Source organism: Hydra viridissima, unplaced genomic scaffold (assembly GCF_058129835.1).
Source record: "Hydra viridissima isolate aposymbiotic clone 2 unplaced genomic scaffold, HvirCarnegie_v1 scaffold_3, whole genome shotgun sequence".
Classification (NCBI taxonomy): Eukaryota; Metazoa; Cnidaria; class Hydrozoa; order Anthoathecata; family Hydridae; genus Hydra; species Hydra viridissima.
The window spans coordinates 7,330,580-7,452,475 of NW_028324302.1; the positions used below are offsets into that span (position 1 = coordinate 7,330,580).

At 29.8% G+C, this 121,896-nt stretch overlaps 9 protein-coding genes, 2 long non-coding RNA genes and 1 pseudogene across 49 annotated transcripts; 2 read left to right on the forward strand and 10 right to left on the reverse strand.

Annotated features, from left to right (window-relative positions):
• Nucleotides 1-1,382: 1,382 nt before the first annotated feature.
• LOC149890802 (zinc finger MYM-type protein 1-like) lies at nt 1,383-2,852 on the reverse strand. The gene has a single exon (XM_090081970.1). It carries the CDS (start codon nt 2,850-2,852, stop codon nt 1,383-1,385), a length of 1,470 nt encoding a protein of 489 aa, XP_089938096.1.
• A 1,984-nt stretch (nt 2,853-4,836) lies between these two features.
• On the forward strand, nt 4,837-11,533 carry LOC149890803 (uncharacterized). 4 transcript variants are annotated; one of them, XM_090082778.1, is made up of 9 exons: nt 6,670-6,780; nt 6,990-7,064; nt 7,248-7,499; nt 7,640-7,735; nt 7,835-7,994; nt 8,074-8,129; nt 8,262-8,434; nt 8,533-8,692; nt 8,893-11,533. In XM_090082778.1, the coding sequence occupies exons 3-9, from the start codon at nt 7,286-7,288 to the stop codon at nt 8,976-8,978; spliced, it is 945 nt and encodes a 314-aa protein (XP_089938904.1). In that variant the 5' UTR covers nt 6,670-6,780; nt 6,990-7,064; nt 7,248-7,285; the 3' UTR covers nt 8,979-11,533. The 4 variants fall into 4 exon arrangements, with proteins under 4 accessions (XP_089938906.1, XP_089938905.1, XP_089938904.1 ...); XM_090082779.1 differs by lacking the exon at nt 6,990-7,064 and having other exon boundaries at nt 6,665-6,780; XM_090082777.1 differs by lacking the exon at nt 6,670-6,780 and having other exon boundaries at nt 6,949-7,064.
• A 4,783-nt stretch (nt 11,534-16,316) lies between these two features.
• LOC145180404 (uncharacterized) lies at nt 16,317-18,681 on the reverse strand. Of its 3 annotated transcripts, none has more exons than XM_090083192.1 (4): nt 18,649-18,681; nt 17,988-18,206; nt 17,571-17,897; nt 16,317-17,326 (listed from the first exon to the last, which is right to left on the reverse strand). In XM_090083192.1, exons 2-4 carry the CDS (start codon nt 18,199-18,201, stop codon nt 16,401-16,403), a joined length of 1,467 nt encoding a protein of 488 aa, XP_089939318.1. In that variant the 5' UTR covers nt 18,202-18,206; nt 18,649-18,681; the 3' UTR covers nt 16,317-16,400. The 3 variants fall into 3 exon arrangements, with proteins under 3 accessions (XP_089939318.1, XP_089939316.1, XP_089939317.1); XM_090083190.1 differs by having other exon boundaries at nt 17,988-18,264; nt 18,454-18,681; XM_090083191.1 differs by having other exon boundaries at nt 18,454-18,674.
• Nucleotides 18,682-26,456: 7,775 nt separating this feature from the next.
• On the reverse strand, nt 26,457-28,552 carry LOC149890804 (uncharacterized). The gene is made up of 4 exons (XR_016451030.1): nt 27,669-28,552; nt 27,422-27,532; nt 26,969-27,028; nt 26,457-26,787 (listed from the first exon to the last, which is right to left on the reverse strand). It is a non-coding gene; the product is annotated as an uncharacterized LOC149890804 (long non-coding RNA).
• An 805-nt stretch (nt 28,553-29,357) lies between these two features.
• Nucleotides 29,358-37,378, reverse strand: LOC149890805 (uncharacterized; annotated as a pseudogene).
• Nucleotides 37,379-47,511: 10,133 nt separating this feature from the next.
• Nucleotides 47,512-54,869, forward strand: LOC149890806 (uncharacterized). The gene is made up of 5 exons (XM_090081972.1): nt 47,512-48,748; nt 49,048-52,625; nt 52,818-53,097; nt 53,433-53,599; nt 53,800-54,869. Exons 2-5 carry the CDS (start codon nt 49,103-49,105, stop codon nt 54,867-54,869), a joined length of 5,040 nt encoding a protein of 1,679 aa, XP_089938098.1. The 5' UTR covers nt 47,512-48,748; nt 49,048-49,102.
• A 1,303-nt stretch (nt 54,870-56,172) lies between these two features.
• On the reverse strand, nt 56,173-69,632 carry LOC145202008 (ATP-dependent DNA helicase PIF1-like). 7 transcript variants are annotated; one of them, XR_016450509.1, is made up of 18 exons: nt 69,416-69,616; nt 69,160-69,229; nt 68,166-68,236; nt 66,416-66,531; nt 65,105-65,165; nt 64,887-65,030; nt 63,852-63,956; nt 63,611-63,733; nt 63,259-63,538; nt 63,088-63,125; nt 61,340-61,404; nt 61,087-61,165; nt 59,566-59,608; nt 58,748-58,866; nt 58,325-58,454; nt 57,662-58,090; nt 57,164-57,322; nt 56,173-57,079 (listed from the first exon to the last, which is right to left on the reverse strand). XR_016450509.1 is itself a non-coding variant. In XM_090081058.1 (18 exons), exons 3-18 carry the CDS (start codon nt 68,177-68,179, stop codon nt 56,341-56,343), a joined length of 2,322 nt encoding a protein of 773 aa, XP_089937184.1. In that variant the 5' UTR covers nt 68,180-68,236; nt 69,160-69,229; nt 69,547-69,632; the 3' UTR covers nt 56,173-56,340. The 7 variants fall into 7 exon arrangements, 5 of the variants coding, with proteins under 5 accessions (XP_089937184.1, XP_089937182.1, XP_089937183.1 ...); XM_090081058.1 differs by having other exon boundaries at nt 57,662-57,768; nt 69,547-69,632; XM_090081056.1 differs by having other exon boundaries at nt 57,662-57,768; nt 69,416-69,608.
• Nucleotides 69,633-69,874: 242 nt separating this feature from the next.
• On the reverse strand, nt 69,875-75,825 carry LOC149890807 (uncharacterized). The gene is made up of 2 exons (XR_016450511.1): nt 75,258-75,825; nt 69,875-72,264 (listed from the first exon to the last, which is right to left on the reverse strand). It is a non-coding gene; the product is annotated as an uncharacterized LOC149890807 (long non-coding RNA).
• Nucleotides 72,844-75,259, reverse strand: LOC149890808 (uncharacterized). Of its 4 annotated transcripts, none has more exons than XM_090081063.1 (3): nt 74,840-75,259; nt 73,961-74,028; nt 72,844-73,186 (listed from the first exon to the last, which is right to left on the reverse strand). In XM_090081063.1, the coding sequence occupies exons 1-3, from the start codon at nt 74,925-74,927 to the stop codon at nt 72,920-72,922; spliced, it is 423 nt and encodes a 140-aa protein (XP_089937189.1). In that variant the 5' UTR covers nt 74,928-75,259; the 3' UTR covers nt 72,844-72,919. The 4 variants fall into 4 exon arrangements, with proteins under 4 accessions (XP_089937189.1, XP_089937188.1, XP_089937190.1 ...); XM_090081062.1 differs by having other exon boundaries at nt 73,961-74,076; XM_090081064.1 differs by having other exon boundaries at nt 72,846-73,186; nt 73,933-74,076.
• Nucleotides 75,826-81,686: 5,861 nt separating the features above from the next.
• On the reverse strand, nt 81,687-104,371 carry LOC145199411 (regulator of G protein signaling 14-like). 15 transcript variants are annotated; one of them, XM_090083171.1, is made up of 20 exons: nt 98,169-98,287; nt 95,938-96,183; nt 95,688-95,735; nt 95,001-95,060; nt 94,280-94,341; nt 92,546-92,804; nt 90,915-90,942; nt 86,519-86,634; nt 86,301-86,387; nt 86,063-86,209; nt 85,868-85,987; nt 85,727-85,787; nt 85,500-85,550; nt 85,224-85,300; nt 84,882-85,064; nt 84,719-84,792; nt 84,509-84,632; nt 84,227-84,317; nt 83,206-83,412; nt 81,687-83,003 (listed from the first exon to the last, which is right to left on the reverse strand). In XM_090083171.1, exons 5-20 carry the CDS (start codon nt 94,327-94,329, stop codon nt 82,009-82,011), a joined length of 2,670 nt encoding a protein of 889 aa, XP_089939297.1. In that variant the 5' UTR covers nt 94,330-94,341; nt 95,001-95,060; nt 95,688-95,735; nt 95,938-96,183; nt 98,169-98,287; the 3' UTR covers nt 81,687-82,008. The 15 variants fall into 15 exon arrangements, with proteins under 15 accessions (XP_089939297.1, XP_089939298.1, XP_089939291.1 ...); XM_090083172.1 differs by having other exon boundaries at nt 94,750-95,060; nt 98,169-98,284; XM_090083165.1 differs by lacking the exon at nt 94,280-94,341 and adding an exon at nt 96,591-97,622 and having other exon boundaries at nt 98,169-98,272.
• A 1,346-nt stretch (nt 104,372-105,717) lies between these two features.
• On the reverse strand, nt 105,718-113,367 carry LOC145200280 (adrenodoxin-like protein 2, mitochondrial). 11 transcript variants are annotated; one of them, XM_090083183.1, is made up of 5 exons: nt 113,176-113,367; nt 110,757-110,866; nt 108,268-108,403; nt 108,006-108,105; nt 105,718-106,731 (listed from the first exon to the last, which is right to left on the reverse strand). In XM_090083183.1, the coding sequence occupies exons 1-4, from the start codon at nt 113,346-113,348 to the stop codon at nt 108,015-108,017; spliced, it is 510 nt and encodes a 169-aa protein (XP_089939309.1). In that variant the 5' UTR covers nt 113,349-113,367; the 3' UTR covers nt 105,718-106,731; nt 108,006-108,014. The 11 variants fall into 11 exon arrangements, with proteins under 11 accessions (XP_089939309.1, XP_089939311.1, XP_089939314.1 ...); XM_090083185.1 differs by having other exon boundaries at nt 107,994-108,105; XM_090083188.1 differs by lacking the exons at nt 110,757-110,866; nt 113,176-113,367 and adding exons at nt 109,314-109,740; nt 110,045-110,233.
• Nucleotides 113,368-114,939: 1,572 nt separating this feature from the next.
• LOC149890809 (uncharacterized) lies at nt 114,940-115,317 on the reverse strand. Its single transcript, XM_090081973.1, has one exon. The coding sequence runs from the start codon at nt 115,315-115,317 to the stop codon at nt 114,940-114,942; it is 378 nt and encodes a 125-aa protein (XP_089938099.1).
• Nucleotides 115,318-121,896: the final 6,579 nt, after the last annotated feature.

Sequence of the window (121,896 nt, forward strand, 5' to 3'; positions counted from 1 at the left end):
GAGCAGTAGTAATTTTTTTTATATGAGATAAACAAAAATATTAACCTAAATTAATGAACAACATAAATAAAACTCACTGAAATATTTTTTAATTCAAAGCATCTTATGTTTACAAAATTATAATTTCACCTGTTAGTTATATTACCTATAATTATCATTTCACCTGCTTTACAGTCTGAAACACATAATTGTTATTTTCTTATAATGATGAGAAAATGTTACTAAACCAAACAAATAATTCCATTTAAATTTTATTTCAAAATAAGAAAAAAATCAGAAAACAACAACACAAATAAATGAAACTTTTTTTAAACTATAAAATATATTTACAACTAGATCATTTAATGCAGATTCTTTGCCAGATGATGTTGCAACAGTGGTACATAAATTTTTTTAAAAAATATTGCACAGTATTATACAATTATGTTCAACCATATCCATTAAATAATAGTCTGATTTCATCATAATTACTTAAAGTTTTTCTGCAAACATGATCTTTAACTATTTGAAAAGTTAGAACAAAGAAATTGGCAAGAATTAGCTGATGGAAATTTAATCCACCCTAATCCAAACAAAAACAAAAAGAAACAAACAAAACAAAGCAAAAACAACTATATTTAAAGATAATCAATAATTACAACATTGAATAATAAAAAAGCATTCTAAAACACAAACAATTTTAAAAGTTTAACAAAAGCAATAACCATAAAAGTAATAATCAATTACAAAAATGGTAAGTGATTATTTTTACAATTACAAAAATAATTTACAAACTTACAGTTACAAAAATGATAAGATAAAAAGGATAAAGAAAATTGATATTATAACCATGTTAATTTAAAAGTATAACAAAGATAATAAATAACAACAATAATTAAAAATATATCAAAGTGAAATAGAAACCTTAACTAAGAACAACAGCAACAAAAGCCCTGTAACAACAAAAAAAAGCATAGTAACTGTATATTTGAAGAAGGAAAAAAAAAAAAAAAAATCTAATGATAAATGAAATTTTAAATACTGAAACAGATGATGAAAATAATACAGAAGAACAAGTAAAAATATCAAAAACAGAAAATTTAAAACTTGATAAAAATATTAGAAATAGTAAGTAACAAATAACAAAAATAAAAAGAACTTTAAGATATAACAATAATGAAGATACTAAGAAAATGTCAGAATCTTGTGGATCTCGGCCTTATATCTCTTAATCAGAGCCGGCTCGTGAAAAATACTATATGTGTGCGAGAATAAATTAGGCGCATTTTAGATTTAAATTCCGAGCTCGTTCGCAAAAAATGTCACTTTTTTTAAATCATAAAACAATGCATACTACAAATACAATAACTTTCTTAAGAAATTTTTTGATTTTAAACATATTTTTAGTTACTAAACGGAACACGTCTAACTTTAAATTTTGCAAAATTTAATCTTAAAGTATCAATATCCACAGATTCAGCAATTTTGTTTTCAATGGAAATTATTGATAAACCATTTAAACGTTCCTGGCCCATTGTTGATCGTAAATAGTTTTTTATTAATTTTAATTTGGAAAAACTACGTTCCCCTGTACTCACTGTTACCGGTAGTGTTAATAATATTCGTAAGGAAATACAAACATTAGGAAACAGTTCTTCAAGCTGACTATCATATATCCATTTAAGCACAGATTCCGGTGATTTTTTCCCATCTAATTTCCGTGATAACAAATTAAGTTCCAGAAACAAATCCTCTGAATACACATCTTTTGAATCACCATGAGTCAATACTTTTTCCAGTAATCTGCATTTATTAATTAAGCCTTCTTCTCCTATTTTATCAATTTCTTTGATATTATACAAAAACTCGAACGGTTCTATTGTACTTGAAAAGCTTTCAAATCGTTCATTTATTGATTCTTTAGCTATTTTAAAGAGAATATCAAAAAACTGCTTTTTGAATTTTTGGTTTGGTTGTATATCACCATCTTCTTCAAAAGGTTCATCATCAAAAAACCTTTTTCTTTTTCTTGCTCTTTCACGTGAAATAGAACTGAATTCATTGGTCAAGTTTGCATCATTAGCTAGAATTTTGGCTTTTGAAATATATATTTTGTAAGAATCTTCAGTGTGTTTAGTAACAAAAAAATCGATAGTTTTCTTTAATGCATTTGCAGCAGTCTTCACGTCTACAGTTTGACATTGTAATAGTTTGCTAGTACAATTAATTTCAGATAATACATCGTGCCAAACCACAACACCACATATGAATTCAAAACTGTTTAATTTTGATGCAAGTGATTCAGCAGTTAATCTAGTAATAGAATCTTTTTCAATGTTGACAACTTCTTTCAATGCACAATAAATTTCTTTTAATCCCAATTTTAGAGCACGAACAGCATTCACATGACTTTCCCATCTGGTAGTACTTAATGACTTTACTGTTAATTTGCAACATTTTGATTCAAAAATTTGCCAACGCTTTGTAGTTGCAGAGAAAAAATTATACAAAGCTTGAACTTGTGAAAAAAACCTCATAAGTTCTAAACATCCTTGGACTGCATCCGCAACAACCAAGTTCAAGGAGTGACAGACACAAGGAATATAAAAGGCTCGTGAATTTATATCTTTTATACGCTTCTGTACACCAATTTTTTTACCTTTCATATTGGATCCATTATCATATCCTTGTCCACGAATATCCATGACAGATAAATTATTTGATTCCAATGAATTCAAAATTTCTTCAGTAAGTCCTAATCCAGTAGTATCTAATACATTTATGAATCCTATAAAACTTTCTTGAATTGTGACACTGATAACCTGGTTCTCCAATTGTTTTGCAATGTTAACGTAACGTATAATAATAGACATTTGCTCTTTGTGACTATTATCTGGTGTACAATCTACAATAATCGAAAAATACTTAGCCTTTTTTATAATACTTAAAATTTTATCTAACAGTCTAACAGTCTTAATCCTTTTGCTTGGGTTTTTTATTTATTTTTCATTTGGTTTAATGCAAGTTCTTTAAAATTTTATGCCTTTATAATACCTTCTATTTTTTATAATAAAATAATAACAATCATTTTTTTAAATTTAATTATTTGAACTTTAAAAAATATGCAAAAAACAACTCATTATGCAATGCATTATAATCTGAAACCGCACTATCTGCATCAAAATAGGCAGTTGTAATTGCATGCAATTTTACTAGCTAGATCTAATATTACTAACAAAAAATAATTATGCACAAAAAATAACCAAAACAAACAATGTGTAAAAATAATTATATAAATAATAGACTAAAAAAGAGATTTGTATATTTTTTATAAAAACATTCAAGAAAATCTTTTTTAAATCTGGAAAATAAGGTGCAGATATGTCATTCACAACTGACAATAGAAATTTAAGGCGGGGACCGATTTCAGCATTAATGTCGGCCATCTTGTCCAGAAGTAAACATAAAATGTAAACTTTTGTCTGATTGGTTAGCAGAAAACATTGTAAAAAAAACTGATTGGGATTAGACAAGGGGCATAACTCAGTTTTCACAAAAATGGACTTAGTACCTTTGATATTTTTAGCTATAGATCTTGAAAGATCAATATATTTTGTTTCTAAGCAAAATTTTAATTTTGCGCCTTTTTAATGCTGCGCCTGTGTGTTTCGCACACTTCGCACACGCTACGAGCCGGCTCTGCTCTTAATGATGAAAAATATGCCAAATAAGCACATAACTATGTCTGAATTTTAAATTTTGTCTCCAATTATTTTTTGTCCAATAACCAAAATATGTTGCAAAATTACCTTTTTTTTTATTGTCCATTTTCAAGGAACATAAAAGTCAAGTATCTTATCATACTTTGACCAGGTTTCAACAGTTATCATTAGATTGATTGTTAAAATAGAAACATTACGCTTAACTCCATTATGAAATGTCTCAAAGTGAAGATTTTCATACACTCATCATATTATGTATTTCTAATGCCACTTAAAGATATTATGTTAGTTCTTTGAGTTGGACCAGCAGTTGGAATCTGAGATAAGGGTACTCCCAGCCAAGGAAATGGAACTTTTTTTGGTCGATTTTTTCCTCCACATACTGTAACTGTTTCAAATTTTGGAGGCCAGTGTAACTCACAGATAACAGTGCTATTGTTAACAACTGAATTAGTGATTGGAATGGCTTTTATCCGTTTTTCACGCTCAACATTGTAATTTAAAATATGATGCACTGATACACTTTACTAGCTTCACTCGATACATCTATTTTGTTCATTTTGATAATTATTGTGACAGGCATACACACAACAGTTTTTTTGGCACGATATAAAAACTTAATTTGAAATTAAAAATATATGTATATCACTTGCTTTAAACGAATTCTAAAACTCCACGCTAAAATTATCCAAGTTCGTTTGCATTACATCATGCAACAGCAATTCACAACATATCATAAACAACATTGCATTTTCTCTTTTAAAACAAATCTAAACAAATAATTGTCTACAACCGTAAAAAAATAGGCCTGCACAAAAAATTCCAGTTGCACGACGAATAGGCCTGTTGTAAGAGGGGTGAGGGGGAGCGAGAGGGGTAAAGAAAGAGAGAGAGATAGTAAAATTTTTGCAAGATAAAACCCCCTCCCCTTTGGTCACGTGAATGTCGAAAATTGCTAGGTTTGTGCGGATCCAGCGTCTATAGAATGAAATTGGTACATTCACGTGGGCCGTTTCCTGGTGTGTTATTGGTTAAGGCAAACAATGAGCTTGGAAGTTCGCCTCTGCCATGTAGTTTCGCATAATAAAGATCGTTTTTTAGTTGTGCGTAAACGCCGATGTATCTTTGTAAAATTCAACACAATTTATATACAAGTTAATTCCCTAGGTATTCACACATATCTTTTCACACATACAATTATTTACAAGTAGGCATTCCCTAGGCATTCACACATATCTTTTCACAAATACAATTATTTACAAGTAACGCTTTAATGACATATCCTTTACGCACATAACTATTCACAAGTAACGCTATAATGACATCTTTTACGCACACAATTATTCACAAGTAACGCTATAATTACACTCCCCCTTGGTCATAACGACCACTTCACCTCACGGACTATATCGCTCAGGTGCCATCCTTTTTCGGGTGCTTCTTCGCAACATTGGCGTCTGGTTTGTCTCGTCTTCAGGTAACACAACGCACAGTTCTTCATCATCTTCTAGATCCTCATTCGACTTGTTATCAACTCTGACGGGTCTTAGGTCGCGTATGTGCCGGGATACTTTGTCCACTTCTACCGTTTGCTCCGAAATGATTCCTGTAATTCTCCCAATTTTGTATTGAGAGTCACATCGGTTGTCCGGGGGCTTTACCCATACTTCATCGCCGAGTTTAAACTTGTTGGTGATCTTCTCATGAGGTTCATATGCGTTTTTATCGTCGTCAATTCCTCTAACTCTAATTTCGTAATGGTATAATTTATTTGCGGGTGCTGTAGATGACTTACAACAGTCTTTTGGGCTGACGTTATACCAATAAACTGCCTCGGGTATGCTGCACGGAACTATACTGTGGGAAATCTAAGCCCCATCCTGTAGATGATTTTTTGAAGGACTTTGTTCTAGAAGTCAAGCACCTCTGTGTAGCTGGTATAACCTTCAACAAAACAAACTTAAAGTTTGGTCTTGGTGTTTTTATCTGTGATGCTCCAGCTAGAGCATTTTTGAAACAAGTTGTTGGACACACCTCAAAGCACGCTTGTGAGCGTTGTGAGATTGTTGGTGAGTATGTTGCTCATCGCGTGGTGTTCAAGCCCCAAAGTTCATATCTGTTATGGTCTAATGCTTGTTTTGATCAGCTGTTGTATTTAAATGGTCATCAAGTTGGTGTATCCCCTCTCTCAAGTTTAGGTGCATCTTTGATCAATGACTTTGTTTTAGATTACATGCATTTAGTTTGTCTAGGAGCAACAAAAAGAATTTTGACTTTTTTAGTTCAGGGTCCAAGAGTATGCAGGCTGTCAAACTTTTTAATAAGCAATGTTTCTAACAGACTGTTATCTTTAAATGGCAAGTTACCTTCTGACTTTGCTCGCCAACCACGTTCATTGTCTGAGCTAGACAGATGGAAAGCCACAGAATTCAGGCAGTTTTTACTTTATACTGGTCCTCTGGTGTTGAAAGCTGTGCTTCAAAGCGACATGTATCAATATTTTCTTTTGCTGCATGTTTCTATTTCTATTTTGTTGAGTTCTAATAGTGAGTTCAGGCGTCATTACTTATCTTATGCTAGGGACTTGCTTAACTGTTTTGTAGAAAACGCTGCAACTTTTTATGGTGAAACCTTTGTGGTTTATAACATTCACAGTTTGGTTCATCTCTCAGACGATGTTGAAAATCAAGACTGTTCACTCAATGAAATGTCCGCTTTCCCTTTTGAAAATTTTCTGCAAACATTGAAGAAACAAGTTCGAAACTGCAACAACCCAATATCACAAGTTGCAAAGCGTCAGTTTGAATTGCAAAATGTCAGAACTGTATTTAAAACTTCAAAGCGTACAAACCTGTCTGTAAGTTTTCGAGATTCTTGTTTTCTACATCAGAACTATTTTTTTGTGATTGTTGAAAATCTTGCAGATGATAACTACTTGTGCAATCGTTTAAAGGTGAAATATACTAAAAGCTTTTATACCAGCCCAGTGGATTCTAAAGTCTTTGACATTGGTTTTGTTGAGAAGTTTGACGAAGTGGCATTTACATCCAAAAGGGTTCTGGTTCTCAAGACTGAACTTGTAAGAGTAAAGAAGGTTTCAGTATTGCCTTTCAATAATGGTTTTGTATATTTTCCTCGTTTGCATGAATCAGAGCAAAAATAATTTTTTTTTTGTGCATTAGTTGTTGTTGTTACTTTGTTTGTTTTTTATTTGTTTAGTTTTTTTTTTTTTTATTTAGTTTTTAACTGCAGAATTAAAGTTTTTCAAAATCAATTTGCTTATTTTAGCACAATGCAACATCCTTAACCAATTTCAACTTGCTCAATTTTTATTCTTCTTCAATATGGGAATTTAAGAATTAGGTTACATTGAAATGTTTTTCATAACAACAGTTTATTGATCATTTTAGTATTTCAAAAATGTTTTAGAATAGATTTATAGTATTTCTGAATTACATTAACAGTTGCATTACTTGTGATCATAATAATCAATTTAATATTGTCCTTTGTTTGGAGCTGTTCTCATCTTAAAATTGTTTTCTTTAGATTGATTAACAATACTTAGTAAAAAGGTTTGACGAAAGATGGAACCAGTACCAATGAAAAAGTGGGCTTGTGCAGTATGGCAAGAGAAGAGCAAAACAGAAATAGGAGTAGTTTTAAGAAAATGGATTGATACAGAAAAAAAGGTTGTTTATTGGCCAAGTGGTGTAGATGTATTACGGGCTGAGAGATACAATCTTTCACCAAGTTCACACTGGAAGCAGTTTAGACTTATAAAAATGAAATGTGAGGATGGTAGGTCTTTTTTCATTTTTTCAAGTTGCTATTACTTTTATTGTATTTGTGTGAGTAAGATTTTAAATCAGCTATGTGTTTGTTATTTTTTTTTGTTTTTGTTTTTTTTTTTAAAAAGTAAATGTCTACTTTTGTTAAAGATGACATTGAAGTGTGTAAACTATCAGACTTGTCTGCTTCAGAAGATGAGCATGGTTTTGTTGTTGACAATACATTGACCTCAAATGAAACATCAGGTTAGAAACTGCACCCTTTGTTGGATTTTTTATAATAGGTTTACATCAAATGCATGTCATTTAATACAAATAAATGGTTTTTTTGTTTGTTTTTTTCAGACATTCCATTGATACCAGCTTCTGCTCCTCACAAAACCAAATTAACAGCATTTCCAACTCCACCATCTTCTTTTGTCCCTTCGTCCTCAAAAGTCAGTCAATCATCGCAAAGTTTCAGAGAAGCAACACGCTCTCGGTCTAGATCCCCTGTGACCAACAGGTAATTTAACTGAGTTTTATCACATTGAACTCTGCATGATTAAACAATGCAGTGATGTGATATTTTATTTCATGTTAAGGACACCTCAACCTGTTGCATGCAGCTCCTCCCAAGGTTTTCCTCTTGAAACTGCACGTAAGGAAAATTGTTTTGACTAAAGCGGTTTATTTTAAATATGATTGAGCTTGAGAGTTGCAATAAAGAATTGTTTGGAACATGTTCTGTTCAGGTGACTTCTACTCAATATTTTTCAATTTATTCTAACAGAGTTTCAAAAAGCTGTTCTTAACAATTTGGGAGAGATTGCAGTATTCATGAATGAGCTACGCAAAAGGAGAGCTGTCCATAATGACACCAAACAAATCTCAGCTCTTTTGAGCATAGAAGAGTTTGAGACAGTAGAAGAGCAACTGAAGGATGAAAACTACAGAAAAAATTTGGTAATTTCACCACTGTTGTTTTTTTAACAATTATTGGACAGAAAATCTACTTTTTTTTTAAAGATAGTTCCTAATTTGCAGTTGGTCTTTGTATACAGGTAGAACAGCTCTCTCAAATTGGGGGTGTAGATGTCAAAGATGCAACTTCAAAAATCATTGACAGAATGTTTTCTGTGAAACTGCAATGTAAAATGAACATGAAAGGGAGTGGCGGAAAGTTAGCATTAGAAAAGTCTGGGTTATGGAGAGTTGTAATTGGTAAATATGCTTTTGTGTGTGTGTGTGTGTGTGTGTGTGTGTGTGTGTGTGTGTGTGTGTGTGTGTGTGTGTTTGTGAGAAACATCTAGAAAATTAGCTAATGCAGTATTTTGTGGGTAAATTCTTTACAGAAGTTAAGAGGAACTGAAACTAGTTTAGATATTTTGCTTTCTTTAATTGTTTATCTAATTTACTTAAAGATGCTGTGAAAATAACATTTCCTGCTATGAAAGAGTCCAGTATGAGAGAACGTGTAATGGTTAAGCTAAAGAATGCGCCAGGTTGAAAAGATGGTACAAAAAACCAATAAAAGGTTTACTCCGATCAACGGTCTGATGTTGGTAGAATTGTAATTGGTAATTATACTTTTATTTAAGACTAAGAAACAACTGAAATGGTAGCTAATGCCATGCATAGTTTGTAATGTTTTTACCAAAGAAATAATGAACTGAATTAGTTGTTCTTTTAAAATTGTTTTTAATTTTGTTTTTTTTATTATTGGATTTTTTTTTAATTGTGTATCATTTTTACTGTTTATTTTAAACTCTTTTTTGTATTTATAATTGAAATGCTGCCTGCACAAACTGCATTAGTCACACTATTTTCATTTTGAGATGTAACCATTTTAAGATTACTTGTAATAAACTAAAATAAGTTCACTGCTTTGTTTATTTTTTAAACTTTCTTGTCAAGAAATTCACAAGTCTGTTTTGTTTTTCTAAAGATAGTAAAAAAGATATAAAAAGAGAAAATAACTTAAATTTTATTGTTTAAATATATAAAATAAATGGTTGATGAATTTAATAACTATAAAACCCATCATGCATTTTTTAATATGCAGAATTTCGTTGCAAGAACCAATAGTATTGATTGTTTATTTTAAAAAATAAATTATTAAACAAATATGTTTTTTCAAATATTCTTTTGTTCAAAAAAAAGAAAGGATAAGCACCAAAATATCATTTCTATATTTTAAGTATTAAAACTTTCAAAATGTTGAATTAAAAAGAAAAAAGAAAATATCTCACAGTTTATTTTTAAAGAACAAAACAAGGATAACTTTGCATGGATTCTTTTTGTTACAAGATTTCATTATATTAACCCATTCATATGGTTTGCTTATTTCTCCAATTTTTTCTTCTTTTTTCAATTCTTGCAAAGCATCAGTTAATAAGTGTTATGAAATGGGGTAATTAATTATTATTCTTTGAAAAGCTCCATTGTACAAAGGTTAACCAAACAATACAAAAGATATATTTTGTTTTGACTGTAGCACTTCTAGGCAAACAGAGTTATCTTCTCGTTTCTATCATTCTTGTTTTCTTTAATATAATCATCTAAAAATGTTATTACTTCATTGGGTCCTTTATCTGCAGCATTTTCTACATTATAATAGAAGGTTGTTTTTTAAGAAACAAGGTTAATGATACCAAAATTGTGTACCCATGTGTCTTTTGTAATATACTCCACTAACATTAGTTGCTTACTTGTAGTTAGTTACTTTTTGATAATTCGTACATAATACAAGACTGCTGTTACTTTTTGATAATTCGTACATAATACAAGACTTGTTTGTCCAACTCATATTTTTTTGTTTCATCATAGAAAACCTGTGCTTTTCAGATATGCATATCATGTTGGAGTGTGAAGTTTTTTGCTAGAAGTATACCTCCTTTCAAAAGTTAGCATTAAAAAGAGTAATCTAAATATAAATTTGATAAAGTTATCATTAATTTATAACAAATTTGCTATTAACTTATACATTAAAAAGAATTTAAAATGCAACTTTATTACAACTTAGAGACTAAATTTAAAAAGCTAGACTAGACTAAACTGAAACATTATTAATTAATGATTTCTTTAAGGTAACTTAAAATATTACTTTAGTTTTATAATCATTACATGTAAACATACATTCAATATTTTTTTAATTGAAAATATGTCCTTAAAAATAGATGAACAAACTGAATTCCTAAATTGAAATTTTATTATATATCTATGAGCTATTATATTTTACTTATTTACTTAAGTTAAAGTCATTTATAATGTATCTATAAGTAAATTAAACAGTAAATAGTATTTCTATGCTAAAATGTTAATCTTTTTTCAAACATATTTCAAGTAAGGGATGAAATAGTTTGTAATTTAATAAAATAAACAATAATACCATGAAATATCATATAGTTATAATGACTGCTAATGGTAGTTACAACTTCAACAAAACAAATGTATAGGCATTACAAACACTAAAGATTAATAATGAAAGATTAATCAATAGCATGCTACAATTATCACAAGTGTTGATCCTTTGTTTAAACTTATTAATACAGTAGTATTGTTCCTTTTACCAATTAAGAGTTTCCATTATAATAACTGTTAATCATTATAATTGTAGAACAGATTTTCTTCACATTTTTTTTTTATCTTTTTATTTGTATTTCTGCACCAGTTTTCTTCAACTCTTTTTCTTCTTTTGGATGCCATGATAGCTTGTTTGTATTCGGCAAAAATATTAGATCTATTTGTCACTTGTAAAATCCCTTATTGAAATTGATTCTATTTTTTATGCAGCTCAGATATTTTTTTTGTTCAAAATAGCTGGTACACATGAAAGTTTATTAGTTCATTATTGAAGTGACATAGTTATCTCTGTTTTTTGTTTTTTGTTTTTGTTTTTTTAATGGACTTAAGGAGTTTTTGCTGGCAGCACTTCATTTGCTATTGTTTATTATTTGAATTGTTTATTGCTTTTGTTGCAATTTTATTTTCTTGTGTAGTTGTCGTTGTTATTTATTACCTGTACTCTCAAAGAAGTTAAGTTTTGTTTATAATTGTTATTGTTTGGTATTTTTATCACATTTTAAAATTAACTAGTTTATATTTTTAAGTTCTTTTTCTTACTTATTATTGCTATTGCTTGTTAACTTCATTTTTTATTGCTTTTGATATAATTTTAAAATCTTTGTATTAATGTTTTTGTTTTTAATCATTATTGTTAAGTTTTGAAGTTTTTTTTAACTACTTCTTTATTAATTATTGTTGTTGTTCTTTTTATTATATTTCTATGTTTTTTTAATATTTATTGCTTATTGTATTTACTCTTTAATAACTCTTATTGAATTTAAAAATAAATTTTGACTACTTTAAATTGCACTTAGAAAAAAAGGTATAAAAATAAACGTAACTTATCCTTGTCAATTTATCAGATTTCGCTTTTGTGCTTTTTATTCTTTGTCATTCGTACTTTATTCAAAATTATTCCGTGGGCTCCATATCGTATTACTTAAATACTATGTAATGTAATGAATAATCTTTGATACATACGATACATAGAGTTTTTTGTGTGTGTGTGTGAATTAGATTTCAAAGATTTATGGGAACGCTGTGAACTCTGCTTTTATATTGTAAAAGAGGTGTAAACTTCAATTCCCTTGAAAAATATTTTTAAGAGTTTAAATTTAGAAAAACAAGAAGCTACAAATAGAACGTTTCTCCTAAGGGTCTGCGTATCGTTTTATTTCCATATCGTTATCATACCGATATGTCGGGAAAATAAAAGTGTCATCGGAATGATTACGACGTAATATCGTTATAAAAATTCTAACCGGTATTCTAGTTAGTTTAAATCTCGGTATATACCGGAGCTCTAGTCATTCCGATAATTTTTTTTTTCCTATATCATATCGGAATGATAACGATATGGAAACGATACGATACCCAGACCCTTAGTTTCTCCAGTATTTACAGTAGGTCATTTAACGCGTGGTTAACAATGTAATTTACCAATATCAAAGAGTAAAATGGTTAAACAGATAAAAAATTTCTTTTCAGTGTTCGAAGTAATTGCTCTGCTCATTTTTTATTAAATAGTGATGTTTGTAACAAAAAATTATTCATCTCCAGAAGAGAATATGAAAAATTTGCATCAACTTTATTTTGGACGACTGTTACTGTCAATCCATTTTCGCTTCATTTTGCAGAGTCATTCACTGTTGTGAATGACTGTTGTTCTTCAAAAGTATTGCAAATGGAACATTTGAAAATTTAAAACAATAGTTCACAACTGTCTGTGTCTGTGGACAGTAAAAGTGAGACTATATTTTTTTAAAGTAAACGTGACGCTGATGGTAGATATCCTGCACAAATGCAAACATTGTGCAAGACCTTTTTTTTTTTGCTACCATCAGCGTCACATTTAGAGAATCTAAAAGAACTTTTACTTCCTAACTTTTTGGACAGTCCCAACTTTGTTATGCCCCTTAACATTCCAAGAATGTTAAAGGCAAAGAAAGCTGAAAAATTATAACTGTCAGTCTTCAAGGGACGAAGCAACATTTTGAGACGGCTTTACTCTTCTTTCATTTACACAGACTGAGATATAGAAAGAGATTGGCATTTATTCCCGTTATAAACCAGTACGGCCCTGAAACTTCAAGATAAAATGTCTATGAATAAGCGCCATTCAGTCAGATTACAGTTAACTCCTATAACCTACTGTAGTCCAATTTCATGGTTGTATAAGCAAAGCCCATCTTGATGAATTACGATGCTTGATAAAATACAGTAACGTATTCTTCCATCTGTGATTTGCACACTTTCATCCATTAAGTTCCTCTGTTTAAGATACCAAAAGTTCATTTTTAGGCTTAGTATCTTCTGATAGGGGATAATTTTCTCGCACCGTCCACAATTATAAAAATGTATTGTCTCTTGTAAATACCATAAGAGTCAATTATCTTAAAGATAATTGACTCTTATGGTATTTACAAGAGTGTTCAGTCGATTCCAGCCAAGTTCTTGGGATAGTAAATATCATAGCCCTCTTTTCTCCTTTTTTTTTTGTCTGTACACATTGTAAATAGAATGCAAATAGAAAAACATAAATTTTCACAATATTTTTTTGTGCAATCTTTTAAACGATTATTGATATTGTTTCCAAAAATTTTCAAACTGTTAAAATTTTCTTAATCCGAACCTTCTAAATGGCGTTAAATCTTTAAAATTCAACAGTTACATTAACACACTTACCTTCAAGAGTTCTCTTGCAAATTTGACTTGTGAAATAAATGTGCCCAGAGCTGGTCTCTATCCCTAGTCTTTATTCCTTTTTATTGTACCTCTATGGATAATGTTGAGGTCACCTAGAGCGGGTACTGCATTAAATTGAAACAGCATACAGCATCACAATTTCTGTTTTAAAACTATCAAAGCGTCTACTTTACCAAAAAAGAAAAAATTTGAAAAGGTTTCATCATTTTGAAATTTTACATTTAAAGGGGAACCTTTGCGTGGATGGTACTATGGTATTAGTCTTCAAGCTTTGTAAGCGTGTTGTTTTCTGATTTATTTATTATAATAATTTTTGTAAAAAAACTTGCAGAGGTGTTCAAGCTTTAACGCACCAGATTCTTTGACGTGTCTTTTTCAGAATAAAATGAAATTTTTTCTAAATTGAGTGGTATATTACTAATATCATTATGACCGTTAAAATTCTAAAGAAGAATTTTAAACAAATATTAAGTTAAGTTTAAAATTATTTTAAGCATATTACCCACTGAGAAGAAATTCACGAATGAATGCGTTGATTACGTTGGCTTGCGTTTGAAAAGAAAAGTCTGTTCCTGGGGGTTTCTTAGGTAATTCCTAGAAAAATTGACTTCCTAAATTTAAATAAGCAGTCCATTTTGCTCAATGAGGTCAGGTTTTTAAAAAACAGCACACTCATTATTAGAAAAATATTTTTCAAGAAATTTGTTAATTTCATCAAAGTTATATAATACATTATAAATATTTGTAAACTGAAAAAAACAAAACAAATTATGATTCAATTCTGTCCTTTTTTGACTTATTGTTCTTTACTAAAACTCCTTTATTATCATAAAGCTTACTAACAACTTATGAATTTATCCAAAAATGTAAAAAACTTATTTCCCAAGGAAAGAATTCTTTGATGACTTACACTTGTAAAGCGATATTGGTTCCTTGTGTTTAACACATCGACAATAGTCAGCTAACATGTTAACGTCCCAGCCTCCTTGATATCTGGTCTCCATCGTTTTTATGTCTTGATGAAATCTGCTTGTTCCTCGCCCTAATCTCCACAATTTTCTGGAAAATAGTCAAGGTGTGACCAGAGAAAATGCATTTTTATTGAATTATTAAAATCTTTTAACAAGCTTATTTAAATGTGAGCTTATTTAATATTTTGAGCCTACTATACTAAACGCTAGCCTTACATTTTATTCAACGGTTTCCATGGCGATGCCAAAATTTTTGCCCTTTAACAGAGTTATAATTTGAAGTTCACTAAATATGCCTGCATGCATGGCCGCCGAGAAGGGGGGGGGGGGTGGACGGGGAAGATTCCAGGGGCCCCTTGTGTGTACAAACAAATTTTTTAAAATAATTTTCAAAAGATTTAATCAGTTTTGACTTTTAAAAGATTTAGTTAACTTTTATTTTTAATTTTCAATCCCCAGAACACGCTTCTTTTGGTCCTGGGTATATAATTGATCAAAATGAGGGCCCCTTAAGAAAACTTCCCCGGGGCCCGAAATTTCTCTCGGCTGCTATGCCTGCATGCAGCCTGATATCACTGATCTGTGGGAATTTTTGAAGTAGATACATAAAGGCTTGGTCTTCTTTATTCGGTACTTTTATAAAGTTCTTCATCGAACCAAGTTTTAAATGGAGGAAGGTAGTAAAACATTTTCATTTCTGAAAAATTACCCAAGGGTGGCAAAAATGTTTTCAAAGTAAAGTTTTGTAGCGACAAGAAAAAACTTAAAATATGTTTTGCCTTGAGATCATTATATATCAGCAAATTGTGGTTAGAGTACTTGATTGTATAAACCAATGCTTTCGTATTCTTATAGCTTTCTGTTAACTGAACTGAATGAAAACCATTTTATTGCCAATATGTAAGAATAATACCTAAGAAAACTGTTTATAGATATAGAAATACACCAACCATTTCTATTGACCATCACATGGAGACGAGCAAGCACTACACAACCACTCGCGATTTAAAAAGTAAATTTCATTGAGAACCACCTAAGAAAACCCTAGGAACATTTCTTACGCAGACCAGTGTTATCGGTATCTTAGAGTTAAAAATAACTGATAACTTCTCTGAAATGGCTTCGTTTATAGGTGATATAGAATAGAGAAACAAAACACGTTTTCCGTTTTGTGTTTGGTTTAAAAACGGGGGCGTTCCAATAATATCAATTGTTTGTGACGATTTATTCTCTTCATTGGAGAACATTACCTTTCTAAGATTAAAGGAGTGTTTTAGAGTAACTTCTATTGGGTTTTTTTAGTTAGTAAAAGGGCAAAAGCTGAATTAATCGAGTTATTTCATTCGCTCAAAATATTTCTATCGGAACCTTTAATATACACATCCTAAACATCAAGTTCAGTTTAAGAACGACAGATGATAGAAAATGACAATAACAAAATCCAAATAAAAAAATATCACACGGGTGTTAAATTATATATAAGAGTTATTTGTGTTTTTCATATTTTTTTCGTTGCGCCGAATATGTTAAGTTATGCGTTGGTAACAAAACAACTAAATGGTTTATAGTTACAGGATTAGGGTTCATATTTAAACAGGAAAAAGTATTAACAACTAATCTAACCTTTATAAACAGCTTCAAATACAAAAACAATTTATGAAACTATCTTTTTAATTGCTAAGTAAAATTTAATTTATATGATTATTCGAAAAGCATTCATGGGATGTTTTAGGACAAATTATAACAGAGCTGCTCCTTAAAACAGAATCATGAGAATGTGTGCTGGTTCCACATGACATTTTAATGTTGTTATGAACTGCAGTTGCTTCAACATTACTAAAGCTCACTGTTCTACTGCTTAAAACATTTCCATTCTGATTTGAAGTTGAGTAGTTCTCTTTCCAGCTTTTATTTTCCCTTAAACTGCTTCTTGATGATGCATTAGACTGACTCTTTGTTCGAACAGTTCCAACATCAATAAAATTGTCAGAATATAATTTTAAAGGGCTACTGGCACATGTACATGAACTTTCTCCAAGAATTTGTAAATTACCTTGGGTGGCAAGATATGATAGCAACCTCAATGATGAATCACTATCATCGATAGTAATATAAGAGTTATTGAGAAGATTAACAAACTCTGATGGATTGCTCATAGGTAACATTTCTGGGACACTATTAGGTGTTGCTGTAAACTGAAAATATCCTTCGGTATGCTTAGGTTTACAAAAAGGATGTTCAAATAAATCTGAGGAATGTTTACACTCCTGTGAGCTAACTATAACTTGCTGTTTTAAAGTACCAATAGAGTTTTTCAAATTTAATTCATTGACACTGCAACTCATACTATTCTTGCTATTTGACTGATTAGTACTGTCCTCTTTAGGGCTATATTTCAAATTCTTTTCAGTGAAAAAATGTGAAGAACTTGGACCTTTCTCAGATTTCGATGAATGCTGAGAACTTTGATTCTCACTCAAATTACTATTATCTCTGTGCTTCTTCAAGTGATTTAACAGCCTCATTTTTGATACAAACTTTTTTTCACAAAATGGATCAGGGCATGTTAAATCATCAACAGTATCTTTATGCTTCTGAGCATGCATCTTCAAACCTAATGTTGAACAAAAACATTTAAACATGCTAAATGATGTAAAAAAAATAATAATAATAGTTAACAATAAATACAATTCCATTTATTTAAACTTTCAAGTTCCACTTATTCATAAATCAGAACTTTTCACTTCATCAAGCTTTGTTAGAGTGTTTTTTAGCGTGAAATTCACTATTAAGATTGTGAGCTTTTATCTAGCATGGAATTTTGAAAAAGTAGCTTTGATAGATTTAAAATACTTTACCATACTTAGATGCAAATACTCGCTCACAACCATTTTCATTACATGAGTATGGCTTCTCTCTGCTATGTGTACGTAGGTGGGCTTTTAAATGATGAGATGCTAGAAAAGCTTGACTACAGTCAATCTCTTTGCATTGAAAAGGACGATCTTGTGTATGTATTCGAACATGTTTGGTTAAGTCACTTTTTGTTGTAAAACCTTTAATACAATCCTGAAAGTAGCATACAAATAAGGTACCATCATGAACACGCTGGTGAGCACGAAGTCGGTATAGAGTGTTGAAGGTTTTAGCACAACCATTATTATCACAAGAGTATGGACGTTCTCCTTCAAAATAAAACCATTTAAACAGTCTTAAAATATATTCAAAATTATTTATTTTAAAAATTCTGAATCACAAAAATCATGTAAAAGTACCAGTGTGATGCCGATAATGGACTTTAAAACTGTATGCAGAGACGAAACCTTTTTCACAGCCCTGATAATCACAATAAAAACTGAATTGTCCTGAATGGATCTTTTGATGTGTTTTTAAGTTTCCTTTTGTTTTGTAAGTGCGCCCACAGCCATTAAATGTACATGAAAATTGTTTTTCTTCTTGTGAAGTTTCTCTCTGATTTTGTACTTCCATATTATCTGTACCATTTAAAAATTGTCATAGGCATTAGCTTTTAAGTACTACAATTTAAAAAACCTAACAAAAAAATGTTGAACTAGCTTTATTTTTTTAGATATATATTATTGTAAAATTATATATATATATATATATATATATATATATATATATATATATATATATATATATATATATATATATATATATATATATATATATATATAAAGAGAGAGAGATAGAGAGACGTGAAAAAAGTTTAATAGCTACCTATTTGTTAGGAAATGGTTTGACGAAACCCTTTTTTGTTATAACACTTTTACTTTGCAATTGACTAGATATGTAATCAAAGTTTTATTATGAAATTTGAAGTAAATGAAAACAAAAAAAATATAGCTAGCTCCTTTTCAATTAGTTAAAATGATATTAGTAAGAATGTCATTTATTACAAATTTCAATACGAACTAAGTTATGTTTGAAGCTTCAGAAGCGGCAAGCGGTTTGAAAACGAGGCGACGATGGAAAACAAATATTTAAATTTCATGAAAGTCAAATATTTCGAAAATAACCTGAATTAAACAGTTAAAAAACGAACTTTTTTCTGTTTAAATTAATTTACATTTGAAGACCACAGAAGAAAAAAAGCAATTATTTTTTTATATTTTTGAATTATCGCCCATCGCTAACCAAATAAAAACTGTTATGAATAAAGTTTTAAGTGAAAAAAATAGTCTAAAAGAAAACTTAAAAAGAAAAAACTATAAACGATCAAAAAAACAACCATACACCCAACTTTCAAAATTTTTCATCTCGAAATCACAAAAGTGTGACTTCCGTTTTTCCCCTGTGGTCTTCAATTATAAAAGAGCGTAAATCATTAATCTGGTTTTGTTATCTGTCGTATAATATATCGGGATATCATCCGCAACAAAGGGATACTAAATTGGTCTTTCTAATGTAATTTTAAAACATTTTAAAGATAATTAAAAAGAAGAGGAAAGGAGAAGAGATAGAGATAAATAACGTTAAATGGAAAAAATGGAAGAGACACCATAAGTCTGGCGAAGTAGTGATTACCATACAAAAGTACACTGCAAATGGAAAATATAATTGTCCACTTACAAGCTCGTTTTTTATACTTTAAAAAACGAGCTTATAAGTGGACAATTATATTTTCTATTTACTTTTAAACTATACTTTACTTAAAAATTGACTGGGGATGTCGGAAGGTTTTATAGATTGGAGGAGCGAAAAATAAAATGCGACACTTTAATGCATTCTCAGCCCCTCAAGTTCCTTGAGCCCTGTTATATGTTTGCTGGCATGAACTTCTTGCGTTCTTACATTGATCGTGAAGTTTTAAGATCTTAACTTTTTAAATCTAATAAAAAAAAGCTTTGGGAAAGTAAAGCAATAATCGGATTCCATAATAAAGTTATCGCTCATAATAAATCAATATTAGATTATTTACAAATGGATTGTGCACTTTTTCTAAAACCGGTATGAAAAATACCTAACTTTAATGTAAGTCGGACAAAATTTTATGTGAGCTCAGCACATTAATTTCAAAAAGTTCTTAGTTTTAACATAAAATTTTAGTTTGAATCAGGGAAGATTTATACAGAACATTTTTAAGCTGTCATTTTTGGCATTCATACTTGTAAATTGAATATAAAATCCTTTTACAGAACTTTACGTTGAACCTGCTAAAATAATCCTGTAATAAAAATCCTGTAAAGAATTTTATATTCAATTTGCTAATACGAAATTTTTTTTGTCGAGTTAAAAAGTTAACGTGTCAGCTTCTTTGTGGCAACTTTGCCGTTTTAAATTCTACGTTAAAACCGGTTCTTGTTTTGGAGTATTTCATGATTTAAAGATTGTTTGTTATAAAGAAGTTGAAAAACTCAAAATTAAAAAGCGTTAAGTCTCGAAGAATCAAAAAAAAAAAAAAAAATTAGCGCTAAGAGTACAATTAAGGAAACTAGATCCTTAATTGTACCATTGTAATCCAGTATTGCACCACTTTCTTGATTTCAAATACTTTACGTTTTTGCAAATATTTCGTAATTTTAGATTTGAGGGATTAAAAAAACTGATTAAAGCGAATTTTTTTTTGTAAAATCAGCAAATTGGAAATATTCTTATGTAACATAACATCTAACTGCCCTTAATGAAACAAAATTTTTTGTTTAACAAATTCTATGCACCTTGAGTTTTTTTTTTCTTCTGAAAAATGCTGAAAACAGGTATCACCAAATATGGCATAATTTTTATTTAAATTCTATGTTAACTAATGGGGTATCTAGGATTTGAATAGAGGAAGGCGGGTATTAAAAACAATTGTACTAGATAATGTAAAATAAAATGCATAAAAACTTTATTTTTGGCAAAAGTTGCAGATATATAGTATCTATTTTTGATTAACACCCGCACAGTCAACATGACACCAGCCTTGACAGTTTATTAAAAAATAGTTTAAACTTTTCTCTACAGAAACTGGTGGCTTATGCCATAGATGTTGGTTCAGGTAATCTCAAACTAAGGCAGTGACGTTTCATGAATTGGTAATACCATTTCTTTTCAGCCATGCTCCCATCTTTGTAGAACTGATAAGTTATTTTGTTCTTCTCAGAAATTTTAAATGCTAATCGTCTTAGGTCTTTAGTATTAATTCCAAACATACACGAGTTTCAAGACATGTTCAACCAACTCTTTCTCAACTTCTGGAGGTAAATTACTACACGTACCAAAATGCTTACTTGATTCATTTACATATACAGTATTGGCAACTAATAACAATTCATCGTGTTTTTTTATATCATTCGACTTAATGATTAACAATAAATCAATTATTGTTTGAAATTGTGTGAAATGAAATATAAAATTAGTGTCTACAACATTTCAGCAATAACACAAAACAACAGGAAAAACTATTGATAAAATGACAAAATGTAAAATCATAGCAATGAATTACAAAACATTTCGATGAGAAAAACTGAGAAAAATTTAAACACAACACATGCAACTGTTAGCAATCGATATCATGAATACAATGCAGTTGAAAATATTCCGCTTCCCGGAAAACCCAGCATTTCAAGTGAAAGAAATAAGCGTTCACTTATTCGCATAGTGAAAAAAAAAAAAGAAAGCTATCAACTATTGATCTCAGTCAAAAATGGCAAGAAGCTTCTAATGTTGTTGCAAAAACACAATTAAAAAAACACAAATACATGTGGCGAGCTGCTTGCAAAAAACTACATCTATCGAAAAAACATCATAAAGCAATAAAAAACTGATGTTTAGCTCATAAAGTTTGATCTAATAGCATGTGGTAAAACGTTCTTTTTAGTGATGAAATGAAAGTTGAGGTTGATTCAAGAAAAAACAGAGTAATGCTGAGAAGAACTCCACATGAAAAAATGCACCCAGATTGTTTTATATATAGAACAAAACAAGAGAGTGGCAGTATAGGCATCTGGGCTTGCACGAACTATGAAGATGTTGGTTGCTTCAAACTATTCGATGGAAGGTTGATTCTCAAAGATATTTAGACATATTGGATTCTTGTTTGATGCCTTCTATCGACATTTTCCGAAAAGACATGGAAATTATCTTCCAACAAGATAATGCTCCATGTCATACTGCTAAGATTTGCAAGCAATGGTTTGAAGAAACAACATTAAAATCATGTCTTGATCTGCAAATAGTCCAGATCAAAATTGCATAGAGAATTTGTGGCCTTGGTAAAATTGAAATAAAATCTGGACAAGCTGAAAGAAGAAGTAACAAAATTACTGAATTATGCTTCAAATGATATCACACATAATTTAGTGAATTCTATGACAAAACAGATCAATGAATGCTTAAAAGCTAAAGGATAATCAACAAATTTCTTTTTTTTTTTTTTTAATTTTTTTGTGTTTTGTAAAATTTTTTTTTTTTATGATTTATTAATTTTGTCTTGGGGGTTTGTTTATCTTGGCCAAATTTTTTTTTTTATACAAATGAACACATGTTTTCATTTCAGTATTTTAGTTTTTAATTTGTTTTATTTATTACTATTTTATAACAAACATGTAGTGATCATTTAATCTAATTCAATAAAAAAAAAAAAAAGTTGAAGAAAAAATTCTTTTAAATTTTAGAATATTTAATTTCAAACTTATATCTATACTACAATAACGTGATGGATTGTTAATAATGGCCAATACTGTCTAATGTATACTGTATAATGGCCAATACTGTGTACATTTTTATGTTCCACATACCTTTTAAATGTTGGCTTAGGAATTCCATATTTTAAGCAAACGGCATTTAATCCAATATCGCTACAATGGTAAGCAAAAATAACTTTTTCCATATCATCTTTTCTCCATGACCCATATCCATGATTCTGTTTTGACATTTCATATTTTATCTTTTTTTTGAGGACATTTATTAAACTTTAAACGCGTAATTCAGCGGTCAAAATTGTATCATCGATACAACTTAGGATCTGCCTTGAGGTACAATTTACGCATTTAATCTGACATTCAGTTGATTAAAAAAATTTGACGACTAATGATAAGTTATTTTAAATTCTAGGTAAATATTTCGAATTTAGATGAGTTATTCTTTCACGAAAATACGCTGAACAAATCAAATCTTCTACTTTCTTTCGTAAAATACGGTTAGCCATAAATCCCAAAAATAAGAAATCTCCAATAACATACCAACAAGGGCCCACTCTGGTTTTAACTCATACTTTGCTTTTATCAACGTGACCTTTTTTAGTATGTACGACAGCCTTACATAAATTTGGAATTCTAGGCACCTTTTTTCCATTGTTACACAGTTTAAACTTTTCCAGGCATCTTTTCAACACTTTCAGAGACTATATTTGTTGGAGCATTTGTGTAAACTTTACTGTCTACCTCATCCCTCAATTTCTCAAAAGGATTGAAATCAGGTGACTGTGGAGACCATATTATGATTTTGAGGACTTTTTGGGATGATGTTTGGTTTTTAAGCAACTTAGACACAATTTAGACGTGTGTTTAAGGAAGTTGTCTTGTTGGAAAATAAACCCTTAACCAATATTTCTAAAACCAGATCGTATTGTGTGACGAACTAAAATATTGTGGTATGAGTTTTTGTCCATAATATGTAATAAATGGTATAGTAAATGGTAATCAATAGTAAATGGTATCTTTACCTAATTCCCAACCTTTCCTCCTCCAAAGCCATCCTAAATCGTCACATGACCTCCACTATGTTTTACCGTATAGTTTAAAAAGTAATTATTCACACATTCCCCAATCTTTCTTCGAATATATTGACACCTTTAAATAACAAATAACTCAAACTTTGACTCATCCGTCCAAAACACTTTGTTCTATTTCTGTAATATCCATAATTGAAGTACTTTGGCCCACTAAAGACGTTTTACTTCGTTTATGTGTCGCAACAAAGGTTTCCGACAAGCTATTTGACCACTTAGATTCGCACTACTCAATCGTCTCTTAACCGTATCACTTGATGAGTTTTTCTATTTTTATATCAACTTTAACTATCAAACTCTTGTTTAGACACACAAACCTAATTTTAAAATATAATAAAAATATATAGATTCTGAACTTAAAATTGATAAAATCGAATTGACCAAAACTTTTGCGCGCTTAATCCCGTAGGGAATTAAAGGCTGAAATACATTAAAGGCTTATCTTCAATCAGTTTTTTTTTTTTCTAGAGTCCAAATTATCCTATAAATTCCATATTACTTGGCAAAAAAGCTTTAAGCGGAAAAATTTTAAAACTTGAAAACAATAATATGTTCCCAGCATTAACCGTAAAAAAAGGTAACTTTGAGACATTGGGGTAAAAAGCGGTAGCTTTGAATCTTCGGTGTAAATTTTTTCATGTATTTTAAATCGTTATTAGTACAATAAGCAAACATAAAAATTTTAGTTATTGTACTAACATATCTATGCTAGTAAATGAAGTTGAGTTTACATTTTTTAATATTATAAAAGTTAACCAAGTATTGGAACCTGTTTCTAACATCCACATAGTGTTCTCCTGTACCCCAGTTCTACCAGCGTCTTTTCTTATCTCCTTCATTATTCCTAACACCACACAATTTCTTATCTCCAATATTCCTAACACCGCACAATTTGTAAGATCATGGTTTATCTTGAAGTTCAAGATGGTTTTACTTCTTATCTGCCATTCAGGTGATCTCCTCTAAATATACTTTGACAGGAAAACCCTTTTCTCCTGTTAAAAATTATAAGCTTGCGTTGTCACCAATAACAGGTATTTCTCTCAGCACGTGAGAAACAATTCTATCAGCGACATTCAATAAAGTAATTACGGAGGATTTGAAAGGTTGCTTTCTTGTTGCAATCACGAATTTCAGGACAAAGAATTTACCAGCAGTCTGAGTAAAAGGAATTTCTTTTTTCTACAACTTTACTGATAGTTTTACCTTTTAAATTTAAAACATAGGTTTGTCTTGCAACTTTCACTAATTTCAGTCGGATGACACGGTCGTTCAAACTCTTTTAAAAAGCGACAGGTTATTGTGCGCAAGCGCAGTTGGATTATGAAAATTTTAGAACTTTCAAAATGGCTACGGACCTTCGTTACAGAATGAATTTTTACTTAGCGACCAATTTTTCATTACTTATCGTGTTTTTTAAAATCGTCTACGTTGATAACCAGCTTTTAGGCTGTTAGTAGTGTCTCGGTAACTTAATTTTATTAAGAAATAAGTAAAATGAAAGGGGAATATTATTTTATAATTGAAGAGGATCTACCTAAAAAAACTTTTTCTTTGATTTCTTTACAAATTTGGAAGTCTTTTTACTTTTTTTTTGAGCGGTAAAACTTAAAAGTTTTTCTACTTTTACTTATATCAGTCTTTTAACTTTTTATTACTTATAAAAAATCTTAGCATTCAATTTTTTTTCTTGTTCAAAATTTACATCTAACCATTGTCCTAAATTGATAACATTTTATTTATATCGTTTGTGAAATAAAAAATGTCCTTATATAAAAAATTTACTAAATGTTTCTAATAATTTTAAATAAAATCTTTTACTTTATATGCAGTTTTTTTATTGATTTATTGGCTTAATTTACTTCATGAATATAAACACTACATAATGCATGTGGTTATAGGGTTGCCAGATTTCTTTTCTAACAAAACCGGACACTTTCTCATACATCCGACCAACATCCCCCCCCCCGACCCCAACATTCTTTGTGAAAATTCATTTTGTTTCATTTGGAGAACTAAAGACGGAACAATATATACTAATACTACAATACATTTTATGAGGATATACAAGGAATAATGAGCCGAGGGACCCCCTACTTTTTTCTAAATTTTAATAATAAAATATGAAAAGATATATAGAAACCTTTGTGACCCCCGTCACTTCTGCTCGAATTTGATAAAAGTTATCAAAGTTAAAAGTACTTTTACCATTACTGCAATACAATAATTGTTTTCAATTTTAATTTGAAAATCGTAACTTTTTAAAAACAAGCCTTGAAGTAAATTAGTACAGAAAAGTACATTTACTATTACTTTTACACTACAATACTAATTTTTAATTTCTTTTTCAGTTTTTAATAGTGCTATTATACATCCTACCTGCTTCTAATATATTTTCTTTTTTACTTTCATGGTTATATTTAATTTTAGTCTCGAATGCTTTTTGCAGTTTTTTTTTTTTTTTTGAAATTGCAAAAAACTGAAAATTTAACAGTTTTTAATAAATTTTTGTTTGCGTTTATTTTATTATTTACACAAACTTTCAATGCTCCAATAAAAATTCTAAAATTTGAACGTTCGAAGATTAAATTCCTTTGCGTTTAATATAATTAAACGTAACTAAACATTTTCACTAATAATAAACAGAATTTATTATTTTTAAAAAATAATAAGTTCTGGCTATTTTTTTAAAAATAATGCGCAAACAATCAATGAAGAAAAACAGATATTCCATAATTTTGAAATAACCGGACATTTACAAGTCCGGTATTTATTTTTGTTTTTTACAGGACAGACAATTGAAATAATGGACTGTCCGGTTCAAAACCGGACACCTGGCAACCCTATGTGGTTAAGTTTGATGGCTATTCACAAGAACTATCCAAAAAGTTTTATTATTTTTAGATGAAAATCCATTACAAAAATTTGAATCTTATTTACAGGGTCTGTGGATATTTGGTTGGGAATAAAAAGTATCCTATTGGAATAAACTAAAAAAATAACATTGAAATATGTATTCCTAGTCATGTTGTCAGATTTAGAGAATGTACACTCATCTAGAAATTTTTAAAACGTTATGATACCACAAAGAATGGGATCAAAAGAATGAAATCCACAAAACTTCTTTTAAATATGAACTGGAAAACTCATTGTGATGAATGCTATTGTCAGCAGGTAGAAAAACTCAGGAAAAGTTTAAATGTTACTAAATCACTAAAACAAAAATAAAAAGCTTTTTGGTCGCCCTGACATTGGTAAAAAAAATGTGTTGATCTTCGATGATTGCTTCCATTAAAAAAAGCATTGTGACAGCACATGACTTGGAAATAGATATTGAAGAACTAAAAAAAGAAATCAATCCTCATTTACAGCTTTACCAGTGTAATTTTTGTGGTAAAATATCAAAACAACCAGCAACTCTAAAAAAATGTGAACACTTATTTTGTTTTTTCTGTCTTGTGGAAAATATAAAGGTTAACCAACTCAATGAAACATGTCCAAAATAAAAACAGCTTATTTTACCTAAAGATTTGATATCCAGTACTAAAACAAATTCTCTTTTAATTATGTTGACTGTTGCATCTATATGTAAAAAAAAGTTTAATTCAATCAAAGAACATGATTTAGATATTAATCATAGGTGCATCTGCCTTGATAAATCATTAATAATAGCACAATCAGCCTCATCGTTATCATCATCATCATCATCATCATCATCATCATCATCATCATCATCATCATCATCATCATCATCATCATCATCATCATCATCATCATCATCATCATCATCATCATCATCATCATCATCATCATCATCATCATCATCATCATCATCATCATCATCATCATCATTTTCATCATCATTTATTTGACAACAACATTTCTAATTTTAAAAGTAATTTGTTTGCTTAAGCAGAGGCTTACTCTGCTTAAGCAAACAAATTACTTTTAAAATTAGAAGAGTAAACTCTTAACTCTTCCAGGTTTTTTTTGCAATCTGCCCTTTCTTTTGCTTCATATTCATGAACAACTTCTATATATTGATGCAATGTTTCATCAGCTGTTGTGCAACTTTTCACTGGTCCACTAAATATATATACATTCTTGTATTTTAAAAAGATAACGAAATTTCTTGTACCATGTCAAATATTAAAAAAAAAAAAAAAGGCAAACCACATAATTCAGTGAAAAATATTGAAAGTGTTAAAAGAAAAAAACTAACCACTCTGTTTAGAGCAATTTTTAATCTAATTTGACCAAAATTTTAACTCAAAGAAACTTCAAGCTAGTTTTAAAAAGTTAAATCTTTAAAGTTGATCAGTAAAAAGTTGCCAAACAGCTGAAAAAGTAAATAAACCTGTAAGAGCAAGGAGTGAGAAGAGAAGTAATTAAAATTTAAAAAAAAAAACCCAATTCAGAAGGTAAAAAATATCAAAATGTAAAAGAAAAAATATATGTATGTAATGTATGTATGTATGTGTATGTATGTATGTATGTATGCAATGTATGCAATGTATGTATGTATGTATGTATGTATGTATGTATGTATGTATGTATGCATGCATGCATGTATGTATGTATGTATGTATGTATGTATGTATGTATGTATGTATGTATGTATGTATGTATGTATGTATGTATGTATGTATGTATGTATGTATGTATGTATGTATGTATGTATGATGTATGTATGTATGTATGTATGTATGTATGTATGTATGTATGTATGTATGTATGTATGTATGTATGTATGTATGTATGTATGTATGTATGTATGTATGTATGTATGTATGTATGTATGTATGTATGTATGTATGTATGTATGTATGTATGTATATCTGTGTGTTTGTATGTTTATTTACAAGAAGAAAAAATTGAGTGCTAAGATCTGATAAAAGCGTTAAATACTATAAAACCTCATCTAAATTTTAAAATTAGATGATGTGTTTTTAAAAGTGTAAACAAATCAGCATATTCAAGAATGTTAATTTACTTAGAAAAGCGCAACTTTAAATTTTTTGATATAATCTTTATCTTATTTGAATCATTTTCTTATACAAGTGAGATATGCTTATTATGATTTCAGTTTTAGAAAGAGTTTAAAATGTTGATTTATATGGAAACATATATAAATGATCAGTCAACTAAATAAGGAATTTCGTTGCTATGGACCGTAGCCGTTATTAAAAGTTGAATTTTTTTTAAGTTTCTATTGCGCTTGCGTATAATAACTTGTCGCTTCTGAACGACCGTGATGAGAGTTTTATGTCCAAATCCCCTGTCCACAATTTCTTTTATTAGTTGAATCAATCAACTGTTCTTCTCCAAGATTGACATTTTTTGTCTTTATTGACACAACAGAAACAGATACATCTATTTTCTGAAAAAAAGTCTTGCTTTTTGCAGGCTTAGGGTCGTTTCCACACCTACCGTGAGTTTAACAAAAGTTATCATAATATATTAGATTACTCAAAAAGTAGAAATGCTTTAGAAATGAATTTTTGCAGACGTCAATATAATACTATAACGGTTAATTTAAAATTATTCTTACTCTAAAATTTAAATCAATAATGTACTTATTTTGATCAACTTTTAAAGCGCAGTTTTCCATACTTATTGTAAGTGTTTCACACTTATCGTATATATTGTCGACACTTATCGTATATTTTATAATCTGCTTTTGTGTCTAATTTAAAATGCGCTCGCGGTTCCAAATGAAAGTTTAATGCATTAATAACATTTTATTAAACATTTTTGGGTGTATAAATAAAAAAAGACTATTAAATAAACATTAAATATATAGTAATAAAAATATTATTATGAACTAAAACTAAAGATTTTAAAGCATTTCCGTTACTTTAGTACATATTCTTTAAGTTCTTAAACTAGAAAGGATAGAGTTTCATCATAGCTATCGGATTCTTATTTTATAATTATAATCAACATTTTAATGGAACTCGTTTTCTGACTCAGTTTCAAGGCTCACACCTGTCCGGAGAGCCTCAAAACATAGAAGTCATGCTCAAAAAATAAAACCAATTGGGTTTGGTAGCCCATACATCCATGTTTCAAAAAATAAAAAAATTGAAATCATCTGCCTACGTCCAAGGATAAAAAACGACTTTGAATTTTCTCATGTTATTGGCTCCTTTCTTAAAGGCATAAGGAAGAAAAGATGATGCTTATTTATAAATACCTATAAAATTTGATGGATAACCACTAAAAAAAAATAAAATTTGATAAAAAAAAAAATAAGTAAAAAATAAACAAAATGAAACTAGATTGCTTTTATTGTAAATCCATTTTAAACTGCATAACCCTAGAGGTATCTTTACCTACTAATTCGCTTTCTCTTAAAAGTCAAGTGTTTTAAACGTTTTTTTAAGCCTATATTTTTTGAATAGCTAGGTCCATTTTATTGCTTAGTACTTAATGTTACAGTGTTACATATTTATGTCATTTAATAGTGAAATAAAGAAGCAGTAAAAAAATAAATTTTTTTATTAGTTGCTGACAATAAAATATTAAATGAAAGCAAAAACAAGTACTTTTTGCAATTTTACACTGTTATTATGAAATCCAATATTGCCAACCTAGCTGACCCAAGAATATCACTTATATGGGTTGATAGTGTACAGATCCCAGGGTCACCTGGTTCAAATTTTGAAATCTTTTTGGTACGTCTGCGGGAAAAAAGTGACTTTGAAGTTACAAAAACGGAAAAAATTTACCTTCTTTTTTGACAACACTTTTTTACTCTAGTTAAATTGCTCTTATTCTACACATGTCAAATGGCACTAAACTTTGGTATGAGATTGGCATAAGTTTTTTTTTTTTTTTAAATTGATTATAATTCATTATAATGGGTTACTTATGAGCTTAAATTCTCTTCTAACAAGTAAAATTAATCCATTAAAATGAAACTGAACGGATGAAAATATTTCATTATTTTCTAAAGGTATTTGCTATTCAAATCCACAAAACAACTGAACAGCCTTCCTTTATATTCAGGTTGGGTTTTATCTCTTTTGTATCTTGACCAATGCTGGTGAAAATCTTGATGTGCAGTCTCAACAGCCTGTTCAATGAATTGTCCTAAGGGCAATTGTTTTATGTTTACAAAGTACTTGATGTGATGGAATATTGTGTGGATTTTGGGCGTGATGCTTCCAAGTTGGATTGTCAAATATGAAGCTTTAAATTGTTCAATCTTGAAAGAAAAATCTTTTTCTAGTACATTTCCAAAGCATGAATTCACAACCAAATTAAACTTTTTGAAAGCTTCAATGACAGCAAGAACTTGGGTGTTGGAAGTTTCTTCAGCAAGACATTGTAAAACATCAACATTTTTCAAACATTTCCTGCATTCATTACCTTTAAAGTGCCCGCCATGATATGGGCTTTGGTGAATGTGAAGCATGGCTGGCCACTTTTCAGCATCAGACCACACAGCTTTGAGAATTTTGAAGAGCTGATTGACTGTGCCCAAAAGAAGGTGAAATTCCATTGGTGGAATGATAACTAGAATCAGTGTATCCTTATGTCTATAGATAATTGACTTGTGAACAACATTGCCAAACTTTTTGGCCTTGACCAACACTCCACCCAATTGTTCAAAAGACTTGAGATTTCTTTTGACTGAGTCAAGTGTTCTTAAACTGCGTCTGCAAGCAAGGTTCTTTGAGTCAACATCACACCAACAACATGGGTGCATGCTTGAGTGTGTTTGAAGTCCACAAATAATGTTGGCAACTTTCATGTCACATGCAATAATCAACTTCAGAGTATCTGCATTGATGAGTAATCAAACGTTTTGAATATTAGAATGAGTTTCTGGCAAATCTTCAGAGACTGCTACAAAAATTTGTCTTTTCACACTTGTTGCTTTTGCCGCTCTGGAACTCAAAAGTCGCTTTTGAGGTGGTGAGTTCGATTTCTCTTGTTCGGTAGAACTCTCAATAACACTGACACAAAACTTGAGGAAACCTTTGCCTCCATCAATGCCTAATTTGACAAAGTAGTCACCTGAAGCTTTTCTAGATTGAATGACTTGATTAACCAGAACAGACAAATCTTTGCAATGAACAACAACAGGGGTTGTGTCACAACCTTTTGAATCTGTGGTTTTTAAGTCTGTAAAAGTAAAAAACTCCTTCAGCTGTTGACCAGCCATTTGAAAACTGGTATAAAAGATGGGCTCAATCATTTTCTTGTCTGATGACTGATGAACAGTTTTCATTAATTTTTTGATCCCATTGTTAGAGAGGCCAGTGTTAATTTGTACATTGATGAGGTCTCGGGTTGTCAATGTTGATGTGGCAGAATGTGATCTTGCTGCACTTGGCCCTGTAGAAAATTTGCATTTATTACCTCTAGCAAACAAAAATTGCAAAAATAATCATTTTATAATTAATCACTTACAAAATTATAATATTATAATTAATTTTTGCTGACATTGTAACAGGGAGTGGATGATCTCCAGATGCTTTTGCCAAACAAATTGTGGCACACACATGGCTATGTGTTTTAGCTCTGACTCGGATAGTTTTAAAATCAAACAAAGCAACATCCTTTCCTTCCTCTTTTCGTCTTAAGGCAGTTATGCATGATTCACAAAGACCTTGAGGCACACAAGAGTTGCACCCATCAAGATTTGTCTGGTAAATGCGACAAACTCTTTCAGCCTGAAAAGCAGTCATCTGTCGGCCACATTTTTGAAGGCAAAGCATGCAGACACACATTCTGTTCTGCTCATGGTTTCTTGCCTAATTTGGCATCTTATGGACTCAGTGGATTGCAGCAGTGTACCTAAACATATTGAGCTATAATATGAAATTGAAGAATATGATTGACAAACATTAAGAATTCTGGCAATTTTATTTCATTAATAACATTAATAGAGGACTCTCTGTAATGTGATCATAGGAGATGCCTTGATTTATTTTGATTGGATTTCAAGATATTGATAACCTTTAGAATCCTGCAATCTTTGATAATGTGAATTTAATACACCAACATATACGTCACATTGAGGTAGATGTATTTCAAATAAATAACACATTTTTATGATATGTACGTCACAGCGTATAAAATCAAAGCAAAAATGAAATTAATCATGTACGCTTTTATTCACGTGATGATGGGTTCATATTGTTAATTCTTCTTATGCAAAACCCTTTTTTTTTTCTAATCATTGTTAAAATAAAAATGGAAGAAGACTAGTTTTTGTAACTTCAAAGACACTTTTTGCCGCAGACGTACCAAAAAGATTTCAAAATTTGAACTAGGTGACCCTGGGATCTGTACACTATCACCCCATATAAGTGGTATTCTTGGGTCAGCTAGGTTGGCAATATTGGATTTCATGATAACAGTGTTTAACTTTATTTGGACTCTTTCAAAATGCCCAATAGTGCCAAATCTCACAAAGTGTAGAAAAACAGTGTGTGTTTTATGTATGAAAAAGTGCAATTCACCAATTTCTGGTGTAGTTTTTGAGAGATTCAAAAACATTTTTGCAACATACATTGACTTTTTGGACTCTAAAGTTCCAATTGGAATGTGTGGAACGTGTAGAAATCAACTTAGAAGGGTTGAAAGAGTAGTATCTGTCAAGCTGCCTACTCTTTACAATTATCAAACTATCAATGTCAAGACTGTGACAAGAGGTTCCAACTGTAATTCTACATTTTCAAATCCCACAAATCGCCTGAAAAGATTTTTAGATTGTTTGTCACCAGAAAGGAAAGGCTTACCTCATAAATGCAACTCTACTTCTTTAAATTTAAACCTTAGAGAAATTTCAACAGAAAACTTGTTTCCCTCAGTAACTTAAATTTTGTATCTTTCCTGTTTTTAATAGTCCCATTTTGTCTGTTCTAAGATTACATTTCATAACAAGGCTTTTTAAAATTTGTCTTTAGGAGCATCATGTTCAAAATCAACAACTGCAGAAAAGTATAATTTAAGTGCCCAAGACCAAGTGCAAATTCAGCAAGCTTCAGGCATGTCTAACATTGGAGTCAAAAACCTTGCAACAACACTAAATTTGGTTTACAAATCGCCTCTTTTTGAGCAAAACTATCGAGTAAATTTTCATGATGCAGGGTTGCAACTTGCAAATTTTTTTACAAAAACTACACTTGCATCATCAGGCAAAAAAAAAAGCCACACAGAGTACACAGTTGTTCACTGCAAAAACGTCTCTGACTTTCTAGCAGAAATTTCACTTATGAGACAACTTCAAGCAGGTCATCTCATGAAACTTGGGATTGAAGGAGTCAAGGCTTCCTAAAGCTTACAGCAAGTCTTTAAAGAATGAATGATGAAGATGATTCAAGCAGCCCACCTTCAAAAGAAGTTGTCACCTTTCGAGCTCTAAAAGAAAGTGAGTTTAAAAAGCAATTTCTAATTGCAGTTGCAGAGGATCTACATGAGAATTGCAGCAACATCAAAAACTTTATTAAGCTTGTTTAACCAGGAAATGTAGACTTTGTGGTCTCTTGCGACTTGAAAGTTGCTAACATTTTATGTGGTTTGCAATGTCACTCTAGCTCACATCTATGTCTATACTGTGATAGTTAAGTAAAGAACTTAGCTGAAAAAGGTGCGCTCAGGACGCTGTCTGACCTTCAAAATTGTTATACAGACTTTCTTTCAAAAGGTGGTGACATTAGTAGGGCAAAGTCTTTCAACAATGTTGTGCATAAACCGCTTCTAAAAGTAGATCCAAGCCAATTCATTTTCGAACTAATTCCCCCAATGGAACTTCATCTGCTTGTTGGGATAGTAAATCACTTGTTCAAAGCACTAAAAGAAGCATTGCCAGAAGCAGATGAGTGCCCAAAAAGACTCAAAATCACAATCCAACCATATCATGGCGGAAAATTTGCTGTCAATGATTGCCAAAAACTCCTAAAAAATATTGAAGTGATAGATCAGCTCTTTTAGAACCTAGATTTATCATGGCCATTATTGATAGATTCAAAAAACTCAGGTCTGTTGTTAGAGCCTGCTTTGGAAAAGTCCTTGACAAGTAATATGAAAATAAAATTGAGGAATTTTGGACATCCTTTTTAAGTCTTGGATTTGTAAGTGTGACCCCAAAAGTGCACATCGTATTTTTTCGCATTGATGATTTTATTAGAATGATAAAAAAAAGCCCTTGGTCCTTTCAGTGAACAATCTTTAGAAACTCTTCATCACAATTTTTCTGTTCAGTGGCAAAGATAAAAACATTCAAAATTACATCCACAATATGGAAATTGGCTTGAAAGATGTGTGGTTGAATACAATAGCAAGCACATTTAGGTGAAATATGTCTGTTACATCTTTAATGAACATTAAAACCTTGCTACTTTAGAATTAGTGTTTTTGACAAAAAATCAACTGAGAAAATAACTATGGATTTAGTTAAACTGATTCAAAAATTTATTCATGAGATTAAATCTTTTTAAATATTTATTTGTTTAACCTGTGTGTAATTGTAATTTGTAAAACAACCCACAGTAAATAAAACCTATTATATTTAGAACTTTGAAACAGCCTTTGCCAAAGTTTAATTATAAACACTCTTTTAATAGTTTTTTTATTTTGCGACAGTGTTTTAAGTTTAGAAATGATTCAAATTCAAAGAAAAAGTGGTGATTAAAGTAATCTTTTTCATTAAAAGTAAGGTCAAAATGATTGACAAGTTCAAAGTAACAATGATTTCCTACACATTGACTGATGGCTTAATTTTTTATTTTTAAAGCCTCTATGTATAGACTATATATCAATAATAGTAATATCAGTTTTATTATTTATTTCTTATTTTTGAGTGTGTCTTTTGTGGTTTGAGGTTCTCCAGGAGATAAAGCACAAAAGACACACTCAAAATAAGTCATTTTTTTTCCTTGGACGTTGGCAGATGATTTCAATTTTTTTATATTTTGAAACATGGATGTATGGGCTACCTAACCCAGTTGGTTTTATTTTTTTTGAGCATGACTTTTATGTTTTGAGGCTCTTCGGACAGGTGCGGGCTTTCTTTTTTTTTTTTTGCAATTTTTCATGTTTTCTCTTTCTTTTTTAGTTTTTTCATTTAATAATTTTTTCTCCATAGTCAATTGTTTCTTTTTTAATCTTTCTTCTTCTAATTTTAACTTTTTATTTGCAGCTAATTGTTTCTTTCTTAACTTTTCATCCTTCATTTGTGACATTTCTTGTACTTTTGTCTTCTGAATTTGCTGCCACGTTTCAGATGTTACAACCGACGGTAAACGTTCTCCTTTGCGCTTGGGCATTTGGACTGGTTTTTTTGGCCATATTAAAACACTTTCTATTGGATTTATGATTTCTGCTGCTATTTTTAAACTGAAACAAGCTGGTTTTGGTTCTATTACAGCTGCATTATTGTAATCAGGCATATCCATATCGGTTATACCTTGCAAATTTTCTAAATTACAAGTTGTTAATTGATTTTTATTACCATGTTGTATTTCATCAGGTAAAATTATGGTCTTATATGTTTCAGATAAGGTTCTTTTTCAAAAATGATACAACTGGAAGTATTCAAGATCACCTTTCCAACCTAAATGTTCATCAGCCATTTTAAACTGCTCTAAAATACTTAAATCAATGCATTTTTTAATAAAGGTTATGGAAGAGGAAGCTGATGAAGTCACACTTGAATGGTTCTCTTCTAAATAAGGAGCCGGAGCAAAAGTTGACTCAGATAATTTTTGAACAATTTTTTTGTAGTCAACATTATTAGCATCAAATGGAAAAATTCCGGTATTTTTAAAACCACTTTTAATATTACTTGCCATAGTAGGATCGATTATAAAAGAATTCAATGCTTCTGGTACATTTTCATTGTTTAATTCTTGTCCTTCATGGTCAATGCGCCATTGTCGGCAAAACAATTTCCACTTTGCTTTCATCGGCCCAAAAACTGCTACATCGAGCGGCTACAAAATATGTGTTGCAATTGGGAACAAAGCAACAAGAATTATTCCATTTTTAGAGCAAAACTCACTAAGTTCGATAGAAAAATGTGACGCATGACCATCTAAAAAAATAATAACTGGTAAAGGAATTTCTTCTTTTATCAAAAATGGATGAAAAACGTTTGTAATATACTCAAAAAAGCATTCTGCAAACATCCAACCATTTTTACTTTTTCCAATACCCTATCCTGACGGAGCAGCATTTATAATTCTATTTGGAAGACGAGCATATTTAAAAATTGTTAATGATGGAGCAAAAGTTCCTCTGGCATTTACTGCAAATAAAGTGGTGATGGTTTTTTTATTACTTCGAGCACTTTCTTCGAATGTATTATTTTCTTCGTTCACCAATTAATAAATTAGTTTTTGGTGACAGCTGAAAACCACTCTCATCCATATTGAAAACGCGCATTGAACCATTTAAATATTGAGCGTTTTCTCTTAAAAGCTTCGGAATTTCAGCAAACCAATCTCTTATGGCTTTTTCAGTTACTCCTCCTCTAGCTCGGTTTAAGTATTCACCTCGTTTTTGAGATAGCTGTTTGTCACGGCGAAGAAATGCATAAAACCAACCTTTTGCAGGACGATTGTTAGTAAATTGTGTTTTTATATTGTTGGAATTCAAATATTTTTGCACAGTATCTAATAGCTGTACTACAGACATGGCAAATCCCATTCTGGTGCATGTTAGTAACCACTCGACTAACTTGTTTTCAATTTGTTCACCTAGAACCGATTCATACCCGCAGTGTTGTATCTTCAAAGCAGTTCTTCCAAATATTTTATCACGAAGCGTCTGATAAGGAATTCCAAACGTCTTGCTCGCTTTGTACACAACCATACCTTTTTTAACAGCATTAATAGCATCACGTTATTGACTATCTGTATATTGAAGCCTTCGTTTTGAGCTACAAACTTTTGTCTTACATTTTTGTCTTGCCATTGTAAAAGAATAAAATAATATTTATTTTTATAGTAAAATAATATTTATTTTTATAGTAAAAAAGAAACAAGTTGATTATTCATTGGACATACGAGATGTATGGAATAACATTTTTTTTTAGTTCATACTTATCGTACATTCAAAAATATTACATTGATACTATAATGATGAGTTGTTTTAATAATATTAATAATGATTCATGTTTTATTTACCTGATTAAGTCAATTTAGAAATAAAATTTTATGTTATCTTTTTAAATTTCCTTGTTTTAACACCTGTTCCATAAAATTTAAGACTGGCTTTAAACTTGAATAAAAACTTAAATAAACACGATAAAAAAATTTTTTTTTTGGTATGTTCTTAGAATTAAATATGTAGAATAGGAAAATAAAAATAAATTTATCACAAGGCTCTATATCTTCGAATTTGATCAAGTCTGGTATTGGTACCTTGTACCAGCTTTTGTACAGCATTTAGGTCAAGTCTACTGGCACAATAACGAATCCGACGCTCAAGGTTTGATATATTATTCGTAGAACATCCATTCTTGTACACATCCCGCTTAAGCATTGCCCAAAAATCCTCTATAGCACGAGTTTCTGGTAAGTTTGCTGGATTGTCTTTTTTTGAACAAATGGTATCTTCTGGGTTTTTAACCATTTTGTTACCGAATTAGAATAGTGAGATGTTGCTAAATCAGGCCAAAAGATATACTTGGTGTCTCGATAATATTTATTAATAAAAGGTTACAAGCGCTTTTGTAAAGACTCTTTTAAATAGATCTCTTGATTTATGGCTTGGCCAGAAGGAACAATGTAAATAGATGTGACCCCTCGAGGAAAGATTGGCATCATACAAGTAATTTTTTTTCAAACTTTGCAACATCATAATACTTAACAATGTTTGGTGTCAATTTTTGATCATTTGAATAGTATGCATTATTACCAGCCAGTGTGCTATTCGACAAAGTAAAGTATGACTCATCGTCAATAATAAATTCATGGTTGCGATATATTGAATAAAGTCGACCACATTTTTGGCGACCCCAAAGCCTCTGTTAAGGAGTTCTGCTTGGTCTTTTTTTTCTTTTATAACAATGAATAGGCTTTTTAAAGCATTTAAAGATTCGTCCGATGATGCTTTTGCTACAACCAAGTCTTCTAGAAGCCTTTGAAAGTGAAATACCTCTTCGATTGTAACACATTTTCCTTAATTTGATGCAGTTGTTTTGTGTATTAAGAGTAGGCCTTCTTCCACATCCAGCTTTGCAACCCAATTATTTATTTTGATTGCAACTGTTCATATATCTATACATTGTAGCTTTTGAGTACCCCTCCATCTTGAAATGGTTCCAAACAACGTGTTTTCCATCTTCATGTTTTTTTTTATAAAAATTATACACACGGCTTTTTAGGGCTTGTTGATTTGGCATTTTAAATTGTTATCTAAACAAAAAATAATCAGAGAATTTATATGCTAATTGAAAGAGGAAAGATAGAGCTTTCATTTGATACCAAATACTAATTATTTTATCAAGCTTACTAATTAAATATCGCTAATTCCAGTTAGTCTCAAATTTTATGGAACAGGTGCTATTTGAAACGCTTCTAATAGAAGGTATTAAAAAAAAAAGTATTTTAAAATGCGGACGTAATAAACCCACACTGTTCCATAATTTGGGGGCTCTCCAAATTTTTCCTATACCGGCTAAATTTGAGAGATGGGTTTTTGACAAAATTTCAACTTTGGCTATAATTCAATACTTTTTATTCTTTAAAATTTTATTTTGATAACAAAAATAACATTTATATTTTTACAGGAATTTCTAAGCAATACTATGTAAAATTAAAAATTAATTTAATACATTTCTCAAAATTAGAGTTGCCACATCCCAACTCTACTCTACTCTTGTTTTGATGTCCAGTGAATCCTAAACACTTGATAATTTTTTACCGTTTTTCCTTGGTTTTCACATTAGGAGACATAAATATTTCATTAAAAACTTTTAAATTTGTTAAAAATGCCGAATTCTGCAAAAGCTCAGTCTGAATGTCATAACTCTGTTTGCATTCTCTGCATGTCAAAGAGTGATCGCTGCTTAACACCTTTCCTAATCAACAGATTAAAAAAACATAGCCCTATACCCTTAAACTTTGCAGATGATCGCCTACCATATGGCATGTGTACAAACTGTCGTTTTCACTTGCAAAAAATAGACGAAGGAACATCAACAAAGTCATTTCCCAAGCTCTATGATTTTAACTCAATCATTGTGAAACAATAAACAAGAAACTCTCTGCCTTGTGATTGTATCATTTGTCAAATTGGAAAAACAAAATGCGAGGCACCACGTCCATTGGCAGTTGATACAACTCATGAAAAGTCAACTAAAACTGAAAAAAGATGTGCAAAATGTCTAACATTACTTAGGCCAGGGTTACCCCATAAATGCACTGCTGGAGCCAGAAGTTTGATTGCCCTAACAAAAGCAAACACAAAAACTACTGATATTGTGGCATCTTCAGCGTTAGGGACACTACTAGGAAAAGCGGATTCTGAGCCATTGATATATTTCGTATAGTAAAGCGTAGAATGCAAGATGTAGTAGTGTTATTTTCCGTTCTAAAAATGATATGTTTCCTCAATGTATAGGAATGTATCTTAGTTTGTAGTGTCCGAGGGCTAGCGTGTGAATGCCGTCTTGTAAGATGTGTCTTTTGTCGTCGTTAGCGCTGAGAGCGACTTTGTTGATTTCTTCGGCGTAGACATTGTGAAGATGTGAACGGATAACATTCATTAAGCAGTCGTAATAGTCTTGATGAGTGATAAGCCTAACATCATCATGCTTTTGAATATTCTCCATGGTTTGTTATTTTTAAAAAACTTTATTCTTTATAAATTTCACCACAAGGTATTGATAACTTCTTGAAAGTCAAGACCTTCATTCAATTTTTTTAAAACGTAAAGACACAAATGACCACAATAAGACGTATCACCAAACTGAACTCTCTCGCTGTTATAATAAACCGGACTTTTTAAATAATCAATGAGCTCTACAAGAGGAGGTTGAGCATAAGAGTCAAAACTGTATTTCTTATCACCGTCTTTAAACCAACACACCCAATGAAACCCACCAGTGCTTGAATCTCCCGTATTCACGATTCCACATTCTTTTTTCATTGTCTTTTTTGGTAAATCATCCCTCACAAAAACACCTCGAAAGTTTTTCAATTTTAACTGTTTAGCAGCCTTTATCAATTGAAAGTTAGTTAAAGCTTCATTAGGTAAAACAATTCCTTCTACGTCAATCCATTGAAAGTCGATCATTTTTTTAATTTCTTAAAAAGTTTATCCGAATTTTTTAACAAGCGATTTTCATAGAATAGCACCTAAAAAGGGTATGCTATTAAAGGGTGAGTTAGGTCCGAGTAATAAACCAAAACCAGTGCTAATACGTTTGTAACCTTTTCCAGTTTTAATGAAGAGTCCATCACCGTGAACATTTTTAGTCCATGGGGTGATAAACAATCCTTCTCCACCTAAAGTTTTTATCTTCATTCCTTTTCCATTTTTGCTCATGTAAAAAAGACCTCGCCCAGCGATTTCGTTAACCATAGCAGAGCCGGCAGAGGCTCCAACACCTGAAAGCAAACCAGTGGTAAGAGCAGGAACAACCTTTGTGGCTAGAGTTCCTAATAACGGTAAAAGAGCTCCAATGAAGCCTCCTTCTATTTTCGAGTTGTATGCAATATGTCTTTTGCTCAATTTAAGAGTGACTCCTTTACCAGCTTCATACGCTTTTCTAATTTTGTTCAATTGCGCATTAGTGATAGCGAGAATATGTTCACCTTATCGGTTTTATCATGCATGGCTTTTTTAATTTTATCAGATTGGCTCTGCGAGATGTTAATTTTGATGTTTTGATAATTGCTCATTTTTTAGGTATTAAAAAATTATTTATTTCACTTCTCGAATATGATATCGTATTGTAATATCCTCTCCACGAAAATCAACCAAATCTCCATTCTGATCAATGATGCGAGTAACCATTGTTGAAATTTCAAACAGTTTAACAGGAAGAAAAATCAAATGCATTGGTCTCTCGATGATTTTATAGCCAGGACTAACATTTGGATAAAACGAGTAAATACAATTTAATTGGGTTCCATTAATATAGGATGATCCGATAACGTTGTTAACGATTCTGATGGTGTTAATGCTTGAAATTCTAACGATATTATCCGACTCGTATTCGGAATTAGAATTTAATTTTCTTTTAGTAAACCCTAAAACTGAAGAGATGCTGTTCTCCACGTTAAAGTCAATCAAATAATTCAAACTAAGTTTTATGGTTGATTTTAAAGTATTAAGATTGATTCCAATTTGAAGGTTGTTTGGAGAGTAATTAATTTTATTTGCAATAATATAACTTCCACGTTGAGCTGTTTTTATTGTGTTTAAAATAGACCTTTGCAAATACTCATTGATGTCTTTAATGTCATAGCTTCCTGATGGAATGATAATGTTCTCCCAATTAGCTCCATTGTTCATGCTGTATTTGAAATAATTGTTTTTACTGCTTACATTTGGAATACTGTTGTAAGTCTCAAGACCGAGAAAAGCCATTTCATAACTTTTTCCTTCGTTAAAAACGATTTTATCCAAAAATTCAGTGGTGATAACACTTGATTTTCCATCTACATCGATGATTATACCTGACATTTTTTAGATAATAATTATTTTTTAAAGTGTTTTAGAAAAATAAAAAATCATCAAACCCACTTCGATACTTTCCCTCGTTCTTTTTAGAAGAGAGATCAATGACTGCAAATCCGTGAGGTTCATTCCAGCAATGATTGCAAAAGGCTTTAAATTCTTCTATTTTCATATCGCAGGAAACGTGATCTTGATAAATGTGATTAACGCTTTTTTGGTCTTGTTTAAAGAGACAAATAAAGTTAGCATTTTCTCTGATGGTATGTCTTGGAATCTCGAAATAGTTTTGAGCGAGATAAAAGCAGTCGACGTTAGAATGTCTTCCTCGGATATAGTATTTTTCACATTTGTTTTGATTGGTTAATTGCAAATCGTCAAAGATCATTAAATTGTTTTTAGATGAATCAAGATCTTCTGGTTCAGGCACATCGTCTGCTGTTTCGAAAAATTGACATTCCATATCATAATTGTCGGAATATTTTTTTGAAAGATCGTTAATAACATCTTCATGGATTAAATTCAATTTTTCCATTTCGTCTTGTACATCATCCGTTAACAAATCAACAATATCCTTTTTAGGAAGTTTATTTTCGAATGATCTTTTGAGTATTTTGTATTCGGGTTGGAAAAGGGATTTTCCAAACACTTGCAAGCGGTTATAATCAAGCCATCCAGGTCTGAGCAGTAAATTGAGCAGCAACGTTGTTTTTCCGTATCCAGACTTTCCAACGATGATTCCTCGAATGCTTCTTGGTAAAAGCTTGCTGTTGTTTCTTTTGGTTTTTCCAATTTTACACGACAATTTCATCACTTCCATTTTTATATAAACTTTTTTATATATGTTAAAATGTACTGCGTTAAATGCAAAAGAGAGACTGAAACCATTCTCTTGAAAAACGAAATCACAAAAAACAACAGACATATGCTTAAAGGAACTTGTAACTCTTGTGGGATAACCAAATGCAAGTTTGTTTTATCGCATGGATCACCTTCAGCAACAAAAGGATTTGGTGTGAGCGATTTGAAATGGACGGATCAACTTGCAGAGGAGCTTCATAAACCGGTGATTCATCATTTTAAAAAAAGAAAAGTGTTTGTGAATGACATTGATGAAATATGGGCTGCTGATTTGGTTGATATGCAATCGTTTTCAAAATTCAACAACGGCGTAAAATATTTACTCATGGTGATCGACGTGTTTTCAAAGTATGGATGGATCGTTCCGTTAAAAAGCAAAACAGGTCTTGATGTAGCTATCGCTCTAAGCAAAATATTTGAGGAGAGAAAGTGTGTCAAAATGTGGGTGGATAAAGGAAAAGAATTTTACAACAGGCATGTGAGAGCGTTGAGTGTACAATTATACTCCACTGAAAACGAGGAAAAAAGTTGTGTTGTCGAGCGATGGAATAGAACAATGAAAGAGAGAATGTTTAAATATTTTTCAGCCAACAATACCAATAAATACATCGACGTATTGAATGAGATGGTGAAAAGTTACAACAACACAAAGCACTCTTCTATCAAAATGACACCAGTGGAAGCTAGCGATGAAAAGAATAAAGGTAGGGTATGGTGGAATCTGTATGGAAAGGATCAAACATTACCAGCAAAACCAAAATTCTTAATGGGTGATCAAGTGCGGATTGTAAAAAAGAAGTCTCATTTTGAAAAGGGGTATACACCGAGATGGACAGAGGAGGTTTTTACAGTGTCAAAAGTTCAGTATACGAATCCGCCTACGTATAAAATCTCTGACGCTAACGATGAAGAAATTCAAGGCACCTTTTACGAGCAGGAGATGCAAAAGACGCATCAAGACATATTCAGAATTGAAAAAATTATTCGCAAAACCAAGAGCAAGTCGTTAGTCAAATGGTTGGGATATCCAGACTCGTTTAATTCATGGGTAGATAATAATGAATTGTTAAGTTTGCAAAAATGATCTAAAAATTTATTTTTAATATGTAAAATGCATGCTCCTCACAAGTTTTTTAGAAATGTTGCCTCAGCAGAAGTCCACAGTTTGGATTTGCAATTAAAAATTTTGGAAGAGAGGGTTAGAGAGTTGGAGGAAAGAAGACCAAACAACATTATTGTGTCTACGAAAACGTTAGATCATCCACCTTATTTCAACGTTAACGAACAATATGAGATTTTTGCCCAGAAAGACATTAAATTTGCTGCTCTCTCACATACAATGATAGCTTTATCCATTGGGCTGAATTTGGAGAAAGGTGTTGCAGTGATAACATTAATGAATAAAATTACTGATCAATTGAATTATAGAAATAACGAAGTTATTATTTCAGAGTCTGTAGATGATGTTATTATGGATGTGAATAGTAACAGCAAACAGGACGTGATTGTTACAAAAGGAGAAAAACTTTGTAAGATTAATTACATTGATTTAAAATAGTTTTTTCTTAATAAAAAATGGAAATATTGAATGAAAAACTTTATCCAGTTCTTCCATCAGCTCCTGCAGATGAAGGAGGGCATGTTTATAGGCTTCAGAAAATAAGCGAGATTCAGAAAGAGATAGAGAGTGAAAAAGCAAAGCGAGTTCATCTAAGCAAAAAGTACCATCGTGTGTTTAGGATCATTTCGAATGTGGACAATGTAATGCAAGCCTTATGCATTGCTTTAGGTGCGACTGGAATTGGTCTTTTGTCAACCATCGCTGCTGCCCCTGTTGCGATTGCGTGTGAAGGTGTAGCTATTGGAATGGGTTTTTTATCCATTGTAGGAGGACAAGTAAACAAAAAACTAGCATTAAAAGCAGAGAAGCATGAAAAGATCAAAGTGTTGGCTGAGTCGAAATTGAATACGATTAGCGAGCACATTTCCAAAGCGTTGATGGATGGAAAAATAAACGATTCAGAGTTTCAATTGATTCTTGATGAGCTTCAAAAATTTAAATCCTTGATGGAGGAAATACGAACCAAAACCAAAAAGGGAATAGATGAAGTTACTAAAGAAAACTTGATCCAAAAAGGACGAGAAGACGCGATTCAAACGTTTAACAATTTGTTTAAAAAAGGATCAACGTAGTCGTAAAACCAATTTATGTATTTTTTCCACGTATTTTAAAAAGATGTTTTTCTTTAAAATACAAGACCTGAATAAAAGGGATGAAATTGTGAAAGAAATTAATGATAGACGAAAGAGGATTTATCAGAACAGCGTGAATGACAACATTTCAGATACGAATTTTCAAGCTGATGTGAGCAAGCTGTTCAAGCCGATCATCGAAAGCAATGAAAAGATGATCAAAAGCCTGTCAGTCGATCAAAAAAAGAAAAGGCCTTTCGAAGTGAACAAAGTTGGAGATAAAATGTACATTGGAAAAATGGAGGTTGAAATAGATGGAAATGATATCATTGCTGGTGATGAAAGGTATGAAGGAACAAAAGGTCTTTGGGAACTGATGACTGAATTAACAATACCAAAGAGCTATACCGATGAAGATTTGCAAAATTATGAAAAAATTTTAATGGATAGTGATACTATAAGATCTGATTCGCAACCGCATAAACCGAAATCATCAAGAAGACCAAAGTATCAGCAACTTATTGCTCCTATTTGGGAAAAAATGATGCGTATTGAAAAAGGTAAAAAAGGTCGTGGTGTCATTATTCTTCCAGGCGATCCTAATGCGTTGGTGGAAAAGCTTGAATTGAGTATTGCTGCATGGCATGCTGGGAATAAAGAGTCAAGAAATGTAGCTGTTGCTATTTGCGATGAGCTGTTGAGACAAGGAGAGATTAATAAAGAGGAATATAAATCGTTAATGAAGACTATTGATAAAATTATTTAAAAAAATTGTTTTATTTAAAAAAATGCTCATTGTGAACAAAAGAAGATATGTGAAAAAGAACGTTGTTGGGGGAGGTGGTATTGTAGACATGATTAAAAATTTCATAAAAAGAGCAGCTGCGTCAAGTGTGTCAAAAGCAACAGTGAATTTGCTTAAAAATGCTGCAACAAGCAAAATTGGACAAGAAGCGATTACAGCTGCAAAATCTGCTGGGACAGAGTTTGCCCTTTCAGCCATCTCCGTTGCTAAAGACGTGGCTATTGATAAAGGTAAAAAGACCATTGAGAAATTAAAGACTGGTTCATCTATTCAAAGTAAGAAAATGTCTAAAAAGAACGCGATTCGAATTCAAGACCTGGTGAAAATGGGGCAGGGCATGAAAATAGCATGAAGATAGCATTCTGTTGCGATGGCTTGTTATAAACTTGCGATGACTTGCAATGAGAGACATTTAAATGAATTAAATAATTTTTTTATTATATAAAAAATGATAAGTACTGAGCGATTAAGAGTTACTGAGAACCCAGAGTATGATATTGGTATTGAAAAAGTTGATTTTTTTTAGTATCTTCCAACCAATCTCGATTTAAATTCCTCAGGCACGATTACTTTTGAGATTGACTGTCAATCGATTCAAACAGTACCATCAGAGGCTTACATTCTTATTGAAGGAGTGTTGAAAAAGAGCGATGGAACCTTTTACGATGCTAAAGACAACATTGCACTGGTGAACAACGCTTTGATGTATTTGTTTAATGATGTGACTTATGACTTGTCGGGAGAGCAAGTGGAAAGAGTGATGTATCCAGGTCCAGCCACCACCATACTTGGATTGATGAAATATCCTTATGGATTTCAGTTTGCTGATGGATTAAAGCAAATGTGGTATATGGATACGTCAAATCTTGTTGGAAATTCAGGATTCAATGTTAGACGAGACCACTTGTTTGCAGACACTACATCCGTTGGAGCTTTTTCGTTTAAAATTCCGTTGAAGCACATTTTTGGATTTTGCGAAACCTATGACAAAGTTGTTTATGGGTTTAGACATACCATCACCTTTACAAAGAAAGAATGTGATGATGCGATTTATAGAGCGGAGAGCGTTAGTGCAGGAATGATCAACCTTAAAAAATTCAGACTTTATATGCCTCGCGTTGAATTGGATATTTCGAAAAAGACTGATTTCATGAATTTAATGGCTCAAAAAATTCCCATTCAAGTGGCTTATAAATCAAACAAATGTGAAAGACAGCCTATTCCAGCCGGTCAAACAGAATTTACCTGGTCGCTTGGAAGAGTCACGGACAAAAGCATTCCAAGATTTATCTTGTTCGGACTTCAGACAAACAGAAATTCCAGTCAAACAGTTAATCCGTCACTATTCGACCATTGTGATGTTAGCAATTTTTACGTGACTGTTAATGGAATAAAGTATCCAAATTACAATTACGACTTGAATTTTGGAGAAAAGAGAGTGGTTATGGCTTATTCAGATGCGTTCTCTTTTGATGAAAAATATTACGGCACAAATGAACTTGTTTGTCAATCTGGGTTAAGCTTGCTTGAATATATAAAATTATATCCGTTGTTCTTTGTGGATATCAGCAAGCAAAAAGAAAGAGTGGCGTCGGAAACAGCTGAATTAGTGGTAAACCTTAAATTTCGAACTTCAGCTATTGCAAATACCGTTATTTTTGCAGTGGTTATTTCTGACAAACTGCTTAAATTTGTTTCAGACGGAACCAACATGACTGCTGTTTATTAGTTTTTAATCTGAATAAAAAAATGGATAGCAAAACGTTAAAAGAATTGCGTGAATTAGGTAAAAGCCATGCGATAAAGGGTTACTCGGAAATGAAAAAGGATGAGCTTGTGAAAGCAATAAAAAACACAAGACCAGTCATTAGTAAACATTCTAAAGAATCATGATTTTTGAATTGGCTTAAAAAAAATCTTGTTATAATAAAATGAGATATACAACATCGTATTTGAAAAATTTGTTGAATGAAAACGGCGTTAGTAAAACAGCAGATGATTTAATAACGTTGATGATGCTTGCGGTTGAAAATAATTTGATCAGTAAAGATGAGATTTTAGAAAGAGCAAAAGAAAAAAAAGTAAAGCCTCCTCCAAAAGAAAAAAAACCTGTTGATCCAAAATGGGAATGGCTTAGTTTAGTCAAGAAAAAACCCATCACTGTGAGAATAACCAACATTGAAACGAGTGAGGTGGTAGAATACAAGTCTCTTTACAAAGCGATGGCAGGGACTGGACGTGGATGGAGATATTTAGAGCGTCGAGATGGAAAGGTGGATGATGGAATCAAGATTGAATTTTTAAATTCTGAAAAGCTTGAAAAACGTAAAAAGCAGCAAAATTGATTTTTTAACTTTTAACATGTTAAAAAATTGACTTAAATAAAATTCTTGGCATAAATAAAAACATGGAAAGCATGCAAAAGGATGATCTTTTAAATGATGATAGCTTTGAGTCAACTTCTGATACGGCTAAATCAAAAAGTTTGCTTAAATTTCTAAAAAACGTAAGAAAACTTCCAAAGGAACATTGAATCATTTTCAAAGAAATGGTTGAAGTAGCACCTTTTGAAGAAGTGATCAGAAATATAAAAAATGACATTGATCTGCGCAATAAATTCCTGATCGGAACAAATTGGAAACTAAATGCTAGCGGACGTAATAATTGTCGTAAAATCACTGAACATATTAGAGAGATTAAAAATATGTATTCACGTCTTTCTAAATAATTTTTTAATTCTTTTCGCGGGGAATTAAAAAACGGTAAAAACTTTTCGAAGAAGAAAATATGCTGAAAGTGTGCCAAGATTTAAAAAATTGAATTGACTTAAAGAAAATCACGGCATTAAAAAAGATGGAGAGGAAGTATGTGATTGAATTTGATACCATGGGTCGTGCGCATCTGTTTGATGAAGAAAAAGAAATTCATGCGGCTGGATGCGAATTTACTGCACATGACGAGTGGGGAAGAAAGTGTACGATTAGATTTGATGAAATGGGTCAAGCACATGTATACGACTCAATAAGCGAAATTTTTGCCAATTATCTTGTTTCATAAGATTTTAATTCTTCACGCGAGAATTAAAATATGTCGACAGTGTGCCAAGATTTAAAAAATTGAATTGACTTAAAGAAAATCTTAGTATAATAAAAATGAGTATCTATTCTTCAAAACCAGAATTAATTGCTAAAGAGCGTAAACTTGAATGCATCGAAAAAAATTTTCTTTCCATTAATAAAATGGGTGATAAAACTGATGCTAAAAAGCAAAAAGCAAAAACTTTCGTCAAAGAGCGAAAAATTGAAAGTGACATAAAGAAAAATCTTTCCGTAATAAAAATGGAAAGTAAAACTGTGAAAGATCGAAAAGTATCAATGACATCATTAAGAAGGGATGCTAAAGAAAGAGCTATAAAATACTATACCAGAATGACTAGGGAAGAGCTTGTTGAGGCTATTAAAACAACAAGACCTATCATTGGGTATGGACCTGCTACTCGTAGACGAACGACTGAGGCAAGACCGTTACCTGTTAATGAAAGACCTACCGTGGTTAGGTTTGTTCAACCAGCTGTAAAAGTTTCTGTAAAACCGACAAAAGTAAGGTTTGTTCAACCAGCTGTAAAATCGACAAAAGTAAGGTTTGCTGTTGGTTCTGAAAGACCTGTGCCTGCTCCAAGACCAAGGTCTAGCGACTTGATTTCATTCGAACCTTCTGCTCTCTTGCAAAATCAGGTGACAAGAGATGAACCCTCTATTCTTAACACACCGGTTATCGATTCAACAAACGTTATTACACCTAGACCGGTTCCAGCACCAAGACCTGGTTTATTTTCAAGTCTAACAGCAGTTGCAAAAAGTGTGACGTCATATGCTGCAAATAAGTTCAATGATATTAAAGAATGGATAGAACCCTACGTTCCTGAAGTAGTCAAGAAGAATGTAAACGAATCAGTGGAACAAATCAATGAAAAGATAAAGTCTATCAAATCACTTGTATTAAGAACAGTGTATAAACAGCCCATGTCAAAGCCTTATAAAATAAAATTCAAGTTGACTGAACATTCAGCGGAGCGTGCTGCTAGACTATTTTCTTACACACCTTCTTCTCGATATCAAGACATTGCATCCTTTTTTAATTTGGTGAGAGAGTCTGCTATCAATGTCATGGAAGGAGAAAGGAATACAAAGGTAAGAATTATTTTAACGTGCGAAATGAAATCTGTAAGCATCATCACTGGTGAAGAAGTGACTCGGGAAGCAACCTTTTCATCAAGATCAGAGATTATTCTAGCAGCTACAGATGTAAGAACGCTCATAAGCGGAATGGAAGAAAAAGTCTTGGAAAGTAACACCAAATACAATGCTTTAGGATCTAATTGCACTATATCTAAGATTTTAAGAATAGACATTAACTTTATTGATTATGTGCCTCTCAGCGGTTCTTCCTATATTGAGCTGCCTAAAGAGCTGAAAGACAAAAAGGCGATCATCAACATGGAAAACAACGACAATCAATGCTTTGAATGGTCGGTCACCAGAGCTTTGAATCTGAAAAATATGCATAACGGAAGAATTGATGAAGACTTGATTCTAAAATCTGAAGAGCTTGACTGGGATGGGATGGAGTTTCCTGTGAATTACCATAAAATAGACATGTTTGAAAAGAATAACCCAACTATAAGCATTAACGTCTTTGGGTATGAAAATAAAAAACCTTACCCTTTGCGAATATCTGAATTTGTTGACCGAAAGCACTGTGTTGATTTGCTGTACATTACAAACGAAGACACTGACCATTACTGTCTCATTAAAAATTTCAGTCGATTATTGTCTACGCAAACATCAAAAACAAAAAGAAAACAACATTATTGCAGAAATTGCTTGCAAGGTTATGACCAGGAAGAAAAGCTCCAAAAACATCAAGAAGACTGCCATAATAACGCTTCAGTAAGAATCGAACTTCCTAAAGAAGGGACAACCGTCCAGTTTAAAAACTATAACAAGTCTATGAGGGTTCCATACGTCGTATATGCTGACTTTGAAAGTTTCACCAAATCTATCAACACTTGCACACCGAATTCGAAAGAGTCATACACCAAACAATATCAAAAGCATGTCCCAAGCTCCTTCTGCTATTATATCAAATGCTTTGACGATAAACTTTACAAAGGAAAACCTGTCATGTACACAGCAGAAAGCGATGACGATGATGTGGCTCAAAAATTTATAACCATGCTTGAAACAGACCTTATAAAGATTTTCGACAAGATTGATTTAATAAAAAAGAGAGTGATGATTAAGGTGGATAAAAAGAATTTTGAGGCTGCAACTCTATGTCATATTTGCAATAAAGATCTTAACGGTGATAAAGTCTTAGACCATTGCCATTTGACCGGAAAGTATCGTGGAGCTGCTCATAACAAATGCAACTTGGATTATAAAATTCCAAAATTCATACCCATCATTTTCCATAATTTGTCCGGCTACGACGCTCATTTGTTCATCAAGAAATTAGGTGGAAAGCTCAATTGTATACCTAACAATGAAGAAAAATATATCAGCTTCTCTAAACAAATCAAAGTGAGAGAATTCGCTGATAAGAAAGGTAAACTTCGTGAAGTATGGAAAGAATTGAGATTTATTGACAGCTTCAGATTCATGGCTGGTAAATTAGACAGTTTGGCTAAAAATCTGACTGATGATCAATGCAGAAACGTTGTTCAATATTACTCAGGAGAAAAGTTTAAATTGATAAGGAAAAAAGGCGTTTACCCTTACGAATGGGTGGACTCGATTGAAAAGTTTTCTGAAACGCAATTGCCTCCTATCGAAGCATTCCATTCAAAACTGAATGATGAGGAACTAAGCTGTAAAGGCTACGCACATGCTCAAAACGTTTGGAAGGTATTTGAATGTGAAACGTTTAAAGATTACCACGAGCTGTACAACGTCTCTGATGTACTGATGCTTGCTGATATCTTTGAAAATTTCAGAGACGTGTGTTGTGTCTATTATAGACTTGACCCTGCTTGGTATTACACCTCTCCTGGTTTAGGCTGGGATGCAATGTTAAAACTAACTGGAATTCAGTTAGAACTTCTGACCGATATTGATATGCTTATCATGGTTCAAAGAGGGATACGCGGTGGAATTAGCATGATCTCAAAACGACATGGAACTGCTAATAACAAATACATGGGCGATTCCTACGATCCTTCAAAACCTTCAAAATTCATTCAGTATTTAGACGCTAATAACCTTTATGGATGGGCTATGTGCAAACCTCTTCCTGTTAGAGGATTTAGATGGATGACTGAAGATGAACTCTCCAATTGGAAATCCATACCTTGCATTCTCGAAGTGGACTTGGATTACCCTGAAGAGCTTCACGATTTACACAATGACTATCCTTTAGCTCCTGAAAGAATGACTATTAGAAAAGTCGACAAGCTTGTTCCTAATTTAAACAACAAGGTGAAATACGTCATTCATCGTGAAAATCTAAAACTTTATGAACGAATGGGATTAACCATCACAAAAATTCATCGTGGTATCACCTTTGAAGAAGAACCTTTTATGAAACAATACATCAACCTCAACACTGGATTAAGAACAAAAGCTAAAAATGAATTTGAAAAAGAATTTTTTAAGCTTATGAACAACTCCGTCTTTGGCAAGACCATGGAGAATATTCTAAAGCATGTTGATATTAGGCTTATCACCACTAGAAAAGATGTTCTAAAATTGTCAAGAAAACCTAATTATGAGCGAAATGCCATTTTTGATGAAAACCTAATCGCGGTTCACATGAAGAGAACAAATGTCTTTTACAACAAGCCTGTTTACTTGGGACTGTGTGTCCTAGACATCAGCAAAACTCTCATGTTTGAACAACACTACGACTACATCAAACCTAAATACGGTGATCGTGCGAAATTACTCATGACTGATACTGACTCTCTCATTTACGAAATAGAAACGGAAGATTTTTATCAGGACATTGCCGACGATGTAGAAAACAAGTTTGACACGAGCGAATTTCCTAAAGATCATCCTGCCATTCAAAACGCTGGGCTTAAGGTTGGTTTAAACAAAAAAGTTATCGGAATGTTCAAGGACGAGGCTGCTGGTAAACAAATTAAAGAGTTTGAAGGACTTAGACCCAAACTCTACTCCTATGAAGTCTTTAATGAAAAAGAAGAACACAAAAAATGCAAAGGGGTTAAAACGAAAGTCGTTGAAAAACACATCACTCATCAAGACTATTACGACTGCTTAATGCATAACAAAGAAAAGCTCGCAACCATGAATGTTATCCGTTCACATCTTCACAATGTCTACGCCGAAGAAATCAACAAAGTCGCTCTCAGCGCTAACGACGACAAAAGACACATCTTACAAGACGGCATTCACACGCTAGCCCTCGGACACTACAAACTAAGATACATTCCTATACATTGAGGAAACATATCATTTTTAGAACGGAAAATAACACTACTACATCTTGCATTCTACGCTTTACTATACGAAATATATCAATGGCTCAGAATCCGCTTTTCCTAGTAGTAGGGACTCAAGATGCATCTCCAAATGGAACAGTTCGACTCAGCCAATCAGGTGGAGATCCTAAATTACCAATAAAATTTGGTAAGTTTCTTTTGTGTGCCAATATTCATTAAAACTCTAACTTAAATTCTAATTTCAGAAAGAAAAAACTCTTAGATAAGACAGTACTTATCATTTTGTGCAAGGTTTACCTATTTGATGATTTCTCCTTGCATTAATGGAATTAATTTAATGCACATGCGTTAGATTATGCACTAAGTCTTTTAAAATTTCGGGCAAAGCTACTCCAACTCGACTGTTTAGAGATCCTCTTCCAGTTAAAAGCCTTGCAACTGTGCAACTTAATACAGAACTGTCCAATAATAAGATGACACAGCTTGTCTCAACCCTCAATTCTATTGCCCCTCAAAGACTCGTGGAGGCAAATTTTTTTAAGAAATTTGCACAACATGGACAGATGCTCAAGGATCAATTTACTGTTTCTAAAATAAAATGTTCAACCAATGAGACACTAAGAGATGTTGTGCATTGTAAAGGTGTTGGTCACCTATTGCAATTTGTTTTATCAGCACAAGCTGTCCCTGAAGAACACATTGTAAAGGTTGGATTAGATGGTGAAGGTGACTTTCTAAAGATGAGTTTTGGTGTTCTTCAGATAACTGCAGCACCAAAAAGTCCTGTTTTGAAGCCTCCTAGGCTTTGCAGCTCATCGTTAAAGGATTCTGGAGTAAAGAAACAGCAAATAATAGCTATATCAGAAGGAATGCCTGAGACATATGAGAATATCAAAAATCTTTTGAAGCTGACAGATGCTAATTCTATTTCCTATATCTTGTCATACGACATGAAAGTAGCTAACATTGTCTGTGGTCTTCAATCCCGTGCCAGCAGACATCCTTGCTGCTGGTGTGATGCTGACTCCTCAAACCTTGGCGCTTGTGGTTCCTTAAGAACATTGGGAAGTATCAGAAAGGCTCATCAAGCATTTGTTAAGAAAGGAAGTGACTTGAAGAGTGCGAAGTATTTTACAAATGTCATTTACACACCTATACTCAATGTAACAGATGATACACTAATTTTGAAAGCAATTCCACCTATGGAGTTACATTTGTTGTTGGGAGTTGTCAACCATCTGTACAAGAATCTGATCAACATTTGGCCAGATGGGAAGGATTGGCCTATGGAATTAAACATACCTCTTAAACCCTTTCATAGTGGTCATTTTCATGGACAACACTGTCACAAGCTTTTGAAAAATGTTGATATTCTAAAACAAAAAATTCAAAAAGCAGCTGTAGATGCAGCACTTACATTTGTTGATCATTTCAACAATTTGAAAAGGCACTTCTAATCTCAATCACTCTAAAGGCCCACATTGTGTTCTTTCATGTGTCTCAGTTCATCTCTATCAGCAATTAAGCTCTTGGACTTTACAGTGAGCAGGCCACCGAAGCTCTGCATTCAAACTTCAAGCCTCAATGGCAGCGGTATAAGAGAGACAGGACTCACCCAGAATATGGATCTCATTTGGCTAACTGTTTTATAGATTTTAACATTAAACATCTTTAGAAATATTTTAAAAAATGACTTTTTTGCTATTAGAGTAAAGCATTCTAAGAAGTCATTCTTGAAGTAAAAACTATTTTTATGTCTTGGTCTGTTCTTGTTCCTTTGTTATTTATTCAGAAAATAAACATTTTGAAAAAAAAAAATCTTTGTATAGTTGCCAAAGTTAAAAATTTGTCAAAAAGCAATCTCTCAAATTTAGCAGGTATAGGAAAAAACTTAAAATGCAAATTTCTTTCACGGACGGAAATCATTGATTTTAAAATCACTTGTTCTGATATCCCATGGGTATGTAGTTCGATCCCTTCAAAGGATTTTTTCGGGTGTTTTCATTGATGACTCACCCCCAAATTATGGAACAGTGCCCATCGAGTTCATATAAGTAACTATGTATTGCGGTTTCTATCTATTGTAATAGAAGTGCATACCGTTGATACACAAAATATAAAAATAAAAAAATTATTATAACTTTTTGCAATAATTATGTTAGTATTTAAAACCTACGATAAGTTTCGACTCACGGTAGGTGTGGAAACGACCCTATTTTAAATTTTTTTTTTTTGGGAAACAAGTTTTTGTTGTTTCGATTAATTTCATTTTATAAATCAATATTCAGACAATTAACGAAATTTATCTGAAGTTTGACATATTTATGTTTATCTTCTGCAATTAGCCTCTAAATAAATTAAAAAAACTTTAATTCAAGGCACATGCTAGGCGATTTAAGAACTTTAAAAAAAGTACCCTTAAAAATATTCTTCGGTAGCCCACTGTTTACTGGGGGAATTTATTTTTTGAAAAAAAAAGTTTTTCCATTCTTAAAATGGATCGAAATTCATAAATAGATTTTAAATTTCATCAAAATCTCGGTGCTCAAAAGATGTTTTTTTAGTTATACCATTTCAAGTTTAGAAACCCCTCATTTTTAATCTTTAACAGTTTTGGAAAAAAGCTTCAAAAAATAAGAAAGAGGCGGTTTTTAATTCGTTTTTAACAGTTTTTATCTTATGTTAACATACTGAAAAGAGTGGTTTTAAAAAAATTGAACTAAAAATACTTTTACTGAAAACCTCTAGAAATGAGCAGCGTTTATGAAACCATTTTTTTTCCTTTTAAAAATAGAGTTATATAACTACAAACTTATTGATTTACAAAAAGCACATAATCAACAAAGGTCTTGTAAAAAGAAAAAGCTGAAATTTGCTAAGAAAATTTGTCTGTTTGATCGATTTTTAAAAATTCAATTAGAAATAAATTCATTTAAATTTGTTAATAGAGTTAAGGCGTCTTAGAAGGGCGTTGTTGTAATTTTCTTTTATTTGCTGTTGTTTTATTACAAGCATCTCTTTAATGTATTTTTTGTCCTCAATATTAGTAAACAATTTTTCTTCCAAGTTTGAATCCGTAACTGACTGAAAGAGTGATTCGCCGCAAGATTTCCGTGGTCTTTTACTTGGCAATTCACAAGGTTGATTAGATGTCCACGAGTCCTCGCATTTTTTTTTTAAACAAGGGTTGGAAATGAAATTGTTCGTTGAATGTATCGTTGAAGGGGTGTTTACAGTGTCATTATCGAAGTTAGTATCATCAAACAAAGCGCAGTCGAAATCATCATCAGAATCAATAACTATTGGATTAAACTCATTGGGTAGTTTTTCTTTATCTCGATTATTCCATTCAAATGAAGCTGATGAAGAAGAGGAAAGCAACTGCGACATATCATCAATTGAGCTTTCTGCAACAAACTTAGGAGTTAATGGAGTAAACACATTAGGGCTAAAAGATGAATAGAAATCATTTTTGGATGCATCGATCCTAATGGCATCAGCAAAATTACGTAGAGCTTTCCGACAATCGGATAGTTTTTCCTCAGCCCTTTTTAAAACAAGTGACGTCGGTAAAGCTTCTTCGTTAAAGGAAGCCTTCAAACTGTCTACGATGTTTATTGATTGATAGATTTGGTCACTTGGAAGTATATTATCGTTAGTTTCAATCCTAAAGATTTATTTAAAAAAAAAAAAATCAAATCTTGATTTTAAGAGATCCGAGAAATAGTCAAAAGGTTAAAGTTCTTGTTACTTTTGTTCGTTTTGGATTTTCTTTGGAATTTTTTTGAACGAAATAAAATCCTTCAGTTCCTCTTCTCCGGCCTGTGTAAAGCTATCGAACAACGGATCTATCTGTTTGTAATACCTAATTACGCTCGGATGTGCAGATACTCTAGTCGAGTCAAAATCTCTATAAAAAAAATTAGGATACTTTTAACAGTTTAGGAAATTTGCTAGGAAGGTATTTTTTCATGATGCAAACCAAAACAGGAGAAGAGGGAAGTGAATTCGGAAAACGAGTCCTGAAAATAACATTTAACTCATATAATTTTAAACTTGTAACGGTTATAAATAACTGAAGAAAAATTTATCGAACTGTAAAAATCATCAAAATGTAAAACTTTGGATTGCCGTAAAATACGTTTAAGATTTTAAAACATAAAGCTAAACATGTCAAGATTACTCGTAGCTAACTAATTTTTGAATATATTACTTGGTAAGTCTCAAAATTATGACACAAAAAATTTACCTAAGAAGTAACCCATCCAAGCTGGTGACTCGAGACAAAGCTACATAAGCTTGACCATGCTCGAAAGCTTTTGCAATGCTTAACTCGACTCGTTCAAGGGTCATACCCTACAGTATCAAAATATAAAAACTAAATTACAAAAAATTGTATAAGTAACACTGGTAAAAAAAATAAATTCCCATCTTGGATAAAGTTTATTTCTAGGCTAAATGTATGTGGGTTGTTGTCTTCATAATCATGAGTGCATTCTGGATCTGCTGAATGGTTTTTTTTCGATCAGTTGTTTTCTCTTCTATCATCTTGTATAGACTCGATTCCATCTTGAGGAGGAACAGAACTGAAATAGGAGATCTTGTGTTTATTCTTTGCAGTAAATTTACAAGCATTAACTGAACATTCATTGTGGTGATTCAATGGTTCTCTCCATATCTTCAGAACAAAGAAAGATAGTAATGCTTTCATTCTATTGTACCAGTAACCTAGCCCAACTATGATTTCACACAAACATAAGCAGTCTTATCTTAGAAACTAGACATGCAGATGAAAAACTAAAAACATTTGAAATCATTTCAAAATATTATTTAGTTCATTAGTCAGGTTACTGATGAAAAAACATTGTTGACCAGTGCAATTAATAAAAGATTTTTTAAAAAAATTATTAACCTGTGCCTTATGAATACTAACGGCCCATGCCAAAGCAAGTGGCAATTGTATACGATAACTGATAATAACCCCAGTAACTTCTGTGGTGATTTGGTCGGGAGTAATAACCAGCTCCATATTGTTTACAAACCTTAAGGAAAGTAAAAATTAAAAAAACTCAACACGGCTCAACTAACTTTTCAACAGAAGAAATGTTTTAAAAGGGAAATTTTAACTTAAAATAATTTTTTTCAAAAGATTCATCTGTTAACTTTATTACATTGTTGTTTAAACTTAAAACTGTGGCCAAAACAATTAACTGCTATCTTTAATAGTAAAATATTTAAGATTTTTTAACGCAATCCAACTTGCAGTTTTCTTTTAAAAGTCACTATACACTGTTGGCTAAAGATTTTCCTTTTATCATGGAACTAATTTTCTTACTTCACAATTGGATAACTTTGTTCATTCTCACATTCCTGAAATTTTTTTGCAAGATGTTCGCCGTACTCAGATTCCATGGCATCAACTCCATTATTATCCAAAAACTCTTTAATGGTATCCTATGAAAAAATGATTCTCTAAAAATCAAGTTAACAAAACAAATGATGGATATTATATGAAAAGTTATTTTGTAAATAGGCATTTGACTAGAGGTAGCACAAGAGCACTAAAATTAGTTGCTTCACTGGATTCCAGTGGATAAAGTAACTTAAAGGATCAATAATAACTTCTAAAAATTATAATTTTTTTAAAACTTTTTCAAATTTGAAAAAAAAAAGGGCAGATAAGAAATATAAAAAAAGTTCCATGTAAGTAAAGACTACCCTAATTGACAAGTGAATTGCATTGAATAAACAATATGAATGGATAGAAGTGAATTACTAGTATGCAAAAAGTAATAACCATAACATTCATTTTTCCACTTTTTTTAAAAAGATGTTTAAATGGTGAGGTGATAGGATTTTAAAAGGTTTGAGAGTAATCATATTCTAGGATTTTCTTAGAGAAGTGATTTTATTTTAGGATTTTCTTAGAGGATCATAACTTAAGTGTTAGATAAGAGGTTACAAAAGATTCATGGAGTTAGGAGGATGGAGGGATATTTTGGTTCAGAAACAGAGCAAACAAGTTAATAAGAACTTTTTAAATCATTTAATATTTCAGTAAATACATTTTATATTGTTAACTAAATCAGGATTGAAAAACAAAGTAAAGCATTAAAAAATGAGATTTATAAAGACAAACAAAATTAATCACACCTCTATTTCCTTCTTTTTGCTCTTAAACCCTGTAACAACTCCTCTTTAAATAAAAAAAAAATAAATAAATGATTGTATTTTTTTTATTCATAATTATATGATGAAAAATAATATAAGAACTTTTATCAAGAATTAATTTTAAAACAAAAACATTTCAGCCAATATTTTTAAAAAGATCTAAAACAAATGAAACTGTAAACTAGAAAATACAAATGGAACTACAGAACTCAAGTAGAACTACAAAACTCAAGTAGAACTACAGAACTCAAGTAAAACTATAGAACTCAAGTAGAACTACAGAACTTAAGTAGAACTACAGAACTCAAGTAGAACTACGAAACTCAAGTAGAACTATAGAATTCAAGTAGAACTATAAAATTAGTGATCAAAACCAAAAGTTACCAATAATTTGGCTCAGTAAAACTGAAACCAAAACCAAAAATGAAACTTTAGTGAAACTGAAACCAAAATCAAAACAGGCCAAAACTTGAAAACCAAATCAAATACCAAAATAACATGAAAGAACAATTTCTGTGTTCGTGTAGATAGATTTTTCCAGCAAAATTATTGTTCCACCATTTTTCAATGAAATCAGGACTATTAATGGTGTTACCTATCTATGTTACAGCACCATCCGGTTCCATACCTAAAAGCATTTTCGAAAACATGCATCAACAAAATACCAACAAGTTAACACTTTGCTGCACATAAAGAGGAATGAGCAACAGTTTCTAACAGTGACTTTCATAAATGATTGTGTTACAGCCATTTTTCTCACAGCTCTGGCCACTGCATTCACTAGATTTTTTTTTCTTACAATTTCTGGTACTCAGGTAATCTAAAACAGTTGGTTTATGTGCCCAGACTACCTTTAACACTTGAATATCTAAAGGCTCAAATTTCAGACGCTGCCAAGCAAATAACTACTGACAATATTGGACCAGCACTTCTGTCTTTTATTGATCCCCTTCAATTATTACTGGAAAATGATGGCAGTCATATTGAATGATATTCACAAACCTTGTTCTAATGATGTTTATTTATCATTCAAATTTGTTTGATTAAATAAATAATTGGAAAAGAAAAAGATTTGTTTTTATAGTGATTTATGGACACATGGTATTTAAACGATCAGTATGCAACATAATTGAATAGAAAGTAGAACATGTGAAGACATTTTAACATTCAAAGTTCACTTAAAGAATGATTTGAGAATAAAAATTGAACCAGTTATCAAATGTGGTTTTAGTTAAATTACTATCACATCTTCAAACTAAGTTAAATTACTATCACAACTTCAAACTAAATTTAAAACAAGTTATCTGAACTTGTTTTTAATTTAGTGTAAAAAATCTCCTAATCACATTTCAGTTCACTATGGTAATAGTTTGAACCAAACCAGTAGAACAAAATTTCAGTTTCAATTCGGCCAAAATCAATACCAAAGCTGAAAGTTTACGTTCACTAAACAAAACACAAATAAAACTGTACTCTAAAGGCAACAATGAACATATAAGTTACCGAGCTCCATTTACTAATCCATCTGAAACACTTTGATTGTTTAAAAGCATAACTTGAGCACCAACTTTTAAATTAAGCACTGAAAAAATTATAAATTTAATAACACAGAATCTTTAAAGATAACCAAACTGACAAACTTTTGCATAAAAATTTTTTTATGAAAAAGCATTTTTTTAAAAAAAAAAATATACAGTTACCATATTATAAATTGGTAATACCAGCACACCATAACAAAATAAACAAACTAATAAACCTTTAACATATCTGCAATTCTTAGCAAGTTGCTCTTGACCCATTGAATCTTTAAACCAATCACGCCTTTAATGGAATAAGTAGGAATACTAATAATAGAAAACTCTTTGAAGTATATGATCCTTAACAAAGGAAAAAAAAAGTTGTTTTTTTTAATACTGCTCTAAGCTCAAGTTGAGCTTCTAAAATATATGACTCATTCTATATTTAATGCAAAATTTGAAGAATTTTTTATTAAAATCTTTTAACTCATTAGTTCTTTTGAAATAAAAAGTTAAAACAAACTTTGCATTTTTCAAACTCAGGCTTCAAAAGTAATCTTATTACTTAACATTTATTTACATGTAAAATATTTTGCATATTTCAGTTTATCTACATTTATCCTCATTAAACTGATTTGATAAAAAAAAAAAAACAATTTTTAGAGGAGTTAATTATTCTACCAAGTTTAGGTACCATGTAACTTAATGTGAAAAACAAATTGAAAAATTCAAATGATTTCACTTTGATTATAGTGAAATCATTTTGGATAATTTTTCCTTTCAATGTGCAAAAAGGTTTTTTTGGAAAGGTTTTTTTGGAAAGGTTTTTTACTTTTTTCAGTTTGGAAATGTTTGTCACCTTTTAAGCATTTTTAACAATAGTAGCTAAATTGATTTCCTCATTTCACTGTTTCTGTCCGCTGACATATGTGTTATTGCAACTCTTTATTGTTGCACCATTGACAACTTTAGTTTTTGTCTCTTTTTGTGGATTGCACCAAAAAAGTAAGTTTTTTATATCTTGATTAATAAATTTAATTAAATTAGGAAGTTAAATTAATGAGACTTTGCATTATAATATGAAGTTATAAAGAGTTGCATGAGTTATAATATGAAGTTATAAAGAGTTGCATGAGTTATAAAATGAAGTAATAAAAAGTTGCATAAGTTTAAATTTTTCTTTATCTAAACAGAATTTTTTTTTTATATATAGTGTAATTAAACACACATTATTTTATTACACATGGAGTTTTCTTCCTATTTCAAAACAAATTTTAAATAAAAAGTTGCAATTTAACAGCAAAAGTTTTTGTAAAAAAAAATACTGATAAAAATAAAGTTTTATGATAATTGTTTGAAATACCTTTAAACTAATTAAATAATTTTGATAATAGTTTTTGTTTTGTTAAACATATTTTTTACTTTGAAGATCACTTTTCAAATTTTTTTGGAAATAAATATTAAAGAAAGATTGCTTGTCAAAATCTTTTGATGTGATGCCAAATTAAAGATTAAAAACCTGTCATTTAACTTTGGGATTCTTAATTAATAATTAAATAAAATTGTGGACCTCAAATGTTAAATTTTTTACACTTTTAGAATATAAAGTTCATTATGTATGAAGAAAACCACATAAAAACATAAGCTTTCAAAATTAATAACTTAATTTGCCATATACAAAAATGAAAAGCTTTAATAGACAAATAATTAAAAACATCAATACTTTTAACAGATATTTAGAATGCTATTTACAGATAGTTTGAGTGAAACATAAGTGGCAAAAAAATTGTAGGGTATGACCCTTGTGCAGATCCCACTGTAGGGTATGACCCTTGTGCAGTGATTAAATTTTTACAAGATGTTTTTATACACATCTTCGTACATTTATGCATACACTTTGGTGCTGGATTGAAAATAGAAATCTTCTTCACAGAAATTATTTTTCAAAAAATAAAGCGAAAAAAATAGTAAAATAAACAAAACATACGCTTCAAAAGTGACCATTGGTCCAGGTAATTTTAAAAGCTGAAAAGAGTATAACTTAGTTTAAAACAGATTTCAAAGACAAATGAAAAATTATTAAGTCTAAGAAAAATAAAGAAATGAAATTAATAAACTTTTAACATAGCGATGCTGTATTTGCATAAAATTCAATCACCTCAGCTTGATTCAGTTGGTCGCAAGATGCTTTGTGCGGAAATAAACGTGTTGCTTTAATTCCATCATTTGGGAACACTGTCCTTTTGCAATGCTGCAATACATCAATATCCAAAGATGTTAGATGACCAATACGAAGTCGATTAAGCAAAGAGATGAAACCAACAAGCTTTTGTCTAAAAACTTTCTTAAGGACAACTGTTTCATGAACAACATCTTTCCAAGCCTGAGTTTCAAATGCAAACTTCTTTACATTTACTGGAGGAAGCTGAAGAAAATCTCTAAAAGTAACACAGCAAATTTTAAACTTGAAGAAAAACACAAATATTTTGCACTATTCATGCAAAACTTACCCACATAGAATAACTTGAATACCACCAAAGGGAGAGCTACTATTACGAACAATTCTAGCAATTTCTTCAACTGTTGAAAACAAACCACCGTCAATCATAGAAATTTCATCAATCACAAGTAACCTACAATTTAAAATTTGTAATTAAATAGTTGAAATTTTATATGATAATAAATTTTAAAAACATAAACAAAAATAGTATTAAGATCACAATACATATGATGATGTTTTTACTAACACACCTACAGTTTAGCCAACGTTTTTTAGCCTCAGCCTTCCAAGGTTTTTTCATGATTGCATAAGCTAATAAGGAGGCTGGTTTATCACCTAGACCAATACTTGCAAAACTATAAAATAAATATAAAATACATATAAACTAAATGAGAAAGTTATCCTAGATAATTAGCATTCTTAATAAATTATATTTCCTTTGTAAATTTCCGAAAAATTTTCATTTAAAAATGTTTTTTTTGTTTTGAATTGTTTTTACTTTCTTTTTTTCTTTTTTATCAGGAAAGATTTAAAAATTATTTACTTTTCTAAAGACTCTTTTAATATTACATAGTATTCACCGAATTTGCATATACTAAGCATTTTATGATGAGGGTAGCTTCATGACTCAATAGAATTTAAAATTTGTTAACTTGCCCAGCAGAGACACTGCAACTTGTCTGCATAATTATTGATCTGTTAAGCATCTTTTATGGTGAACAGTTTATTAGTTTATGGACTTAAGCTTCCATTTTTTTCCTGTTTACTTTCCAACTAAAGGTTGTATTTAAAATCATCAGTTGGTTCATAGTACAATATTCACAAAACATATCCATTTTATACCAAAATGTAATACAGTATCAATGTTTAATTTGTTAACATGTCTTAAAAGAATATAATTTTATTTAAAATAAATACATTAATGCAGGAATTTCTGATCTAGATAACCATTAAAAATGATGGAAATTTGATAGTGTTCATAAATATAACAAGATCCCATTTCACCTGCAATCTTGTTTTACTCATTAATATCTTGTTCAACTGAAAAAAAAAAAAATCTATAAATGAACTTCTGTTTTGACAGAAGTTTTGTACTAATAATCATTTTTTATTTGCAATACAATTTTACCAAAACTTTAAATGCATTTTTCTCAAAAACTGCACTTTAACATTAGGTTACCTCTTTTGGGCATAGTCATATATATAGATTAACATATCAAATTATTCAGAAACCAAAAGCAGCTTTTGTTCAAACTTTTTTTTTTTTTTTTGCTGAGTAAAATTACCTGTGTAAGGTGGTACCATTAATATTACAAGCTGCAACACCAGTACTTGCTGTAATATAAACACCTTTTTTTGGCTGTGACTTTATTAGTTCATTTAGAAGAAAAGACTTTCCAACACCTGCAGATCCAGTTATAAACAGATTGCTAAAAAAAATTTAAAAAGTAGCAGTTAACAGAATTTTAAAATTTTTCAAAAATTCATTAGGAAAAATTCTTACCGACCACTTTTTACAATATCTAAAGCTTGCTGTTGTTCGGCAGATAGACATTTTGATAAATCTAAACACCCAAACAAAGCATATTAAAAGAAAATCATTTATTTAAAAAGATAATAGTAATAATATAATATGCAATAATTAAAAAAATACTAATACTTAAGAAATTCAATACTTTCTCAAATATATTATAATTGTCAGTAAGAATTGGTGAACTTCCATTTAAATTTATGAAGTATTTTTTACTGAAACCAGAATTAAAAAGTTAATATTCAGTAAAAATTAATTTGATACAAATCTTAAGCCAAAATATTAGAATGAAGGGAATCTAAGGGTAATGAATTGACAAAACTAATGTTATTATTTCTTTATTTTTAAGTCACTCAATCAAACACTCATACATGCATTTGGAACAGAGGGATGTAGAATTCTAACTTATAAAAAAAAATATTAGGATATTCTTCTCTAAAATAGAATTACAATTTTTGTGTGTGTGTTGTTTAAAGTTATTACACATTGATTAAGTAAACAAGAACACTTGCACACAGTCTTGCTTCAAATAATTCTTTAAATTTGCTTGTGTAACTTCATTTTGTTTTCATGTTCATTTCCAATTTATAATTTCAACCTCATAAATTTAACACCTCAACTCATTTGAGTCATTGAATGAATGTTCTGTTTTATTGAAAAAAATTAGCACGAATCATCCTTTTTTCAACATAAATATTAATCTTAAATGAAAATTCAACAAATTCAAAGTTGAGAGGCTGCTCTAAACTTTTCAGAGTTTTAAAATATTACAAATTACCCTTCTTTGTAATAATTTCTGCAGCTTAATGATGTGCAAAACATGGGTCTTTTAAAATTTTGTTTGAAAAACTCAAAAAATTTGTTTTTGTAACTAACACTTTGTGATCAAAGTATTAAATCTTGCATATTTGCTGCTAAAAAAAACTCACTTAATCAGTTAATTTTGTTTTAATGAAACCAAACAGACTTATCAGTGCTATTAGATTAATAAATGCTTGTCTTGCTGCTTTACACAAATCAGTTAATTACTTTCTGATATTGAATTTCTAGCACTTTTCGTGGTGGGTCTAAATTCCAAAATAAAGATCTATTTAACTAAAGACAGATCTCATGATAATCATTTATAATTATGGTTGAGCATAAAAAAATATTTTTAATTTGCTTCCATGCGCATGGAGTTTTTTTTTTATTGCACAACTATTTTTTTTTTTAATGAGGTGTATAGTTAAAATAATCGGAGAAAAAGGTAGAATTAGTAAGAAAGGAAAATTCAAAATTACTTACCCTGTGGATCTGATTGTTGCTGAGAAAGAAACATCCTCTGTACTTTTTTAATATATTTTGAACTCGTGTTAATGTTTTTAAACAAAGTCCCCATTGGTAATTGGATCACACATTTCCTAAGTAATATATATATATATATATATATATATATATATATATATATATATATATATATATATATATATATATATATATATATATATATATATATATATATATATATATATATACTTTTACTAGAGTAATAAACATAACCAATATTGTGTTTTAAATCTTTAAATTTATTTTAATTTACTACTTCATAATTTAATTTATTTTAATTTAAAATTCTTAATTTTTAAATTAACACAGTTAATTTTAACTTAAAAATGTTCAAAAAATTCAGTCAAAAGTAACATAGTTATTTAACACAATATAGTTTTAAACAAAAAGATCAATGCCCGTTTATTTTGTGATACCATTGTTTGTTCATTGGAAACAACTATTCTATGTATAAAGGCACAGATATTGCACATCAAAAAATAAATAAGTAAATAATGTTGAAAATCATTCAGGCATATAATTTAAATGTTGCTGGGCATTTTAAACTTTAAACATTAATTTTCTTGAATTTAGAAAAATATGAAATTGAAAGTTTTTCTATAGTGATCTATGTTCTATATTTGTTCACTTGTTTGCTTGGAGTACTTATTTTGTTCCTTTTTTAATAAACTTGTCTCAAAAAAATCTTATAATCAAATATTATTGGGGGGGGGGGAGGTTTATTGCAGTGCTCAATAGCACCACAAGTAATCCAATATTGGGTATTCTGGAAAGATATTTATGAAAATAGCAATAGAAGCTATAAATTTTACTATTTTTGATTAAAAATTAAATACAATACATTTTAAGGATTCTATGTTAACTTATTTAAAACATTTATTTGATAGATAATAGATGTTATGATGAAGCACATGATTGCAAATAGCTAATTCTGAATTAGCAAACTAATAATCTCATCAAACTTTTGAATTAATCAGACTTTATTGCATTTGTAACATAACAGTTGAATAACCAAGTGACACTGATAAACATTGCATATATGTATAATTAAGACCATCATCTATTCTAAATAACTACTTTAGTACTAATTTAGTACTAGTTACGAACCCTAAAGTTTTTACAACTTAATTTTAGCTTGTTGCTAAGCTTACTGAATTTGGCTGGAATGTTAAGTATTGTTGACATTTTTCTTGTCCCAAATCGCTGAGCAGTCATCAACATCAGCTAAGGTGAGCATTTTGAGCAAGGCACAGAAAACAATTGCATATCATGTCAAAGCTGAAAGCATGTGTGCTAGAGAGAATGATTTTATTATAGCACAATTCACAGTGTGCTAGAGAGAATGATTTTATAGCCAAATTGATTTTGACATAGCTTCTATCAAAGTTATCCATGATGATCTTGTGCCTTCAGTTTTGTTGATGAATTCTTGAAAACAATAGGAGGTACTTACCAGATTATTATAAAATCACCCTTCTGAAAAATGAAAATCGAAATAAATATTTTAAATATTTAATTTCAAAAGATAAATGAAAATTATGCTGTAAATTACTAAAAAAATTTTTCAGTTAGTGCTTCAATCAATTTTTGATATTTTTAAGATTATATTTGGCCTAACATAGAATGTATTGATTTTTGTTCAAACTACAATAAGCATATTGTAGTCTGATTCTATAAACTGATTTAAACCTATAACTAATATGTGTACATTTTGATATGCATATCATCAACACTGAAGCCAGCACTGTACTGATAAACCTCATTTTGATTGAGCAACCCCTAAATGTAAAAAAAAAAGAAAAAATTTTTACACAGAGAGCTTTTTGCTATTAAAATTAAATTTTGAATAAAATTTTTCTTCTTGCAACAAACTTTATTCAAAACTATTTTTTATTGTGATTCAAGTCTGAACTAAAATATTATGTTAAAATTAAGTGAATAAGAAAACAGTTTAAAAAATAAACTCTTTTCTTATTAATATATTTGTAAAAATTGTAATTTTTTTAACGTAATTAAAAAAAAATTATTTAGCAAATGGCTGTAGACCTACATACTTTTAATATAGCCTGTATAAAGAGATTGTTCACCTGGTAAAAAAGCAGTGATGTAATATTTTCTAGTTTTTCAGGTTTTTATCCATTAGGAAAAGAACGCAATATTAAAAGAAGACCTAAAAGCTTCTAAAGGATCCAGTTTAATGATTTAAACACCACAGTTAAAGAAATTGGTTTAGAATTTTTTGAAAAAAAAGGATAAACAACTTTAATAGGGACTCTTGTCAAGAAAGGAATTCATCAACCAATAAAAAAACAAATATAAGAATAAACAAATTTGTAAAAATAAGCATTTGAATTTCCAAAAAGTTTGCAAGAAAGTTTATTGTTCTACTTGATTATCTGCTGAGGCAGAGGACTATAACTTGCTGTTCAAGGGTAGCTTAGTAGTGATAGTGAAATTGTACCAGTCAGGTTAAAAATGAAATTGTCATATCAGACAAATTAATTCTAGATGCCTATGTTTTAGTCAACTATAATTAATCTGTCTGGTGTAAAAACTTAAATGTTAAAAAAAATTTTACTATCAACAAAATAATTTCTAACTTTCACAACTTAAACATGTTTAAAAAATATCCTAAAAAATTGTTTATAGTTGTTTTGTATTATGTATGCATATAAAATATAACACTTAGCTACATTACATACCTTTAAAATAATTTCTTTTTACATACCAAGCCACTGGTATTGATAAACTGTACCCCCAGGTAGGTATTCACTGTGATCCAGTATATAAGTAAATTGAATTTTAAACTATTAAAGCCTTGGAACTTTCTTATCAATTAAATCATTTACCTCAAGTATTATGCTTTTAAAATAATAAGAAATATTTTTTAACTTTCAAAAAATTTAAAAAATAAAAATTTCTCATTCACTGTACCCCAACAGTCGATCAACATCATACCTCATAGGCATATGAACTGCAACTGTTCAATAAAAAGGGCACTAAAACAGGCTAACCTATTTATGCACAATTATTATTCAAGTAAAAAAAGTTGATTAAAAGTTAAAATTGTATTTGAATAAAACATTTACCAAAAAAATCTTAGAAAACCTAAGTGAAAGTCAAGTTGTCCGCTCAAATTTTTCCGGTTTTTTTTTTTAAACTTAAAAATTTAAAAAAAGAACAATTTTAGCGGTTAACTTAGCTTTCACTTTAGGCTTTCTACTGGGCTTTTTTTAATTTTAAGTAAACATTTCAACTTATTTAGCCTTGTACAGATTAAATTATATCAAACTTTTCTTTCTTTTCTTTCTTTCTTTCTTTCTTTCTTTCTTTTTTTTTTCTTTCTGTGATTTCATGACTATTAAATGATTCAGGGATATATTTAAAGAAGTAAATAAAACGGATGAACACAAGACCTTGATTGTTTATATATATATTGTTGAAAATGTGATTAGCTAATATTACAAAGGTTTCTTTCCTTTTAAATTCTAAATATTGTTACAGATTTCTAAAGAATAGGCTCTTTCTAATAAACTTTGGTATGTAATTTGGTATATTTCTTCTTTTTCTAAAATACAGTTTATAATCTCGTAATTTGCCGATTCTCTGTGTAAGTCGAGAACAGGATTGGATGTTATCGAAAGCATTTGAAGCAATATTATGTTTGTAGAAAAACGTGTTTTTTTCTGGTATGGTGTTTACGGAATCTTCGAAAATCTTTATTGCGGACTTCTTGAGATTTTCCGAGTTGCCCGATCGGAAGAATGCTTGTTTTCAACATGCTCTAAGACTTTAAGTCTTGAAGTCATTAAGAACATGCTCTTAGACTTTAAGACAACACATCCTCAGAAAGTTTTTTTTTTTGATTATCATCAAAAATATTTCCTCATTCAAAAAATGTAAAAGACAACATTTTTAGTGGGGACCTAGGGAGAAATCACATATTTTAAAGGGGGTTGCCCAGGAAATTTGTTGTTCAAGATGGGTAACTAAGAGGCATGGGGCATACTTCCTAAGCCTATAGAATATAAGAAGTACAAAAGAAATGCAAGTTTATTTAATAAATATTCGTCGTAATTTGCGCAAATTTTACGATTCAACAGTTGAAATAGATTAAATTACTAATATTATAAATTTTTTTTATCAAGTTTAAAAGTTATTTATCATACCGAAGACTCCACCTTTCATGTCGATGAATGTACCGTCAAAGGAATTGCAGCCCTTAGATTTTTATAGCTCGTAGAGAACTCCTTTAAACCTTTGACATATGTAGAGCTTAATGATTTTCTAAAACAACCATGGACTACTTTTTGAAAATCTCAAAGCGCATTAATATTTTTGGCAGAGGAAACTCCAAGACTAGACTCCTGAAAAAACAGTTCAAAGCTGTCTATGTTTTTAAGCAACTTATTGCAAGCATTGCCTTCCAAACGATACTGCCCTTGGTAGGGCACTCTGCAGATGTTTATCTAAGACAGATATTGGTTAACAAACTGTAACCCACACCCCTTATTTTCAAATAAATTTTTTCAATCTCTTTTAAAATTTTGTTTACAACACCAAGCAGTATATGCAGACCTGGAATACTTGCAAGTTCTAATATTTTTTTGTTTTTGTTGCCAACCTTTTGAAGCAAAACCTTTAGATCTTCTGATACTGTGTAATCTAAGGATGAAATATTCAACTTATCCAAAATTAACCGCAAACTATGGTATTTTTTGTTCAATGAAGGCAAAATGGCCAATATAATAGTTTTGGTGGACACTTGAATCTTTAAAGTTTTTGCGCGCATATCCATCACACTTGCTCAGTTTCACTGGAATTTTTTTATTTTCTAACTCTGGTTTTAGGGTTATTGACAAACTAATTTTAAGGAATCCCTACCCTTCATCTACACCTAGTTTGATATCAACATCATTTGTTCCTTGATTTCTGTAATGAATTACGATCGCTACAAGCTCTTCAATGTCATTGCAATACAAAATAGGAGTATATTTTTCTAAAAACTATTCATCCATAAAAAAATCAAAATGAATGATACAGATTGCAATCTCTTGTTATCAAAAAGCTTTTTTTTTTGGTAACAGTTTACTTACTTTTTTGCTTTCATTTTGTTCTAATAGCAATGGAATTTATCATGATTGAATAATTTTCCAATCATCTCATTGTTCTCAATTAGTTTAATATTGAAAGCAGATTCTACACTTTTCTGTCTTGCCTCTCTTTCAGAAATTTTGCAACTTCAATCATGTTGCGATTACTTAGAAATCATAATAAAGTTATTACAAAAAGTGGCTTTAAACTCATAACAAACTTACTTTTAAAAGTATTTTTAAGCAACAAAAACTTACCTGGCATGCAGTTTAATTGAAGTTTGTTCAATTTATCTAAAGAAAAAAATGGTTTCTAAACCTCAGTCTTTCCGACAGAGACAGTGAGTTGCTTTGGACCAAAATTTGTCAAAGCTAAGGTGTTCCCTGAGTCATTTGTGCTTATATCTTTGATAGAACTGGACAGAACTTTTCCTTGCGTTGTTGGGGATGTTGATTTTACAATGGCAGTCAAATTCTTTTGTCTTTCTAGTTTCGTACAGGGATGAGGAATTCTTTGTCCCACTTAGGCATAACAATCTTGAAAAATAAGTCTTTTTGCAGGTTTATTTGATATATCTTCAGCGCTTTGATGAACAAGTTTTCCCGACACACATTCAACCGTAGGGGCCAATACTTTTTCCATTTTTGATTTGCGCCCATTTTCACAAATAAAGCATTCACATTTTCTCCCTCTGATAACTCTGGTATTTAGGTCTAAATTTTAAAGCATATGCATGGCAACTATAATAATCAAAATAACGTAACTAAACTTTAACTAAAGTAAATTAAACATCAATATACACTCTTAAAAAAGTTCCGGTAAAATGACGGAAATTTCAGGCAAAATTCCTGAACTACTTCGTGCCGTATGGAACCAGACGAACATTCAGGTAAAATACCTGAACCTGAACTGGTTCAGGATTTTTACCTGAACCTGAACTTTTTCGGTTCCGGTATTATGCCTGAACCTGAACCAGTTCAGGTTCAGGTATTTTACCTGAATGTTCGTCTGGTTCCATACGGCACGAAGTAGTTCAGGTATTTTGCCTGAAAAGAGTAAATATTCAGTAAAAATCCAAATCGCGATTATAAACTATCTTGATTTAGGCATAAATTCGATATTAGTTTTTAGTAGGCCTGAAGATATTAAATATTCAGTAAAATGCCAAAGTGTGAATTTAAATGAACTCGGTTTAGACGTAAAAACGATATTTGATTTTCAGAAATTCAATATATTTAATTTTATAATTATTACAAATTTACGCTTAACAAAGCAATATAGGAAATAGTTATTAAAATATAAATGTTTCAGCATATTAAAATTAAGTCTTTTTTGTCTAAGATAAAGCGACAAGTCACTGGCTCCTCTCTATAGATGCGTTTCATCTTGGTAACCTAACGCAGTATGTTGCAAAAAGTACAATATATGGCTACATTGTTCCGCATACTCCATGTTTATTAAAAAATAAACTTTAATTATAATGTCCTCAGCATAAGATATACATCTGTTGACAGGAATAGCTCGACACTCTGTAACAATAAATAATTGTTCGACAAAGCAATGAGTACCCAAAGCTATGACTAAAGGATGCTTGTGAGTAAGACTTTGAATCACAACTTCCATCAGAGTTGATGTCTATTTAGACGCAGTAAGGAAATTAAAATAAGTCATTTAAAAAATGTAATTTTAATACATAATAAATATAAATATCAGCACATACAACTTAGAACTAATACTATATTTACTATATTTAATAACTAAACATACAGTAAAATCCTGTTAACTCGGACCCTGGATAAGTCGGACAGATTTTCAATTCCCCTTGAATTTTCTCTACATATATGTATGTATAGAGAGAGAGAGAGAGATAGATAGAGAGAGAGAGAGAGAGAGAGAGAGAGAGAGTAAAAGGAGGATTGAAAATCTGTATATATACCAAGATACTGGTATCACAGTTTACCGAGAACTTCACTTAACTCGGAATAATCTTAAGTCAGAATATTTATGTATTCCCCTTCCTTTGATAGTCCGACTCTCAACGGGGCATTTTTTTGTATAGCAATGTTAATAACATGTAAAGTTATTAAATATATACTATTGTGCATATTACTACAAACTTAATATTATACTTAATTTATTAGGTATAATATTAAGTTTGTAGTAATATGCACAATAATATATTTAATAACTTTACATGTTATTAACATTGCTATACAGAAAAACGTATATGTATAAATTTATATCTATTAGAATAATTTGACACATATGTATAACTTATAACATATTATTATAACATGTATAATTTATAGCATTATTATAACATTTAGAACATATATTTATATCTATTAGAAGAATTTATGCATATATGAATAAATTTATACCTATTAGAAATCTATTATTCCAATATACCGGATAAAATTGAATGAAATGTTCTGCAACTTCAGCAGCTGATGCACAACTGTTATTCTTTGATGGCACTTTAATTATAAAGGGGAGTAATAAGAATGTAAAATCCATTTCAATTCCTGTTTTAAAAAAACAAATTTGTTAGTGAAATCATTTTATTAATTTATAAAATTTTATGATTTTACATATTAAATATACCCTGCCATATTGTTTTATAACACTAAGATACCTATAGAAAATAACATGTGGCGTTATTTGCTCCCAATGAGCCAAAAAATCATTTGACTCTGGGAAATTGCAACAGAAATCCTACTGAAACTAAGATAAGAATATAGTATAAGACTGCTTGTAAAATCATTTTCTTTAATTTTACTTTAGCAAAACCTAAGAATACTTTAGCCAAACCTATATGACAAAAAAAATATTTAAAAGTTACAAGATCATCTTGTAATTTTGAAATATTTTAAAAAAGTCAAAATTTATAGCAACCCCTAAATATTATCAGATTTACTTCAAATTTGGCTACAATATTGCAAATATTAATAGAAACAAAGGCAGCCTTGTGGAGAAATGAATTTCAATAGTTTATAATTTTGGACCACCCTAGTGTATATACATTGTGTATATATACATGTGTATATTTACATATGTATATATTACATTTACATACATATATGTGTGTATATTTTTTGCGAACGTACGTAAAAGAGATGTGTTTATTATATATACATCTCTTTTACGTACGTTGGCAAAAAATATATACATTTATATGTATGTAAATGTAATATATATATATGTAAATATACATATATAAATACGTAAATTTACTATATACACATCTCTTTTAAGTACGTTCGCAAAAAATATGAAAAGATAGCTTACCTTTAAGCTTTTCTGTAGCATCTATAGATATTCCTTTTGATAATAAGTATTCTGCCAACTTTGACTCTGACAACTTTTTTATGCTCATTTTTAATAAAAAATTTTAAAATAAGAGAAAGCAAGCACATGCGACCTCTAGAAGCTTTAATGACGATTGCTGTTGGCGCGGAAAAATAATTTCATATTTTCAGACGATTTAATTGATGTTTCCAGTAAAACACCTGAACGTTCCGGTAGAAAAGTTCACGCAACTTCTTTTGCCTGAACATTTCAGGAGTTTTACACTAAGTGTTCAGCTAGTTTGCTAAAATACCTGAACCGATACGGTAAATTGCCTGAATGTTCAGGTAAATCTTTCGACCTGAACCATTCCGGACAGAGTTTGCCTGAACTTTTTTAAGAGTGTAGTTATACTTACCATAATAACACGGCCGCATTGTGAAGTAAGGATCAGCCCCTACAAGCTTTTTTCTACATTTCGAGCAAAGTATGGTGTTGTTTTACGTAAGAGTTGTATTGTAAAACGAGTTCAATTTATTAATATATTATAAGAGTAATGTTATACAAATATGCGATAAATACAAAGAAGAGCTTGTATATCACAGCTAGTGGTAGAAGAGTTGCCCGAGTACATTGTTGTTACTTCAAGAGAACGAGATTTCGAAGATCACGCTTTTTATACATATTAACCAGGGGGGCATTAATTGTTTTATAACGATTAGATTACCGCGACACTTATACATATTCCACATTAATTGTTTTATGACGAATTGATTACCGCAACATATGGTAGGAAGGTCAGGGTTATCCGCTGAATAATCTTTCCAGAATATAGTTTTGATAAGGTTTGAGCAGTCTTTTTTTTTTATCTAGATTTAAATTAGTTGTTTCAGCATTATTTATTGGTTTTACATCTTTGCCTTTCCTGAAGCAGCGAATGCAAAACTTTTTAACAAAATAAACATTTTCTTTTGCATGTTTTGGCATTTTAAATGAATGATTCGAATAGAAACTTCTAATATGGATTGATAATATTGGCATGATATATCGGTCATATCAATCAAATGTCAATATAATGGCCACAAACATGCTTTCAGTTTGTATATCAACGCGTGTGAGGAGTTATTATGTAACTGTTAACAATTAGCAACTGCTAACTTTTACTAGTTGTAAATAGTTAAAGGTTGTTTTGCTTTGTTTTTATTTCAATAAAAAAGTAAAGAGAAAGTAATGAAAACCACATATCCGCCTGTAAATTTCAGTGTTAAACAAACTTTTTTAAATGCTTTAAAAGAAAAAGTGATCAATTTATTACAAACATTTCTGAAAATCTAAACACAAGGGCATGGGCATAATTTTGTAAGGTTCAAAACGATTCCCCCCCCCCCCCGAAACCCCCCTAGGGTATGGTTCCCAAAAACCCTTTTCAATTTTTTTTGTTCTATCATAGACTAGATCAAAATTCATCGACAAATTTCAAATTACATCAACAACAAAAAAATTCGTTTAAAAATTAAGACCATTTAAAGTTATTTCAGGGCTTAATTGAAGGAAATTTTAAGCTTTGCATGGTTATAAATCTTAAACAAAAAGAGGTTTTTTGATGAAATTTGAAATCTGTCGAGGAATTTTGGTCTAGTCTATAATAGAACAAAAAAATAAAATTTTATATTAAAGGAGATGTAGATCTAGGAAAGAGGCAGTTAGGGGTCGGGGCGGTGTTAGTTTAGCTCCAATTACCCTAAATTTTTGCAAGTCATCATCATTCGATACGAGTATCAACATACTATAAATTTGAGTATGCCCCATCTCTCTTAGTTACCTATCTTGAACATCAAAGCTCCTAGGCACTCCCTTAAAATATGTGGTTTCTCCCCAGGTCCCCACCGAATGTTGTCTTTTACATTTTTTGAATGAGGAAATATTTTTGATGATAATCAAAAAAAAAAACTTTCTGGGGATGTGTTGCAAGCAAAGAGCATGTTCATATGCACCATGTTTTAAAAACTTTCTATGTAAAAGAAATTTGGATATGGATTTAAAAAGTTTTGGATTTCAGAACAAAGTTTTTCAATTTCGATAAAGTAAATATCATAGTCGAACAAAAGCGTACTTAATAAAATACTAAAGTTTTTAATCAGATTAACATCCAATCCCGTAATCTCACCACTCAACTCCGGCTTCATAATCCTGCGAGCTGTATTCCCACGATTTGATTGAAAAAACCAGGTTTTGGGTTGTCTACAATAAGTCTTATATGGTTTTTATTATTTTATTTTTTTAATTTTTCTCTGAACCTTGTTGCACACTATATTTGTAACATTGGAGTTCGTAAATATCTACTTATATGTGCTGTTAAAAGAGCTTCTATCACATTTCTATTTTCTAAATAATGTATATGACGTTGAAACAGTGGTCATTTAAGAACTTTGAATTGCGCTTTTACTAAATCTTCAGTAGTTTTATGCCTTAAAAATTAATTTCCGCCTGAAGGTGTTTCTGTAACTGAAATATGAACCATAAGAATTTTAGTTTACAGAGACTATGATAAGATGGAAACACTTAATGTCCTACCTTTATAAGAATGACTGTTTAAAAGAATGACTAATACATTTAACCTGCCACCGCAATTAGCGTCGTTTGGTTTCATTTTTTCTGATGGTTACGAACATTAACATGTTAAAGTAGCAAGGTTTCTGTGACCTAGTAAATCTTTTGCTGCTTCAGCAACTTTTCTCAACTTAGTGGGACTACATTTTTTGGTTTTAAAGGATGAGTGTTCAAAGTTCTTTTTGGATTGTCCTTGAAGAAGATTTTAAATTCTACATCTGCACCCCTCTTATCATCTTTTACTTTCATTACATAATGTTCCATTACCAAATGGGTTGCAGATCATATCATGGAGAATTTTGATGAAATATATGAAACTTTTAACTGCAAAGTCCTCTCTGAATCTTTAGCTACATCAGTAACACAAAATATTTGCAAAACAAAATCCAATAAACAAGAATTTCTTCCTTCTTTCCTCTCTCCATTTTTGAAAATGAGCATACATGGTTTGAAAAAATTAAATTACACAAAAAGTGTCTTTTAAAGTGGTGATAAATTATATACCATTATACAGCTAAGGACTTTCGTTAAATAATACAAAAAAATTAGCTTGGATGGATGTAGATACAAAAAGTTTCTTTTAAATCATTTTAGCACACAATGTGTGCTAAAATATGATTCGAAAAGACTATATTAAAATTTATTGTAACTTTAATATAGTTTTTTCGAATGATATTTTAGCACACATTGTTTATCTTCTGAATAAAATACTTAACAGAATCAAAAAGTAGGTATCCTCTTAAAGTAAAACTCATCAAAGCTATAAAAATGATTCTTTTTTAATATCTTATTAAATGACTTTGAAAGCGCACTAAAATTGCAACTAAAATCTTTTCATAAATGAATAAGCATCTGCGTCTCGTTATTTTTTTTTTTATTCGAGACAAGACGGACGAGACAAAACAATAATATCCGGGACACAATTTTTAAATTCCGAGACAAAGTTATTTTCCCGATTTATAACTTTATTCCGCGGAAGTTTTTTCCTTTGTCTCATTTTTTTCCGGGACATTTCTCGTCTCGTTACGCTTTTCCCGGTTCATGAATCGTCATAAATGAAACAGCATTTTAAAGTCACTTTCACTGCATATGACTCGCTCTGAAATGTTTTTCATAATTAACATCTCAAGTTGTTACTAATGATGGATTGTTATTGCTAAAATATCATCAGTTAGTCAATTCTTTGAAATGACTTTTGTCCATCTAACTTGCGTAAAGCAATTCACTGTGTGGTGTTTTGAACGAATGAATACATCGTCCAAATCACCACACCGTGAATTTCTTTATGAAAGATTAATGAGAACATTTGCCGGATTTGATTCGTGATTCATTATTTCAAAAGAAATTTAACTCAGTTTTCGTAAACTTCATTATTGGGGGTTTATTGATTTAGAATTAAAATAGCGTTAGATATCTGTTAGATGTCTGTTAGATGTCTGTTAGATGTCTGTTAGATGTCTGTTAATTGAATTTATTCGAATAAGATTGAAACAAAAATTTTGCTGATCCTTTGATTACAGAATTTTACCAGAAAGGTGTCCGAATGGCGTCATTTGTTTGCTCCAAACTGAGATTTTGGCTCGGTTCGGGTTACAACGAAACAAACACCGATACTTAACTAAAGTATATATATATATATATATATATATATATATATATATATTGACTTAAAGACAAAAATCCATAACCAGCACATCATTTTTGCAATAAAATGAAAGAATGTGATCTTCCACAAAAGTAACTTTAGGGGGACTTAAAGCTTCAGCCAAGTTGTACCATAAAACTATAAAAGTTCTTCAATATTTTTTTCTAAAGAAGAATATTATAGCAAAATGAATTATGTTTTACTTATAGTTCCTTCCTTTTAAGCTAAGTCATCAAAAAATCAAAATTGTCAGTTTCTGTATACTCATCAACCAATAGAACTAAAAACACAATAAAAACTCTTTTTTCAACGTTTTGAAAAAATTATTATTAGCAAAAATTTAAAAAAATAATAATAAACCTAAACACCAAGATAATTGTTCTGTTGTTACTGTTATAAACATTAGCATTACATAACTTTAGTATTGAGTTTTTCAAAAAAATCACTAAAAGATCGCTAAGGCGTGAGAAATAACTTGTGAGTACACCCAGCACAAAAAGTTTTATGCTTAAGAAAGTGTATACAAATTTAAATGAAACTTAAAAAAGTTCTATGAACTTCAAGCAGAAGTTTGCTATAGTAGGTTCAGCTTAAAAAAGATTTCATGACAAAAATATCAGTTGTAAAATAGGGAAAACAAATGAAAAGATTACAAAATAGCAATGGAAAAAAATCAGAAAATATTTGATCAAAAGAAGTGGGGTGGCATCAAGAGGCTGCAATCGTTCTCTAGATCCACTCTGCTACATATGTGGTCAGTTCATCAAGACAAGAGCAAAGGAATTCTCAATGATAATATCTAAATGTGTGCAGACACAAAAGCAGATTTTGGCATATCACCAGTACTTCTCACGCTTCTTTACGAAGGAAGATGTTGTACTGATGCAATGATGTATCAGGCTTGCTTGAAGTTTTTGGAATTGCATGTAATCCACATGAATGAAAAAGTTAAATGAAAAATGTCTGTATTTCATATCCAAAATCAGCAAAATGTCATAAAAAGTGAGCTGTTTTTTGATAAAAACTCAAACTGTAAGCCTCAAAAACAAAGTTTGAAAAGGTGTTTTATGTTGTACATTAAAATGGATTGAGAAATATAAAAACTTGCTAAGAAAAAAAATTGTATTACACAGTAATATTCATACGTAATTAGGTTTTTTAGTCAGTTTAACAGATTTAAATTGAAGGGCAATTCTGTGTCTTGATGGTTGAAACAAACAACATGAGGTATGTAAAATATAGAAATTTTTTTTCTGGAACTTTATAGTTTGGTGTGCCTAAATGTAATAATTATTTTAAATTTGATTATTTCAAATGACTGATATTTTTTACATTTGTATTCGTTATTAACGGAAAAACAAAAATCCGATGCTTCATTAAAACATACTTTTCAGTCATATTTGGTAACAGATTATAAAATATATAGACAGTGCATAAATATTTGATCACAGCCAACTTTAGCAATGATCTTTAAAGTAGTAATGTGCGAAGTTTTGAAAGGTTTCTAAGTTAATTTGGTACCAAATAAATTACATGGAGCGTCATATGTTGCGTTTTTACATATGTATTGTTTTTTATGTATATTTACATATGAATATATATATTGTATGTATGAAATTGTATTTCAATGCCTGATTAAGTAGCATGCTAACCAAGAAATTGAACCAATTATTCAAAATATAATAAATTGTCTCGCTTCAAGCCTTTTCTTTTAAGAAAAAAAAAGACGACTTAAATTGAAACAATTTATTCATTAGATTTAATCCAATAATGTTGTTTTCATTAGATCCAACCCAATAATGTTGTTTTGCCAGCAAAAAATAAAAAAGCCATAATAAGTAGAAAGATAAGAAGAGGTCTTTCCAAACACGTGGTCTATTAATTAGAAAGATCGTAGAGAATTGTTGAGACACACTAAACTTAGAACATTACGAACAATAAATTTATTTAAAATAAAACGCCTAGAACAGACTGGGTTCTTTGAATTGGTAAAAAAAGCAAAATGTAGTTGCATTTCCCGCTGAATATTTGAATTTATTGAAAATGTAAAGAATTCTCTCACATGTTTGTTCTTTGAAAACATCAAAACCTTCTGTAAAATTTTAATAAAAAAAAAAGCTGTGAAATAAGAACCAAGCAAATCAATTATCGCCGATTGCCTTAAGAAATAATCTTAAAAGCTAACAGAGCAATTTCGATTACATAAATTTCGGTATCCTATTGACATTAGTTCCCTGTACAAACAGCATTTGTCATGACAAAAGGGCATAAAGACAGCACTGAATGCACGTGTTTTTTTTTGAGAATAAATTCTTCACGCTTGAACAGTTTTATCGCAAAAGCTGATCACCTGCGATTTTCTTTATATTACTTTATTAATTGTTAAGAATTTTTGTTAACATTTGCTAGATTGTAAATAAGTAAAACTAAGTCTAAATGTTTTTAATTCATAACTTATAATCTGGTGCTCAAATTTGTTATACATGGACAAGAAACATAAATTTAGGGGGAAAAAAAGCATCTAATGAAATTGCAGTGCGTCAACGAGAAATGTAAAACCATTATTAACGAAATTTTAGATAAAACTGCTAATTAAAAATTTAGTAGAAAATTGTATTTGTAACACTAATAAAATATTTACAGCGCAAAATAGAAACCAAAATCTGCAATTAAAAATAAATTTTCAAATATATCCTACGCAAGTAAAATTTAAAATATCTTTTTTCCTGTGGAAAGATGTTTTAGCAGTATCATGATATTTAAAAGAGAACTTTTTTTTTCCTATTATTTTCAATCAACATTTTCCAACAGTAAAAAAAAGTGTTCAGCAACTCAGTAATTTTTTTCAAAATTCAACGGTTTAGAAAAAGTTGAAAACGAGATAAAAAATTTGGTAAAAAGACCGTTCGAAAATCTAAACGAAGCTTATCTTTTCGTTTTGTCTTCCGCGAATAGTTTCGCCGTTCAACAGCTTACTTTTCTCAGGAGTTGGGATCGAGTTTGATTCAAAAATACTATCGTGAACTGAAAATGTTGCACTAGTAGTCATAGGAACTATTGAAGAGTCTCTTATGTGTATGTGATCTTTTGCAGAGTGATAGGTGCCAAATGTAGCTCCTGAGTATTCCGCAAACATCGCTCCTTCACTGTCAAGATCGATACTAGAACGATACGATACTTCAGAACACTCAGGAGTGGTTGTCGGTGCTAATCGATTGCAAAGTGGAGTCGGCGGGGTAAAATTTGCAAGAAAACTATTGTCTGTAAAAGAGCCGTTAGGTGTGTGAAAACTTTCATTCATTACATCAGAAGGAACTTCAATCACTTCGAAATCAGAATCTTCATTTAAAGCTTTTAATATGGCGATTTCGTCTAAGACATTAATTGGCTTAGGACGAGCTGAAACGTTTGTGAACCCTATGCGTGAATCGCTGTGTTTTTCTATTTCATTGTTTTGAGAGTCATTTTTATATACATTACAGTAATTTTCCCTAAAGGGTGGAGCAGAGTGTTTCCTTATTAATTTACGCTTCATAAGATTTGAATCGCTTTGAGATAAGCTAACATCAATATCTTTAGTTTGATCGCTACCTTGAGATAAATTACTGTTTATACTATCTTTGCTCACGAAGGAGGAATCTATGATGCTTCTATCATTGATTGGTATATCTGACCAACTCTGGATAGAGCAAAATGTATTTGTACTTTCTGAAAGTTTAACATTTAGTTCATGGGTTGCATCTTTAAACAGATGCGAAGGACTGGTTGTAACAGAAAAGCTTCTAGTTAATAAGGGTGTGCTACACGGAGTAGAGACTTTAAGAAATTCAGGTAGTTCCAATTTACCTACTATAACGCCGCGTTGATCTTCTAAACGATTACTTGACTTTTTAATGACGTTTAACAAAGCTAAAAATATTAACACAAATTAATTCTACAGGTTACTTACATTTAAAAAGATTAAGTAATGAAATTTCATAGTCAAGCAGTAGATCTAATTTTAGTCATTCGTGTTCTTCAGTGAAACTCATCATTAAACATATTTGCTATTAAATAGCAGAAAAAAGATCGTTGTTTGGAGTCTAATCTGACTAGAAATTTATGGACAAACCTGCTGTGCTGTCATGTCCAGCACTTTTTGATCTTCCAAGAAGAAAATGTTTCATTTCATTACTAATCTTTTTTGTCAGGGTCTGTTCATTTTTACCATCAATATTTTTCTCATCTTTAATGAAACTAGATGAGCGAAGTTTTCGAAAAGATGCCCGAAAATCAGAGAGGACAGGAGATTTAGCAGAATCAAGTGATGACTGACTAGCTGAAAACAACAATCTACAATTTGAACTAGGAATGTATGAACCTAGTAAATAACATTAAAAAATACAACACTTGTAATCATAAAAAGATGAAACACAAAATCAATTTTAATTTTGCAAAGCCATAAAAGTAAGAACACGTCTCAAAAAAGTACAAAAAAAAAAAGCATCAGGTTCTGTATAAAAGTCAGTTGTATAAAGTTATATTTCATACATATTCCAAATAAAATACTCTGGTTCTTGATTTTGTCCTTAAGGACATGGAATCGATAATTTTTAATTATTTCAACACCATCCTGAGTCATGCAATATTGAAACTATTGCTAACAGACCGATATTAATGCTAACAGAGGCCAGAGTCATTGGTAATAGAAGCAAATAATTGTATCATCTGGAAAAAAACTAATTAGTACACTTAGAACATGAATTAATCATAAAAATATGCTCTTGACCTATTAGAAAGGAAAAAATCTCTTTATTTGAAAGAGCATAAAAAGAACTTTAAATTTCATGCAGTCATCATCTAAGTACCAAAGTTTAAAGCACATATTCCATATTGAGAAAGATTTTTTTTTAAGGTTTTAACTTCTACTCATTTGTACATCTTCAAAAAAAAGTGCTTGCTAAAATAATACTCATTTTTCTTCTACTTTAACCATTTCATTTGATCTTTTTGGGGCTATATTTTTTGGTGGAAAAAAGTGCAATAAAGACTTTTGATAAATACAGAAACTGAGGCAAAAACTTTCTTAATAAGTATTTCTTTGAATAAAATACCTTTTTAAGACTTTTGAATAAAAAACTTTTAGAACCTACATTGTCTTTTGGGAATTCTTTTTGTTATCAGCCTTTTATTTTCAACATTTTTAATGATTGTGTTTAGAGCTAGACAAGACTTTGAGTCCATCTAAATGAAAAAACTGATCTGTAAGAAATCAGCTATCAACAAACCATTTTAGAAAATTATTAATACTAAGAAATATTTTATGCAAATGAAAATATTTAAAATCGTTCTTTTATAAGGGATTCAAAAGAGCAACATAAAAAACCTTAAAATGAAAAACACCATAAAATAAAAAAAACGAAAACATTTTTTACCACTGATATGTTAAAATTGCTGATGTCGAAGCCATTTTTTCTCATTACAGGTTGAAGAACATCAAATAAAGTTTTATTTGGATTGGAATTAACACCAACAGACCGACCATTTGGAAGATCAAACCTAAAAATGCAAGCAAACTGATAAAAAATTCAGGTAAGAAAATAAATTTAAATCTAAACTTACATTTTGGTAGTTTAAAGAAATACCTGAATAAAACACGTTTTTCTAGGAACAAGACATTCTCCTTAAATGATGTAATATCTGCATCAAGGTTACAGATCTACAAAATAAATGACATGTTACCAGTGACAATAACACATCAAAAAAATTTTCACATGCATGCACATTACAAAGAAAGCATACTTTTACCTGCCTATTACGACCCATGGTTACATCATATAATTGCAACACAAGGTGTTTCTTTTCTTGAACTTCTTTTAGGACCTCTCTTAATGTTACTCCTTTAACTGCAGTAATCATTGTGGAAGTTCCGTCTGGAAGAATAACGCGCAGCAATCCAGAGGCTGATAACGACTCAGAACCATCCCACAACTATTGGGGGAGAATAAATTTTGGTTTAAAAAAAGAAAAAAAAGACGCTCAATAATACAATAGCCAAATAAAAATCCAATCCAACATCAATAAATTCCCAAAACAGAATATAAGAGTTTTTTTTTTGGCTTAAAACATAAAAAATGATAAAAAATTTACCTGAAAATCTTTCATGTTACGAGGGGAAGATAAGATAGTGTTATACTGCTCAACTGCACTAGTTGAAAAAGATCTCCCTAAATAAAAATTACAAAAGTTATTTATAAAGCAAGGAATATTTCACCTAATGTTTATCAAACTGATAAAATCATGCTTTATTAGTTTAACAAATATTAGTTTAAAAAATTCCACTTTAAACAGAGAACACAACTATAACAAAATGAATTTCACAAAAAAAAAAAAAAAAAGAAATGAAAAAAAAAAAAAACAACAGACCTTTCTGAATGATCTCGGTTGATTGCTTTAACTCTGGCGATTTTACTTTACCTAAAATGTAGACATTTAAAAATTAAAAGTTTTAAGTTAAATATAAACAAGATAAAATTCTGCTATTCTTATTTATCTTTATCATTATTTTTGCTAAAAGAAAATGATTAAGCAATCAATATTGTAAACTGGGTGAGTGGTTTAAAAAATACTTATTCAAATAAAAGTAACAATACCGGTTTTAACTAAGGAATTATGGATGTTCTTTCTTTCTTCTTCATTTGACTGACTATTCACCTACATTATAAAGTATGCAAGTTAATCTTCAGAAAATAGAATTTTTTATGAGATATTTACTAAGCAAAACACTTACTGACCTTTTTCAGTTCTTCATGATTTGATATACCATATTTCCTATTTTCAGCATTTATACACTCTTTATACCAATCAGACTTAATAAATCTAGGATAGCTGTCAAACTTCATTAGTTGAAACACCTAGTAAAAGTGTAATTAATTATAAATGAAATTTGATCATTAATGAGGTAAAGAAAAACTCATCATAAAACATACTTGCTGCTGAGGAGCAGAAAAAAGATCATAACTCGGAGAATCTAATTGCTGCTCCACTTTTTTTGATACACTGAGATTAACATTTACAAGGTAAGGTGCTTTGCTGGACAAATAGTTGTTAAATATCTCCTTTGCAGATTCTTTCATCTAAATCAATTTATTTTTTCAGAAATGCATCTTTATTTCATCAATGCATTTAACAAAGAGATTGTAATCATATTTATGTTTTTTTAAGTACCTTATTTATATCTTTTAACTTTAAAAAATCCTCACAAGCTATCCAAAACATCAGATTTTCTTCACTAAATTCTTTCTTTAAGAACTCCTGAAAGTATAGTTTAGGTCACTTTTTTTGTTTTGTTTTGTATTTTATTTTTTATTTATTACAACTCAGGAAATAAAAAAGAAAAATATTGCTTCAGTAAAAAATATTCTTTGTCTTTACTAAATAATTACCTGAAAACATTTTATTCCATCACCATCTGCAAGTAATGTTTCAAATGAGCGTGACCATAGATCTCCTTTTTTATTCAGGACACTATTTTCCCTCTCTGGTGCAGGTGATTTAACAGCTAAAAATATTATTTGCATTAAAAAAACATGATTTCAAACTTTCATTTGAAATTTAAAGTTAAACATTTTTCTAATTTAAATAACCAGCCCTTTGATGTGACTCTGAATACAAAAAGTCCCTTGAAGTCATTGTTTGATAAACAAAAAGTCCTTTGAAGTCTTTTAATACAGCAATTTATTAATTAACCTGGATAATTATCTCTTTTTTCATTTATTCTTGACAAAAGACTTGTGTGAGATCTGGGAGAATCATCCTCTTGGGATTTAATCTCTGAAGGTTTATAATATCTTCTAAGTGTTGGAGAATTTGTTGGAGTATAATCGTCACTCCATCGAGTGACACTAGAAATAAAACATTCACCAAACTCTGCACAAGATTCAGCATATCTGATTTCTGCTCGAATCTCTTTCAAAAGTTTCTCCAACTCTGCTTGAATAATAGCCTCATCAACATAATCAGTGCTATTGACTTTTTTAGGCGATTGATGTCTCATGGTTGCAGCAAATATTTAAACGACTTCAAAATCTATTTCACTTTTTTTTTTTTTTTTTTTTTTTAGCAATTAAGGCTATAATTAAATTTACGCAAAATATTTCTTTTTAAAATATTTCATACCATAATTTATAAATATAGAGACAAATATTTCTAAAAGAATTTAAAAGATTTTCAAGCGTTAAAGCGGATTTTAACTAAAAACCTTTTTTCATCTTTAAAAAATAACATCATAACATAAAAAATAGTTTGAACATTTTTGTTGCAGCCATTAAATCTCATTAGTAAAGCTTTTTAACCCTTCTCCCATTAAAGAACAAACAGTTAAAAAAGACGCCAGTTTAACAAAGAAGAAAATTGAAACTTGAAAGAATCGCGGATTGCATTCTAGAGCAGGACAAAGCAAAACACCCAAACAATGCAATTTTAGGAGAAACGTATTGAGCATAACTTCAAACTTGAGATCAACAGATTATTAACCAAACGTCCAACGACCAAATCATTTTAATAATCGACGTCGTAAAAATATTTGTTACGCTATTGATACACCAAAAGAATTATACGATTTAAACGAATTTTTCCATATTTAAATGCGAATCAAAATCCACTGAAAAATATCACTTTAAGAAAGAGATACATTGTAAGTTACATTTTATACAATGCATTATGAACGCCATTTTATATCTAAAATAAGCTAAGAGTTGAAAGTCGATTACTTTTATATATTGTTAAAGAATTAATATTTATATTAAAGTTTTGCAAAAAAAAAAAAAAAAAAAAAATTTAAAATAGAAAAGCCTACGAAATCGCTGGTATTGCGTAACGTTTCGAAACGAATAGTCAGAATTAATTTTTAAAATTTCACTTAAAAAAGACCGCCTAAAATACACAATTCGCTTGATTCATATTGAAAAGAAGAATAAGGTTGGAGCAAGAAGATTTTCATAAGCAATGCATTTCAATTTAAATAATAAAAAAACAAAACGGTTATAAATATATATGTAACGCAGATCGCAGCTAAAATTTGTGCATTGTCATTGAGGTTTATTTTTTTCCAATTGAATAAACTGGAAGCAATATAAGAGCAATATTAAGTGATTAAAAATTCTAAAATTTTGAAATGCTATTTAGTTGCCATAACTTATTTAAGTTGGTCGAGACAAAATGAAACAAAACTTTTTTTTCCGTAAAAATCATACATTCAGTAAATAAGTCTTACCGTACGCTCAACTTAAAACCGATGTATGATTTAACGGACAGTGTTTTTTTAAAAACAAATTTGCTGTAGGTTTTTTTTTCAGGACGAAAAACGTTTTTCTCTTTTCAAGTCTCGAATGAAGTGTAAAAGTTATATTTCGTAATGTTTTTATGATACTTTCAAAAGAACGCATATGAAAATGTAAAAAATTGTAAGATACATTTTCCCGCGTGCCCTTTTTAAAAAATTTGACAACAAATTTGATCGCATTCTTCTCTATGACATCAAAAAAAAGTTATCTTTCGACATTGTTTCTTGACTTCATTAATATAACTTTTAAAGTTAACTTGATTAGTTCAAATCTAATAAAATAAATAAAAAATAAAAAAATCTCAGAAACAACGGTGGATGGAACAGATTAAAGGGATTAAAAGATTATTCCTCTTTTTATTTTTGAATATTTAGTTTAATTAGAATGAGAATTGTAAAAAAAAACGCAATTTTCTTTCACCGTTTTCAGCTGTTTAAAGATATGTATATATATAAAAACCTATAAAATAAGGGTATATAACTTTTCTAATTTTAACCTCTATATAAATAAATGAAGTTAAATAAGAGCATAAATATTTTAAAATATTTAGAATGATAATTATTAAAAGCTGAGCTTTCTATCAATATTAATAAATGCAATAAAATTTCTTATCTTGGCGTTAACTTTCCAAAAGTGATGCGCGAAAAAAGTAGCTTGTAAACAATAATGCTTAAAATTGTGAGATTTTTCTTGAAGTAAATTTAGAAAAAAACTATCGAACAAAAAACCATATTAATCGAAAACTTTTGTCTGAAATTTTCAAAATCTGCGCGATAACAATTTCGTTTAAAGCATCGTTCAAGAAATCATTCAGCACATATTATTCTATTCCGCGTCTATTAACACCCTCCTCCAAAATATGTTAGAACCGTGCGATCCAACTGCTCACGAGATCGATTATCTAATTCTATGTGGATTTTACAATTATCTTACAAGCATGGAATATTACTTATATTGCTAAAGCTTATGAGTTTGCGAATAAGCATTCTTTAAATAAGCTCAGGTTCCCTGTAACAAAAATCTTTATTCCGGTTTAGTTTCTCTGAGTAAGATATTAGACTAAAGTAGATATTTAGAAAAGTATTTTCATTCGATTATAAATCGATTAAAAAAAAAAAGAGTACGTTTCATTCGACAACATAAAGAAAAAGCTACCTTCGTTCGCACACGAAAAACAAAGTTTTAACGCGGAAACACTTAAAAGCAGGCGTAAACACTATGCTGACCAAAGATTTGGCCAATAATTTTTTAACTACGAGACCATTTCAAAACGCAATCAAGACAAGATCGCTCTAAATTAAGATTTGTTTGCCGACGATAACGTACCTAGCCGAAATATTGCCTTATAATAAAATCGTTTAAAAAATCACCGCTGCCCTCACCCCAATCTCAAATGCTTGCGTTTGTACATGCCTAAAAGTTAATTTAAAAAACAAGGGGAGAAAAAGTGCTTTGTTTTTGTTTTTAAGCTTTTTTGTGTGTTGACTATGTAATAACTACTTAACAAGTTGCAATTTATTATATTTTAAACAAACATGATATGTAATCACATAAACCATAGATTCTTGATTTTTAAAAATTCCTATTTAAAAGAAATGAAATACCGTAATACCGGTGTATTAGTGGAAACAATAAGGCGTTAAGATCGCTCCTTAAGAACAGAAGACGAAAATATTAATCTGTGGGAAATACACTTGACTTATACATCAGTTACAAAACATTTGAACAACTCTTTTCAGTTAAAAACAGTAGGTCAACTTATACACCGGTATACACCGGTATACACGGTACATGATTTTTTAAATGAGTACTTTTGTAACGTAATAGTGAAAGAATGAGGGATGAAGGTGAGCATTATGAGCAGCATGAGACCTAGTCGGATTGCAGTCATACATACAATAAAACAAAATTGGGAGAAATTTGGATACTGCGTTGCAAAATGACCTTTATAGTAAGACGCACTCTCCGTGTGACCAGCTTTGAAATACGGTGAATAATGTATTTTTTTAGCTTTTTTTTTCACAGCTTACATTAAATTTTTTTCACAGATTACATTAAATTAAGTAAAAGAAAGTAGTCGTTATCTTAAAAAAACTACAAAAACTCCGCTTTTAAAAAAAACCCTTCCTACGATAATACAAAAATGCATTTATTATTCAAAAAGAAACCTTTTGCATCCTTACTTGAAATAGGCTTTATTGCTGACATTCAAAGGAAAGCAATTTGTCATATTTTAATCTCGCCAAAATTATATTGACCATAAAAAAAGAAATATGCTTTGAATTTTTGGAACGATAACAAAATTAGTACTTTGGAGCGATAGTAAATACAGAATATTCAAAATGCTTCTACTAAATAGTAAAAAGCTATAGGAGTCCTTTTATCAGTGATTCAAACCGAATAAAATGGCCATAACGTGATGTATTTTTCAGTTAAAACTGTATATAAATAAAAAATAATGACAATAATAATAAAAATTAGCGAAAACTGAACTTACCATACTTAGGATTGAGGGGAGGAGTACCCTGAAAAAAAAGAAAACTTGCTTATATAAAAAAATATAGAAGAACGATGAAAAAAAATTTTTTAAAACGATTGAAAAATAGCAGGAAGGGAAAATTTGACAATGTTTTTACAGATGAATTGCGGCAAGGATCTAGCCATTTTTTAAATTTTTTATTGTGAAGAACAGCTGTTTCTAAAACTTTAAAACTTTAGGGTAATTTCAACTTTTTACTTTAGGGTAATTTCAACTTAGTTATTAGGTAAAGGGTAATGAAAACATAGAAACACAGGTATATCTTTTTAAAAACCGGAGCAGAGAAAACAAGATTTTCCGGTTTCATAGAATAAAAAACCAACAAAATTCACTTGAGCAGGATTCTACTAATATTTAGAAAAATTGTTGAAATAACATCTTGGTCTTGAACAATTTTATATTCTTTTAGAAAGTTAAGCGCGTGAGTTTTAAAAATTCAACTGACAGAATAAAAAAATGTTTAATAGTTTCTATTTTCCCGCGTCAAACGAATATTTTATAGGCACAACGAAGATATGGCTGAATGTTAATAAATATTTGATACAACTGACGGACTTATTACGTCAACATAAGTTTACCTTAGAAATAAATGTATTAAAATCTGTTTCTAACCAACACTTTCGTCGTAAAATATACTTCCGATAGTCTCTATACATATTCTTTTCGCACAGAAAAATGATTAAAAACTTCTTTTAAACACTTTTTTTTAGCATCTTTCAACTTAAACTAGCTCTTAAGTAACTATGTAATAACATCGCAACATCACAATGATTTCCGTGAGATGAGCAAGTTAAATCAAGAAAAAGAAAATCAGCAGGAAACCAAGTCCACAAAAAAAGAATGAAAACAGATTAAGATTAATCAAAGAAAATGAAGTTAATTGATCAGGAAGCTGTTTTTGTTTTTGTTTTTTTTTTGTTTTTTCTATTTTTTAATGCTCAGTCAAAACATTGTACAAAATACGTGCACGGCAATCTAGTCACAAACAAGATAAATTATTGCATTCTACGGGTTCCAAACGGTTTATAAAAATTAGATAACGGCAATGTCGCCGTGAGTGTAGCAATCTAACTTTATTTGCGCTTAATAAATTTTTAAAATACAAAAAAGCAGATTGAATTTAAAGAGTTCAACATATTTATTTGATTAATAAATTTCAATATATTTACTAAAAAGATTATGATGAACTTTGAAATTCAATCTAATTAGTTTGGTAATTTTTGTAATTCCATTTTTTATTGTTTGGTTAAAGAATAATAAAATTAAAATGTATACATTGTATTTCAAAATTTCTTAAAATTGAAAGTTGTTGCTCCCACACTTATAGATTTTATACTTGATTAGAGAATGAGTTTTTTTAAAACAACACTATTTATTGGTCTAGCTTTATATTTGTGCAGACAAGTTGTAGCTTTTAGCAAAGAGAGTATAATATGTATCAACCAGCATTGAAACTTTTAAATTTTTCGATTACAGGTTTTTTTAACAACAAAATATACATGTTAAGGAGAAAGGACTTAATATAGCTCTACATTAAAATCTAAGTTAAAGAAAATATTAAACTAATAAAAAACGTATTTTTATTTTACCTTTCTATGGACAATATCTGGAACGCATTCGGAAGGATGTATGACCATACCTTCGCTGGAGCTGCGCGCTTTTTTGTTGCCAGATGAAACCTGCTCTTTATCGCGCTTTTCAACGTTTAACAGCCCAAACGCCTTTTTATTCTCCTGATCTTTTATGTTTGAACATCTGTGTTCTGACTGCGTGTTGAGTTTAGAAAACCCAAACGTTTTCTTTGAATTGGACACTTTCCTCGGCATCGGCGGCTTTTTAAACTCCATTCTAAATTAAAAAAAAGATTCTTCAAAGGAGTTAGCAAATACAATTGCTTAAATTAAAACAAAAAATTCAGCATTAAATTTCAGAAAAATTTTTCTACAATGCAGAACTAAAGTATCTAAATTTAATTTTATTATAATTACGATTCATTATTAGTAATCACTAACGCGGACGCAGACACAAACATACACAAACTTCTTGTAAAAACCATGCAACATCACGTGCTTACATAAAAAAGTGACAAACCAATATATAATAGTTCTCTTTCTGAAGCTTTTAAAACTGAAGAAAGTCTTAAAATACAGAAAAAAAAACTGAGCTAGAATAGTTTATAGGCAAATATTAGCTAAACAGGTTTTAAAATTTTTCTTCAAACACTGATAGTATAAGCCTTAATATAAATCTTTAATGTATTATAAATTTTATAATCATATTATATTTAATTGTATATTTTATCAATTTATTTTATATTTTTTGATATCACAAATGATGTATTTATACAATTTTGAAAAAATTATTTGATAATTACTAGTAACGAAGCAGTTTGTTTTCATCAAAAAAAATTTTTGAAATAACTTTTTATCCAAGTAAAGTTCATTGATTGACAGTTAATAGCTTCTGTTACCAAAGAAGTTTAAAAATATATCAGATAAATGTTAAGATTTCATAGCTGTTTCTTTTTGATTGAAATTTAAATTTTCTGTTTCCACCCCTAAATTCCATGTTCATTTTAAACATAGAATTTAGAGGCAAGTGAAAATAGACTTCAATTTGATAAGAACAAAATCAACATGATGAAAAAACATTTTGTGTAGCCATGTTTTGTAAATGAAAGATTAATACCAAAGTACAACACAAATAAATAAAAAATTATCAAGATAAATAACAAATTAGTATCAAGCATAAAAAGATTACTCCTACAATTGTATTGTTTGTAATTGTTTGTTCCTTTGCATTTTTCTCACTATTAGTAACATGTTACTACAACTAGTTTTTAAAGACAACTAACTTAAAAACTTTGTAGTATTTATTTCAACTATTCTTATTATTACCATATAAAATTCTCTTTGATATTTTATAAACAATAATTAATATTTAAGCAATATTTGTTAGTAAACAATTTCTATTCAAAAAAAAAAAAAAAAAAAGAATGTTTTAGGCAACATGAAAAAAAAAAAAAAACAATGATGATATTGTTTAATAACTTCTATTCTCTGTAGACTTCATAATTGACAGGCTACATAATAAAAAGCAGCTTATCTAACTTAAATTACTAAAAATTTATGTTTTGCTTAGCAGTTCAATTTGTTTATATTATACCTAAAAGTTGATTTTGTAACTAACAGTCTAGCGTGCATTTAATTATTTATATTATAGTTAACAAATTATTTTTTAACTGTTTAAATAAAAGTTTATGTTATTAAAAAGTTTCTTTATTTAAAAGATTAGGTTATTTAATTTCTTATATCTTAAAATACCTTGGAGCTTGCCAAAGTAGTAAATCCTGCCAGTTTGTTGAATCAGCCATCTCATATAGATGCTAAATTCAAATTTTAAAAAAGTATAAAACCAGATTCATACTTGGAGAAAAATTTGATCTTGAACAAAATGCACACCACAAAATTCATCGTTAGCTACAGTTTGCAGATTGAGATTTTTTAATATTTAAAATCTATATAATAAACAGAAGACATCTAAAGTGACATAGTTGTGTTACATGAATGCAAAAATTGAGTTTTACAATCTTTTAAAAAGTTTAAGTTAAAATTTAATTAATTGTTTTAAATTTTAAAGTCTTTAAGAAAATTAAAGAAAATAAATTTTTATGGTATTGATCAGAATGTCTATAAAAGTTATTTAAAAAAATTAGCTAAAGTAGCTCTAAAAAAATGTCTATAAAAGTTATTAAAATAAAATAGCTATAAGAAAAATAAAGAATTATAATCACATAAATCTTTTCTCAGATCTTTTATGCTGTTATCTAGTAACCACAGCTTGTGAAATTCTCATAAACATCCTTTGTAAAATGTTTCTCTGAAAAACTTACATAATCAAAGTTTTATACAAATATTTTATAAAAGAATACAAAATAAAGAAATAAATATCAAGTCAACCTCTTTGATTGAACATAGGAAATGATGAATAACTTATCTTTTAGGTCTAAAATTTATAAAAAGAAAACATAGATGATTACTCAACCTTGGAAACCACTTTTTTGAGAAATCATTTCCTTTCTTTAAGCTACCAGTGCCAATTTTCCTGGAAGAAAGTAGAGATACAAATAACAAGAAATGATATACCATTTATTGTGTAATCTTCTATTTTGACGGCCTTTAATAAGTACTGAAAAGCATATTCTTCTAGAAACTCATGCAATTCATGTATTAATAATTTTCATTGAAGATGGAAATACAACAGCAAATTGTATGTTCAAACAAGAAAAAAACTCAGCAAATATTAGTAATTTATGAACTCACTTCAAAAATTTACAGATTACACAAGCAAAAACAAAAAAAAAAAAAAACAGAAAAAAGAAAGAAATAGAACAATAAAAAGTACACAAAGTAAAAAACTTTCTTTTATTAATACAAAGAAAATTTTTTCAGCTGAGTTAATAAAATTTTTTCGAAGAAAATTAACATTAGAGTAAATGCATTAAATTAAACTTGATAAAAAAAAATGTCTTAAGAAAAATTTTTAAAAAAATGTGTTGTTCATAAGATATTTTAAAAAGAATATTTAAAATACTACTTAGAGATAAAATAAAAAATTAGCTCTTATGTCCTTCATTTTAGTTGTGAATTTTAGTAACCAGTTAACATCTTTTTTTTTTTTTCATAAACATTATTATAAACTTTGCGACAATCAAAAGAATAAATTTCTTACTCTCCATTTGTTGTAGTTACTGAAGGTTCACTTTTTCCAACAGTTTTGCTAAAATAAATGTTTAGCATTCAATTTTTACCATAAAATAATACAAATTTTACTATAAATCTTCTATATTATATTCATAAATGACTTAATACAACTACAAATGCAGATTATAAAAGTGCAATGACAATTAATCAGTACTCAATAAATAGTTTTTAGTTAGCAAATCTTATAAAGAAAAAAATTTTCTTAAGGAAATACATGCCTATTTTTTTGAGAAACAACCTGATTTTGTTGAATCTCATTTATCAAACATAACTTCTCCTCTTCATTCATCCCTACAAGAGATGATGGCGGACTGACCATCAATTTTTGGGTATTTCGAGTAGGACTATTGATTAAACTTCTATTTATTCTTTCTATTGTGCTATCAATAACATCTTTGTCAGGAGCAGGAAGTTCTTCTGGTAATTTGATAAAAAAAGATTGAATTCCTTTGCGAACATTTTTCCTAATGAAAACAAAACTATATATGTAAACACACACACATTTAAAAAGCAACCTCCTTATGGGTAAGCCTTCAACTATGATTGTAAATCATTTGAATTTTACAAATCATCTGTGATCCATGAGGTATACATATTTTAAATACTAAAAATGATCCATGAGGTACACCTATCTAAATATTCTAAAATTTGAATAAATTGAAAACTGATCTAGTAAATCTAATTCATAGTAATTAGCCTGTTTAAACAAATATTTGGAAATAAAATAAGTCTAAAAATATTTTGTAAACAATTCTACTGAATTCAGGCAATATGATAAATATAAACTTTTGGCTAGTATTACACACAAACACACACACACACACACATTTTTATATACATATTAACATTGTATATAAAAAAAAAGTACTACCTTTCCTTGAAAAATGCATTCAATTCTTGTAATATATATGAAGGAGAAGAAGGAAACTCTTGACACCCATCAAACTTTAAACTAGGAGTACATGTTAATTTGAACATACCAGCTATTTCTGTGTGATCTGAATGACTTGAAAGCTTACAATCAACCATGAATATATGACAGGCATGAAGACAAATTATTCGTGACTTGACTAACTTAGGAGAGCATTTTTGTTGAGCAGACAAGGAGATTGAATTATCTAACAAAGAGTTTTCTGTAACAAAGCTAAAGAAACGCTTATCTTCTGCACATACAGAACTGAAAACAATTGTTCTCAATGGGTATGTATCAATTTCATTTCCAAATGGGCTAATTAGCTTAACACCTGAACTAGATATCATAAGATGTACTAATGATGGCTTATTATTTAGTTGTTTTATTTTGGTAACACATTCATTTATAGTTGAAAGACTTGATGTTCTTAAATTTAAGTCATAAGGAATATCGACAGAATGATAATAGAAGGCTATAACATTGTATGTTGGAGGACAATAACCTGAGATCGGTTGACTAGGAGATCTCTTTAATGGAGTAAATTTTTGGCAATTAGCAGAAACAATACTAGGTGAAAGACTATTGAAAGAATTCAAGTCATTTTTCTGGGTGTAAGATTCTTGAACTTTTACTTCGTTTGAGTTATTTGTAAGCTGTTTTAAAGGTGACCTTTCATTATGTTGAATGGTGTTTTTTATTTCTTCACAATAACTATTTGAGACAACTGTAGAGCTGTCATTAATTGAAAAGCAAATACTTTTATTTATAATATCTCTTTTAGTTTTATCCTGATTCTGTGTTGAATCTATATTTTTTTGTACAGGATAAAATGCTCGCACTTTCATTGACATGACAGGCTGTTTATGCGATAAAATAATTTTAACCACCTCATCGTGTTTGGACTGACTCACATCAATTGAGTTAATCTCCAAGATTTCATCTCCAGATTTTAGACCAGCTTCAGAAGCAGCAGTATTCTGATTAACAGAGCTAACAATACAAGGAAACTGATTAGAAATTATAAACCCCAGTCCTTTTTCACACTTTTTTAAGTTTATTGTACGAATTAAGTTAGATGCTATTGTAGCCATTGCTTAGTTTTGGTCCTCCCGTTTGGATACTAAACCACTACATTACTACAACTTTAATATTAAATTACAGAAAACATTTACTTTACATTTTTATACCATTTTCAGAAACCTCATTTGTTTGCACGTTTTCAACATTAAAGTAATATTCAAGCGTGTCAATTATTACAAATGTCTGAAGACTTTTAAAACACTTTTGTAAAAAAGTATTATGAATCTTTCAGAATTCAATCAAGTCAACTGTTATCATAATTCATAAAATAACATTGAAACACTTTCTTTTGATTTAATGGTAAATAACTAAAGCGCGCGCTTGATAAATTAATATAGACATTTTTATGACGTTATTGTAATAAAATCTGTCTTTTTATTGTCTTGTTTTTGTATTAAAAGATATTTTTTGTGTAAAAAGTGGGTTGGGTAATGTAATTAATTTTCTTATCCTCACCTTCATTCTTTTTGGCCTAAAACGTGTTCCTGATTTCTCAAAACAGAACAAAAATGATAATAACAGGAATCGTACCAACTGAATATTGAGGAAAAGAAAAAAACAACACGATGGAGTCTTTTTTTTCAAACGAAAAATTTCAACACTAAGTTTTGAAAATTTTAGGAGTCTCTTCTTCTCTTGATGTATTTTTTTTTTACAATATTTTTTTCTTAAGTAATAGGTTTTTTTTTTTTTTTTTTTTTTCTTCTAAAAGTTTTGTTTTATTAGAAAAAGAAATATACTTTCTTGGAGCTTTTAATTGCCAGTGGTTTAATTGAATTTTTATCATAGAAATTTGATTAAGATTTGTTTTTACCAAACAATTTCGTCATTTTCACAGAAAAAAGATCAATTTAAACTATGTAAAAACCGTCGTCTAAATGATATAAAACGTTGATAATTTATTGTCGGTAAATGAACTTTATTCTAAAACAATTTTACTGGATGATATCTTATGGATAGGCCTAGATTATGTGCATTCTATCTTAGGTCGAATGGTTATGAGGCCTCTACTTAGTTCATATCAGTGGGGACCAGCGGGGCAATTTGGTTTGACTTCATGATCCAAACCATTAAAAGGAAAAAGATGACCTTAAGTTTTATTTTAAAGTGGTTTTTAAACTGATATTGAAACCCGAAAATTACGTTCTAAAAAAGCTGTATATCCTAAGTTATTGGAGACCCTAAATCTATAGATTCTTTTTTAAATATGAATGTCTTGTATTTGTTCTGAAGTGAAGAAACTCTTTTACATCTAATACTCGATATGAAAACTTAATCAAGAAATTTTTGTTTTCATAAATTAAAACAGCACAAGCTGTTGTTTTTACAGATAAAACACAACACGATACGCATGATAAAGTGCTCCAACATTATTTATGGTCAATGAATATTGAAACAGTTGCAAAATTTAAAAAATTGTATTGTTGAATTATTTTAGGTCATTCGGAATTTTCATAAGGAATTTTTTTAATATTTTCAAGACAAAACTTGGATGTGATTTTTGCACGGATGTAACAGATAGAGAATAAAGTTAAACTGACGTTTCTTTATCCTGTCTTTTTGTTCCAAATGAAAAGCAGTCTAATTTAGGTGCTTGTTTGACTGTGACTTTATTGCAGTATTACAGGAAATAATACATTACTACTCCGAACTTCGTCAACACATGCATGAATCTGAAAGCACTGTTCAATCCACAACGAAAAAATAAATTTTCTCAACAAATATAGCTTAATTCATTTACCTGAATTTTTGCATTATACGAAAAAGAAATTTACTTAAAAGTTGTATGAAAATAGAATTTGATTTGAACCTCCTGTTCATCAAAAAATAAGTCGTTCGCCTCAAAGATATCATTCCACAAAACTCGTGTTATTTCAAATATTTGGGCGGTAGTGTAACTTATTTCAAATATTTGGGCGGTAGTGTAACTTATTTCAAATATTTGGATCTAGAGATTGTATGGTTAGGAAAGGGTAAGGGTTAATTGTTAAAGGGTTAAGGTTATGTTGTCCGTCCTCAATAAATTCTAATATAGAATGATTCTCAATATAAAGTTTTATTAATGTGTAATGGTTACCACTCTTTTATTTATTACTTTAACAAAATACAAATATTATTTTCTTACTCTACTTGTAGTTTCTAATAACGTTTTTATCAATTACTTCTCTTTAGCTCTTCTGTTATTTTTATTAGAAAAAGAAGAAGAAATATTTGTTTAACTTTATTTTGTTCATCTAGGAAATCCTTCTTAACTCTATTTTTTGAGCTTTTTTAGTTCTCTATTATACTTTATTTTTGTTGATATATCTTTTTATTATTTATTTATTTGGCAGGTAGGTCTATGTGTGTAAGTTTTTTCCTAATCGCTGTTTTTAACTTAATTCTCCCTCCTCACAGTATGTAATCACAGTATGTAATCAGTACTTGCTGGAATGCATGCGGTATCTGGTGAAGAAGATAAAGCAAGTAACAAAGAAACGAAGTCTGTCTTTAAAGAAAATTTTAGACAGTGTTATAAAAAAATAAGTCTAAGCTTTTTTAGATGTAAAACAAATGATGCAACACTTTGGAACTGTCGATAAAAGAATGCAACAGTAGAATATTCCCTTCATACTCACGCTAAATGTGAATTATTCTAAACATATTCTTTAAGCAGAATAAAACTTTTAAACGAAATTTCAAAGGAAGAAATTTATATATGATTTTTTTTTTTTCATTATTTCTAAAATACAGCTAATATTTTGATACTTCTATGTTTATATTTTGATTGAATGACTGAAAGTACCACCGTTGTATTTTATCTAGAATATGTCATGAAGGTATTTCCAAGAAATAGATACAGATATGCTAAAACGAATTTTAAATCAGCCCGCTTTTTTTAGAAAATTTTTCACATTTCTCTTTTTTCACACTGTTCATCTTCCTACTCTCTAGTATATTTTTTAAGTATAGAATTTAATATCTTATTTGCTATGCTTTAAAATTCTTAGGAATTATAGTAATAATAGCATAAAAAATCGTGTTATTTTTATGTAATGTAGATCGCACCTTATGATATCTTTTTATTTAATGTTGTCTTGATCGCACCTTATGATATCTTTTCATGTAATATTGTCTCGATCGCACCTTATTACATTTTTATAATAGTCATACAAATGTTTTAGATCCATTTTAAATTGATCTTTGTTTGGTTGTAACATCTAAATAAAAGTTGCACTATTTGATTATTTTATCTACAGCACAGCTGTATCTGTTTGTAATGTCTTAAAGACTTGTACTTGTTTTTCTATTGACTGGGTACGTGCCGACATCACTTATGCAGTCCAGCTACTCTCTCGATCGAAAACAATATTCTTTTTCAGGCCTTATAATTTAGGTCTGAAAAAATAGGTCTTATAATCTTTAATACTAAAGACCTATTTATTCACAATTAAATTCCAGAAAGCTATTCATTAAACAAGTTATCCATAGTTTATATTATGTGACTTGTATTGCGCTGGTTGCCACATGCATACATTTTTGCATTTCTATTTTAGGTTCTTTGCATAAATTGTTAAGTAAGGTATCTTAGTACAGGATATTATTTAAACTCAAAACAGAAAATTAATTCAAGATAAGTGGGGACTCTAACAAATAAATTTCTTTTTGTCTTCGTAACAACTATAATCGTCCCTAGGTAAAATCTAGTTACAACAAATGTAACTACGGGTGAAACTTACCTCGATAAGCAATTTTTTAATTTTTAGTTTTTACCGCTTAAGCAAGTTGTAAGTGTAAAATGCAACAAAACGAACTTTTATGATTTTATAAAATAAAGGAAATTTAATGTTTTGACTGCAATCTAAAGAGTAAAAAAATATAACCGATTAAATACTGGTGCACTTTCATTTTAAATTCCATAATTCAAAAACCCATTTTATGTAAATAGTAACGGGCATGGTTTACATTGTTTAAAAAGAAAACATTTATCCTTTAATTATTATAGTATACACATAAAAGTTAAAATCTGCATTTTGTTAATTAATATTTTAAATTTCTGTAGATAATTTTGTGGCAAATGTAGTTTGGCACGCAAATAAACAAAATTTGACTCAAAGAAATTTAACCAAACTCCATAATTTTTAGGAATCAAAGAGTCTTATAGTTTAAAAAAAAAAAAAAAAAAAAAAAAACTAGACAGTGCGTACTTAAAAAAAACATTTTAAAACAAAATTTCTTTAATCACACCTAACAGTGTTTAGGAAATTATCATTTATAAAATTTATATGTAAATGTTTCTTATATTTACATGCATGTTGTTACGACGCGAAAACCATTGCTACGACGCGAAAACCTTGTCAGTTTGAATAGTAAAATTGCTTGAAGTAGCAAAACTAATGGTGTTAAGAAAGGGCGAATATTAGCCTTTGGTTACTTTTTTATTTCTTCAAATTTAAGTAAAAGTATCTTGGATTGGTCAAAAAACAAAATGGATAACAATTTACTTCAATTTAACGACATTCTTTTATAGTCTTCAATAAAAAAAAAGAAAAAAAAAGAGGTGTGCCACGTCAATTGCACTTAACAACTGTTTTTTTTAAGATATCTTGAAATAATTATTCGTTTAAATCTTTCCCCCGACACCTTCTATCGATAGCCATGTAGCCATATACAATTACGAATCGTATATTTTCTGAACGCCGCCATCTTGGTTCGCTTCAGGTTTTGTTAAGTAAAAGAATAGAATTCTCCGTTTATTATTTCGAGATTTGTTCGTAATCTATAGAATTTTATGGTAAAACAAAAGTCGGCGTTTTGCAGTATACTGTTGGCGTTTTTTCATTTCGCCGTTCCTCATTTTGTCGGCTTAAATTTATTTATCTTGCGATTTTTATTTCGCCGAAAAATTTTATTAGTTTTATAAATAAAACTTTTTAGATTTAATTAACCAATTTAACAATACCATTTTTTGTCGTCGTAAGTTTCAATTATTTTTTGGTTATTTTTTGAGACGTTGTTTCAAAAATGGGAACCGTTTTTACCTATATCGCCAAGTATTTATTCTTTAACATACCCCCTAATTTTACGATGTGAAGATACCTCCTTATTTTATAATATGACTCCCTTATTTTATGATGTGAACATACCCCCTTATTTTATGATGTGTCCATACCCTTATTTGATGATGTGAAGTATAAACAGACTGCTTACAATACAAAGACTTCGGCATTGAAACCTTTCCACCATAATCATAATATCTTGATGAAAGCCTTGTCTCGCTCATCTTTAATGTCACAGGAATATTTAATGTTGACAGGAATATCTTCGAGGCAGTGGTTGAAGAAATGGACTTATACTCATATTGGATTATATTCAGTGTTAGCTTTCAAGCAATGACTCTCCAAGACATTTACATTTTTCTGTTTTTTCATTACCAGTAAGTCTTTTATGACACAAAACGTTTCCACGCTCTTCTTTTTATCAAAAATATTACTTTTTATTTCGTTATAATTCAGACCAGGAAATCTAACTAATCTATTTGAAGCAGTCACCCTTCACATTAAGAAATATAAAAAAATTAAAAAGATAGGATTACAACTAAATTACTCGCATCAATAGCATTTTATACCAAGTTAATCTAGTTTTTTTAGTTTTTTATTTATTTTTTCCACTGAAACTTACAATTTAAATTGAACTACATCTTGAAAGAAGTCTCAAGATCACTGCTTTAATGTTTATTATAAGGGTTAAGCTTACCACATAAAATTTACCCAAAAAATTGCTTTTTATTATCATTAATTTTAGAGTTTTAATATTTATAACCTTTGTTGTATAATTGTTGTTTAAAAAAAACTTGAAACAAAAAGAGACCACTCATGAGTCAGGGCTCGAGTGAGAAGTTAAAATTTAATGATGTGATAAAATCTGTAACTTGAAAACCGAAGTTCTTATGGTTTTCGAATGAATAGATTTTTATTGTTTAGCTATGTACATAATGAAATAAGAAGTTTTTTTATGTTGGTTTTGGAATAAGTTGCAGGGAATCATATGAAACCATCTCTAAGGTCATAATGTTCAAATAGTATTTACCTTCATCACAATAAAATTATTAACCAATAAAAGAGCAGTCTTTCAATTTTATAGAGAGAAACTTATTTCTCCAATAACATTCTTTTCTCCTCAGCGATAAATAATCTTTTTTTTCTCCTCAGCGAAAATAATCTTTTCGGCATTTGGTAATTAAAACTTCATAATATGACGTGCGATAAGGTTCATTATATATTAATCGCTGTGATTTTACATGCATTGTGAGTCGATTTAACGAAATCATGCAAATTAAACAAAACTAGCTCCGAGAGCCTTTTGTTGTTTGGTATATAAGTATATTAGCCTTTAATGTTTAAAAATATGTAGAGAGGCTTTTTTTTCCTTTTTTTGTCTTTTCATTCAAAGAAACAAATAAAAATTCACAACCAAAGAGAACCTTTACAATCATCGTACATTTCTTGAATAACAAAACTTGAAAAAACAAAAACACGAAGATACCTTCAAGAATCCGTAAAAAATTGGCGAGGCATACTTCTTGAAAAAACTTCTTTTTTATGTAAAAACATTAAAAATTGCAGCAGATCTAAATGGTATCAAAATGACAAATTTAAAATGTCGTATGGTTTAAGTATATGACATTAATCCCCTGAATATTTTAAATATTGCAAATATTTTTGTATTTTTAGTGAATAAAAAAGCTTTTTTGTTTGCTATTGTACTGCTCACAGATACAATTTAGAACCACACCAATCCAACTTAAGTATATCTAAAAGATCTCGTGATAATTTTGTAACTATGTTGTAGGACAACAAACAATCAAAGCAGAATGATTTTGCTAATCCTTATTGATCAGGTGCACTGTAAATGCTGTTTAAATGGTTACTAAGAAAGTTAGGTTATATAGTGAATAGTTGCTTAAAAAGTCGGTTTAAAACCGTTTGCTACTGCATCGAAAGAGTTTACGAAATTCAAATATGTAGCTTTTTTTCAGAAATTTAAACCTACGGTGACTTCTTCTCAGATACTGTATATTTTTTCTTCAATGTCATCAACTTTAAAACATTTTTTTAAAAATGTGCTGGTTCAATTTTAAAAATTAAATTATTTAGTACCTCATAATAAAAAGTAAGAAAAAACTCCGGGAAAATTTCTTAACCCTTTCTAAAAAAATTGGCCTCTACAAATTAAGCAGGTTTTATTAATTATTAAGTTGTAAATGAAACCGTTTAATAAATTCGTAGTAAATAAAACTTGGTGAATTAATCACAATAAGTCTATGAATCTCTTTTGTAATAAAAACAAAATCTTCAATGAACCAAGTGCTGTTGTTGTGCCTTTATCCGGCTCCGGCAGTTCTGATTAGATCTATTATAATCATATAATAAATTGGGTTCATAAATACCTAGGGCGACAATTTCCGAATTAAAGAGTTAAGGAAATTACGGCGTTAAAAGTGATTGATGTTGATCACTTTCTATAAGTAATATACAGTAAATAAAATTATACAAATTTTATCAGGTTTTTTTTATCGTTTGTTGATTAATTTCCACCCTTCAAAAATTAATAAGTTTCTTTTCGAGTTACTTTACAATCTTGATAATCTTTTTTTTTAACATATTAATGTCTTGGAGTAAAAAAATCTTTCATTCCAACTTAGACCTTAGAATCAAAATATGAAGGTTTTACTTACGTTGTGGTAGATTTTAAAATAAATTTGACTTTTTTCAGCTTTTGTACCCTGAAAATAATTCATCTTTTCACACTAAATAAGGTTTTACTATTTTTACTAAATTTTTTTGTAAATTGAACTTTCATTTCTGATTTTTTAAAACTACTCCTAACTACTGAATACACTTTATTTGGATTTTTTCATGCACGATGTTAGTGTCTTTATTAAATGTTCCAATTTGTGTACCTACTTTTGAGTAGCTCAGAAGCATGACACATTTATACAAAGAATAAATCGAAAACAAAAGCATAAAGACGACAGGCTCTGTTTCATTAAAAATCAGTTTTCTTCAAAAACTTTAAACATTGACAGCGGTTTAGTGAAGTGAAAATCCTCAACTTTGCAGTGAGGACATGTGATCTTCTTTGAAAATTGAGAGAAAAACAACGATTTCGTCTCGCCGTCATCAATAATCAATTTGTGGCAACTTTTGCAAGACAACTGACTATGACAACACGGAATCGCAGAAAGTATGTCATAAGTATATAAAGTACCGATCTGAAAGAATGAACCATTCCACGGTATCTCACAATGACAGCATTTGATTAGTTTGGAATACCCTTCGAGGCAATCTATACAAATATAACACATGTAATTCAAGTAATCCGTTAAACTGTTTTTAACGAAGTTTACACATTTATGAAGAGACAGATGTATGGGTGTCAAAAACAATGTACCATCGACGACAGGAAAACTTTCATAGACTTTTGACTGGTTATCGCAAAACAGGCATGTCACTTGAGATAAACTGCACTTTTTCATTGTATCATGAACTGAAGTTAGAATCTCTTTTCCGCCTTCATCTCCCCAGTCTTCAAGTCTCAATGTCACCTGTCGAAAACGTTCTTTCGAAAGACTGTTCTGAAGCGCACTAAGGTCTTTGCGCTTTGGAAACACAGGTTCAGATTGACGGAGAGGTAACTTATTCCCAGAGCTTTCCATCTTAAAACCGTTTTCGACTCGATCATTAAGGGATAGTTGGTTGATTGAATCCATGACTGGGTTTGTACTACTAGGGTAAAAGCCATGCTCTTGTTTGACGCTAACTAAAGGTTTTATATCGCAAGTAGAATCTTTGGCACCGCCAAAGTAGGATGAGTAATTATCCTCAAAACGACAACTGTAATAAGAGAACCCATCTAGCAATGGAGGTGAACCAAACATAAACTTTTCTTCGATCGTTTGAACATTTACTCTACTCATTCCTTAGCGAAAGCCACTTTAAGCTGCGTTATAACTAACAGCAAAAAACTTTCCAGTTTCCTATAATAAACATACAATGAAAGCAACATATTCATTAAAAAAGGACACAAACAAAACTGGACACACGGTTTTGAGGTGGCAAATGGATACTGACTCATATTCGAATAAGTTATTAAAAATGTACCAATGAAAAAAGCTGCATTCCTCTTTATAGAAAAGTAAAACAACAAAAAACGCATTCTTAAAAAAAAAAAAAAAACTTGAATAAATTAAAGTTAATAAAGAAAAGAAAAGAAAAAAAAAAATACTCATTTGATGTTAAATATTCAAAATAAAGATTTCGATTGGCTCGACGAAAAAATGTCACAAACATTCAATTGATCTTGTATTTAAAAAGCCTTAACGTCTTTATTTTTGTGTGAATTCTTTTATTTATCAACTAAAGCAACTTCTTCATTAGGAAATCTTATTTCATTAAAAAATTAATGTCATAGTAACATCAAACACATTACAGCTGTAGAAAATATAAGCACATCCAAAAAAGAATACAAAAATATAAAAGGTGTTAAGAATAATCACGAATAAACGCAATCATATGTTCTAAACATCAACACAACACGCAGAACTCATGGACAAAATCAATAGCACGACTAAAAACACAAAAATACCTCGAATACTTACATAAAGCTAAGCTATAGTGAAAATATTTAATCTATGGTTAATATAAGAAACGTCATTCCAATACGACAAAACGGAAGACAGACAAAAAGTCAAGAGATTTAACAAATCAATACGCAAATAAAACACAAATAACGAAGCTTTTATTCGCGACTACTTTTCTAATAGCAAATCTGGCAACATGAAATACATAAAACTTTTACAATAAAAATCTAACAGTCTAAATACTTTAAAAACAGATCTCATCACGTATTAACATTTAAACTCATACAAAAATATTATGGCTTATGAAAAATCTCTGGAGATTAGTTTTCAGATCGATATTGACAATATAAATACGTAAATATAAATTCATAAGGTGCGCGTGTGTTTACATATGAACATATGTATATCACATATACATATGTTCATATGATGCTAGATGCTTAAACATTCGAAGTCAGAAATTTATTTATTTACAGGAGAAATCACACATTATTTGTACCTTCTCTGTTAAGAAAATAACCTCATACTTTACTTACAGAACACTCTGGAAATTTCTAAACTTTAAAAATCTAGATATATGTTCAATGTATAGAATAATATATCATGATACAAAAACATAAACACATTAACAAAAAACATTAATACAGGATTGATGTAACATAGATTGATACCATAAATTGCTAGGTTCTGGCGTCATTAGAAGCAGATGGAACAGTTATTTCTATGCCTTCCATCTCTTCATTTACTTCTATTGAACAAACGAGTCGAGATCTAAGAGTAAATACCCTCTATACAAACACAAAATAAACATAAACGGTCCGCTCATACTTTAAATAAAAGAATAACAAAAACTGCATTTAAAGTTTTTTTAATTTTACATTTAAAACTTATACTTATGAAATTTATATTCAAATTTTTAAAAAGATATTATACGTGTCTGTTAAACCATAAGCTAAATCCAACATGTCAAGTTCTTCCTCAGAAATCTTTTGCAACCCTAATCGTTCAAAATCTTTTTGTTTGAATATGCAATGACAGGTAGAGCAAGCTAATGTACCTCCACATGCTCCTACAATAGAAATTTTAAAGAGAATAAAAATTGTGGTACACAAATGTTCATATTATATAATGTGAAAATTTGTAATAACAAACAATTCAAACGCATCATATTTGTTTTAAACGTCTAATTTTTATTTATACTAAGAGTAATGTTATTAATGTGCAAATGTCTGTGTAAATATTTGCACTAAAATATGTATTATAAAATTCAAGTCTTCATCTTTTAAGGGTTAAATGAATAAAGTAATAAGCAAAGGTCTTTAACATGAAATTGTTATTTACTTTTTAGTTGACACTCTATACTTATAACTACCTTTTTAATCTTAGCTTGGATTGAAGTTAATGATGTCCCAAAATTGATTTAAAAAGGTCCCTGAATATAGGACCATCTGTAGTGAATGTTATTTAAGTTTTTTTACTATTATTTTAAAGTGCTTCTCATAAATTTAGTGATTTTAATGAACAATTTTCTGAAAAAAATTAAACTCCTATTACTTTTTTTTTTAACCTACTCTAAAGAAACACGGTAAGATTTATTATGTAAAAAATATATTATGATTATTTAGAATTACTTATGACAAAATATACAATTGTTGACTAGTAATTCAGCAATTATATATTTTGTCATAAAAAATTCTAAATAATAATATATTGGAATATCTCAATTAGACATAATTCTAAATAATCATAATAGGCTGGAATATTTCAATTAATCATAATAGCTGGAAGTATCTAAATTAGACATCTCCTACTTAGCTCTATAAGCTTGATCTAATTTTTTTAAAAAAAACTTAATAATACTAAGCCAAAACTAAGGTCTGGAAAACCACAAAAAAATTTCACACAGTACACAAAGAAGAATGGGAAGAGGAACAAAAGCAAACCCACTTTTGTCATCACAGTCAATAAACAAAGCATACCTGAAATGTGCAATTCCTCCAGGACAACCATATGTCATGTAATAAAGAAAAATCTTGATTTACCAGCTGTCAACCATAGGAAAGCTAATCACCCAAATTTTTTTTTTGAAAGAAACTCAGGTTTTGTAAACAGCATTAAGATTGGACACCACAGCAATGATATCCTTGGTGATGTGGAGAAATGACAGTTCCTACTTCGATTTCTTGGCTCAAATTCCTGCAACCCAATCTACACCAGGCCAACTGCCATCTATTGCCATTTATCAAGAACAATGATACACAGATATATATACAAGAACTGCAACCTGCTGTACTGCAAAAACATTCCTGACAGTTGTAGGGCTATAATATTGAAACATTTAAGTCCTTTCCAGAGCAATAATACTTGATGATGCAATTGAAAGATGCAATTTGGCAGTTCTGGATGCTAGAAATAACTTCAAAATTGTGTAAAAAAAAAATGCAATTCAATGCCAAGAAGGATCTCTGACATCTTGGTAAAACGTTACCCATCAAAACATTAACAATCATGATCTTTGTTGAATTTTATATTTCATATTTAATTGTGTATAAAGCTAATCAACAACAAAAATAAACTTGCATTTAGGTTCATTGACTTTCACTTGTTATTTAAATAAAATTTGTTGGAATGCTAAATTTATGAGAAGCACTGTATTACACATAAATCAAAAGTATTATATACAGAAGAAACTAACAGGCATTTTAAATACTTGTCTTAAATTCAGAAGCATCCCATAGCAACATATTTTTAAAACTTCTATTGCATCTGAATAAAATCCCATTCAACTGGATTATTAAACAAATAATAATCACAAATACAACAACTCAAATTAATATAAAATCATCAGGGTTTGTTATTGGAAGAGTTTATTCATGTGTACTTTAGGGATTATTGACTCCTGTAAAAACAAAATATGCATTACATTCTAATATACTAAATAGATAAATATCCAGCATCATATAAATAATAAATAAATATCCAGTAATGTTTTTTGTTAAAAACAAAAACAAAAAATTAATTCACAAAGTATTATTATCAATTAATCTTACTTCCCAGGAAGCAAAATAGCCAAAGCACAACTTGTGCTTTACTGACCTTTTTGCTTTAGATATCATGTAATCTTGGTTTTTCTATTATTTATCGCTTTGACTGCTGTTTTACTTACATCAGTATCAATTTTTATTGTGAGAACAAAGCCTAATTTTACAGTTAAGTATAGAAAATTAAAAACTATAAAAAAAACAAAAAACAAAACAAAAACAAAAAACAAGTATGGTTTCAACTTATAGTATATATTAGATTTTTTTATCAACAATTACTTATAATATTTAACACTTATTAAAGACCAAGACTCAAACCATTATAAAATTTCACGAATCACAGAATTATAAAAAAAAATTTAAGAATAATATTAAAGAAACCTTCTACTCCATCTATATCATTATCTTTTGCAACATCTAACAATGTATCCCCAACATCAGCATCTACTTTTACTTTTACACCATGACGATCAATGAAAGCTAGTGTAACACTATGAAAATAATAAGACATCACTATACACATAATATAAATGTTCAGTTTTAGATTTATGTTTTAAATAAAACCATTTAATTATTTTATTTTTATAATATTAAATATTAACACAGGTGGGAGTAAAACACAAGTGGGAGTTAACACAGAATGATGTTGCATTGGGTAAGAAAGTCCTTATTTGATCCATTTTCATTAGGAAATTATATGCGTGTAAGATGTTGTGCAGGAAAAAATTCAAAGCCAACAAAGTCATAAAAGTAAAGAAATAAAATAATTTTAAAAATGTGTAAGGTTTTTCTCACCCAAAACAAAGTATTTTTTAATCTTAAATTCACATTTCTGTTAAACCAATAATAAAAGCCTACAACAACCAACCCTATGAAAACAAATTTTAACAAGAAGAATGTTTTTTAAATTTGTTTAAATTATTTTATATTTTAGCTAAAAGCAAGGACAAAACATGAAAAATGTTTTTTTTTTGAAACATTAGTAAAAGCTTTATAAGATTAATACCATCATTTAAAACATCAGCATCTTTGCATTCAATAAAATTTACATAATCCTAATAAAGAGACTTAACATATGTTGTTCTACTAAAAGCTATTTAATATTTGAAAATATTAGTAACAAAGAGCTTCTAGTTGATTTTAATAATTCTTCTCTTCTAGAAGATTTTAGTAAATAAATAACTTCTTCAAATAATAACTTGAGAATGAGACTGATACCTACCCTCTTCAAAGTTAATGATTTTTGGTAAAGAAGCCTAATTTAATACTAAAAACACGTTAACCAAATTTTAGCTTTTCACCACATTAGTTAGAGAGATATGGCTACTTAGTCTCAGACCTAATTTAACAAAATATTTTCTATATTACAACGCTTTTTAGTGCATATAATGAAGTCTTTTCTTAGTTTCTTTAAAATTTACGAGCAATAATTATGAAACTTTGTACCACAAAGTTTTAATTCATGAAGTTTTATACTAAAATACACCTCAATTTTCAATACAATCTCAAATTTTCATTTTAGAAATTTTTTAAACAAATTTGTGTTAAATTTACTGAGGTTATAAATAAAAAAGTATATGTAGGCAAAATCAATACTTTTTTGAAATTTTAACATGGCTATATTTTGACAAATCAAAATATAAAGGATTGAAGTTTTTTTTTTAAAAAAAAATTACTACAAGGAAAAAATTGTTTTGAGCATTTAGAACTACAGAATTGATAACTAATATACAAATTAAGTTATAAACAAAGCTAAATCTTATAACAAATAAAATCCTTTTTTAACCAAAAAAACCATTCCCACTCATGTTCATGGACTTCATCAAGCAACTTCATCATGTTGCTTTCATTATGAAATTCAAAACTTGAATGTTTTGGTGTGCACAATACACTTGAAGCAGCAGACTTTAAAACATCTTCATATTGATATTAAAAAAGATTAAGAAGATTTAACTATCTAGGCCTATCAATATTCAATTCAGCTGAGATTTAGGAAAGTGTATTCACCCAAATTCTTGTACACACACATGCATACACACACAGGAGTGTTATAAATTGTAATCTAGAAGATTGTTCAACTGGAAAATATTTAGATAATAAATGCAACAAATACAGCTGAACAGACTGGATTAACTAAATAAACATGGAAAAGTAATAAAAGTGAGAACTAGAGTAAGCTTTTTAATAATGACAAGTAAAGTAAAAATTGGGTTTTAAAACTTTGTTTCCTTAGACCAAAATTATGTTCTATTGCAGGACCCACACTGTAAGTATCTGTCTGCCATCATGTTTGCTTTATTTACCAAGATGCAAAAGTTAATTGTTGATACTTTACTCACAAATTTACAAACATTAAATTAAACTTTTAGTATGTTCTGTTGATAAAAGGAAGTGTATATTACTGACCTATTTGTGATATTGCTGACTTTTAAGAGATCCTTTAAAAGACTTTTTTTAGTGTTTGAGGGTGACCAAGACTCAGTTGCTCACTGTCTTATATTAGGATTTTTCAATTTATTGAAATACTTCTCATTCTAATATTTTGAATATTTACATTCAATATTTACAAGCAAACACTAACAATCAAACTGTCATATCACTGGGTGATTTTGTAGAAAATTTTAGCTTTGAAAATTATAAATTACCAAAAGATTAAATTATAACTTAACAAATCTTATGAAGAAAATGTTATGAATATATATATATATATATATATATATATATATATATATATATATATATATATATATATATATATATATATATATATATATAATAAGATTAAAGAACATATTTATACCTTTTTATAGGCACAAAATTGCTTTTATTGGTGTGAAAAGACACTTTTTTACCATTAAAAGGTTTTCTTTGAAAAATCAAACAGTTCTGTAAGAGAGTTGATTTATTGAAATACAAACAATGGTAAAACTTCTGTACCATGATTTCTGAAGCAGTTAACAATCTACATGCCATGCTCCTTTAAAATAATTTTTTACTATAAATAAAAAGTGTGTCAATTAAGCTAAGTTAAAGCATGTTTATTATAAATATGGGAATAAGTTTTAAAATTCAAATCTAATGGATGCATCCTTGTTCTATCTTAACATGAGTTATTACTTCTGCATAAAAATAAATTAATAAATAACTTAATAATTTTATTTAATTAACAACAATAAATGATTCAAGACAATTTTTTTTTCTTTTTTCTGTATCTGTCATTAAATAGTATACTCAATTTTCAGCCATTTGTTGATAAAAAAAAAAAAGTATAAATGTGTGGCACTTATCAGAGCCACATGCAGCCATTGAACGAGTTTAATGCGGCTGCCGATAAAGATTTTAATCCGTTTTTAATTTTTATTTTTTCACTTACTCTTGGTAATTTAACTAAGTAAATTATAATTTTTAAAAAAGGATTTCATGTTTTTTGTTCTAATAATATGTTGATATTTTTATTTCTATTGTAAAAAATCTGGGTGCATTTAAACTGCTGACGCACTATGGACTATCAAGTGAAATGCCAATCCTGTACTTATGATTTTCTCTAAAAAGTGAACCCTTCAACTCAAAGAAATCTAAAAATTTAATTTTCTAGCGTGTGTAGTTTCTGCGATATTAGATGTCTAAGTTGAAAATGGATAGAATAAGTGAGCTTTTTGACGAAAAAACACGCTTCACCTCAAATCAATTTTTTATCAATTTTTATCAATATAACTTAAGCTCATATATGTATGTACAGTACTGTGCAAAAGAAAGTAGCACCTAAGAGAATTTTTATATATTCAAGATAAAATGTCAAACAAAATGAAATTAAAACAAAGATATATGTACAAACATATTTTTTATTAAATTGTGTAATATAATACAAGTTTTATTAAAAACATTTAAATTTATAACTATACATAGAGACTTAATTAATATTTAGTGTGACCACCATTATTTACAATAACATCTTGGAGCCTTTTAGTTATACTTTTATACAGATTTTCAATAAATGTGATGGGGATATTATACCATTCTTCTTTTAGAACATTCCAAAGTTCATTTACATTCTTTGGCAATCTTTCCATCTTCTTTCCGTCTAAGTAGTCCCACACAGGTTCGATTATGTTCAAATCAGGTCTCTGAGGAGGCCAAGGCATGGTTTTAAGCACTCCCTCCTCTTCCAGATTTGACAAACAATTTTTAACTAATTTGCAAGTATGTTTGGGATCGTTATCCTGTTGTAGGATAAAATAATCCCCGATCAGTTGTCGTCCAGAAGGCACAGTATGATTATGTAAAATATTGTTTATATTTTTCACCTGTAAGCTTTTCTGTTATTCTAACAATGTCCCCTACCCCTTTTATTGAAATACACCCCCAAACTTGAATATTCCCCCCACCATGTTTGATAGTTGATGCTAGACATGGCTCTTTCAATGCCTCTCCCTTTCTTCGCCTAACATACTGACGTCTATTCGTCCCAAAGATTTGAAATTTAGATTCGTCTGTAAACAATACCTTGTCCCATTGATTTTTCTGCCACTCTTTGTGCTCTCTGGCAAACTTTAATCTTTTTTCTTTATAACCTTTGCGTAGTAAAGGTTTTTTTAATAGCTACACAGCCTTTTAATCCAGATTTTATTAGAGATTGTCGCACAGTAGATGCATGTACTAAAGTTCCACTAGCTCTTTTAAGATCTTGAACGAGTTCTGCGCTTACTTTCTTGCGATTTCGTAGCGCTGTTATTTTAAAAAACTGTTCATCATATAGGCTTAACTTCTTGGGACGACCAGACCTCTTTTTATCCACTACATCACCAGTTTCATTATATTTTTTAACTATTTTTTGAACCGAGGCTCGTGAACAATTCACACGTTTGGCTATTTTAACTTGACTATAGCCCTCTTCATGTAAAACAATGATGCGATTTCCGTTATTTATTGATATCTTTGGCATTTTATTAGTACTGAAAAGTAATTTTATTATAAAACAAAACTTTTGAAAAAAAAAAAATTTTTTTTAGACAAAAAAATCTGTAATTAACGCCAGAACTCAACAGTAACTAAAAATTCTTCGCCACATTCTTACTTATCAAAAAATATTTAACAATAATAAATTTAAACAAAATAATGATTGATGTAATCAATTTCTAGTGTTGATCCTTGTCCGCAATAAATGAGCAAACATTATAAGTGGGTGAAAAATGATACGAGTTCAAACCATCTAATAAATATTAATAAAAAAATTATATTATTAACGAAATCATTAACTAAAATAAATAAATATAGTTTTATTTAAAAGAATATCTTAGTTTAATTTAATAAAAACTCCATATTATTTACTTATATTTATTTAAATGTGCATTTTTTTAAAAATTTCTTAAGTGCTACTTTCTTTTGCACAGTACTGTATATATATATCATTAGACAGCTAATGCAATTATTTTTACCAATCTAAGGTTACAAAGCCATTAAAAGAGATCAAAAAACAAAAAAGAAAAAAAAACAAAAACGGATCTAAGAATAATTTGAAGTTAGATCAACCAACATCGGCTGCAGCAGGTATCACTATTTCAGGCATCGTTTGTTGAAGAGCATTCGCTAATATTCGGTTTTTAAGCAGCGCGCTAAACATCGACGGTAAATTGATTGTGAGATTCCGAAATATTTAATTGTTTAGCTGGTACAAAATTCTAGCAACTGTGCATAAAGTTTTCGCACACACCAAAAAAATCATTATATATTTCCCCTGACCTCTTTGTATATTAGCAGAAGGCAATGTAAATAATTTAAAAATATTGAAACCATCATGCTAGGAAACGATCAAGAGAAATGTTAACTTACATGATGTCTTCTTTTGTGCTACGAACGAATCTTACCCACTCATCAGTTCAATTTGAATGGCAAAAAGACGATAGAAAAAAGTGGTTCTGGATTATCTTGACATCCTGAGAAGTTTTGTGGTAATTGAAGAGTCTGAAGATAAATGATAAACGGTTTAATAAACGATACCAATAACGACAGTTTGTTAGAGGAATTCAAGAATGATGATTTCGAAAATAACGACAGTTTGTTAGAGGAATTCAAGAATGATGATTTCGAAAATAACGACAGTTTGTGAGAGGAATTCAAGAATGATGATTTCGAAAATAGTTTTTTTTTGTGATGATATTAAAACAGAATTATTTTTAGACAATTCTTTAACTATTATAATTATGTATATATTTTGCTAACCTAATGTTAGTATTTTTATTAGTATATTTTAAGCAATCACTTTATAAAATTTCTTTATAAAAATGAATAAACTTAAAAAATACTTTTTTACTGTGATGTCTGTGGAAAGATAAAATTTATTATCTCTCGTATTACGTTTAAATTATCTTCAAGATTTTATTATTTGAAATCATGTTTTTAGCTGAAGTTGTTTTAAAGATATTATCATTTCTTTTAAATTGACAAATAGTTCCTTTTGAAAAGTTGGCAATGATATATTTTAATGATATATGTCAATTGATAACATCTTTGATCAAATCAACCACAAAAACTTCTAAAATTGCAAAGAAGATATGAAAATATTTTTATCCGTCTGCTTGTATGAAAATCACTCATACAATGACGTCATTTGCAGACATGTTATACTTTGTGTTTAATGCGTTTTTATTAAAATTTCTTATTAAAATTTCGAAACTTGATAATAAAATGAGTCCCCACTTCGATGTCCGATTTTTTTTTGTTGAAAAAGTCAGTTCCCTAAGAAGTTTCACTATGGCAACATGATAACACACAAAATTTCTGCTAATTTGGATAAAATTTAAAAGTCTCCAAGGTCATGCAAGATTTACAATTGAGGGGAAAGCTTGTATTTCCAAAACGGTGTTGAAATTCTCTTACTGCCAACGTCACAACAATATCAAATTTTCAAAAGCTTGAAAATGATCTATTATGCAACCTAGAGATGTATGTATTTAACCACTCTTTAAAAATGCTGCATATTGGAAGTACATTCCTCAAAGTTCAAGTTGCTCTCAGTAAATCTAGGGACTTGTAGTTAAAAAGCTGAACCACATGTTAGCAAGATCATGTGATTACACTTTGAAAAGATACACCTGTATTTCTCTGCTACTTCTAAAACTGTTTTTCCTCTTTATCCTTCGTGATGCTTGCATAGAAATTGTACATTAGCGCACCTCCACGCTTTGGAAAGTTGTTTACACAAGGCAAGTTTCTGACCAACTCACTAACTGCAACATCAAGGAAGCTATCATGAATTGATTTTAAAGAATCTGCAAGCAATCAACTGTTCTCCATTGGTCTGCGGCAGTGAGTTAATCAGATCTAAGCTTCTTTTAATTTAATTACCAATTCAAGCAGCGTTTTTTTTTTCGTAGAGCATTTGATGCAAAAATAATGAGTGAATGCAAGCTCTTTCCTTAAGTACCCAGAGTGTATCGCCATTATTTTCAGACCTGTAGCTTATATTAATTAATTCTTCAGTCTTTGGATAATTCAGTCTTAAATGCTGAATTATCCACTTTTCGACATAAAAACCAAGATTTCACGTATATGCTAACAACAAATCTGTAAGCTGTATAACAGATTCGTTGCCGTCATTGAGAAAATTAATATTTATGCCGTAGATTGCCTTTACCATCCTTTGTACTCTGTACAATGCACTAGGCTTCCGAACTGTTGCCTTAATGTTCAAAACATAATCTCCCCAAGTTGTGCAACATCTTGATAGTTGTCTTGTGGATAACGGATTTACAGTTGCTACATAAATAAATTATACTCATGTAAATCTCTAGAAGTATAAATGTACCTAAAAATCTGCTTTTGTTGGATGGCGTCGTGTCAAAGCACATGCAAATGGTTATTGAATCACACTTCCAAGATTTAGATAGCGTTAAAGCTGCATCAGCTACCATTTGTCTTGAGCCTAAATGAAGCTTTGTTATCCCCAACAACTTGATGTTACCCACAAGATGATATCATAGTTATGGTGGTGCACAGAGTATCTCATGATATTTTGGAACATAAATTAAGGTGAGAATCATTTATTGTTTAGCATGTATTGCCGATTAACCAAACCTTGTCTGTACCATAAGTTAAGATTAAGGTTAAGAACAAACCAAAATATTATACAGTATACACTTTATTGTTTTCAACAATTATAGTCCTATAAGTCCAAGCTAGCAAATAATAAAGTCAGTAAAAACTAAATAAGTAAAATGATATTAAAATAGAATCTTTGTTAAGACATGACATTATTAAAATCATAATTGGTCTACTTTTTGTAATGATAAAACTGTTATGACTTTATGGGACCTTTAAATATTATCTGAATGAGCTGCTGTTTTTTGTGCTATGCCACAGGGTCAGGTTAAACATTCTTAAATTGAAGATCTTTGGCATGTACTCTAGAAGCTGCAACAGCTAAAGATTTAGAAAGCAAAGTTGTAGAAATATTCAAAGGGTTATAGTAAATTATGAATCCTAGTTATTAACTTTTTAGCTCTGTCTTTATACTTTTTTGGCAATTTTTAATATCATGTAAATTCTACAATCTTCTTTCATACAAAGTTTTAAAGATGATGATTTTTGGTGTAAAATTTCAAATAATTGTAGTTAAAATTCACCTGTTTTTTTCAAAATGAGCTCTGGGCATCCCAGTGCGACAAATATTAACAATAATAATGTTGTCAACAGTATTGAAATAAAAAATCCAAATCACTCAACAAAAGAAATTTCACATGAACTTACGATAAACCTCGTTCCTAGATGTAAATAGAAGATTAACTAACTGAAAGCTAAGCTGCTACGTTGCTACTAGACACCTTGCTAAAACCAACTGATTGAATAAAACGAATCAAACATCGCAAAGATATCTTAAGAATGACTAAATATGAGCTAAAAAGAAGATTACTTATCAGGCTATACCGTTGCAATTGAAAATATTGTCACTTTTCTTCGCCGCAATTACAAGGAGGTGGAGGGTTGGTAGGCGTCTGGAATCGCATCACATTTGAAGGCTCTGGGTTCTATTTATTACACGATCGTCAAATGGATATATAGAGATGCTAGAAAATTCTATTAGAAAAAGGGCTAAACTTTGTAGCAAGAATTAAGAGAGCCATAATCGTTATCAACTCTGTCTTTTTTGGCTGCTTTCTCTGATTTAAAAAAATGTAGTTAAAACAAATATAAATATGCATATAGTTTTAATCCAAACAGATTAAATAATTATAGTTCACTTTAAAAATTAAAAAAACTCTTTTTTTACTTATTTATTTCACTTAAAAAGAAAAAATTAAGTTTTTTTAATTTAAGAGGAAGAGCAATTTTTACTGTGTTCCAGTCCTGAAGATGTTAAAATTATCAAAAGATTGAAGATGTTTGAGTGAAAATTGGGATCTACAAACAGAGGATTCCAAGTCCTTGAAAGACTCCTACCTTAAACTCTGCTACTAAGAAACTGCATGACCTTATATCATCGGAGTCAGCAGTTTATGAGCCAGTTCTGACTAAATCATTCACAAACTCTGAAATCAGATAGTTTCTATCAAAACCTATGAAAATATCACCTAACGCATTCATGACAAATCCGTTAGACATTGTGTTAAACAAGTAGCTGAAAACTAAACCAGAGTGCACACAAAAGAGTACGACAGCAATATTTTTGTGGTAAGAAAAAAGTTGCGTTTTTTAAATTTTAATATTTTTACTTACACAATTTCATAAAAATTTTCTTCATTGAATATATTTTTTATGTAGTGGGTCTTTGCTAATTTTTTTTCACTGCAATCCCAAACCAGCAGACAGATATTTTAGGTTACTTTAAAGCAAAAATGTAATACTGAGTATTAGTGTACAGTTTACCATAAAGTATACCGTAAAGGTATACTTTACGGTATTATATACCGTAAGGTATAGCATACCGTAAAGTGTAACGTAAACTAAACAAAATAAAGTTTTTATTAAGTAAATCTAAGAAACAAAAATTGAATTAAAAAAAAAAAAAAAAAACACTTTAACCATGATAAGTCAAGTAATATAATTCATTAAGAAAACATAATTATCAGATTATCTAGAAAGTCCAAAATTATTTTACAAATAAAAGTAAACAGGTATACTGATCTGTATACTAACTATTAGTATACCAAGTATATAGTAAAGTATACCGTAAAGTTAGTATACCGTATACTGTAACTGGCGATCCCTAATTAAAACAAAATAAGGCACGTTTGGTATTGCAATTTTTTTTCTCAAATCTTGTAACTTTGTATGTTTAAATATGTACAATTTTTATATATATTGTTATATAAATATATTGTTATATAAATACAACTTTTATATATATTGTTATATAAATATGGTTTACTATAAAAATATATTTATTATTATATTAATATAGTTTGTAAGCTATTGTGAAATGGTTTCCTCATTTTATATTGCAAATCTGAAAGCCAAATATCAAATTTTGACTTTTATGCTTGTCACGATTTTTTGTTTTTGTGCATAACATATAAATCATATAAAAATCATTTTTAATGTGCACTTTAACAAAAAATGTTCTTTACTTCCCTAATGATTAAATTGATTTTCAATGATAATTTAAAACAGTATAAAAACTAGGTCCTTTGAGAAGCCAAGTCAGAGTTCATTCTACAACAATTCAGATCCAGGGGCGTGTCTAGGGGATGTCTGCTACGTCGCTGGACATACCCAAAATATGTATATATACATATTTTTTCACAACTTCAATATTTCGTTAAGTAAATATGATGCGTCGGTAGATAAAAGCAAACAGAGCGAATAATTATAATAAACTAAAGCAATAATTAAGCAAACTATACAAGGTTAACTGTTCGAACGGATGGTAAGAAGTTATTAATCCGGGATAACAGTTAGATTTACGGTTTAGTATTTTATTATACGCCAAGTTAGAATTATTTTGTTCTATCTCCAAGTTTAAATGTTGGGAGAAAGTTTTTGATTTTTTTCTTAAAGTAATAATTATTTAAAAACTTAGTCTTAATTTTTAAAGAAATAATAACTTATGCTTTAAATAATTTATGTTTAAACAAATTAGAAAAAAACTTGTAAAATAGAGCGCATTTTAGAAGTAATCATTACTTACTAAAATTAATAACTCGTTTTCTCCCAACTTTTAAAATAGGAGATAGAATTAAATAATTCTAACCTCGCGCATAGTGCTTGTCAAATCGAGAACGGTCTAAAGTTTATTAAAAAAAAAAAAAAACAATTTATATATTTAAACGGAGGTTGTTTTAATTTTTGACTTAAACAAATTAATAAGAAACTTGAATGGACATACCTTTTTTTATTAAGTTATAAGGTACTTCATTTTTTAAATATTTTCTTTTGTTAATTTAAAAAAAATAAAAGTAATTATTTCTTAGAGAACAAATTCCGGACTTCCCTTTTCAATTACACCCTGAGTAAAGTTTTAGTCAAATTCTATTGATATTTATCATCAGGAGGAGAAGACTGTAATTAACAACAAGCATATATTAAA

Coding starts and splice junctions, on each gene's coding strand:
- LOC149890806 (XM_090081972.1), top strand. CDS start 49,103: ATGAGTATCTATTCTTCAAAACCAGAATTAATTGCTAAAGAGCGTAAA. Junction 53,098..53,432: donor GCTGGTAAACAAATTAAAGA/GTTTGAAGGACT, acceptor TATCATTTTTAG/AACGGAAAATAACACTACTA. Junction 53,600..53,799: donor TAAATTACCAATAAAATTTG/GTAAGTTTCTTT, acceptor TTTCGGGCAAAG/CTACTCCAACTCGACTGTTT.
- LOC145199411 (XM_090083164.1), bottom strand. CDS start 97,723: ATGGCTACAATAGCATCTAACTTAATTCGTACAATAAACTTAAAAAAG. Junction 96,184..96,590: donor AATGCATTTTTCAAGGAAAG/GTAGTACTTTTT, acceptor TGTTTTCATTAG/GAAAAATGTTCGCAAAGGAA. Junction 84,793..84,881: donor CCATGGGTCGTAATAGGCAG/GTAAAAGTATGC, acceptor TTTATTTTGTAG/ATCTGTAACCTTGATGCAGA.
- LOC145180404 (XM_090083192.1), bottom strand. CDS start 18,201: ATGGAAGTACAAAATCAGAGAGAAACTTCACAAGAAGAAAAACAATTT. Junction 17,898..17,987: donor CCATTATCGGCATCACACTG/GTACTTTTACAT, acceptor TTTATTTTGAAG/GAGAACGTCCATACTCTTGT. Junction 17,327..17,570: donor AGTATTTGCATCTAAGTATG/GTAAAGTATTTT, acceptor GTTCAACATTAG/GTTTGAAGATGCATGCTCAG.
- LOC145202008 (XM_090081058.1), bottom strand. Junction 63,539..63,610: donor ATTCAAGTTATTCTATGTGG/GTAAGTTTTGCA, acceptor TGTTACTTTTAG/AGATTTTCTTCAGCTTCCTC. Junction 61,166..61,339: donor GAATTGCAGATATGTTAAAG/GTTTATTAGTTT, acceptor TAATTTTTTCAG/TGCTTAATTTAAAAGTTGGT.
- LOC149890803 (XM_090082779.1), top strand. CDS start 7,286: ATGGAACCAGTACCAATGAAAAAGTGGGCTTGTGCAGTATGGCAAGAG. Junction 7,500..7,639: donor AAAAATGAAATGTGAGGATG/GTAGGTCTTTTT, acceptor CTTTTGTTAAAG/ATGACATTGAAGTGTGTAAA. Junction 8,693..8,892: donor GTTATGGAGAGTTGTAATTG/GTAAATATGCTT, acceptor ATTTACTTAAAG/ATGCTGTGAAAATAACATTT.
- LOC145200280 (XM_090083182.1), bottom strand. CDS start 106,671: ATGAGTAGAGTAAATGTTCAAACGATCGAAGAAAAGTTTATGTTTGGT.
- LOC149890802 (XM_090081970.1), bottom strand. CDS start 2,852: ATGTCTATTATTATACGTTACGTTAACATTGCAAAACAATTGGAGAAC.
- LOC149890809 (XM_090081973.1), bottom strand. CDS start 115,317: ATGCCAAAGATATCAATAAATAACGGAAATCGCATCATTGTTTTACAT.
- LOC149890808 (XM_090081062.1), bottom strand. CDS start 74,927: ATGAGCATAAAAAAGTTGTCAGAGTCAAAGTTGGCAGAATACTTATTA. Junction 74,077..74,839: donor TGCTACAGAAAAGCTTAAAG/GTAAGCTATCTT, acceptor TTTTTAAAACAG/GAATTGAAATGGATTTTACA. Junction 73,187..73,960: donor ATTTCATTCAATTTTATCCG/GTATATTGGAAT, acceptor GCGTCTAAATAG/ACATCAACTCTGATGGAAGT.